At 42.2% G+C, this 141,148-nt stretch overlaps 2 protein-coding genes and 1 long non-coding RNA gene across 6 annotated transcripts in view; 1 reads left to right on the plus strand and 2 right to left on the minus strand.

Moving 5' to 3' along the window:
• Positions 1-37,170: 37,170 nt before the first annotated feature.
• On the minus strand, positions 37,171-45,762 carry rdh8a (retinol dehydrogenase 8a). Its single transcript, XM_050069132.1, has 6 exons — positions 45,382-45,762; positions 42,968-43,129; positions 39,882-40,061; positions 38,509-38,602; positions 38,224-38,407; positions 37,171-38,120 (listed from the first exon to the last, which is right to left on the minus strand). The coding sequence occupies exons 1-6, from the start codon at positions 45,485-45,487 to the stop codon at positions 37,893-37,895; spliced, it is 954 nt and encodes a 317-aa protein (XP_049925089.1). The 5' UTR covers positions 45,488-45,762; the 3' UTR covers positions 37,171-37,892.
• Positions 45,763-59,659: 13,897 nt separating this feature from the next.
• Positions 59,660-121,577, plus strand: col5a3a (collagen, type V, alpha 3a). 4 transcript variants are annotated; one of them, XM_050068690.1, is made up of 67 exons: positions 59,660-59,957; positions 71,719-71,886; positions 72,217-72,430; positions 72,898-73,060; positions 80,904-81,026; positions 82,535-82,960; positions 83,771-83,890; positions 84,004-84,132; positions 84,222-84,275; positions 84,384-84,425; positions 84,876-84,938; positions 87,529-87,603; positions 87,790-87,873; positions 88,005-88,061; positions 88,379-88,432; positions 88,564-88,617; positions 88,729-88,782; positions 89,387-89,440; positions 89,679-89,732; positions 90,291-90,335; positions 92,892-92,945; positions 93,136-93,180; positions 94,910-94,963; positions 95,664-95,708; positions 96,096-96,149; positions 98,430-98,474; positions 98,838-98,891; positions 99,504-99,548; positions 99,691-99,744; positions 99,848-99,955; positions 100,434-100,487; positions 100,830-100,883; positions 100,985-101,029; positions 101,239-101,292; positions 101,655-101,699; positions 101,891-101,944; positions 102,067-102,120; positions 102,880-102,933; positions 103,051-103,158; positions 103,474-103,563; positions 103,734-103,787; positions 103,985-104,092; positions 104,417-104,524; positions 104,627-104,680; positions 104,870-104,923; positions 105,033-105,140; positions 105,277-105,330; positions 109,478-109,531; positions 111,470-111,523; positions 111,692-111,745; positions 111,837-111,944; positions 112,062-112,115; positions 112,204-112,257; positions 112,451-112,504; positions 112,618-112,671; positions 112,792-112,899; positions 113,063-113,116; positions 113,272-113,325; positions 113,414-113,521; positions 113,612-113,665; positions 116,485-116,520; positions 116,978-117,031; positions 117,132-117,432; positions 117,657-117,769; positions 117,919-117,987; positions 118,869-119,102; positions 119,306-121,577. In XM_050068690.1, the coding sequence occupies exons 1-67, from the start codon at positions 59,873-59,875 to the stop codon at positions 119,450-119,452; spliced, it is 5,646 nt and encodes a 1,881-aa protein (XP_049924647.1). In that variant the 5' UTR covers positions 59,660-59,872; the 3' UTR covers positions 119,453-121,577. The 4 variants fall into 4 exon arrangements, with proteins under 4 accessions (XP_049924647.1, XP_049924648.1, XP_049924649.1 ...); XM_050068691.1 differs by having other exon boundaries at positions 84,004-84,120; XM_050068692.1 differs by lacking the exon at positions 82,535-82,960.
• Positions 121,578-128,846: 7,269 nt separating this feature from the next.
• LOC126405726 (uncharacterized) overlaps positions 128,847-141,148 on the minus strand; it is a 13,157-nt gene continuing 855 nt past the window's right edge. The window contains exons 2-4 of the long non-coding RNA XR_007571605.1: positions 134,054-134,163; positions 131,815-131,915; positions 128,847-129,009 (exon numbers count right to left, since the gene is read on the minus strand). This is a non-coding gene — a long non-coding RNA (uncharacterized LOC126405726). The remainder of the gene's footprint in view (positions 129,010-131,814; positions 131,916-134,053; positions 134,164-141,148) is intronic.

Here is a 141,148-nt window from a genome sequence, read left to right on the forward strand (position 1 = left end):
AATTCCTCCCGTTGAGCATTTGATACCTTGGGATAACAAGCACTATTGTGACGCACGTTACTAACAGAAAGGCTTTTATCCAGAACTGCATGTGAATGATACTGTACGTTTGCAGTGTCAAGAGTGAAAGCCGACCAAAGCCTGTTAAGTGAAGACCACCCATGGGTGAGGGGTAAAATGGTATACTCCTGCTATCACTGGCCTTTTCAACTCAGCATTGCTCTGCACTCGCACAGCAGGGGAGTGTGTTCGTACACTGCAGGGGTCAGTTAGACCAACATAACTTAAAAGTCCCCTCCAGATATGTATCAAAGTACTAGTATGCACTCTGATATTATTCATATTTTGTTTAACATGGCTCTTCCAAATAAAAACTCAAAAAATGTTCTATAAGCACATCTACTGTTAGTTTCTCTTCTTGAGAAATTCTGGATCTGGCCTCCACATCACGCACCACCTCTGCTTCAGCGAGGTTTTGCTTTCACTTTCCCCTTTCTCCAGCGCTGACACAGCACCAAAGGACCTGACACACCGAGCCGAAGGTTAGCCGTTGGCTAATGTCAGGCTGTCAGTAAGTGTCTGTTGCCCAACTTTTTGTGGCCCTTGTTGGGTATTTTTTAGCAGATTCAGCATGTTGAATCGGCGTCAGAGCCGGCGGAGCCAGTTGGGGAGAGAAATCTGTCTGATTAGCAGTTTAGCTCAATGCATGAGAGAAGAAACTGAAGTGAGGAAAGGAAGCAAACAAGTTAAGTGTAGAGGGCATGAGATCGAAACAAACTTGTAATTGTTTGTATTATTGTTTTCCAGCACGTGGTAAATATAATTTGTTCTGTCATTATTGGGCTGTGTTGTTAATGACCTGACTGACTAACTAGCGTCTTAAATCCATCCTGTCGGTCTTCCGGTTTCCCTTTTTGAATGGCGAATTAAGACTACTGCTGCCTGCTGGTGTGGAGTTATTTTCATTCACATGAGCGCAGAAAGAACATGCTAGTTGACTGTAGTCTTTGCAGTGTGTTCAGTACAGCATATTCAAGTGCAGTTTTTTGGCAGAGACACAGGTGACATGAGGAGATGCAACAGTCAGCCTTCGTCGCCACTGGTTCTTTGATGTCAGTTGAAAGAGCAGTGCGCATCAAGATGGTTAGTGTTAGCGTAGAGGAAAAGCCTCAGTCAGACTCAGATGAAGTGTCTGTTGTGCACCAATCAGACATATCATAATAATAGGGGTAGTTAGCATGTCTCATTTTAGCTTGTAACTGGCAGTGGCTGACAAAGTGTTAGTTGTTGTGACACATATAATATTAAGTCCACTCTGTTCTTTTGGTTTCAGGTTTATTTGATCTACCAAATCTAGCTTGCCCCAGGTACATTTGAATCTCAGATTTTAGGGTAGTGCACAGACATCGTCCCCTTCAGCAGAATAATGTAGAAATACCTCTTGAGTGACAAACTTTGCAGAGATACAAGTCAGTATGGTGAAGGTCAGACATTTTAGGGGACATACGCATGAGGAAAAACAAAATTCTAAGTGTAGGGCATCTTTAAGATTTCACTAAAAAATATCCATGTTTGCAAGCTTATGAGAGATAAAGCTCATGGTTGCTGTGAAGGTAGAATTTTTTTGTCACATTTTTCCAAAAGTGGCAGCTATCAGTCACCAAATTAAGTGTTAAGTTACCAGTAAGATTCTCCATATATAGTGTGGTCAGCCAGCACCCTCCTTTCATGGTCGGTGGCCTTTCAGAGCTAGCACGCTCCATGTGATAGGGGTGCTAACAGGCAGTGTTTGTGGACACAGTAGACGTGATGACTTTACCACCCAGACCAGACTGATTTATGTGGGAAAAGCCCTAAGAGCACCCACAGAGAGTGTGGAGAGGATTAGAAGGCCCTCGACAAAACCGGTCATGGCCAATCAGCAGCTGAGACCCCCTACGGACAGACGTCGGGGCCAATTGCAGCGCAGCGTTCAGGTTGATGAAATGGATTGTCTCCTTTATGGCTGCTTCATAATTGTATGATCTCTTTATTATTCAGGGTTTGTGGGTAAGCGCTTCAGCTTCAAGTGTAGTGGGCTTCTGAGGTTTGAAGAGATCGTAGGCACACTTCTGATGTTGTCTGTGTGTGTGACAAAGGCAAAAGCAGCCCCTATGAACACACCGCACACACACACAACTGTATCCCACAGTGATAAGATAACCTCTTTGTTTCTGCTCTGTTATGGGATGTTGGGTTCTTCAATTAGGAGGGAAACACCTCTGCTTTTCCCAGGATCTTACTCTTTTCTTGTCCAGCCCCCTCCTTTCCACACTCATGTCAGTGTTTCAAGAAAAAAACACATCAGTGAAACAGCAAAGACATTCCTGTGGTGTCTGTCCTAATGTTAGGTTTTTATCTTCTACATCTTAAAAATGAATGTGGTGGGGAACTATTTGGATTTATGTCTTTTGATGTTTTTGTGAAAAGTGTGTTTTCATGTAACACTCATACCTCTTAGTTTTGTTTTTTTCCTCATTGTAATTGTGTTGTCAAGTCAAAAAGTTTTGAACAAACCATTTAAAAACTTTCCTATTCCCTGATCAATTAATTTGTCATCATGCTGACAAAAAACAGAGGACTTGTGTGTGTGTGTGTGTGTTCATACTTTTTGTATCCTTGTTCACCGTAATTCTTTTCGTCTTTTCCTTCCACCCACTCTCTCTGTGATACACACACACTCAAACACACACACACTTATACACACAGTGACTTAGAGACTGTGGCTTTTTGCCTAAAGTAAACACACGTGAATGATGGATCTTTCTCTGGATTGTGGGAAAAAGTGTTTGACTTTCACACAAGCTCTCTAAACGGCCATTAAATCCTGTATGTGTACACACGACTTGTCTCTGCAGAGGGCAGAGACAGAGGAAAGGAAGGAAATAGAATTTTTTACCTATGGGAGAGATCTTAAGGAATTTAATAGCCTTCTTTTCCATAATCACAATCCTCTGAAGATGGGAGAATTTTGTCTCTGAATTTTATCTGAGATATATAAATCTACAGAGAGGTGGACAGTGGAGTCAGTCTCAGTGGAAGGCCTGGAGGTATTTGCATGCACAGAGCAGTGAGAGTGGAGGGCAGAGAGTGCAAAAGACATCTCTGTGCGGGAATATATTTCAGACCAAGCTGGAGACTGGCCAGCTGGAGGAATTCAGATCACTATGACTCTGTTTCCGTGTGAAATAGCTACTTAAGACCACTGTGAACAGCTGCCGGACAGTGCCCCCTCTCCCCCCCTCTTCCACCTCCTCTCTCCCTCTACGGGGCTGTAAATCTTGAAGGAGAACGGAGGTGCTGGCAACTTGCTGAAAGGGATCCAGGGAGGATCCTGGGGTTTAGTGCGAAAGGTCAGGTTTGTGTTAGCAGGCTCTGGTGCTGAGACTTTGGGTTGATACCCAGTGATGACCTGACAGACACGCTTGCGGCCGAGGAGCAGTCCATCCTGGACGCACCGTGGATCTCCACTCTGTTGTCAGGATTAATTGAACTGGTGTAAGGAAGAGGGCACCGAAGGCCTGCTGCAACAAGAGGGCTTATCTTAACGAAAGGCAGAGGGTCATTTAAGCCATTTGACAGAACCGTGTTCAAATCCATGTAATCTGACAAATAAAGCAGAAAATAACTTGAGTTTGTGTGCAGAATTATGGCAGTGACAGCCTTGAAAAGTGTTTCAAGTGGCATATGCTCCACTAAAAATGTCAAATAAAAGACATATTGAGAAAAATGACTGAATTATAACTGCGACTGATCCCACATTTGCCTCTGAAAACCAGAGGAGAAAGACGTGGAGGGGTCCCGAGCTCTGTGTTCATCCTCTGTCCCTCCTGAGTCAATTGTTGGGGAAGCATGGTGTCAACCCTGCGCCATCAATCACCTCCTTTCAGAGGAGGGCAGACAAGGCGGGGACCCGCCCCCCAGGACAGGGGGGTGGAAGTTCTCATGCCCTCCCCGCCTCCTGAAGCCCCGCGCCCCTACAGACAGAACTCCGACAGCTGGTCTGGCCATTAGGGGTAGGCCGAGACCTGAGGGCCCCCGCACACCAGCAACAGCTGCCAGCCCACTGCCCCCAACGCCCCAGCGACACAGCTCTATAAAATCTGTATTAGAACAGCAATTTATTGTCATTCCTTCACATTCCTTCACAGAGATGGCCACTTTACACATCATAATCAATTCCTTTCCCTTGAGCACAGTATACTCTGGTGAATGTGTGTAAAAAATCTGTGTATGTAGTTTTCTGTGGAACATGGTTTTACAAATCTTATTCATTTAGGGAAGCATCATTCATTTTTGCCTGTGCACTTGACTAGCAATTATGTAATTTTGCTCTCAGTGGGTGGCTGAGGTTTAGTTGTTTTGATGCTATATTTCAGGGTTCTTCCCAGAGCTGAAGATGGTAGTGTAATCTGATTTATATAAATTACAATATTCTTTAAAGGGGAACACCACCTACATTAAGAATGGGTTATTTTCATGGCTTAGAAAGGCTCAATCATTTGTTAACATGAGCTACTTTCTCTCACAGCCAGAAACCAAAAAATGACATCTCAAACCCGTGATGTCATAGGGTATAAAGTGAATAGGAGCCTGATTTTGTGGAACCACATAATGTTTGTTTTCTTTTTTATACCCAAAGGAGCTTCATTTTATTGTAGGGCTCTCAGCTCTGAAACAGAAATTGTACCCACATACTTTTACTCTAGTTTTTGGATTTGGGAGAGATTTATTCATGTTTAATGTCTTAGACCATATGAATATCATGTATGAATTTTGATACTGGGTGCAATTCCTCTTTAAAAGTACACTTTCTCCCTTCTCAAAATATAAAAATCCTTGTTATATCCATGGGGACAAATTGAGGTAATCATGTTTGTAGTTTGAAATGCTCTTGAAAATATGTTAAACTTGGTAAAATGCTTCGTAACTCTGCGTGGTATGGACATGTTCAGTCCAGTCATTGGAAATAATGACTCCCTTATTCAAACCAAATCAAACTCCACACTTGTGTCACACACTTGTCCGACTGGTTAACTTTTAAGATGTGATTTGTCATGCAAGCTCCTTCAGCAAAGTTCACTCATTGTGGTCCAACAATGGAACCAGTGCAGGGTATTATTTACCTGGCTATGAGTGTATTTATAATACAAATATGGCTCTGTGTCTATGTGATTTCAGAACGAGCTTTGATTTGAAGATTGCTGTTTACAAATGCATGCTGATTGAGATAAATGCACGAGTGTACTCAGTCTTTTGAGTGAATGTGTGTGTTCCGCTGTGTGAGAGAAAGAGGAGAGACGAGAGTATTAGAGGAGATTACGACACACTCCCTCAGGGTCCTTGTTACTCATGCACTAGTGGCGGCTGAGTGGTTCCCACACTTCCACACTGAGGTGAGAGAGGCTGCACCCACAGCCTCACCTGTGGCTCTGCGTGTCCCAGCAGAGCCCACCTGAGCCAGGATCTTCCTTAAGAAAAGAACAGGGAGAAAACACTAAACCTGACTGGTGCGCAATCAAAACAACAGCCAGTGAGTAACAACGATGGTGCACCGCTAAGGTATAATTACTACTGAAGAAACCGAGAATGGGATAATTAGCCTACCCCCCAAACCCATCTACACATTCACATGCACGTAATCTGAAAAAAAAGGGCTTTGTGCCAGGAACACATAAATCTCAACACCTTCCATGAGAGATGTTATAGACAGCAGTTCACTTCTTCCAAGGTCTTACTGTAAGAGGCCAAACAATGGATGTGTAAATGGACAGCGGCTATTAGTGAGTGTCTGGCGTGAATCGTGCCAGCGCTGTCCAAAGTGAGACCGACTCCTTGCCAAAATCAACAGGCCTGCTTGCTTTGTCGGCCAAGCAGTCTCTGATCGCAAAATCCGTCATGGAAGCCCCCGGCCTCTTTTGTCCCAGCTCACTGAAGCGGTGTGAGATTACATGTGTGGTTATTACCCCCACCCGTCCTCCTCTTCATCACACTGGATGGGTTGTGGAAGACAGCAGCAGAGCTAGATCCGGTCAAAAGATGTTATCATACACAGCCACACCGCGGCAGCTGCTGTACTTCATTAAAAAGTGGCTGATGGTGCTCTTGGATCATGTCAAGGAAAATGGGCGAATACGGATTGAAAGGTGTATGACAAATTCCTTCTTCAGGCCACGGCTAGCCTAAAGGCACACTTGAGTGATAAGGAAGGCAGTAATGGAATAAGACAGGGTGGGACTAGAGTGAAGTGTTTGGGGTCGATATGGCTTAAGTGCTCGTAGCTTGCAGGCTGACTATCCTGCTTTAAAAAAGGAAACTCTTCAAGGATTGTTGACTACTCTGATTGTAGTTTATTCCAAACACTATCCTTGAACACTCAGGCAGAAAGTACCCTAATGGATTATCTGTTATGACAAGGCCTTCCAAGCTGCATTGAGAAACACTATTGAATTAATTATTTATATGTGAATAAATCTAATTTTATTGCGTTGTTTGCACATATCCACATAAAACATGGGCCACTGGAATTTTAAGTCCAGCTTACTGTTATCGTGTTACTGTTATTATTTGCTCCTCAGATATGGGTCGCATGGGTCAAGCATATGTTTGAAGCAAGTAGCAGCCCTTTTCAAAGAGGCTTGGTTGTGGTGCAGAGTGGGTGGAAGGGGCAGCTGACAGCAGCAGACATTCCACATCGCACCACCCAGGGGCAGGGGAGAGAGGAGGGTTTGCCGTAATTCCACTTTTATTAAAACATATTGAAGAAAAACAACACGCTGGTCTGTGGCAGGAGGAGGAGAAAATCAGCATGACGGCTGGATCCAACCTCCTTCTTACTATCTGGAAGCTTGTGCCTCTAAGCTTCACTTCATCATGACTCAGCCCACTCCTTTAATCTCTCTTCCTTCGTCTGCCCTATCCTGCCCATCCTCTCGCCCCACTCTATCAGTCTCTTGCTCCTCCATTTCCTCTCTCATGGCCTCGCTATCTGTGTTCTTCCACCTCATGTGAGCCCCTCACAACTGCAAGATGTTACTGTCTGGAAACTCTGTGACGAGCCTCCCTTTGCTGCTCTTCCTGTCCTGGAGCTTTAGATAAAGGTTGAGCTCCTGGGTGGATCCCAGGCTGTGTGTAGTGCTAATCTCTCCTGAATGGCCACTACACCATTATTGAGGGTACCTTTATTGTCTAGGCAATTTTACAACCAACCCTCTGGCCACACTGACCCCGGTGACCTGGTCACTGTCTCCCCAGCAACTAATGAAGGAGGTGTGATAATGCAGGGAGGAGGTTTCACCTCAGGATGGCTGTTGGGCCCTGGGCAGACACCATCAGCCTGTCACAAATAACTGACATGTTTAATTACTCTGTCCCTGCTGCTCAGATACATCCTCCAATATCCACTGCCTGCATATGTGCCTCCCTGATGCTTCTAATCCAGCTGGCATTTCCAAAGGAATGTTCAGAATATAAGAAATGCATAATGCGTAGATACAACGTCCTGGATTAGCCAGCATCCTGACAAAACTTTGACTTAGCGACAGCCATCTTCCCAGGACTCTGCGGAAGAGAGAGGCAATCCAGACAATCCAGACATTCCTGGGTCCTGTCGTGTCCTCTCCTACTCTCTAATTTAAGAGCAGCTGTCAGGCCCTGCAAACACTCAACCATCAAAGCTTAGTAAGGAGGTGGGGGTGGGACGTATGAGGAGCACTGTTGCCCCCATCACACTTTCCAAGGTTGTGGTACTGACTCTTGACTGAACACCTGTGACAGGTAGGATGGAGGCTAGATTACAGGATAGGGGATAGCAGGTCAAAGAAGTAAAAACAGAAGTCAGTTAAGAGATGGCCCTCATAGGAGAAATCCACCCATGCCTTTGGGCACCATCAACCACTAGCCCACATCCACACTAATATGTTTTTGTTTTAAAATGTCTAACTGTTAATATGATTACACCTGGCGTCCACACTATTCAGCCATTTTTAAACCGCAAAACAGGATTTTTGAAAATGCTGCTCACCCTGTGTTAGTTTGAAAACTGAGGGTTTGCATTTTAGTCTGGAAAGGCTGAAAAACTGACTTTTTAAAATGACAGCGCAGGCAACCATGTTTGCTTCCTGATTGGGTGTTATCAGTCGACAACATTTAGCTCCAAATCCACAAAACCAGCCTCAAAAAAAAGAAAATCTGAAATGCTTGCATTAGACAATGGAGCACAGCTGTGGTGTTGTCAGACCCTGGTCTGAGCCGGCCTGATGCTATGTTATGATTGGCCAGCCTGCATCAGGGGGGTGGGGCTTGGCAAAGGGTCGATTCTCATTGTACGTGAATGGTCATGTGAGATGTGTTGACAGGTTAGTGCTAGTATGGATGGAGATTGTTTCTGAAATGGTGCTAAAATGCTTGTGTGGATGGAGATCTCGTGTGATCAACCTAAATTTCTTCAGGATAAATCTTGACAAACAAAATCTCTTAAAAATCTGACCTGTTATCAAGTATTTCCTAATAGTTCAGGACCTCCTGTTGGCACAGTCAACAAAGTACCATGGAATTGGCGGAAAGATAATTGGTAGAAATAAAACAAGAACAGTTTTTGTTTATTCTGGCATTTGTACGTGGAAAATTGGATTTGCAAAGTGTTTTCAGATCTATCAGCATTATTACATGCAGGGCCAAACTTGATCAGACTAGGTACAGAGCGTGTTGGAAATGTCAGAAGGCGAGGCAGCTCTCATGTACACTTGGACCTTCTTTGTGGTTCTCACACTGGAAAGTAAAGGCTCCTGCTGGGTTGTTTGGACTGAGGCAGGCACCTGCTGCTTTGAGGAGAAAAACAGTCTTGGAATCACCTGTTGCTTGATTTACTTATATCCCTTTAGTCAAAGGCGAGAGTGATGATTGTGCTGGGTGTCATGAGATCCCAAGTCTCAGAGGCTTCTCACAGTGCCATGGCCTCCACCCAAACTTGAAAGAAAAAAAAGTGTGTATCTGGAGTGCCAATGAAATGCTATATGTGAGAAAATTGGATTAAAGATTCAAGCTTTTTTTAATATAATGAAACACTATCATTTGATATAAAACTTGTCATATAATATGGTGTGGTGCTGTATTTGGAGCAACTCTGTGTTTAGGTGTGCTTATGGGCTGAGGTTCTCACACTCTGGTTAACATGTTGAGACACGAAGTCCCCGGGGATCCTAGATGTGGTCCACACACTCTGCTCTGTAGTAACCCCTAATTACACTATCGGCTCCGTTATGGGGCGTAATTACTAAGAATCGGTCTGTGAATCAAGCTAGTGGATGCCAATTGATTTATTTTCCATCTCCTGTCTGCAGTGCACATGCATGCACTCAGACATGCTACTGCAACAACATGTTGAGTATAAAATAAACAGCACAGACTGTATCAACATAAAATGTACCACTGTTTTGTCAGAGGCAATTTCAGAAGCCATGGGCTATCTGTCTGCGAGGGCCAGTATTTTGGGTTGATCTGGTGTAGCCAGCGGATATACAAGCCAAGACTTCCTCTTCTGTGCGCCAGTCATTTTGGTTTATCTCTCTTTAATATCTGCATTAGAATGTAGATGCATTTTTATAAAAGCTAATATAAAGCTAACTCATTGTCAGAAATAGCCAGTGGGTTTTGATATTCATTTCGGCCAATGCATTCCACCTCTCCACACTTACTGTTTACCTGCCATTCAAACGTGACTGGTCAATACTACGCGGACTACAAACAGACTACAAATAAAAACCAGAACCAATGTAATGTCACAGCAAGACCGGGTTAGTTGCATTTGCTATTGTCAGATCAGTAATACTGAATTTCTCAGTCTTCTCTGGACTGTTGTAGCTTTTTTTTTAAACAGTCTTTATGAATATATGGGACACAGGCATCTTCCTGTTTAGCAGTGGGCTTTGGAGGTGGATTTCCCACATATATGAGAAAGGCCATCTTGGGGGTCTCCTTGACCTGCGCTCCCATGGAAATGCTGTTTCGACAGCTTGTTCTAATTCCCTTGTCTCTCCGAGCTCCTGTAGGACAAACAGGGAGGAGGAAGCACTGGAGTCCCACATTGCTACAATAAGAGCAGCCTTAGGGGCACAAGGAGGAAGAGGGTCAATGCAATCACAGTGGGGCTTGAGGCACAGGAGTGAGGGGGTCGCAAATAGGGGAAGTGGGTTGTCCACGCCCTCGTATACAAGGGAATTTCTCTTCTTCACATGGGGTCTGCTCATTTAGTGGGTTTACGCAAACTGGCCTCCAGTCCCAGACTGTTTGAAGTTCCTCTGAAACCCGAGTCCTTGCCTCAACTTTAATGTTTCCATGTGTAGTATTAATCCCACTGACAGCGTGTAGGAGTGATCTGGATTAGGCAGTGAGAGCTAATTTTTAAACAGCAAGCAATAAAGAAGATTGTATAGAAACACTGGGCTGAATTTCTGGATCTGTTATAACTCCCTTATGAAACAAACCACAATTCACACACCGCAATTAGACACCACCACCCCTGTGGTTGCTGAAATCAAGGCTGAATAAATGAATGTGGGGCAGTGTTTGAGTAGTGATGAGATGTGACACTCAAGAAAGAGACATCAAAGAAGAGCAAAATGTGGCAAGTCCATAGGAATCCTTTTGTTTACTTAAAGTCAGAAAGTCCCTCCTGTGACAGCGCTGAAGGAGCCCGAATGACTAATGCCTGGATTTCCTTTTCAGTGCAGCCCTCGCAAAATTCATTTTCCATCATGTCATGTCTTGGACAAAGAAATGTAGAGTGGATAGCTGAATTTAGGGAGTGATAGCGAATGACTGCGCAGGATGAAATATATCAAGTCTGGCATTTGCACTTCTACAAGAATAACTATTCATAAATAATGCTTCTCATTTTGGAAAGGGTGCTGAAATAAATAGCTTGAAGTTAAAACTGGTTGTAACAGTGCCAAGTGCATTTTTCAGATAGAAATTCCTGTGATATTTGGAAGGCAATGTTTTGACCTTGAGTGAGCTGAATGAAACCTTTGAACAGGTGACGGTGTCATTGTTACATACTCTGGATTTTGAGTTATTTGGATGTTTGGTCTTCTCTGCACACACGTGTGGCTCACAAGATCTACTCCCCAGCTTTAACAAGGCTAAAACTTGTTTCATCTTTCTCTCCTGATGGAGGCTGTGGCCTGAACTCCGGCATGTTCAAAGCAACAAAAACTCCTAAAGTGACAGACACTCAGGGCATACAATCCTCCTGATGACAGAAACACATGCTCTGTGTGGGCCAATGGTTGGCTTTATGAACCTAAATGACTCAGCCTGGCACTCTGCTCACTTTAATGTTTTCCATCGTTCAGTCACGTCCAACTCTCTACATGCTCCCTTCACCGCGTAAAACCTTTTTATAAACTCTCCTTTCCTTACCACTGTGATGTTTGGGTGAATGAGCTCACAGTGTGACCCATCTTAGCTCTGCAGCTCCACATGCAGATGGCGGGCTGTGTGTATTTGTTTATGCTGCTGGTTGAGGGGACTCTGTGTGGGAAAAGCTGCTCTCCACGGTTGGGATCGATGACGGAGAGATAAGAGTGCTCGGTGGCCTCGGCTAAGCATGCATGAAAATCCTTTTCTTGTGTGAAAACTTCCTCCTCATTTTACTAATTTCTCCATTATATGAGCGACAGCGAGGTCACCCTGAGACATGCTCTCTGTGCTGCAAAAAATCAGGGGCTGAGTATAAGCTAAAAAATTCACTTTCTGTGAAATGTAGGTACCCTCATATCAGTTAAAGCACTGGTGAAGTTGTGTGTCAGTGTGACATACAGTGATTTAGCTGTATTAGAACTTCTCCAAAACAGCAGATGTGGCGAGCAGAGGTCCAAAAATGCCATAAAACTACTACAAACAGCTTGTGCAGTGTAATCAGAGCCTTCAGGAACCAAACAATTGTGCTCTGGTTCCAAACGTGAAATGCAAGTCCAGTATCCATCATTTAGATGTCTTCAAACATTGTAACGATGTTACAGCACTCTGGTGGAGGAGTCTCAATACATTTATATGTTTGTAAGCCCTTTCATCCAAGGAGAGAAGTTGTACAGAAGAACTTGCCTCCAATACAGTAAAAAGTTAACAAATAAATGAAATACAAATACCAGTTTAATGATAGTTGACTATTTAAGAAAGTGATTTAAAGGTAGTTGTGCTATAATACAAAATAAATTAAATAATTATGAAACAGCAAGAAAATGTCTACTATAAAGTGGGCCTAAATATTGAGTACTTTGCAAAATACAGTCCCTTGTCTTCATAACAGCAGAATGTTTGCCCTCTTTGAAATTCTTGAAAACACAATTACTAGGCTGAAGCAAAATACTGCTGTACATTAATTTTCATCATCCGTTCGAGTATGTAATTTCTGCTGCTAGGGATCTCTCAGTCTTAACAATAACAAAAGACAGACTTAAATGACGTTGTGAAGTAGTGTGGGATCATGGGAGTTGTTGTCTTCATTGTTAAACAACTACCATTGCCAATGAAAATCTATCTGATGTGAATTATTCAGAAAACAATGTTTAGGACGAGGAAATGTATTAAAGTTTCATTCACATTACATTTAATCACTTTTATTCATGTTTAGTCATGTCACTTAGTTTTAATGGCACAGCCGCAACTAACGTTAACATACAAATTAACCATCAGCATTAGCTGAGTCAACTACCCATATAGTTACTGAAGCTAACGTTATGTGACAAATTCAGTTGTGGGGCAGCCCTGCGCTGTTAGCTGTGGTCAAAACAATCATACTAAAAATGACCATGTTGAATACATAGACTGTACAATTTAATGGATGTCATGACTGTGACCTCTCCCACTAGTTTGTGAAATGTTGTTTTGACGCCTCTAGTTTGGAATTTTGTGGTGGAGCTGTGGATGAGAGAGAACCAGTATTTGACTCGGGAACTGAACGTCCTTTTTCTCATTCCGAAGCTGCTCTGACACCTCGCAGACAGGCTGTCACTCAAGCGGCCATGCCCCTAAATATGCATAACTGCTGCCTTAATACAAAATTTCATCCTCTGCAAAACTGTCATGAACGTTGAAATTAGCTGTAAACATGTAAATGTCTGCTGTATAGTTGGACATTTTAACATGGGGGTCCATGGGGATTTAGTCTGTTTTGGAGCGAGCCTCAAGTGGCCATTGGAAGAACTGCAGTTTTGGCACTTCTGTGTTGGCTTCGTGTTTCAGCCACAGAGGTTGCCACTTGGTTGAACGTTGCTGTACGCATTATCTTATCATATGCAGTAGCCTGGTGTCTGACATGAGCCACTTATCATAGTAGCACATTGTAGTTAGCTAGATCAATAATGAACTATCATTTAAAAAAGTTAGTTCTTTACTGGATATGTTGCAAAATGGTATGCTATTATAATAAAACACATTGTGTGGTGGAAAAACTGCTGCATAACTGTTAATGAGTAAAATTCAGTGACACTGTATCATTCCTTCCTCACTCTCTGATGTGGGCTATCATCTGGTGTTACCCATATAAAATTAGAGCAACCAGAGTAGGTAAAGGGGGTATAACGCCATTGATAAGCGACCACATGAAACGTACCATTACCTTAAATAAAATTACTGATTTCTCTGGGTTTGAATATCGTTAAACATGATATGTTACATATCGTACCTTCTGTACATTCACTAATTTACAATTCCATCAACACAGACTCATACTCAACCACTGCACTGTGAATCTGCCATATCCTCTAATTCTCTGCACATAAATTAGAACAAAAGTCTACTGCAAATATTGACATTTTTTTCAGTGTACCAATTTGTCCTTTTTTCCCTTAAAAAAATTGTGTGATTTGTACACACTGCAAAAATCCTGGAATTTCAGAGTGTCCCTATGTTTTTTAGTCTTTCCCATCAGCGCTGGTGCTTAGCGTGGGAATCAAGGGCAGTGATAGGAGGATGTGGGAGACTAAGAACTGTCTGTCAGTCAAACACATAACATTAAGAGGAAAGGGGCTTAGATGGGGAAGGCACCCTGACCTCTTCTCTTCTTCCCTGAAGACACAAGCTCATATCCTCCGCACTGTACATGTGTCAGCCTTGAGTGCCAATAAGTCTCTGGGAACCTAACGGTAGATGTAAGGATAAGACGGCAACCTGTCCGTACTTATCAAGCTGATCATTATCTCTCACTTATCACACTCGCTCTCTTAAAAACAACAACTCACTTTCACGCATACTACTTAGTGCCTTCTGCTGTCGTGCTGTTACAAGATTTGCCACTGGGAGTCTTGACTGTACGAGTCTCAGATACCATCCCTGCACCCACAGTGAAGGCTGATGAATAATGCCTCTGGGAAGTGGTGTACAACCTCGGCTTTTCCCTTCTATCTATATCACGCAGTAATGAAGGCCTTCTCTCTCTGCTCGATAGCAAATATATATCACCTTTAACAGGCACACATTCCTGTGCTAGCACCATGGGAAAACACAGAGCAGGAGCAGGACATTGTTCTCACAGTGAGTACAGGGACAGAAGGAAAGAAAAGCAGGGGGTTGGTGAGGGGAGCTGAGTAAAAGCAAGAGGAAAAAATTAGACCGACACACCATGGGCTAAAACTACAGAAAAGGTCAAGAGTGAGAGAAAGAAATTCTTGTTAAGGACTGTGCTAACTCAATGCAGTTACAAACTGGGTGACTTGAAGAAATCATAAAGGGAGCATATGCACAGTGAGTGTGTCAGCCATGTCTCTGGTCCTCCTTTGTGGCAGTTGAAGCGACCCTGTGTGTGGTCTGAGTGGTTCCCGTCTTCGAGGGGTGTGCAGATCTCTCAGACACTTCAGACTGCAGTCTCACACACAGCCTCTGATGAGCGCAGAGCAAAGAGGGAGAGGTCCAATAAACAGGGCCTGTTTGATCCAGCCGCAACCCAGCAGCCTGCCAAGTTCCCTTTGTCTTAGAGAGGACACCACAGCCGTCACACAGACAGCCGTCTACCCACTGCTCTTAGCTGCGGTGAGGGGCATCATTCACATGCTGCCGTGCCAGCAGAGCCAGAGAGGGAGAGAGAGAGCGAGAGAGAGACAAAGATGTAGTTCGGAGAGAAATTAAGACACACACAAAACAATCAGCGTATGCAATGCTTTACTGCACAACCAAATGTTAATATCCCCGTCTCTGTTTGTTTCCACCGCCCAGTTTCTCTAAACAGCTGCATGAAGCTGTTGTGCAACACGCAGGTGATTAGGTGGCAATGTGGGTTTTTTTTTTTTCAGAGCACATGGTCCTCATCATTCTGTGATTGAGTCAGCCCACTGCTGCTGGGGAGACACTGGAGGACTGAGTTTGCAAATCCTTGCGAAACACACAAAATGAAAAAGCCAAATCCAGTAAATCTGATATTGCAGAAAAGTGGAACCAGAATATTTGCGCCATTGTTCTTTTAGACAGTGACCTCCTCTGAATAATGAAATAAAACAAAACAAAACAATAAGGTCCCATTGTTTTATTTGCAGTGGGATGTAAACTTTAAAGAAAGCAGACACATTTAACAATACTGGTTAGTATGATGATATTTTCCCATATGTTCTAAATACATTGTGACAAAAGAGGACTGTGTATCATGTTCATCGCAGTTTTCTTTATTATAAACAGACCAGGGGAAATTTGTATCTAATTTTTGTTTGTGGGGTTTCAGGTTTTTGTCCATCAAAGCCAAGCCAAGGAATTTACCTCACCTGACCCTACTGCAAGCACACAATAACTGTCGGCATGCCTCTTCAGTTTCACAGAGAAGGCTTGCCAAACTGTCATATTGTATAATGGAAGTTGGGATTTTGGGCAAAAAAATGCCCGGGTAAACTTGTGCTCTATGCCCCTTGGCCCAGTGGTGGCTGAAGAGGCTCCAGCTGAGTGGCAGAGCTGTGCTTTTCTTAATGAAATACCATTTTGTAGAGTCAATCTTCTAAGTCTTGCTTTGTGTGTGCTAGATCCCTGTGTTCCTCTTCAGATAGAGGGAAATTCTAAACTGAGCCCTGGATCAGGTGCAACCAGCACGACTATTTCCCACAGTTGAGGCCCAGGCGGCAACAGCCAGATATCTGACACTAATCACCCATTAAAAGCATAAGGCTGTTTTGCGCCAGGCCAGAGAGAGAGCGACAGTGACAGCTGCTGCTGCTACTACGTCCAACTGAGGGATTCTAGGAACACAGACAAAACTTCTCTAGAAGACTGGGGAATTGTATGTCCTTTTTCTCATTCCAGAGCTGCTGTGCTGCTGTATTGTTTCAAGTCAGAGTTTGAGTAAATGAGACCTGGAACAAGTGCAAGTGAGGAGAGAGAAAAGAGGGCGGGCATGAGATAATAGGGATCTCTGAAAGAAATAAATCGTACTGAGGAAGAGTGCACTGTTAGTCATCCAAAAGATGAGACAGGAAAGAGGAGAAAGGAAAAATCCTCAGATCAAAGCTTATCCCTGTGTCTGAGCTCAAGCATCAGTTTTCCTCTCAATGTTTCATTCTTTCTTTTACTTCTGTGCCTCAGTAGAATCTTCCTCTTTCCTTTAGTGACCTTCTGGAGGCCTGATGTTATGCCGGCCTGCGCTTTGGTCACAAATCGGCGTTTGGTTTAACAGCATGCCAAAGAAAGTGCTGTTCCACAGGCGTCTGCAAGAGGGGATCAACGTTAAGCCAAAGAGAGCGGTTTCAGGGCAGTTTTAATGCAGCACCTGTCAGGGCTCAGCTCAGACCCAGGATTCTGCAGGACCCTGCCTGTGCAGCTGTGGGTCCAATCTGACCCTCAGCCAGGAACAGAGGCCAGAATCCACTCTATCCAATCCCGTTGGCCTCTGATCTGACACCACACATAACAATGAAGCTCCTCTGTGGGTGCTCTGACCTCAGCAGGCCTGTAATCTAATGATATGGAATATGTCTGTGGTGATCTAGCGGGTCCAGGAATGCAACTTGCACAAGAGCGCTTGGTTTCTACATAGTCTTATGGAGTTGTTAAGACTGTGCATGTGTGCAACTGGCAGAACATGTACTCATAAATTCTTAGCTGCACCTGATGTGTTCATTTCATTATCTTTCTATCAGAGCATATCACATCATATTATTTCCTTTATCTCGCCATATGGTGGACATAAATTAGCAGAATACGGACAATAAAGAACAACCAAATCACCAGAATAAGCGTTGTCATTGTACATTTCTGCAAACCATGGGCACATTACATTTGTATGTTATTATGTAGCAGATATATGAAACATTTTGCTGTGGGAAACATGTGGTAAGGTTTAAGCATAAAAAACACTTGGTTAATATAGTAAGGAAAAGATGAAGTTTTGACTTAAAATATCCATTTTTGGTGGCACAACCCAGCTGAAAATGCAGCAATGTCTTGAGAAAAAACAACTAGTTTTTAAGGCACTACCCTAAAGGAACTGCAGCAATGTCTCAGCAGAAAAACAACTGCTTTTCGTGGCACTGTCCCAGCAGGAAACGCAGCAGTGTCTCTGTAAGAAACAGTCACTTTTTTTGGCACTACTTTAACAGGAAATGCAGCAATGTCTCGGCAGGAAACGTAGGGATGTCTCAGTAAAAAAACACCTTTGATGGCTAAAAAGCTGCTGAAAACAGCGATGACTTGCTAAAAAACAGCTGGTTTTGTTGGTCTTGAACAGTGGTCAGCTTGGCAGCTGCCTCGCCTAGGTGTTATGCCATCCACCATCCCCTCCATCTCATGATGACAAAGTCAGCTCATGTATTACGTCATTGGAAAAGTTGATATGATACATATGAAATGTAAAGTTTTTCCATATACAGAAACATACGATGCCAACATTTTCATGTGGTAACTGGGCTGTCAAAAAAGGAGAGGAAAAAGAAAAGCGAATCAGAAATCGTACAAGGCCTCTGGGGACTAAATGTTTCAGACAATCAGTCTAAATTACTACTGTAAACATATCGGGTTAAACATCCACTCAAAACATACCAGTAGATTTTTTTCCCGCTCTCTTTAATGGAAAAATGCATGACCCCCGTCACCTCTCTCTCAGAACTCCGGTCTCTTGAGATAGGGAATATTAAAGAGGCTAATGTGACTAGAGGGCTCTGGGCTGTCCTTGCAGGGCTGCCTGCTTGTGAATGTCCATTTATAACCAGATTGGTCCAAATAAGCAGAGGAAGCAAGAGCTGCACTTTCCCACAGTGCTGCAGGAGGCCAACACGACTTCCCCTTTATAGTTCATGACTGCATGGAAACTGCACTCCCACTAAGAGCTCACAGAATGGGCAGACTGGTGGACCGTGGCAGCCCAGATAACACAACTTGACCAACACTGAATCTGATTAGCGGACTTGAAACCAACCATGCACGCTGATAGTGGCAACGCTGGACAGAGTCATGGAAAGACTCAGTGCATCAGCCTGAAAATTAGATTCCCACCACACAAGTGATAAATGCATCAGTGTTTACTCTGTCGCCACACGATAATGGTTAAAAGCTGCTAGGGTCCTTTATTTGATTTTCAGATAGAGAAATTCATCATCTGCTGTCTCTGTTGTGTGTATTGTTTAATGTGTATGTATTGGTCCTATAGATTGTTTTTAAGCCTCAAGTTTTGTGTTTTGGTTATTGCCATGTTGGATCACATTTGGTCAAGAGGGTGAAGATAACCCTAATTCTACTGCTAGCTTGTTTAGCATAGTGCATTTACAGCTATGGTTAACTTTGATGATACTAATGCTAATGCTAAGTTTTGCTAGTGAAAACAAACTTACAACCATTACAACAAAAGGCACAAACCAGAAAAACTGTCTTTTAGTGCAACTTAACGGCAAAGCAGACCTTTTTTAGCCGACCAAAACATGACAAGTAACGTTCATGAAGTGTAAACACAATGAAATACCAACAGCTATGGATACGCCATTACCTTGTGACTCTGGGGTTACACCATGGTTACGTTTTTTCACCAAAGTTGTTGCCGTGACAGCAACTTGACAACGATTGGCATCCACCTGTCACCAAAAGCGGCAGAACTTTAAGTCTTTGTAACGTTTAAAAAGGGTGATTTAATCCAACCCCAGGTGTCGTTAACAGGAAAATTAGCTATAGAGACCAAAACCGTGTTTTTGTACCAGGCTGTAAATACGTTTATTTCTGCTGTAAAGTTGGTCATTTTACCGTGGGTGTCTCTGAGGATTGACCCTTTTATCAGGTCAGCCTCAAGTGGTCACTTAAGAAACTGCAGTTTTTGGCACTTCTGCGTTTTCTTCATTGTTTAGTCCCAGAGGCAGCAGCTTGGTTTGTTTCTACACAGAAAATATTTTTTTTAATATGGGGTTAATAGTCTAACACAACAGTTTTCAAATGATATGCGGCAGCACATTGGTGTGCCGTGATGCCAATCCAGGTGTGCCGCAGGATTTTGTTATAACCACACATTATTATTGCAATATTTAACTGGGCCTATAAAAAAGGTTATCAATTAATTTTTAATTGACTGTATGTACTGACTCTATTTACGTGATTCACGTATGTCGTGATAAGAGTGATAACACACGTCATAGGAGCTATTGTGCCCAGATATAAATACAGGTGTGCTTTGAGATTCTTGGACACAAAAAGTTTGAAAACCACTGATCTAACAATCAGTTAAATTAATTTTGAATATCATTATCATTATCCTTGTGTGCTTGTATCATAAGTTTACAGTCCAGTCCCTTTTACCTACTTACTCCAGGTAATCAAATCTGTCTGCCACCTGCTACCACCCAGTTGCGCCAGCAAGCTTGTGTGACCTCCACATCAGTCCAACTCACGTTCCCTACTCAACATCACTCCTCTCAGTCTTCTCATCTGCATGCCTTTGTCTTTGAACCTCCCTTTGTGCTTTTTTTTTTTTTTTCCAGCAGCAGGTCCGTTTTGTGGGTATCTTATTTCTTATGCTGCAGCTTGAAGCCTGTGGTCGGTCTGTGACGTTTTTGTTCTGGTTTTTAAAACTTCTGTAGCCATACACTCTGGAGGTTGTGACCCCTGTATATGTGTGAGTGACAGGAAGGAACGGAGTCCTTTAAGAGGATTTACTGTGAATTAGCACGCCGATTTGATGCTCTTTTTCATCGTGCTGTGTTCTGGCGAGAGCAGACTGCTCTGGGCCCCGTACAGATGGGCAGATTGCATTTCAGCCGCTCTTTAAAAAGCCATACGCGCGACGGATATATCTCGGCAGTGTCATTGGTCAACTGTCACATCTGTCAGCTGTATTCTTTTGAAGCTGAATTTTCAGAATATGTATGCTCAAACACTTAATCTCCCTGCATCATTTTTCACATTAATCCCCTCTGTTTACAAACTCATGGTATTTTAACTTCACAGGCAGCAATCACTCACTCAGTATGTCAAGGGTGGTTGGTTTGGCCACATTTGATATCCTCAGAGTAAAGTAGGCAGTGAAAAACAGCACCAGAGTAATCTTTCTTGTGTTTTCACATTTTCCTCAAGTTCAGATCGGATAGAAGGGCACAATAGTTGCTGGCAAAGTGAGCCAGCTCTCTCTCTCTAATCAGTTTGGAGGGCAGCTGTGTAGCAAAGACTCAACAGTTACCATCCAGCTGGCTCAGACTCTGGGAACCAGCGAGAAAGGCTAAGATGCACTTTACACCATTACGAGCCTATGCACGGTCTCTATCTCTCCCTCCTATTTTTCTTTCTGGCTCACTCTCCTCTGCCTCTCTTTCTCTTTCACACACACAAAAACACAGCGAGATCACACCAAATTGCACTAAGTTTTTGACTTTTACCCCCTGGTTAAACTATAATCTGTGGTTCTGTTCCAGGCCTTCTTCCAGCATTTACAGCGTCATGTGGTTCAGGATTCCCACATTACAGAGAGCTGCATGTGGTGTGGGCTGCATGTTCCGTTTCCTGCAGATTAACTCTGTATGCCTCCCCCTTTACTGTGACAGACTGAATCAATCTAATGTAAATAAGCATTCCCAACTTTCAACAAGCTTATGGCCCACGTAAACCAAAAGCCCCCCTCGGCTGAAAGTGAGAGAATTCCACCAGGAGATCTAAACTTCCCTCTCTCCCAGATCTCAAGCTTGCCTTCCCACAGACGCCCCAGGCTCAATGACTTTGACTTCCCACATTTAAGAGTAACTAAAAAAAGCATCTTCAAATTGCAACCATAAGTCGTCTTTCTTTTTCTCCTCCCACACATACGCACACAAATACACGTATACACACATGCACACTCTAACAATCCTAATGGGGGTCCCAAACACTGGGAAAAGTCAATTCTCCAGTGAAAAAATTAGTCGTATTTCACCTGTCATTCTCTCCATCGACAGCACTCTGAGAAAGGCCAGCAATGTTGTTCTGTGGGATGCATACTGAGCTGGAGCTTACAGTGAGAAAACAAGTGGACTGGGGAGGGATGAAGAAAGAGAAAGAAAAAGAGACTATAGAGAAGGAGCGTCCTGGCTGACTGCACAAAGGGGTCAGAGGTCTGTTCCCGGAGGATATGTGAGTTTGACTCCTTCACAGAATGAAATAGAGCCACTTAGTGAAATCACTTCCTGTCAATGTTTACAGGGTGGTAAGATCTTGGGCAAGTGTGGCACAGCAGGAGAGAAGAAGCTGGACTTGTGCTTGAATAAACACTCGGCAAAGTTGGGCTATCATTGTACAAGCAATTCATTTCACTGTGTAAATGTACCTTATACAGATATAGTGGAGTAACTTACCCATTGTAAATGTATCCACAGTGCAAGCTTTATCTTGCTGAGGGAGTTTTTTAAGGCTTGATGGTGCAGTATGGAACTTGATCTCTGTGAGATAGTCTGACAGTTTATCTTTCACACTCATCCCAGCAGAGAGAGAAGGAATGGAGTGCGATAGGTGTGTTATTGTTGCATTTTCAGCGAAACCATGCTGGCCCATTCATGAGGCCTCCCTGATAAAGCTGACATCAGAGAGACTGCACTACAACCGCAGTCTTATCTCATGTACCATGTAGTAGGCCCATATCAGGGTTCATGGAAGCGTGTACAAGCTTTAATGTGAGAAGTGTCAGGGTCAGGCCTGGAAGCTGAGTATATATCACGAGGAGACATTACAGAGTGTAGGAGGAGGAGGAGGAGGAGGAGGAAGACTTCATGGTCAACAGCAAGGGCAACGTGCAGCTGGATACTCTCAGAGATTCAGACAAACAAAATATGCAGTGGTGAAGTGTATCTACATTCATTTACTCAAGCACTGTACTTCAATACAAATTTATTCATATTTTATTTTTATATATATATTTATTCATTTTAACTCTGTTTTTATTGAGCTGTAGAATAAAGAGTAACAGGCACAGACATAAAACAAAATGGGTCAGAGGGGTGCCGTTTAACATCACCTAATAGTTATATGATTGTAGGGCGTTAAAGGTTGCTCTATTTAACAGCTGCACAGAGCAAGTGTACACAAAGTTGTGTCTTCACAGGAAACATCTCCCTGTTTCAGTACATGACTGTGTGACAATAGGGATATTACATAAAAAAGGTGATAGTATCCAGGAAGAGGTGAGTCCACACTGATGTCCAGATGTCCAGGGGAAGGGTACAACGGATAGGCACCAAAGAGTAATGCACAAGAGGTCAAGCTCATGCCTGTCCATCCGCTTCCACATAGTTCACATTGGCCTCAGTTCAAATTCAGAGGGAGTTCATTGTCCTGAAAGCAGCAGACCCGTACACATACATCCTGAAACATACCTCTCATAATCCAACACTTTTACATTTACACAGATGCAAAAAAAAAAGCAAGAAAGGAAACTAATGTAAATAAAAACTCTTGTTAATCCCCCACTGCATTAAGATGTGGCAACTACTTCATCCAACACTTGAAAGCGTATCCATACAAAGTCTCAAGGAAATAGTCAGCCTTTTCATACTGTAAATTTCCTTTACAATCCCTATTCACTCTGATTTTGTAGGGGCTTCTTGAATCATCATTTCCTGGTTATGGGTTGTTTTTACTGGCTGTGAGCCGAACTTGGAGAAACTCCAACACAAATGAGTCAGAAATGCTGTTTTTTTTAATTTTATACTCTATCACATTTATCTGACAGCTTTAGTTAGATCCAGCATGATCAGCTACAACAGTAAAATGCTTCTTCACATTAATGCATCAGTAACATTCCAGCAATATAATATAACAGTAGCCTATAAAACACACAGGGGCCAATTTTGAGATTTTTCTAACTTGTGTTCTAAGTATATTTTGTTAATACTTACTATGATAAATTGTGAGTATATGAGGATATGGGTCTCATTGGAAGGAGCTGAGCTGGTGATAATTCCATAAACCGCTTATCAACAGCAGCAGTGCTGACAGAACTGACAATATTAACCAGGGGAGAAATGGAGGGTGGGCACCACAATGTCATTTGATATCAGCAGTTACCATTTATTTTGAAGTACAGTGAATTTTCGACACAGAGGTTTTATTTTCAAGTGCTGTTTCCTGCTTTAGAGCGAGTGACAGAGACAACAAACAAGCTTGACGACATGGCCAAACCCTGAACATATTAAAGTGTGCAGACCTTGAACCAGTGCCTAAGGAGAAATCTGGACCCCATGGCTGGAGCAGTTGGGAACCACTGGTATACAGAACTTTTAACCCCTCCATTTACAACGCAGGACTTTAACTTTTATGCAGAAGCATTTTTATATTTTAGATTTATATGAACATTTGCCACTTTTACGAAAGGTATACTATGCAGGATTGTCGATTACTGTGTGTAAGCATGCTCGCCAGCAAAAGTAAAAGTCAAATTCAATCGCAGATGCAATGTCGTTGGGTGTTTTGCCTCACTATATTTGTGTTTTTCCAATGCTGTGTCTGTTGGATTGACACGCCCATAAACATCCTGAGCACAGACAATAGGGAGAAATTAAGAAAATACAGGCAGAGGGCAGAGTCTCTGCAGAAAAATACACTGATGCGAACCTCTAGTGGTTAATAAGTGGTTAGTACATACGTTGTTTTTCAGGAAAATCCAGCATCGTATACCTTTAAATACAGGGTGGACCATGAGTGGGCAGCTGACAGCCACAACAGTGATGTAAAAGTAATGAAACATGTGAATGGAAAACCTGTTAAAACTGAAATTGGCATAAAAATAACCTGAACTGAACAGGCTACAACACATTTACCAACCACATGAAAGCCTCTGAGAGTCATAAGCGACATCTCATCATCAACTCCAGGGTGAGAAAGTGGGCCCTTTGCTGGACATTTGTGTTTATGAGTCCCATTGGAAATATTCTGTCAGAGCTTGTAGCTACAGAGGAACTGTCACCAGCCCCAATAGCAGTCAGTCACACACCACTGCTGCTGAAAGCCCCTCGTCTCATCGGGCTGACAGTTTAAAACACACAACTCTATGAGGGTCTTAGTCAAACAGAAATATTTAATAAAGTCTGTCATGGTCCATAACTCGCAGTTCAAATGGACCTTAGTGACCCTTTCATTTTTCTACCTTCAGACATAAATGCTAAGCTGCGTTGTGATGACATAAGAGACCATAAGAGGAAAAGAAATGATGAGGTATAAAGAATTCTCCCTCGTTTTATTTTTATGTTTTATATCTTTTATGGCTGTGCAGCTCAGTAGAAAAGAGCAAATGCAGAAGTGTCTTGTTAAAACTGCCAGTAATCACCCAACATTTTGAGGACAGCAAATAAATATGCCAAGAAGAGTTATATGACCCTGTTTAAAAGAATAATAAAGCAGTCTTCGAAGCTGTCACTACAATAGTGGTAGGAAAACAAAGTCATCGTTTAAAAAAATGTGGGGCCCACAAAGCATTTCCATGTCCTTGAAGCGTGTTAATGTTAGCAGACGAGTCAAAAGCTATTAATTACAAAAACAAAAAACGTTTTTGCTTTGAGTGTGTACTTGCGCTTTGTCCCCTCATGCTGTACTTCATGTGTATGCTTTTGCGTCATTCAGAGAGAGAAAAAAAAATCTCAACAGAAACTCAGGTTATAACCTCACTCTTGGCCCTCTGCAGTGGGGTTGTGAGAGAGAGGTTTCTTTCCCCAGGGTCTCTCCCACGCCATCTCCCCCATTCCCCTCCTCTGTATATGAGAATAACCATAAATCACAGCCAGCTTCGAGCAGTACAGAGTGAGAAACTCTTTCTCTGTTTCGCTAACAGGGCTCAGTGGTGTTGCAGAACAGACACACCTTTTGCAATAGGCTACAGATATGAAAGTTGAGTCATAGCAGCAGCGGTGCTCTGGGGTAAGGCTTGAAAGTACCGAATGCAAGACATGATTGTTCAGGCAACAGTCACACACACTCAGGCACGCAGACACACTCACACCCCTCCTCCTTTTCTCCCTGACTTAAAGGCCAAAAACAACTATACACGTCTCTCTCTTGGGCTTCATTAGATGGAAAACATAAAAGATAAATAAATGAACAAACCCCAAAATTGTTGTGCTTGCGTGGGAGAGTTCAAAATGTACCAAAATAGTCTTTCGTAAGGCCAGAGGAATGAGGGTCTGCATCGTTTCACCATACAAGGGCCTGTTCACCGTACCCTGCCGAAATCCCTCCACCAACCACATTCACCACAGTGACCAGTCTGCTGTGGGTTCCGCACATTTCTTTGTCCTTTGTTCTGTGACATTCTCTCATGTATGTACGAACGCTTAAAGGGATACTTTGCCGATTTTCAACCTGCTTTGTATCATAACAATGTGGGTAGTAGCGGTAGTATCTCCCTGCTCATATCGCTGCGATGGATTTTCGCTGGCTTTAGAGTTGTTGCTTGAACTACAGATTGCAATTCTGCATTTTTGTATGCCCGCCAACACAGACACAAAGACTATAGAAACAGATCAACCATCTTGGATTTTTGGGAGCCAGAAGTGACCATTTTCGGGTGAGAGGCTGGAGCTGTGGGGGAGTGAGGGGTGGATCTGACGGGGAAACCGAGGACTTCACTTGAAGTTAGTGGCAGACAGACTCAAAGCAGCCCGCCCTTAAGTCTTAATAAAATGTAAATGTGTAAGTTTATAAAAACTCACCTCTGTAGAGTTGTCATAAAGGGGAAAATTAGCTATAGTGACCAAAACCGTTTTTGATGCCAGACTGTAAAAAAGTAAAAAACAGTGAAATACGTCTTTGAATGCACACACAGCCACAATTGTGGGGGGCGACTTTTCTTCTGCCCTTTCAAAGTGTGTATCTGCATTCAGTGCATATGTTCCTGGGTTCCACTGGGCGATGTGGCTCCTGGTAGTCTGGTTGGGATGAAGCATGTTCCTGTTTCCACATGCACATGCTGTGTAACAAACATGCAGACACGCACACACATGCACACACGCTCAGAGGGAAACATAGAGAAAGAGACATACACTTGGGCAGATAGACAAATAGCAGCAGGTTGCGCATGGTATCAGTTTCTTGATAGCAGGAATAAGTCTTTAAGGAGGTAATGTGAGAAGTCATTTGACTCCACGGAAGCAGGAGGGAAAGAGAACTTTACATTTGTGACCAGAGACTCACACAAGCTAGACATTTAGACAATAGAATGACTCATAGACACACAAACAAGTTCACACTGATCAAGTCCAGACACACTTGCTTTCGTCACTTCAATCTTGCTGTGGTGTCGCTGCAACCACCTACTTTATGTGGACACACTTCTGAGGCTCCACCGCTTTGTTGATTTCTGTTCGCATATGTGTATATACTGTATGTGTGTTTCTGTGTGTGCACATGCATGTCTGTAAAACCTTGAGTATGTGTGTCAGTAATTCAATATGTCTATGATGTCAACACTGTCGCAAACATCATCAGCTCACTATGATTGCAGTGTTTATTCTGTCATTGGCCAACAGATGGATCCAAGTGATACAAAAGCATATACAGTTGGAGCCAACTGAAATACTTGTCTGGCTCAAGAGAGTCAGTAGGGATAATCCCGTGTTCCTAGACCCTCTGACCTGCAGACGTTTAGTAGTGTTGGCACGTAGCTGGAGCTGTCAGCCCAGCATCTATGGGAGATCTGTGTTTAATTTGCAAAAGCGGACTTTGCCAGAATACAGAGAGAATAAGAGGAGAGAGGGAGCAGGGGGGAAATGAAGCCAGTACTTTTGTCTGTGTGTCTGTGTGTCTGAGTGTTGAGCGGAACTGCGTCTCTGAACTCTGTCGCGGGTGATAAGGCTGAGGCTGGGCTTTTCCAAACTGTGTGCATGTGACAGACAGAGCCATTTTGAACCTTCCAGTGGTTCTGTGTGTCAGCTGTGGAAAGAGTTGTGCAAGTGCTTATATGTTTTAGTATGTGGGTGTACATGAGGGTGTGTGAAGGAGGGGGGGATTACTGTGAAACTGAGTAGTTAATAGTCCGTGTTTGTCTGCAGATTACTCTGGCACGGGCCTGGGCCCACAGGCCTGGGAGAATCCACCGCTCTCCAAGATTACCCAAATGTGAGCACAGCCAATCTCAAACAGCTATGGTACCCAGTCATGGAGAGTTGCTCGTCACAAAACCGCACATGGTACAAGACAGAACAACTTATCCTCACTGACGCTTTCTTTGTAGAAATTGTTGTTTTACTCTCAGTTCCTCCGTTTGTGTGTCCAGACTTGTGCAAGGGGGTGTGTAGAGCCGGTAAATTGGGGGATGACGGTGACAGGTAACGGTGATTTCTGTCAGGTTTTTCTGGTTTTACTCAGTGACTGGGACAGTCAAGCTGAGGCCTGCCCTCTTCCCTCCAGCCTGGGAACCAAAGCAGTGATGCCTGCTTACCTAAGTGCCTGGCTTCTCTCGCTGGGAGCTGTTCCCATCCCACTCATCTGTTTATTATTTTCCTGTGAGGGCTTGTGTTGTAAAAAGAGAAAGGGAGGGGGGGTGGAGGTCAAGATGGAGGGAATATTCTCACATGTTTCATTGACAATACCTCTAGAGACTTGGATAGTGGGTTTTTGAATATGAGCAACACATAAATACATCTGAGGGGAACTGGAAAACATTTTGGTCAAGTCCCTGCAATGTTCGTGTAATAGTAAGCCCTTGATTTTACTAGGCTAGTCATTTTGTGAGGTGCCGCTTTCTGCTCCACTGGTTGGTTTGCTTTATGTCAGGAACAAAACATAGGACACTAACCTCAGGCAACAAGACACAGAAAACAGAGCTATAAAAGAGAAGTGTTAAAAACAAAAAAAAGGACATACACACTGTACATAATAGACATGCAAGAATATCCGAGCTTACATCATGTCCTCTTTGAACATTTCGGCTGCAGGTTTGAACACCTAGTTTCACCTGACTGAGCAAACATTACTCATCTGATGAGGCACTTACTTACACTCCTCAAGATGCAGGTGTAAAACCCATACACTGCTGATAACTTCCCCTGTCTCAAACACACATGCAGTTGTGTTCTATCAGAATGAGCACAAAAAGAATTGTGCAGCTAGCTGTGTAGCCAGTTGTTTCCACTGCTGCCCCGAGGGTTTCTGGATAAAGCTGTAACATCAGCTGTGGGTTTTGTGTGCTGCAGAGAGTGGGCACTGGGTACATCTGACCTCCGACCTTCCCACAGCCTCAGGAGGAGAAGCCTTTTTAGTGAGAAAGGGAAGACCCTCTTGCTGGTCCCACATGGTTCTCCCAAAGTCACATTCCAAGGGATGCTTTTCCCACCATGGACCAAACACATCATTCTGTTCTTTCCTGGAAAAAATCCAATGAAGTGGGCGATCACATGAGTGGGGTCCTGCCCAGTACTCATGGCAGACCTGACCTTCAGCAAATGTCACAGTTAGGCCATTCTCTACAGGTCAGGGGAAATATGGAGAGGGCCTGGATCTGGGATAAAGGTCTGCTCTCTCTGATTCCATTAAAAATGTTTTCATTTTCAGCTGTATTCATTACTAAATTCCAAGACATGGTATGCATACTGTGACACGGGTAAAAGTATACTATGTGTTGATATTTATACAGCAAATTCAAGTGTGCATATATGTTGATTTTCTAGAGGGATGACAGTTAAAAAGCGTAGGAATGTACAACCCAGTCTCACTCCAAAGTTGTCAAAATCAGGCGCTTGGGCAGTGACTGGAGGTGTCAGACACTGACAAAAAAAGTTGTCCTTTAACGTCGGCATGATACGCGGCTGGTCCCTGTTATACTACTATACGCTTGTCAGGGGGAAACGTGGCAGGACAAGAACGAAAGTTAAGGCGGCAAAGGTCAAAGTGGGGCAGGTGGGATGGGTGGTGGATGGGTCCAACAAACACTGACTTTCAACTGGGAGGGCAGTGTTCACGTCCTGTAAGATTCTAAAGCCAAACCCTGTTCTTTTTTCCTAAACCCAACCACTTGCGTCAGTTGATGGAGGGGGCAAAAGTCATTTAGCGTTGTTGTACTGACGTAGTGCGTTTATTTTGAAAGAGACTGTATGTAAACAGTAAATTGCCTGTGAAAACTGAAGTTTATTTTGAAAGAAGACAATGCATGTAACAGAAATGACTTAACACAGCATCCCAGAACATCAACAACCTACACATCCAGAGTACCTTTCATGCCATATCTGGTCATGGAAGGTCCATGACCAAACATCGATATGTGACTAGGTCAGAGTGAGAATGCATTGGAATGTAATGATGAAGTTACTCTGAAAAAAGAGAGATATATAACTGCTGTTTACACAAACTTTGACCATGTTTCACAATTTGCTTAATTTACCATGACAAGACGAAATGTTCTCTCAAGAATATTTATCAACATGTGGCCTTACAGAATTTATCATTTTGTCTTTGAAGGAGCTTTGCTTATTTGTCCGAACCATCTTTCCACTACGCAACAATAGTGGCATCGCTGGCATGCTTCTTTAGTGCCATTTTTGGATCGAGTCATTTCAAAAAATACAAAATGATACAGCAGTAATTTGAGGACTCTAATGAAAAAATGAAAAATAAAAATAAAAATGTCCTCAGGGTTGGACTTTACCTATTTTAGGAGCAGTGGGCAGTGGCAGTTAAGCACTTGGGTACCAATTCAAGTTCTGTGGCCAGTTGCAGTTCAGGGCAATGACAAGAGCTCTCATATTACCTAATATGCATGTTTTTTTTAGGGTGGTTGGAAACTGGAGGAACCAGAGAAAACAGAGGAAAACACGGGAGGAACATGGATACTCCACACAGAAAGGCCTCAGTCGGTCCCAGTGTGTTGTTGTGTATTTATATATATAAATTTTAAGGTTTGAATATATTTCAGTAAGGTATTTGTAATATATAGATGTCTTAAGCATTGTTTGGACTGAAAGTAAATCTAAGTTCTGAACAGAATAGCCTGTGTAAACATGCAGAGTGTGCTGTAGTTACTGTTTTGCTGGCGGCTGAGCTTGTTTGAGTAAAGCAATCACAGATTTTCAGAGAAGTGGTCAGTGAATGAAAAGTGATCCACAGTTTTGACAATGGGAATTAGTATTGAGAAATAACCAACTGTGAGACAGATTCATACATTGCACGAAAAGGAAGATGATAGGAGCTTTCTTTTTACTGTCTTCTTCTTCTTTTTTATTTCTTAAGAATCGTTCAAATGCATTTCCAAAATAAGGCTCCAAACACAACCAAAAGATGCACAACACAGTCAATGCATCCCTCTCAATATGAAACAGTAGCCTGCATTCTAATGTGTATTATAATAACACACACTGAGTTTTTGAGATGTACTGTTCATTTTACATGCGCTTTTTTATCTTTACCCTTTTAAATCTTGCTTAACATTTCCTTGTTATACAACACTGTACTGTATGCAGAATAATTAGATATTAGATAAAAACATCATGTCCCTCCTCCTCCTCCTCCTCTTATTGCCTCTGCAGCAACAACATCCAGTTAGAGCAGAGGAGTCTCTAACGCAGCTGTCAGTCATGTCAGTCACTTCATGAAATGCGGTCAAACTGTCAAACTAGTCAGCGCTGATCAAATATGAATCAGGATTTTGTTACTGCATCGCCTATTTCTCACCTCAGATGTTTTCAAAAACAAATTTCAGTGTGAAAACATTTGAGTTGGGAAACAGGCAGTACAGTAACAGTATCTTGATTCATATTTCATCAGTGCTGCCTAGTTTGACAGTTTGACTGCACTTCATGATCAAGGATTGACATGATGGACAGCTGTGTTAGAGACTCCTCTGCTGTGAGCGGTTGTTTTCATTCACATGCTGTGGTGCCATTAGAAGCAATACGAGGAGGCAGATGAGTATGATTTTTATTACAGATTATCTGTCTCATGTACTACTATGTGGATGTTGTGACAGTTTCAGCAAATATGACAAAAGGTAATTTTTTTAAAAATAAAAGTTACCAGCTACAGCTTTAAAACAAAAGGACAAATGTTCAGTACAGTCAACAGAGAACATGCTGTGGGTTGATTTCTTGTGAGATCCAGTGACAGCACAGAGAACCTGGAGTGACGTATCCAGCTCTGGAGAGAGCCCACATCAATATGACCACATCCCTCCATTGCCTGAAGAGCAGGCATGTGTGCAAAGGGTTGGCAGTCGTACACTTTCCAACGCTGAAAAGAGCTCCTCTATAGGATTCAGAAGTGCAGGCTCAGTGGCACATATAGTACTGTGTTGTGGTGAACTTTGGAGTGCCTTCCAACTGAACAGAATATTTGATTTCTGAATGTTTAATGTAAAAAAGTGACGTATAGAATTACAAACTGAGTGCAAGCAAATAAAGGTGTTTGTAGTTTTTCATTGAATTCAGGTTTCAGGGATTTTGTCTCAGGTTTCAAATTCTGGACTTTTTCTCTGAAATGTATCATGAGCTTATATCCATGTTTTTGTCGCACATAATGGTTGTTTGGATCTGGAAGTGGGCGGTGTAGTGTGTGTATGTGTCTCTTTTACATAAGGAAACTGTAATCTTGAACATATTCAGGATGTGACCACCCCCGTATTCATCAGGAATCCAGCACAAGTCTTCCCCCTTAGGGATTCTCTTTACATCGCAACACTTCCCCTCAGGCAACCGAAACCAGGCTGTGCACAGACAAGCAGAGTTAATGTATGCCAGGCCTCGGTGTCAGTGCCTCAGGGAGAGAGAGACACACCATCTAGATGAGTAGATTAGATAGAAGGAAGATGAAAGGGAGAAAACAAATCAGAGGCCAAGGTGGGAGGAAGAGGGCCGGAGAGATTTACAGTGTGGTGTGATTTTTCTTTCTACTGCACATGCACACACACACTAATAAATAAGCATTTGGGGAGAGGGGATCTAAAACACAGAAGTGAAAATGAATCGAGGAGGGAGAAAATAGAATCTAATTTGCAGTGTTAGTTAATAAGAGACGGCCTGAGAGAGAGGGAGGGATGGAGGGTGAGAGGGAGAGCAGCCAAATGACAGAGGCGTGTTTGTGTTCTGATTAGGCAGAGCCAAATGGAGGCGGCTCACCAATGGAGATAACCAACAAAGACATCTCTTCACTGGGGACAAATCTACGAACATCTTTTCACGGTCAATAGACAGAGGCATTCTTTTGTTTTGATGAAGGAAAAAAAAATCAGCCTCGGTGGATCCATGAATGCAGCACAAAGTTTACCGTTCATCCGCTCTTGAATCGGACTTGAACAAAATGTGTGCTGGTTTTCGAGTTTGGGGGCATGAAAGTGTTTACAAGAGCCATTTGCATTACTCCTTACGCTTAAGCAAGCCCCTACTTGAAGCTATGTTATCATGACGTTCTGATGGAGTAAAAATTTGTAACGTCTATTCACTCTCACCCTGGCTGCCAAGATATGATGCACTCAAGCTGAATAAACAATGATGTGGGCTCTTCTGGGCTAAGACAGGCTTCCTGGCATGGGTGTGCCCGCACCCTGTTTGGTTTCTCATCTTTATGGTTGGAGACAGTGAATAGATCAGATCCATGGCAGTGTTGATGGGGTCCAGAGCAAGGTTTTCTCTCTGGCAGGGAAGTAAGGTTGGGACGCAGCCAGGGTTGCCAGGCAAGGACAAACTTCAATACTGATAGACTCTTTGATGAGGTCACTGTCTATCACACAAAGACTAACTGTCTCTGTGACTTTACTAGTATCTATCTATCTATCTATCTATCTATCTATCTATCTATCTATCTCTCTCTGTCTGTCTGTCATCGCTCCTCTCAGTGTTTGTCTGTCTGACTCATACACACATCCGCATAAACACTCACTAAACTCACTCAGGCGCTGCCAGAGGCATAAGAGAAAAACACAGCCATCCTTGGGAAACAAATTAAAAGGATAATCATCCCTTGAATGAAAATATTCCCTCCTTGGTGTCGGTCGAACCAGAAAAGCATATGCTAGATTCCCAGACGTCTAATTACACCATTGAATGAGAGAAACAACTGATCCATGGTGGAAGAGGTTAGAAACCCAAAGAAAGATGATATGTTACAGGAAGAAATGTCAGTGCACAGGATGGTGAGAAAAGTGTAATTTGTTTGTTCGAGTTTCTCATTTGTTTATCTGCTTTTTTTTCCATTTTAGACAGCAGCAAACAGGAGTTACAGGCTTCAAGCAAAATCTATGCATCTACATCAGCGGTTTACCCGTCAGACTCCTCTTGTGACATATTACACCAATCTTAACTCATTGTCCACAACAAACACAAGTGCATGGTGTTACCCCAGCTCAGGTTACATCATCTCTAAGCCCAGCACAATCAACCACCATCCCCTTGCTTGACAATTATAATGCTTGTACACAGAATGAACCCTCTAATCACGGAGTTTCACAGTCATTGGAACTGGTAGTTTTGAGAGAGTGAACGGAGCGGAACAAAACGATACGGTAGTGGGCAAACTGCAGTCTGGAAATTCCTGCTGGATTGTTTATGCTTGGGAAGAGCAGTAGGGAAAGGGGACAACGCTAATGCTGTAATGATAGCGACAATAGTGGTTCTGTGTCTGTAAAACAATGTGTATGACTGGCCAGCTAGAGTCAAGATTCTTTTTGATTTATGTTCTGACCTCTGAACGATCCTGAGTCCAAACAAGCAGCTCTACTCAGAAAGAGAGAGATGATGACCCCCCCCTCTCCGTGTGTGAATAAACAAGTGACCCACGTTGGGTCCGTGAGAGGTCACTGCACAGCGGAGTTATGGAGATGGACAGAGGAGAGGGCAGACAGACAGTGGGCCTCAGAGAGTGAGTGAGAAGGGAGGAGAAAGGGAATGGACAGAGAAGGAGAGATAGACGTTGTGTGTTTGTTTCTCCCTGTGGCCTCTGCTGCCCTAATGGACCCGGCCGCCACAGGCCAGCCACAGGGCAACTTGGGCTTCTCCTGTTTTGACTATATAAAGATTGATAGCTCCCCTCAGACCACAGATCAGCTTTATGGATATTGATACGTCCCAAGTGGCTACATCACATAAAGCCATGTTAAATGTTGGCTGGCCTCCACCTTTTCTTCAGCTTTCATCTGTCTTGTTATGCCTTGAATATATTCCTGATCCACAGATCAAGTCGTATGGCAGCTCTGTCATGCTATTCAGCATTACTCAGGATGGATCCTTCATAGTGAGGATGACAGAAACAGACAAGTGGAGCCTAATCTTGATCCATCCTGACCTGGGATCAGGCTGAAGCACCCTGTCTAGACATAAGCGCCACTTAATGCCAGCATCTCACAGCACCCAGACCTCTTTCTTTCTTTTGCGTCCTCTGCATCACACTTTGCTTTTCTTTCCCATTTTCACAATTCAGTTCTCATAATTTTCTGACCTCCGCAGCTCCCTTCTATGTTTGATCCCTGACTCCTTAGTCTGTCTCATCATCAGTCTCTGAGTCAAGCTTAGGTGTGGTTTTCTGGTGATGATGACAGTGAAAGGAGGATGCGGTAAAAGTGCTGAACTAGCAATGAACCAGCGGCACCAGGGGAGGCAGACAGATTTCAAAGAATGTATCCTACAAACATGCCAAAGATAACTTTTGAGGTTCCCCCTTTTTTCCTTCTCTCTACTCATGTTCACTGCCTAAAAATGCAAGTGGCTTGTTTGTCAGCACACAGCAAGGGTACATAAAGGCAGAGCCTGTGCATGTTTAGTGGCTCAGTAATTGTGACAGGGTTACAATTAAGGGAAGACCTAACCATGTCATGCTGCCCTCATTATACTGCAATTACATTCTTGATTGTGAAACAAAGGTACACAACAATGGTTTGATAAGACCTCTTGTTTAATGAGACTTTTCTGTAACTCCTGTGTTCATTCAATTAGTAAACAGGTCTTCCATTCAGGCCTGGGCACCCCAATTCTCATCTCCCCAAATGCAACACACCCCCACCCCTTGCTGCCCCCCCCTCGAAACACCCCCACCCACCCCCTGCCCTTAGCCTTCAGCGTCCTACATTGGGTCTTGGCATCCCCCTGAACATTCAAGACACACAGACTCCTCCCCCAACCTCCTACCCCCCTTCCCCTCCACCTTCCCCCTGCACACACACCCATTTGATTGTGATTGACAGCGTCTTTGTTCCATTGTGCGGAGCTGTCGCCTCTGATGAAGACACATACACAGAGCTGAGGCGCTGCATTCATTGTACACTGCGCAGAAACTACAGGTCTGCAACCAGTTGCACTGTCCTTTGATAATGAGCTCCATGCAATCAGTGAGTGTAACCAGCCTGGGCTCAGCCAAGTCTGGCAGGATGGGATGGGACGGTGTGTGTGTGCAGACGGGACAAACCAGGCCAGAGTGCAGGCATCTCCCAGTGTGGACCAGGGGGTCCCGGCCCTACAGGCTGAGGGGGCCAGCTGGAGATGGAGGCTCCGGGCTGCGCAATGTGTCTGAGGAGGCCGTCATTAGGGTTCACCCCTCCTCAGGGATGGGAACCAGGTCACATTCTCTCACACGGCACAAAGCAGGGTGTGTGTGTGTGTGTGTGTGTGTGTGAGAGGTGGGGGTTCAAGGGAGGGGTTTTGATGGGGAACAGGCCATGACCTCTTTATATCCATCAACAGATCACTAACTTGGCCCACAGACATGCTCATACAACACTTTCACACACGCACACACACACACACACACACACACACACACACACACACACACACGCATGCATGCAAACACATGCTAATGTGTTTGCGTATGTGCACAGACAGAAACACACAGATGCATATGCAAAAACAAGTCTGTGCTCTGCAAGAGGCACCATGTGTCCTCACCTGAATGAGACAGCTTAAAATCTCTGTTGGCCGAGATGCATTTTTTTTACATGAAACATTTGTTCAGTGCCGACCACTAAGAAATATCTGTCTTTTCAAATTAACCATCCCAAATTATCAGTATGGATTTATGCTGACTATCAGGACCATGTAAGGAAATTTCACTTCAAGCATCAATGTGCACAGACTACTTTCAAGCAGATGTGTACGTGGTGTCAAACTGTGGAATTCTCCACAGAATAATTTAAAAGGTTGTATGAATTTTTTTTCAGTTCAAGAAAATGTATAAAGAAAGAATATATGAAGTTGTCAGGTAATCTATCACACTAGTTCATGGTCAGTTATTGTGTATGGCTTCTTTTTCTTGGTTGTTATAGTAAGTAACTGTAATTGACAGATACAGGGGCAGGCAAAATAAGATTTTTTTTCTTCTTTCTGCTCCTTTTTGGTCATGGAATGTGTGATTACAGTTATGTTTTGATTGTGGATCTGATTAAATGATACTGATCTACTGCATTATGAAGCATGTGATATTACAAATCCATTGTATGAAACAAATATGTTAATAAGGAACACGATGGCCAGTGTAGGCTATGCGAGATTTTAACTACTCAATTATATTGCGCCTCTCAGGCCAACAAGGCCAAATTCCTTTATACTCCAGCTCGAGCTCTGCTCACCGATGAGCCTGTGTAATCTACAGGTTGGTGGACAGGGGAAAAAAACAGTAAAATACTGCCCCCTCTTGATGCCAAAAGAGTCTTGCAGACAGAGAGAAAACCCCTTGCAGAACTTTTACAGTAGTATCAAGAACACATATTATGCAAAGTGGTCACATTTTCTTATTGATGTCATTAAAAAAAACTCATAAGAGTAAATCAGAATTCTGTTTATTTTTAAATCAAGATGCTAGATTAAAAATATCTGACCCACCCCTTCACAAACCTTGAAAAACATTCAGTTTATCAAAAGATTAAAAATATGATTTAACAGCAGTTATGACCATGAGAACACTATGCTCAGGCAAACATGAAATTAAGGGCACATCACAATAAAGCAGATATATTCTTTCTGTCTCTGTCATACATGTTATAACTCTGGTGAGCCTGAGTGTATAATCATCTAGGCTACAAGTTATAGCATTATAATTTCTCTATATTTTAATTGTCTCTCTGTGTAACTGAGTTTGTGCTTTGATTTCTGTCCATGGGGCTCGTATCTCATGTCCTGTCTGTAAGTTCTCATTAAAACGATATAGACATCTAACCTCTATATAACCGAGCTATATCTGGCTAAGGTGAGGCCTTAGCTTTATAGTATGTATGTACAATAATCCAATGTGTGTGTTGTCTGTGTTTACATGTGAGTACATGAGGTCATCCTGCATTCAACATCTCTGAGACAAACTTGTGCAACTGTGCATGTTGTCTGGCAAAGCTTATCATGGTAGTGTCTTTGAACTAAAAGGCACCTCCTCTCTTCGGGGTTACTGGCTCTAGACTACCTGCTTAGGCCCAAAACCTCAGGAAAAAGGCAGTAGGAACTGGGTGGGGTTCAACAAACTGGGAGAGTTAAGGGCAGGATTGGACGCCCTCTTCAGTTAGGTGAGATGGTGCGTCTGCGCAGGCAGCTGCACGTCAGGCACTTGAGGATGCTCATGGTGATGTGCATGAGAGGACCGAAATTGAATAGTAGGTTGTAGAAGGTGTTGACAGACAGGCCACCAGTCTCATCTGCGTATTTTAAGGCCACGATGGGAGTGTAGAGGCTGTTGGTCAGATTCCTGAAGCGAGGGCTGCTTGACTCAATAACCTTTTTAGTGCACTGGAGAGATAAGAAACAACAGGAAGTCATTGCTTTGTAGGGTGACTCACTGTTTGTACCAGTTAGGGATCAGACACACACAAAATTGATTCTATTCCCTTACTTTGGCTATGTCCTCTGGCGTCTGGCCCATGGCTTCAAATATATCCATGGATGATGGCAGGTAAACGTCTTTAAAATAACGAACTGTGTCGGCGTCTACTCCTGGATACTCCATCTTGGCCACATCCTCCATCATCTTTGTCTCAAACTCAGTGTGCACTGGGCCAGGCTCAATCATGGACAACCTGTGCGGGGAGTCAGGTGTGGAAAAGGTCAGTGAGGGAGTATGTGTGGTACAAAGCAAAGACAAACGTGGAGGAAGAACAAAGGAAAGAGGGTAATCTACCGGATATTGAACTTCATCAGTTGCACGGCCATACTCTCACAGAAACCTTCCATGGCAAACTTAGAGGCAGTGTAAACATCATTGAACACCACTCCTGAACCAACAAAAGAGAGAGATAAAGCACAGCGTCACTTCATTGTGTTATCAAATATCACAGTACTCAGTTAAAAGCAGATGTGAATTAAACATCATTTACACATAAAGGCCTAAGATATTGAAATCAACCAAGTAACAGATATTGATCACATTGAACAATACAAGCGTTATCAACTTCTCAGACAGTCTTTAACTTGTTCTGGTAAACTCCACCCATTTGGCACTCTATGAAAGCAAGTAAGAGACATAAGCATTTGAATTTTAAAGCCACTGAATACTTAATATTGATTAAAACACCACTGGATTCAAAGCACTGGAATATTTTACTTTGAAAACCATGTATCTAAATGCATTTTATTCTCACCTCTTTGAAATGAAATCTGATATTTCATCATTTGCAATTTCAAAAGCTGAATATGAACATATATTTTTATGTTCACAAATCAAGTTTCAGAATTTTAATATATACATAAAAGAAAAACATCAAATATTGACATCCAGGCTGCCGAGGACACAGACTGGCAATTGTGCCTGAATGTTTTGACCAATCAAATTTGAATGATGTTCTATTACATCAAGTAGTAAATTAAAATTAGATGTGTGTAAGCATATTTTCATTTTTATTTCTTCTTAATTTATGTGTTTTTTGGATACGTTTATGATTTACAAGTGTGAGTTTTGTGTCCAGATGGCATATGTGTAACACCTTTATTTATCTGTGTTCTTTAAAAGAAAACCTAATAAAAACTACAACAATGAGTACAACAAATAAAACCAGCTACAGTGTTTTCATTCAGCATTCAAAAAGTGCTTCTGTGATATAATGTTTCAAGTTTGGTAAGTTACTGAAATTGGTTTGCATGGTATTATAAACTGATTTCTGATTTAATAGATCCTAAAGCACAGAACACATTGCATGATTTACAGCTCAATATTATTACACAGATTCTCAAGATGTCAGATTTCTACTGGTCTGTCCAAAAAAAATGAAATCTTGCAGCTTGCAGACATTTACAGTTGAATTATCCTGCTTTTCAGCCGAGCTTTAGACAAGCTAAATATGTCAGCATTATATCAATAGCACTTTTATGACAGTGTGATGCTGCAGTTTCATTAGCTAGTTTACAATTTCTGAATTATTCTGTCTACAAAAGTCTTAAAAACAAGTATTTTTCTTACAGTTGTTTAGAGTTGTAAGTATCTTCGCCTGTGTTCATGGATCAGATTTAATTGGATTACAGATTTTTTTTGCATTGTTAAATCCTCACAGATCATACCCTGAAGCCCCATAACACTGCTCATGACCAAGATGTGTCCGGAGCGCCTCTTTTTCATGTCTGGCATCACTTCCTTGATCATGCGAACGACGCCAAAGAAGTTGGTCTCAAATACTCTTTTCATCTCCTCGATGCTGATGCTCTCCAGGGGTCCCAGCAGGCCCACACCTGCATTGTTGACTGACAGGAAACACACAGACACAGAGATGACACATGGCTTATATTTCCAAGACTGCCACTAGAGAAACAGTTTAGATATTGTTGATTTAATATGACGTATAGCTGTATTGTTAGAACCCGTGTTTGCAGATGATACTACTGGATATTGCCACCAGATGTCAGTGTGTGACAATAACACAGAGGTGTGATGTAACAGCAGTCCATGTTGAAGGGCCTCTGGGTCTTGAGTTATTAGGTGAAGAGGGATGTAACTTGGATTTAGAGTGAGATGGAGGCAGGTTTATAAATAGAGCCTTTATCCAGACTAAAGATTTAAACACAAAGAACTGATAAGAGTCACCTATTCACAAGTAACTAAACTAGCAACATTCAATTAACCAAATTTCCATAATATCACTTTTTATAAGGTTTTAGTGATTGATGGAGTGATTGATCCACACCAAGGTCCCAACTACTAATATACTGCTGGGATTTCTGGGTTTCAAAATACATTGTCTGCTTTGGTTTAGCTTTAAGGAACAAGCAATAGAAAGTGGCATGGGCAGACAGAGCTGCAGACTCAGCTCAAGCTATATTTTACACACTCAGGATATCAGTGTGGCGGTCCTTTCTGTTTTGGTACAGAATCTATCTGCCCACTGGAATTTCAAGACTCTTCCAATCTCCTCCCCCCACCTACTCTTTATGTCAACTGCTAAACCACGGAGGAAAGTGCTACATGAGACTGACCACCAAAAACATTTCAGTTGCTTCAAAAACTTTGTCCTAAAGTCGTGATATTATCTCAGAAATGACACTGTACTGTGACTGTTTGCTTTTACTCCTACTGACAGAGCTGATAGATGTGTACTTTTAGTCTCTCTCATAAAAGTATGACATTACTGTTGATGTTAAAAACGTGCGACTGTCACTGGAAGGGTCAGGGTTAGTGTTCTGTCTATTTGGGAATCACTATAAGAAACTGAGTAAGGTCCATGGGTGGATTATAAGGCAATGGGCCCCTGGGCAAGGACCTGACGTAGGCTCCACAATCACACAGACTGTATTGTTGTTTAGCCTCTTTGTAGACATAACGCATCTCTCCGTGGTTTTGTGTGTCTTTAAGGTCATTCTGTGTCTCTTAGTGTTGTGTCTCTGGTTGATTTGCCCTATACTGTAGTTACACTGTCTCTCTTTGTAGTCTCCGTGTGGTCATTTTGCATCTGTTTGTAGTTGCTTTGCAAGTATGTGGTAATTTTGTGTCTCTTTGTGGTCATTTTGTCAGTCTTTGTGGTTGTTTGCCCCCTTTTCATAGTCATTTTGAGTCTGTGTTTTTTGCAGCTGTTTTGCATCTCTGTGTAGTCGTTTTGTATGTTTTTGTGTCAGTTTGTAGTCATTTTGTATTTTGTGTCAGTTTGTAGTCATTTTGTGTCTTTTAGTGTTACTTTGTAGTTGTTTTGTGTCTCTTTGTGTCACTTTGAAATCATTTTGTGTCTCTTTGCGTCACTTTGTAGTCATTTTGTAGTCATTTTGTGTCACTTTGTAGTCATTTTGTGTCTCTTTGCATCACTTTGTAGTTGTCTTGTGTCACTTTGCAGTCATTTTGTGTCTCTTTGTGTCACTATGTAGTCTCTTTGTGTCACTTTGTAGTCGTTTTGTGTCTCTTTGCATCACTTTGAAATCATTTTGTGTCTCTTTGTGTCACTTTGTAGTCATTTTGTGTCTCTTTGCATCACTTTGTAGTTGTCTTGTGTCACTTTGCAGTCATTTTGTGTCTCTTTGTGTCACTATGTAGTCTCTTTGTGTCACTTTGTAGTCGTTTTGTGTCTCTTTGCATCACTTTGTAGTCTCTTTGTGTCACTTTGTAGTCGTTATGTGTCACTTTGTAGTCGCTTTGTGTCTCTTTGTGTCACTTTGAAATCATTTTGTGTCTCTTTGCGTCACTTTGTAGTCGTTTTGTGTCACTTTGTAGTCATTTTGTGTCTCTTTGCATCACTTTGTAGTTGTCTTGTGTCACTTTGCAGTCATTTTGTGTCTCTTTGTGTCACTATGTAGTCTCTTTGTGTCACTTTGTAGTCGTTTTGTGTCTCTTTGCATCACTTTGTAGTCTCTTTGTGTCACTTTGTAGTCGTTATGTGTCACTTTGTAGTCGCTTTGTGTCTCTTTGTGTCACTCTGTAGTCTCTTTGTGTCACTTTGTAGTCATTTTGTGTCTCTTCGTGTCACTCTGTAGTCTCTTTGTGTCACTTTGTAGTCATTTTGTGTCTCTTTGTGTCATTTTGTAGTCTCTTTGTCACTTTGTAGTCGTTTTGTGTCTCTTTGCATCACTTTGCAGTCAATTTGTGTCACTGTGTAGTCATTTTGTGTCTCTGTGTCACTTTGTAGTCTCTTTGTGTCTCTCTGCATCACTTTGTAGTCGTTCTGTGTCACTTTGTAGTTGTTTTGTGTCACTTCGTAGTTGTTTTGTTTCTCTTTGTGTCACTTTGTAGTCGTTTTGTGTCACTTTGTGGTTGTTTTGTGTCTCTTTGTAGTCGATTTGTGTCACTTTGTAGTCATTTTGTGTCACTTTGTAGTTGTTTTGTGTCTCTTTGTGTCACTTTGTAGTCGTTTTGTGTCTCTTTGTAGTTGTTTTGTGTCTCTTTGGGGTTATTTTGAGTCTCTACCTGGTCAGTATGTGTCTCTTCAACTTAGATTTTGCAGGTGAAGGCCAATAGGGTCACTAGGCCTGTGCCAGGTAGGCCTGATCAGGGTCATGTAATACATTATGCATTATACTAAAACTAGTTATCAACTGTTCAGAAATAAATAATAAAAGAAACAAAATACATGCACACACATATGTTCTTCCACATACAGTGGAAAGATCATGTGCATTCAAAGCTGGGGAAGGTGTCAAAGAAGGCCTAGTTCCAGGTGTGTTCCACTCACTCAGGATATCAATATGGCGGTCCTTGACATTGTTGATGCACTGCTTGACTGACTCGTCGCTGCACACGTCTAGTGGAAGCAGCATCAAGGTCTTGCCATATGCATCTCCTGCTGCCTCCACCAGTTTGTCCTTCTTCTTCAGGTCCCGCATGGTGGCAATGACTGATAGAGAGAGATGGAGAAGTGGAAAATATTATTTTACTTGTATAATGTGGCTTCAGACTTTACAAAATATTGGAAAATGGTTCGTTAGAGTTGCACAGTAGCCAAACTTGGAACCAGAGCGCTCCAAATGATCAGTATCGAGATAAATTTTTGTTGGAGTCAATTTTTGTCCATTTGTTTTTAAAATCACGAATCATTACTTTCTGTTGTCAAAAAACCCAACAACTCTTAACCCATTGTCCCAATGATGAGGTGACGCACAGGAAACCTCTGATCTATGAGGCACCACTTAACGACTTCCTTAACACGAACACAGCCAAACACGGAGTTGTGACAGAGTCAGACGTGCGGGTCAGAGTTCCCAGTAATGACCACGCCAGTCAGTTTACACAACATAGAATTGATTTCCTCTGAACTTTACACACTGGGCTGCATTAACCCACATACAGCACAGGAATCTATCATGGACAGTGACAGCAGCTATCAGCTCAGTGTTAACTTGGCTTCCTCCATGTTGTGTGCTGTGCTAACACTTTGCTGACTGACATTATCTAGCAGAGAAAAGAGAGACAGTGCTGTTGCACAATAGCAATCTGTGGGAGTAAACAACCTCTTCCTCGCACATTCATCTGAATCTACCTGTTGCCCTTGGCAGATAAAGGCAAACCCTCACCTGATTCTTGTCAGAACAGAGACAAGGTTGGATAAGTAAGATTAAAAGAGGGTTTGCTGTGCTGTGGGAGGTTTGCATTGCCTTGCAGTGTTACTGATGTAACATTTCACGATGTCTAATAATGAAACTAAGTGCATTTTTTGAGAATGTTGCTTTGTTCGTGTAATGCAACTTGTCTTTGTAAGTACATACTTAATGGGGTCTCATAATTAAGTCTAATCTTATGATTCGAGAACTGTGTGTCCATGAAGCAACAAAGATATTTATGTGTTGGTTGAGAAGTGAACAAGAGTTCCATTGTTCTTCTGGCTCCTGCAGGAATTACTCTTGGGCTGCTTAAACATTCTTAAATGAACCACATTGCATTGCGCACACAGAGGAGTCTTTCGGGGGGAGTTTCTCTCGAGTTTGGTGCATGCTACTGCGACTAATTATTACTTTATGCACAATGCAATATTTAATCTCTGTTGGATTTCCTAAAGACCCTGAGAAAAGAGCAGGACAGCTTCATTGCTCACAGGTGGCATTAGTGAAATCAGGTCACATTGTGAAAAAAAAATCTGCTTAAACCAGTGTTATGGGAGCTGTTAATCACTTTTTCTTTGCTCATCTATTTCACAGTTATAAATCCCATCAGATCCCGATGCCCCCTTGATGGCTACAGTGGCAAAACAGAGCAGCTTGGCTAACTTGAGTTTACTATTTTACACTAAAATCATAGGTTTCACTGTGAGCTCACTGACTGTAGGCCCACAGCCAATTAAACTCCATAGAGTCACATCTAACAACAAGGGGAGGGGGTCTTGAGGGCCAACTCTTACCAACAGGGGCTGTGGGGGTGGGAAGGTGGGTGAATGTAATTCCGTCTGAAGCTCCATGACACAGAAAGGTTTTGGATCTTCCATTCCTGGAGTGACATTAATGATGGCTGGGAAGCAGGAGAGGAGACGCACAGACCAACAATGTCAAAGTGGGACACCCTAACTCCACTGTGCACCAATGAAGACTTCAAACAAGGCCCTTGCTTTAGAGTGAACCCTCGCTTGTACAGGTCTCAAACTTTGTCCCCCTTTCAACACTCGCTCCAGTGAGGGAACTATAGGCACATTAGACACGGCACTAAACCGGAGCAGGCGGTCTACAATTCACTGCGATAAAAGGGGGCTTTGTGCTGGAGAAGTCACTTGAAAGAGAACTGACAAGACTCCTTTTATGATTCCGCCTGGAAAGCGGCATCCTTGCAGAGCCCTACCCTGGAAACTGCGCTTTCAGATGATAATTGTTAAACCAAATGGGGCGACTGAGTCCCACTCTTTACAAAAGGATATGGATCCGATATCACTAGGTTTAGCTATTCCAGTGGCCACCACACCAAATCACTTCTTTGCGTTAAGACGGAGAGTTGCGCATGAAACTCAACCGAACTTTGTGCGTAAAGGAGGGTTGGTGCAACAGCAGAGCGTTGCAGGGAAAAGTAAACACGGAATAGGTTTTCAAGCGAACCACACTAGGCTATTATAGGCTTGCTACTAATAGGTCCGATCAAAGAAAACAATGTAGAAGAAAGCGCATTTACCATGGTAACGCTTCTTTTCATCTTTGGCCAGCGTGACGGCGATTCGTAACCCGATGCCGGAGGAGCAGCCGGTGATCAGCACAACTTTCTGCCCGCTGTTCGCCATGATTTGTCCGGGTAGGCGCTGTGTTTTTCAGCGGTCCTCTGCTCTGGATGGTCGCTGCCGAGGGGAGCTACCGATCACCGGACTTTAAAAAACTAAAGCGGATCATACAGCCACCGCAGCCATGTGAGCTTCTAATTCAGTCACATGTTCAATAAAATCAGTAACCGAAAAAAGGACGTGGCATTGCAAACACCCCTCGCAGACAAGACTTTTAACTTGATAGGTGCCGCCTGCCCTGAAAATGAAGTTAATTCCTTTAAAATGTGTGTGGCCGTGCATGCGCGCACGTGCGTGTTGGAGAGGGGGCAGTGCTTATTTGATTTCTGAGCTGGTGACCCCAACAACAAACAACTGTGAGATTCATACAGTGGTCACATGATGTTTTGCTCATACCTGATAGCATCTCTCTTTCATAACAGTTATTATCTTTAAAAGGACTCATTAGACGTTTTACCACGGTATATGTTACAGTAGCTTTTCCAACTGTTTTTCTTTTTTTTTTTAATAATTAAATTAAACGAAATTAGATTAGTTAATTACGTTTTTTTTTTTAAAAGATAAATATTTGGGTTGCGCATATAATTTCATAACAAATCATATCCGTTATTATTATTATTATTATTATTATTATTATTATGATGATTATTATGTTCTTTGCTGTTACCCAAGCTATAGTTAAAGCTAAATTAGGCGCTTGTTGTTTGGCTCTAGTTGACTTCTTAATAAAACTAGTCCTCCCTTGATTACCTTACGTTTGGAAGGTAGTGCTTATAGTAACTGAATGCGCTGCATTGTACTGCCATCTGGTGGTGAGGATCGGTGCAGCACACCTAAGAAGCATTCAAGCTTACTGAATGCATATAATGCCTGATTAAAAATAATCCTAATTGCATTACTGTTATCTAAATATTAACTAACTATAACGAATGCTCTGAGTTTGTTTATCAGCTATGTCTCAGTTTGGTTTGACACTGATGGTATAAGCAAGGGTCAGTTATAGGGACTGGTGTACCCTACTCGTGATGGATGTTGTAAGGGGTCAAAGTGCCTTTGATAAGATCACAAACCAGACTCTTTTGCTTTGATGAAGGGCCATAGTGCAAGAGTCAGAGTCTGCCTGTTTGGGCCCTGTTGCTACATGTGATGCAACCACATGCAAACTGTAAGTTGTCCATTTACTCTAACAGTGAGCCTCATTACCCTCATGCGGGGATGAGTGGACAGTCCAAAGAGCAATCTGGAGTGATATAATAACTACCTTAAACTGTTTTTGCTTGGCAGATTCACAAAGTGCTTGTTCCCTTAATTAAAAACAGATATAAATTCTTAATGCTTTAAAATATTTTAAATGTATTTAATGCATTCATGAAATAATAATATATTAAGCTCAGTTTCTTCTGTTTTTTAAGAAGTGGATTGAACTGGGATTTACTCAGGTGCCTTTTGTTCCTTATGTGGACGGAGTAAATAAGTATTAAACATTTTGTAATAACTAGTAAATATAATAATAGGTCTGATACATGTGGCAAAAAAGTAGCTCCACACAGGGAAAAAGGAGTTAAGGTGTGTTTTTGTTGCTCATTATTTTTTCCACGCATACAGCCCAGTTTGATCTCAAGTGGGCCTGACTGGTAAAACCATTGCATAATAACCGATAAATAACAACACCTCCAAATCTGTCCTTTTCTTGTTGTGTAAACAACAACAAGTAGGCTACATTCTTAAAACAAAACAGATGATAAACAGCCTGAGACGTCTCAATAAGAAAAAAAACTGTCATTTCTACAGTATGTCTCAGTTTGTACACATTCGGTCAGTCTACTATTCACTGTCATTACATGTGCATATTTCATTTCCACTCCAGCGTACTAAAGTGGAAGTTGCTGAGGAAGCAGATTAATTTATCCCCTGCCTTACAAACCATTCACAAATCCAATTTTTTGGCACTGGTATAGCGCTGTGGTTTCACCACTATTGTTTTAAGATGGAAGTTTTATACAGATGCTTTTGTACTGAAGCTGCTGAGTCACAATATTTTGCACAATGTTCAGTATCCAAATGTGACCACAAGACATAGTCTTTTTTTTTTCTTCAGAGAACTGTACTCTGGTCAGGGTGCAAGCCTCTGAAGCAGCATTATGAAAAAAGCTACTCACTGTTTAGCTTGCTCTTGAAACCTGGTACCTCTAAGCCTTCACAGGTGAATCAATATTAGGTGTGCAAAGTCATCTATTGGGATGGATTGGACCCTTTGGCGGGTCTGCTCTGGTCTGCAAGCTGTATGTTTTACACCCCTGCTTTAAAGGTCTGGCTTAAAGGATTTAGTGGCATCTAGTGGCGAGATCACATATTGCAATCAACTGAAACTTCTCCCATGTGCCAGGCATGGAGAACTACAGTGACCAATAGTAAAACATGAATGGGTCCACCTAGAGCCAGTGTTTGGTTTCTTCATTCTTGGCTACTGTAGGACAACATTGTGAACTCCATGTAAGAAGACCCGCTCTGCATGTAGATATAAATGGCTTATAGGGTAACAAAAACACAACCATTCAAATTTTCAGGTGATCATACACTTATAAAAACATAGTTATAAATGTTGTGTTACATTTCTGCTTATTTGTATCCCCCTAAATCCTCCACACTGGACCTTTAAAACCTATTGCAAGCACATGCACAGTGATGACTATAGGTCCCCCCAGTGCTCCCCCCTGGTTAACCTTTTTAACCCCATCCCCATTTTAGCACGTGTACCGCATTGTAAAGCATTTAGGTCAGTATAAGGACAAGACAAAAGCAAAAGTGAAAGCAGAGGACACTCACATACAGAGATACCAGCAGAAGGAACAGTGTGTGAGGAGAGGAACGGGTTCCTGAGATTTGTGGCCTGTTTGTCTCCTCCCAGGGTAAACTGAGGTTACTACAGGCATCATCAAGGGCAGCTATTCATTTCTGTCATAACTTTGAAGGGATTCTCCCAAAGGGAAGACATATTTTAACAATGAGTGGAGTCCTGGCCTGATCCATTTAGGGTCAGCCAGTACGCTTATGGTGCAAGGACAGGTTTAGTCAAGCTCAAGCATGTGACGCGTATTTCTTAACATATGAGAATACATTGTGAAAAATCTTCAGTCATCACCGTTTATGATAAACTGCCTGTAATGCTGACATCAGAGAGCAGACTGTCAGCTTATATAGAGTTCGGGCCCAATTTCCTCTTGCTGTCTCACAAAGCTGATGTCTGCTTATTGAGAACATCCCAAAGCTATGACCCATTTCTCTCACCAGAAAGCAGAAGTTTACAATGAGATAATAAAAAGTATAATTTGCATTGTCAGATAAAGCAGCTTTAAATCCAAGCTGACAGTGTGCAAAACAACATGCGCTGCAGTGACATTTCAGTTTATATATTTATATATTCAGCTGCATTTCAGATTTTAGGCATTTGGCTGACAATCTTGGAGTAACCTACAACGGAGTGTAAAAGCAGAATAGGTAGAATAGCAATAGAATAGACACAGCAAACATAAATGATATACGAAAGAGCCTGTTATTGTGAGTGCACAAATCCATTAGTGCATGTCACCTTTTGGATTTTTATGGCAGAGCAACAGGTGGTGATCTGAGCAAATGTAATGAGCAGGGACGGACAGAGAGTGAAAAATGACCATGAACCTTTGACCCAGACGAGCCCACTAACACTGACCCAACAATTAGAAAATAACCCTAAGACTATTTTGCTGCCAAATTATTCACCTGAAGTCAGTTTTAAAATTATTTGACCCCTAATGTCATGTCACAGTACAAGAAAGTGCTAAAAGTCAGAAAACTCAGTAGAGACAAATCTTAAAGCTGTCCACAGGTGGATGTGGTGTTTAAAGGGCCGGAGTGAGCTGCAGGAGTAAGGTCATGGCCGTTCCGGCATGCTCTCCCTTGTGCCTCCGGAGAAAGTGGACAGGTGTGGATAGAGATGAGGAGGGGTGCCGGGCAGCCACTGATGTCTACCAGCCTCCAAGCTATAGCTGTGGAATTTCAGAAGATTAAGGCACTAAGACAGAAGGAGTGAGGAAAGAGACAAAGAGGAGGGGATAACACAAGCCCATACATGCTTTCCTATGCCACGTGCCTTCTCTGCTTTAAATGTCTCGTTGTAAATCCTCCTCCCTCTTTCACCTCAAACTTTCCCCTCTTCACTTTCTTTGCTTCACATCTGAACCTCTTTACCTACATTATTTAACCCTCTTGTAGCAATCAGTTTTTTAACATCCTTCGTCAGAATTCTCACCTGATTCCTCTGACACCTCCGTGCTTACTCCAGCTGTGCTCTGAGCCCCAATCGCCCGTCCGTAACCTCTTTATCAAAGTCCTAGTCATAACAAATGACACCCCCATTTTCTCTTAACATACTTTTATAGTTTAAAAGTCAATTTCCTGTGTACTGACTGTAAGGATACACGAGCAGATGCTCTGGAACCTTCGCTATTTTCCCAGCTGACTTTACAAAGCTGATGTCTGTTTTCATTCATCATAATTAAAGATGGATTGTGTGATTAGGCAGAGATCCTGTTCTAAATGTACAATGCACATCAAACTATTTGTTGAAATAAGTGAATGTATACACTGCATTTTATATTTGAAATATATCATTTAATGCATGATTTTCTTTTTTTTTCCACAGTAATATTCCTCATCATACTGACTTTCCATTGGACAAGAGGCAGATTCTGGTTGATGCTACTGGAAGGATAAGGGACGCTGGCTGTGTGAAAGGGCCCAGAGGACTGGAATGTTTGCCACAGGTCAGGAGTGGCGCTTTCTGCTCCTTTGTGTGCAGTCTGCAGAGGAGGTGTGGAATGCAAACTTCATGAGAATAAAAGGGACGAAAGGGAAAGAGTAGCTGGGGGTCGGTGGGCGGGAGGGAGACTTAAAAACACAGAAAGAATGGGTGCAAAGACTTAGAGCGGAGTGAGCTGGGAAAGTGTTTTAGGGGCTCTGAGGCAGACAGAGAACACAGTTAATTGATAGAGAGGGAGAGCGAGAGAGAGAGCGAAAAGAGGAGCCCACGAGCTGAACCAAAAGAAAAGAGTTAAAACAGTTGCTGCAGCTGCAGACCACATACAATGGGTACTCCACAGAGAGCTGCTTTGAGAGCGATGACACTGTGGAAATCATAATGTGGCATTTCTGAGCACCAGTTAATGACATTCTTAGAAACATTTATGGAGTTACAGCTCATCAATATACGTCATCCGTACAGTCTCAGACACATGCCTGTTGAAAAGCATTGCTCAAAAAGTGAAAATAGGATTGGACTGAAAAATGTAAATCAATGTATTCAAATACAAAGGGAATGATTTTTGTGGCACAAAATGTCTTCACGAAAACAAGCTGAAATATAAATATCATTGCCACTTGGATAGGATATTCAGAGGTTTGTCCAATAGGGCAGTAAAATGAAAAAGGTTGGTGTCAGTTACATCTGATTTTACCAGCCAAGTCGCCACAAAGAAATGTTGGCATTGTACGTTTCTGCAAAGCAAGAATATGTTAAATTTAGACAATTCATACGTATCATATCAACATTTTTAAAATGATGTCATCAGGAAGGGGGGGGGTGGGGGGGGGGGGGGGGCGTTTTACCTATGTGAGACACCTGCCAAGCTGCAGGCCACTGTTCGAAACCAGCAAACAACAACAGTGGTTTCCTTTCCCGGCGTTTTAACCAGTGTTTGTTTCACCGAACTTGGGTGTTTTTTCACCAACACATTACAGTGTTTCCTAATGGCACTGAGCTACCGAACCAGGGTGTTTTTCACAAACACTTTGCAGCATTTCCTAGCAGCATTCGAGCCACCGAACTTAAGTGTTTCTCACTTCACATCACAGCATTTCAGCAGTGTTTGAGCCACCAAACCTGGGTGTTTTTCACTGACACATCATAGTGTTTCCCAAGTACCGTTAAAGCTGCCAAACCCGAGTGTACTTCACTATCCCTGCTTGTCTAACAGCTTTTGTGCCACCAAATTAAGCCAAATCAAGCTCTTTTCTCAACCATAACCAAGTGGTTTTAGTGCCTGAACCTAACCACAACTTCACAGCAGCATTGTTGAGAAACATAAAGTATTACAGTATGTGTTACAAAATATAAAAATGTAATGTATCTGTGGTGTGCAGAAATGTTTTTCCTGGCAAAGAGGTTGGATCTGAGGCAGGCAGAGTACACAGATGGATTCCCAGGTGGGCTGTCCACTTATACACCATGGCACCATATTGCAGTCACCACTGACCAACGTATATAGGCTTACTCATTCCTTGAGTGTTCCCAATATCAATATATATCAATACATGTTATATGATAATCTTGAATTCATTAGGCTCCTGCGTTTTCTACCATATTTGAAATGAAATCTGAATGTCCTCCACTCTGAAGAGACATTCAAAGAAATGAAGGTTTGAATCATATTTGGCGTCAGTGTTTGGATTTACCTTTAGTGCCCCTGCAAATACCAGTTTTCAATCTAACTGCCTGCTATTTAGAGATCAAAACACAATCACTGTGTTTTGTGCTGTAAACTAACAGTAAAGTGAAGGGTGCACAGCAGGGTGAGCTTGAGTGTGGTCGCCGGTTGAGTTTATTTAGTCTGTTTGTTTGAGCAGTTCATTTAACAGACATGGTCCTTAGATGTTAATTAGTTTAGTCTCCCGTCATCGCTCAATATTACAATTATCACCAGACTGGCAGTTCCCCCAGTGCAGAGGGGAAAATTTCCACACACTTTTCTCATGGTCACGTCCCTGGTTTGGCAACTTAACAAAAGGGTTAAGCAACTGGCTGTGTGGAGTAATATGTCTGAAAACACAGCTCTGCATCCAATCCCTACTTTGGTTCTGATGATGATCTTGCTTCTTTGAACAAGTATAGGCCTACGGGTCTTTTTCAAATTCCAAAAACCATAATTGGTTAAAGGGATACTTTGCTGATTTTCAAACAGCTTTGTATTAATTCTATGTGGGTATTATGTGTAAATGAACTGTGGTAAACTTGCCTCCATCTTACCAGCACCCAGATCTCCCTGCTCATCTCCAAGCTAGAATCCACCAAATGATGCATCATCTGGCAGATTTTTCGCTGGCTATATAGGGCTGTTGCTCAGACTACAGATTGTACTTCCACATTTTTGTATGCCTGCCATCATGGACACAAAGAGTATGGAAGTGGATCGAGAAAGTCGGTGTGTGAGTGTGTTAAAAACTGAATAGCAGGTGGCACCTTGTATGGTAGCCTTGGCTACCAGTGTATGAATGTGTGTGTGAATGAGTGAATGTAATCCTTAGTGTAAAAAGCACTTTAAGTGGTTGATAAACTAGAAAAGCGCTATACAAGTGCAGGTCCATGTAACATGATACTTTGTAAACAGGAAGTGGGTACCATACTGTTTCCTGTATTGTAAAAATGGAGGCTGAAAATGTGATCAAACAGTAAAACTAAGCAGCTGTTACTACATTACATATTTCTCACCTAAAATGTTTTCAGAAACATATTTTAGCTCACTGTTTAACTGTAATTCAGAATTGTTTGTTACCTGTCAACTGCCATACTGTTTCCTGTGCCAAAACGGCCAAGCTCGAATTACGTCACCCACCAGTTTGAGCATTTATTGGTCTGATGTGGTGGAGTACATTATTTTAGTTGTAGATTTTATACCTCTTGAGCAAAAGTGAATACCACAGCCCCTTTCTGGCTGTTTTCTCTGGTCAATGTAGCACCAATTTCAAAAGTATTTGCGTCTTTCTACTGCATAGAAGCCCCATTTTATCAAAAAGCCATCTTTCCAGTAGTAAAATACTTCTGAAGGGGGAAGTGCAGTGGTGATTTAATACCAAGCTGACAGTCTCATCCTGTTTGATGTGCCCACTCTGCCCCCCTTTTAACCGCAGGCAGGTGAACCCAGAATACCTGTTAGATGATGGATTTGTATGTCAGGGTGTGGTTTGGTGTAGCTCTTATGTAAGAACAAATGCTTTCTGATATATGGAGATACTATCATTAGCAGTCTGTGGGTGGCACAGTCACATTTCTCTTGAGGTGCTCTCATAGATCAGGGGTTTTACCAGCCTCTGACAGATTAACCTACATTTACCCCCACAAGCAAAACATGCATTTGTTCAGTACCTGTGTTTTCTTGTCTTTGTACTTGTACTCTTGATCAGCAGTGGATGTCAGACTTTTTTCACCCACAAAAGCCACATTTGAGACACATAAAAGACCAGATTTAAGACCACATAGCTTTTCCTCCATGTGATATATTGCATGCAGATGTTGGCTGTTACAGAAAAAGAAAAGCTGCAGTTGTAATCGAGGGCTCATTCATAATGCTGCTATAAATAGTGAAATGAAGTGACAATGGATAAGCTGTCAGGCTCCACCACACACTCACAGACCACAAACTTAGATACACAATCATCATTCACACTCATCTCTAAATCCCCATTATATGACAGAAATTAATAACAATGTTTATCACACAATATACAACTAAATGACACCACAAGCCCATTAGGAAGCAGTGGTGCAGGATCTGAAATGATTTGTATGGTGGTTTATTTCATAATGACTGCATACATTAAAAGGTGTTTTTTTTTCTTTAAACATACATAAATCATTTTTTGGCAAGCTGGAAGAGTCAGCTGTGTGTTCCTTTGCAACTTCACATGCATATTTTTCCTGAATGTTGGCCTGTTGTCCTGTTCTGGCATGTTCTTCAACACAAGGAGCAGACCGGAGGCAGACTCAATTGGAAGCCCAGTTTAGGGACCTTAATCCTAAACGCTCATCAGCTGCTCTTGAGGATTTATAAAGTTAAACTAAGTCTCACAGAGTCTAAAATGTGGTGATGACAGATTACTTCACTTCACCTTCCAGCCACTCAGTGATTCGATGATAAGAAAAGTCCACCATCATTTATCAGCACAGAGTGACCCGCAGAGGGAGAGAGAGATACTTCCAGTTCCAGTTTTTAACACTAAACCACATGACTGGGATAAACTGGAAGCATAATTTATGTCTTTCTCAGGAATTAGGGAATAAATACATAAAAATGACAAGTGACTGAAACTAAAATAGGAAAAGTACAAAGACACATCCTCAATCTTTTTTTTCCTTCCACACCATCTGTGATAGATTCATCTCCTGCCAAACTGCATCTGTGATTTTTCTTTCAAACCGCTTATCCATAAAATACATGTCAAAACACATACAGAGTATGATTTAGTGTGGCGTTTCCATGTGATTTTTAAGTGTGTACAAAACAAAGTTTCTATTGGTTACTGACAGTTGATTATCAGGATAAAGAGACCCCCAGCATGAACTGATTTTATTCTCCGAGCTGAGCACTTTTTTTTTATAAGCATTTATGTGTTTAAATCAACTTGAAAAAGTCCAATCTATTTACCTTACATTAATCATTATCAGTCTGATTTATGAGATCCTCTTGGTTAATGAAAGATGACAAACTACTGGCGTGGGACAAGAGGAATGACTTTGATTTTAATTGAAATCTTCCTGCGCATCATGGTCACGTCATGTGTCATAATTTAAATGTATGTGTTTGGTCCCAGGCCCAATCAATGACTGTTTGGTGCCAGTCATGTGGAAAAGTCTGGGTGAAGTTAATGCTGAGTGTAGAGCTCATCAAACATTAGTTTTTCTTTGTTTAATTGTTTGTTGTGTGTTTTAAAAAATGATTATCTGTAACAGGTTCTGTAGTTGGACAAAGGTACATAGCACATGCTCTGGAAATATTTCTCACCCCGACCTCAGACTACCCACTGCACTCTTAGTAACTATCTGCTAAAAGCTGTTAGGAATGTGGCTCTAACTCAGGCTGGCTAAGCTGGTACTGAGAGGGGAGACAGTGGGAGGTCAGGGGGTCCGTTGTTTACCCATCAGATCAGCATCAATCTGTCCAGCTCTCTGGGTGCTTCTGTCAAACCTCCTTCTATCTCCCACTTTCACGTTCTATCTAATCGCTCTCTGTCTTCAAGGCACAGGAAATGTATCTTTTATTGTCCTTATTTTGAAAAATTTGACTTAGTATGTTTACATGTCGCTGATGCTAACTGTTCTCCACAATTATTTATTTACCATGAGAAAGCAACATGTTTTGTATTGACTTCATAACTGATGTCACTGATGTTTAATGTTCAGTAAATTGCGGCTAAGAGCTGGGTTTGGCAAGAAATAATATGGAACAGCATCTTTGGATAAAGGAGAGAATTATTACGAATTATAAATGGGTGTGTTTCTCTCTCTGTCTGTGGTTTAAGACTCTTCTCCCTCAAGAAATTATGGTTTGGCTTCTTCTCTCCGCATGCTCTCTGGGATTTCAGTTCCATGTTACTTTACAAAAGCCTGTTGTAGCTTGGACTCTAGGAACGTTATCTTTGGTAATTTTCCAATTAGACAAGGTCTTCACAAGTCTTATCATCGAGCATGTCTCAACTGAATACCACAGTCTTCCTAGAATTAATTAGGCTTCTGGCAGGACTATATTCAGCCTGCACAGGTAATCGACACTCTATAGGCAAAAGTTCTGCCAGAGGATTGGGATAGATGTCCCCAGAAGTATAAAGAGGTGGCTGACTTGTCACAACCAATTATTTATGCTCATTCCTGTCAGCAGTGTCCCTATCAAGGGATTACTAATTTGGTCTTGTTTATGCAAACTCAATTCACATTAATTTATACCTGAGAAAACACGTTCATTACAAAATGGAGAAGCATTTTTTTTTAAATTTTTTTAAAGATATGTTTTTGGCCATTTTTGCCTTCAATGGATAGGACAGCCAAGTGTGAAAGGGGGAGAGAGAGGGGGATGACATGCAGCAAAGGGCCACAGGCTGGACCCAAACCCTGGCCGCTGCGGCAACAGCCCTGTATGTGGGGCGCCTGCTCCACCACTAAGCCACCGACGCCCCAATGGAGAAGCATTTAATTATATCCTTTCATTATTGATGATGAGGTTAAAAATGTGCAAAATGGATCTTTACTTTTTGTGGAAAGATGACTTTCTATTGTCTGGTGGATTTTGTCTACGTTAAAGGAATACTTCACCCACAAAATGTCAGTTTGTATATCATTTAGTCATGCTGTGGTACCTGAAATTAGTGTTGTTGTACATATCCTACATAATCATAAGCCAGTATATGTGTATAACCCATGCATTTGGGAAGGCTGTGATCATGTGACTAATGCACGGAAGAGAGTAAAAAGGGAAGAGGTCCCCATAAGGGACTGAATTGGTGTGGTGTATGGGCCACAATACACAGGACATTACCACAGGACTTTTCCCAGGAGACAGGTGTTCTGCACTGTGTGAACTTTTTGTCACTTTAAGCTACGTCATCACCATGTTTCTTTTCTTAAACCTAAGCTCTGTGACTGTGCATTAAGTATGTATCTTTACTTTGAGCATGTAACATAATTACAAACCTTACTATTGGAGCCTGGCTTTGAAGAGAGTATAGATAAATCCACTGCCAGTTCAGTTTTAAATTGTTATGCTTTAGAAAAAATGCATGTATTTGGGAAGTGCTGAGCATAGGACTGGGTAAATGAGACTTGAATTACACTGTACGAGTCCTGCAAGAATTTGTAAAAGGATGTTGTGATATACTTTACTGTTGTTAAACGTGTTTCTCCAATCAATTCATAAATCAACATGTGCGCCGTTTCCGCTACAGGAATGTGAGAAAAAGTTTCTCATGACTTATTCTTGACTAATTGATTTACAAATGGTCATTTCGTGGTGCTATCCACGTTGTGATGTTCTCTCAAATTAGGCGCTGTGCTATAACACACCTTAGTGTTTTAAATTATGTTTTTTCCAGGTGTTTCTTCCCTCTGAACTAGCAGTGCAGGACTTCTAACCTGAGGTGATTCAGCCGCCAGCCTCACTGAGGTCAAGCTCCAGCCTGAACAAGCATCAGTAGGCCGCTGATGTGATGCTGGACAGAGATTAGACTTACGGTGAAGATAACCTGTCGTGGTCTCTATGAACTGACCAGAGGTGTTATAATGATGAGATGTGTTTAACAGGGGCTGTGTGTGAACTTCAAAGCTTGGATACATCCTCCAGCTTCAAAAGATTTACACAGACCTCTGATCTTCACCGTCAGGGGAAGGTAATAGGAAAACTGCAGGGGCCTAATAACAGGAGTTAAAAAAAGGGAGCATTATTGCATCACCATCATCCCCATCGTCATCATCATCATCATTATGATGCAGTGGTGTGGACTTGAATCAAATGGCTTGGATTCGACTCAGATTCGAGTCACAAACTTGATGACTTTGGACTCGACAAAATGAAAAAAAAAAAGACTTGCAACTAGACTTAGACTTTAACACCAGTGGCTTGTGACTTCACTTCACTTTTAGCGTCCCCGAGTCCAAAGATTAAAAATTACATATGGTATTTAAAAAGTGTGCCATGAGCCACTTCATTTTCATTTCATTCATTTCCTGAATTGACAACATTAATGCTATTCATTCTAGCGATGCACCGATCTGATATCTGGATCGAATATCGCCCCGATATCATCAAAATAGATGGATCGGGTATCGGAAAATGAAACCTATACCTGAGGCAATCCTTTCCCTTTAAATCTATTGTTACGCGAGCTACGTCATGGAGCGAAGGAGAGAATCTGCTGTGTGGAGGTATTTCACACTATTTCAACTGCTGTTGCACAGTTGTTAATTTTGTTAAAAATAAATAGTTCATCATTGCATTAAACTGTTTCATCTTGTTTCATTTTATCTTAGGAAAGAACTGTGTTGTCATCAATGCCTGATGCCTCTAGTCTTTTCTGTTCTACATGTAAAGGTATATAGCTTTTTAGGTCAACCATGGTATCGGAACGGTATCGGCTGATACTCAAAGCCACAGCTTCGGGATCTGTATCGAAACTGAAAAAGCTGGATCGGTGCATCTCTAATTCATTCCCAACAAGTCGACGCTTAATTCCTAAGATCCAGTTTGTTTGAACCAATCTGGCAGCATCCAGTCAAGTATCAGGAAAGAACCATGAACAAGTTATGTTACGTTACTGAGCACTAGTTCGAAAAAATGATACCAAAGATAATTTTTGCGCATGTAAAAAGATGAAATGGTGGTCAACGAAAAACTTACAGGTTGTTATAGAGATGCGACAACTTCCAACTTTGTTGCATAAGTCAAGGCTAACAGCGAGTTAATGACTAGCTAACGTTCTCTTAACAGCCAACATTCTCTTAACAGCTACGTAGGGCCTAACATTTCAACAGTCTTATTTTAAGATGCAGAACAACCACCGCTTCACCTGCACTGGTGTTGGCAAGGTGCTGGAAAAATCAATAAGTCCAAAATGGTGGAAGATTTCCGCACACTTACATCTATGCAGTGTTTCACTTTTTTTGGAATAAAGTATAACCAATAAGCAACTAAGTGAAAAACTGCAAAGATGTAAGTGTGTGGAAATCTTTTTTTTTTTTTTTTTCCCCCAACAATCTTATTTTAACAAATGGATAGCTTATAATTTCTAAAAAGCATTTGTGATTTTAAATATATCATTATTTGTTTTTAAAATTGCATCATATTTGGTAAAGAGCACATTCTGATTAGTTAAGGACTCAAAACTTAAAGTTTAGGACTTGGGACTTGATTTGGGACTTGTCAGTCTTGACTTGGGACTTGTATTAGGATTTGACTACAAAGACTTGAGACTTTGGTTACTTGTGACTTGCAAAACAATGACTTATTCCCACCTCTGTTATGGTGACAGTGACATATTCAATCACTGAGACATCCTGTTCAAATCCAGTGTAATCCCATTTCCTACATTGAGGTGCCCTGAGTCAGAGTTAGGGTCTCTGTGGATTATATAACAGCCTACATCTGCAAAACTCAGGAAACTGACAGGTCACATGGTTAAAGTGCTGTGCTCTACATCACTTCTGTGGCTAATGACCACCTTTACATAGTGAAAACTCATAAATTATCGCCAGTTACAAACATGATTTAAGATGGGAGTGTTTTTTTTTCTTTCCTTTTCTGCAGAGGCACTGCTCATCCATGCGTCCCCAGGACCGTCCTATGGGAGGGAAGAGGCGGAGGAGGTGGAGAGCAGAGGGAGGGAGTGATGGTGAGAGGGAGAACTTGAATGAGAGGGACTGAGCGACACTGAGAGGAGCCACCACAACAAAACTTCCAACTCCAACTCTCAAGCAAGTGGGACTACAGACTGGTTTCCACCCTTTAATCCCCGCATGGCTGCTGAGTTCCTGCTAATATAACTTAAGTGTAAAGTTCTGGTGGCGGAGGCAGAGGGGGGTCTCCGCTTGGAAAGATGGAGCATTTAATAAGGACCAGGTCGCGCAGGAGAATACCGCTATTTCTTTTGATCCTGCTCTACATAACGACGACAAGAGCCGGTAAAGTATCCAGTTGAACATGAATGACGCACTGTCCCCTTTATCTAAGTTTCCGTGCCTTTTTTTCAGGCACCTTCATTCATCACTTGGTCCCCAGCTAACACGGAGTTACTGGCGCAAAAGCATAATCTTTACTCTGTCTTTTAATGTTCACTTCTGATCCTGGCGCATTAAGGCTTTTATCTGTGCTTTGAATCTGGATGTTTTGGTGATGCTGCTACTTGCTCCACAGAGTCGCTGCAGGCTGGGATTAAAAACTAAGAGCTGGCTCAAATGACTTTCAGAAGTTGTCGTTCCCGTGCAAATGCAATTATGAATAAGTTTTTTTTTCCTGTACGCATACATATTAATTATCCGCGTCGTTGCACAAGGGAGTTTTGATTGATTCAGCGTTTCCTGCTCCAGCTTGCATTTCAATTGGACACATTTCCAAAGTTTTTTTTCTGAATTTCAATGTTACTTCCTGCGTCAGGTGAGCTGCAGCGACCTCAGGAGATGTATGATGTCATGTTCGAGTTTGCTTGTGACCAGCGTCGGTTTACTGTGAAAAGGTTTAACGTTGGCTTGAGAAAGAGGTGAATGGCTGAACACTGACCAAACAGAGTGGATTAAAATTCCTGTCATGGATCTGTTTAATGTGCCCTCTGCACACATAGGTCTTAAGTGAAGGCGCTTAGCACTAACACTCTTACTGCCTCAGTTATGATTATTCTGGCACGCTTAAATATTTTACATGTTTTATTGCAGGCTACTACCCCAGGTCATATTTTACACACTTTATGTCTTGTAGGAGGGAAGTAGCTGGACTGATTTGTTCAGTATCCACCTGCAGGAAGAGGGCCTGGTCTCTGTCAAACAGCTGTCCCTGTCTGTGTCTCTGGTGTCTACATATGTTGCACTTTCAGGCTTGTTGAGAGGACAGACTTTGTTTGTTGTGTGTGCCAGGTGAAATTGAGATTTCTTTTTTTCATTTTACTGTCCTGTTGGACATGACGGATGTGGTTTTTAGTAAGATGCCAGGAAGGGAAATGTTTCTGAGAGGGCAGAATGTTTTGTTTAAAACCAAGCTATGAAATGAACTGTAAGTTTGAAATGAAATGTTTGATGTCTTGGTGTCTTGGAAACCCATGAAGGTTGTGTGCATGACACAAAATAAGGGACATTAATCAACCATAAGCAAGTGTTGCACCCACTTTAAGAGTCCCTTGTTCCCAAGATAGCCAGTAATAGCCAGCTTGTGCATACATACTGTATGTGATTTGGCCCACTGCTGTCTGTCACCCACACAGGCCACCATGCCCTGTGGCCGAGTCCTGAGTATCTCCAACTGGCAGCAGACTATTTCCTTGCAGGTGCTGCGGTTTAGAGACTCCCTGATGGAGTGACATGCCTGAACAGCAGGATTTAACCCTGTGGTCACCAGAAGTGCTTAAAGATTTTCACTCGTGGCTGTCCACATGCACCCACTTTATGGCTGGCGGGATTTGTGGGAATTCACTGGCTGACATAAAGCGATGATGGGAGGAAGTGGGCCAGTCGACATGATCACACTCAAGTCACACTGTGTGCTGTGGTGTCCACTGCTCTCTAATGAGGGGCCTGTGAAGTGAGAGGCTGAGATGATTTCAAAGTGCATGGGACATATGGTAGTGCTGATATGGCAGTCTTAGATATGTGCATGTGGTTGATAATGTGTTTGTGTGCACGTGTGTGTGTGCAGTGTCAGACTGTTTTCCCATATGCTTTCTGTGTGTGTTCAGTAGAGATGAGAGAGGACTTTGTAGTTATGTTTGCTGACAGGAAGTGAGACATTCTTGCACACGTCCACAGCTAGTTTCAGTTAGAATCCTCTGTTCTTTTGCCTCAACACATTTGTGTTTAGTTTTTCTTTCCCTCATTCCTTTTGTTCTGTTCCTGGGAATAGGCGGTGTTTGTTTTTATTTTATATGCCTTATCTCTTCTTTTACATCATCGTTCTCCTCATGCTCATGCCCTGCCTCATCCTTGGCTGGTTCTGTGACAGAGGGGAAATCGTGCATACAGCCCCCTCACTGCGTCCCGTTTGATCCAGCCTTCTTGCCAATCCTGCACCAGACTCCCAAAGGAAGACGGCAAGCCTTGTTCGCCTTTGATCCAGCTACAAATTAGTGGCAAATGAAAACAAATGAAAAAGGCAGCTGAATTTAGCAGGATAGAGAATAGAAAAAGAGGAATTTTTACGCCTGTTACAGCGCTTGTGTTTTTCTTCTGTCATGTGAGTTTGTGTTTCTGTAATGGGAAAGATTAAACATCAGAAGTGTCAGAGATGCTGATGTCTGTCCCGAGTTGCTGATGCTGCAAGTGTCATATCAAGCTGCTTCTCAGACTTCTTGATGAGGCAAACTGTTTGGAGTGGCACCAAGTCTTTAATATGTAGAAATTATGCTTAAACACTTCATGGCGCCGGACTGCAATCTATAGTGTTCAACACACATCTGGCTTCCAGAAACTCAGCAACTCCCTTCCCCTCAGGCTTCTATGGCTCTGTGTTTCTGATCACTGGATGCTTCAAGAAGCTTTCAGTGGGACTAGTTGGAGATGCCTTCTGTGGAATTGCAATGAGCAGACATCAGAGGGGCTGACTTCTTTGCAGTGTCCCCTTACATGTCTTCTGCCTCTTTATCCCACTTTATGGGCCTTAGAGAAGTTTATATCAGTCATCCATCAAATGCACATGCACATTTTAGTAGAGGCTTTAAGAGTCTGAGAGACTTTCCTCCAAAGCCATCTGTGTAGACTCTTGAAAACAATATGCTACCCTCAGTGACATTGTGACCTGGCTCATATTTCAACTTCCCTGAACCTGCCAAGTGTCCTTTAGCATAGACGCTAAGCTGCAAGCACAGCGGCCCACACAACTTTTTGAGAATTTCTTTAAAGTGTTCCTCAGAAGTACAAAGGAATGGCACTTCTTAAAGAAGTATATCCCTGCTGGAAAGAAGGTCCAGAGAAAACTGAGGAAAAGGGCGGTGGCATTTGCTTTTGCTCAAGAGGTAGAAAACCTGCAACTTTCAGAATGCACTGCGCTGCACTGTGATGAAATTCAAGATCGTTTTTTTTTCTTTTATAGAGGAAGCAATATGGCTGCTGGCTGGTGACAAATGGTATCAAATGACAGTTAAATGGTAAGCTAAAATATGTTTGTGAAAACATTTAAGACAACGCAGTAGCAAAAGATCAGCACTACTTACTTTTACTATCGGATCTCATTATTTACAGCCTTACATTTTTACAACACAGGAAACCGTTTGGCACCCGCTTCCTATTCACAAATCCTCATATTACAGCCGAACAGTGCACTAAAATATGTTTCTGAAAACATTTAAGACAATGCAGTAACAGAATCTTGGTTCATATTAGATCAGCACTACTTAGTTTTGCCATTTCATCTAATTATTTTCAGCCTTCATTCTTACGGGAACAGGAAACAGTATGGCGCTTCTTCCTGTTCACAGATTCTCATATTACAGCCAAACAGTGCACTAAAATATGTTTCCAAAGACAATTTTAGAAATATAACTGGGCAATGCAATAATAGAACCTAGGTTTATATATTTTATGGGTTTGGTCTGCTTTTGAGAGGAAGAGGGGCAGGTCTCTGTCTTTGTGTCCGTGGTGGTCAATGGTGGTAGTGGGCATAGGAAAATGTGGAAATACAATCTGTAGTTCGAGCAACAGCCTTCGAGTGGGTGAAAGTTGGACTTGAGCCGAGAGATGAGCAGGGAGATCTGGGCTTTGGTAATATGGAGGGAAATTTATCACAGTTCATTTACAGATACAACCCACATTGTACAAAGCTGGTTGAAAATCGGCAAAGCATCCCTTTAGGGAGCATGTATACTGTATATACCAGAAGTGGTGTGTGTTTGTGTATGTTGTATATAGTGTTATACTTTGATTTGGCCAGCTCTGGTGTTACATTTCATAACAGCTGCCTCATTGTTATGATGTCTAAGAGACTAAATGATGGCTTGGGGTTGAAACTTGAATGGGCTTGGTCATGTGTACGCTTGCATGTTTGTATCTGGGTAATCCTCTGCCTGAGGAATGTATGCACATGTGCATAAGAAATGGTGTGTGTGTGAACTTGTGCTTGTACTTGATGTTATGTTACATATTTATGAAGACCTGATATCCTCAGAGGGATAAAGAGATGAGAAAAGATCTTCCAACATCAGGACATTTTAAACCCTCAGCCCCACCTCTTACAGGGAATTTAGTGATTAGAAATGGTGTCAGTATTAGCTATGCGGTGGAGATTATGGAAAGGGAGAGGATTTACTGTCGTCGAAGAAGTACAAGTGTGTGTTTGTTCGGAGTGCCTGTCCAGTTATGGGCCTTGAGGGGCAGGTGTTTTCTCTGAGGGCCAAGCAGCTTTTGGCCTGTGTTGGCCCATCATGCTGTGAACAAACATGAGCAGAACAAACTGTGGAGATTGAAGAATGTGGTGCTGATGTGAATTGGAAAGAAATGTGTAACCAGATGCTACCAGAATCTTCAGCAGCTTCAACACCAAAAGTAACATCAGGACACTGACCCATATTCAGCACAACACTTTGAGTGGGAGAAATTGTTTAAATGATTGTTTAATATTTGGGCCTTTTGGTCATTCACCTATAATCTGTGCATCTGCCCTGTGTAGTACAAAATGTTCGAGGAGCAATGTAGCCTGCATGCAGTACTGTATTTCAATAGAGGCACAAACTGAAGCTATGTAAGTCCACTTATTATGATGAGCAAATAGGATTGTAAGGTAAGATAAACACAGTGCCTACATTTGTGCAACTGGCAGGCATGTTGGATATGATACAACACAGTGTGCCCTGAGGTATGATCATTTCAGACATTGTTCTTCATGTATGGTTTATCATTGTGGTTAAGAGACAGTCAGTCAGTGGATTTCCCACTAGTATGAGAATGCAGATGCACAATAAATAGTTACAACTAGAGCTGCACAATTAGGGCAGATGATTGGATAATGAAAACAATCATTTGTTGCAGCCACAGTCACAACAATTGTTAGTATAACACATTTTTAAAAAAGAAGACAGATTCTGACACACGCACGCACGCACGCACGCACGCACGCACGCACGCACGCACACACACAGTATTGTTTATCCTGCACTTTTTTCCTCATACTTGACCATGTCTCACCTAATGTAAAAGGCTTGCTCATATCTTTAGGGAGCAAAAGGCAATGCCCTAGTAAACAGCTTTTCTTACTGAATGGCCTCAGCAGTGTCGTTTGCATGTAAATCCAGAACATTTCCTGTTGCTGGTCAACTCGGGTCCAGTCCTGCCTCTCACTCTCCTTCAGTGCATGTGTAGTTCAGCAGAAAGCTCTCCAACCACAGAAGTACTTACATCAGCCATAATCTCTTTGTTTGGATGTCATTGGTTGTCTTGTATCTCATCAGGCCTACGAAGACAAGAGAATATAATTATATAGATATTAATCTGCCCCTGATAATGTGGTATTACAAATACTTTATTGCAGACTGTGTGCTTAAATTGGATCAAAGACTTAATTTTAGGCACTGTTGGTTGTTTTCATTGTCTCTTAATAACATCCATAACTTTTTAACCCCTCACAATATCTTAAAAGCCATTGCCCAGCAGTCGTCTACACAACCGCTGACTTGACTTGCTGCTAAACTCTCAGCGATAACTCAAAGCAGACTCAACCACAAAGCACATTCGGGGTGATAACTATCACTGCCTCTCAGTTTGCATGCTTCCAGCGCAACAAATGTCTCCGTTACAGTAAATTTACCTTTATCATAGATATTTCTAACACGCTTTTCTTTGTTTTAATAACCTCTGTTTACATGGAAAAGAGCAAAGTGTTTGACAGATAAAATAGTACAGTGATTCAGAGAGAAATTTTGACTAGGGCAGAGGTCCAGAGTACTGTTTTTTCCCCCCTCTGTGGGCGTTATAATTGAGCTACATATAAACAGTGTGCTCAGGCTGTTTGGTCATACTCTGTGACTGTGTGTGTGCAGTCAATGTATCATCTTATTTGGCTGTTCACGTGTTTACATTTTCATCTGTTCAGTGCGTGTATTCACTCTCCTCACCTCATGGTGTTCTTGTCCTCACACAGCAGTGACCCAGACAAAAGGTCACACCCACTGCTAATTAGATTAAGGCTGGTCTTCTCGGAGCACGGGAGAAACAGTGTCTGGATTTATTCAACCACTTCCACTGGAGCTGTCATGAATTTTTCATTATTAATCACCTTATGTTTTGAAGCTTGTGTATTAAAAATGTTTTCTGAAGAAATTCCCCTTCAACGGTAGTTTTCGTGGAATTTCAGAAGAAGGGTTGCTTTTCCACTCATCTCAGGGTGTGGTCCGAGATGCTATGGGAAATTGTCATTGCCCAGATTCATTTTGGCTTCATTTCTTGTTAAAATTCCCCAGTTCCCATGTGCAATCGTTTTTGACAGAGTAGTATTGTGTGTGTGTGAGTGGTATTTTCAGGCTGAGCTGGGAGTGTAGGTGGTGTGAGTCATAAAGAATGTCTTCAGAGACATTAGCTTTAGAAACACAGAGAACACATTATGTCCATGTATGACTGAAGTGGTGCTGAGTTGTATGACCGCAGGGCATGGAGAGAGTGTGTCAAGTGTCACACAGTCAAAGACACACAGATGGGGACTGTTTGGTGGCATTTCCAGGGGGATGGAGCAGGATCTGTGAGGTGGAGTGCTCAGCTGTCTTCTGTCAGGAGGACTGTGGACAGCTCTGTTGCTGGGCAGACATGGTTGTCTCATAGAAAAAACACACACACACACACACACACACACACAAAAAAAAAGAAATGCAGAAATGCAGAAATGCCAGATGTCTGTGAAATTGCTGGATGCTTCAGCTCCTTCCCATGTACTCTGACCTTTTGGTGTGATTGGAAAACACTCTGAGTCATCAGTCCTTAGAGATTCTACAATGCTATTTCAAACATGTTGAGCCATATCTTTAGATGGTGGGGACAGCATGCTGCACACGCAGAGATCAGTGGCCATAACAGTGTGTTCTTTTAGACGTTGATCTCTTTTATGCTCATCCGCTTTTCCTGCGTGTCTTTAGAAGTCACATATTTTGACAGGTGAGGTAAGGACATGATTTGCTCAAAGCTTAATGAGATGCGAGAAAAGCCTGCTCAGACAGTCAGTGCTGCAGGATAGGTAAAGAGGCTGCAAGAATTGGCACGATTTAAGGTGACATAGATAGATCCAAAGCTGGGAACATATAACTTTCTTTTATTGATTGTTGCACGGATCCAAACTTCATATGGCTGCCTGCCACAAGCCTGAGGTTCTTTACTTGACGCCAGAGTCGGGGTTGGTGGTATTGAAATGGTGAACAGAGGAAACTGCACAGAAAATTGCTTGTATTTTATGTGGGTCGTTCTCATTCAGCTTGCTTTTGATGTTGTTACAGCAGCTATCAGGGTTCCATCCTCTGAAGTCCAGGTTTTTCCCATGTTCTCCGAATCAGTTTGCCAAACTTATAAGAGTTTATTTTGCACACTTCGGTTTGGGATGCCTGTTATTCCCTGCACGTTTAACTGACAGACAATTGAGAAGGCAGTTTCTTTTTTTGAAGGAATTTCTGCTCCTTGTCTCAGATTTCTCCCTTTGGCATTGTTGCACATCTTGACTGTTCTCTGTTGTTCTCTGGTGTCAGAGGTCAGCAGTCTCCCCACAGCCCATAGCTGGAACATGCTTAGAATTGGGCAATAGATATTTTTGAAACTCATAGTGGTTGAGGCAGAAATGTACTTTATGTGGTTCACAGGGTGCACTCATCTCTGGATTACTTGAAATGAAACAGTTCTGCTGAAAAGTTAATTGTGTTATTTTGTTTTGAGGCCATTTTGTCAGGTGCTGTTCTGGATGGGCTGACAGTAACCCAAGAATTCTGTATAATTAGATCCATGTTGCTTCAGTTTAGAACATTATTCAGACTGTTCCAAACATCACGGCCTAATGACCTCTCTTCCTCCCTGTGCGTAAGTATGTATGAGAGAGAAATAACAAGATAGATAGACAGCAAGATAGATAAATGTAGAGAGAGAGAGAGGGAGAGAGAGAGAGATTACTGGACTCTGACCTTTGACTAAAACACCAACTTTAAACTTTGCTATCCAAAAGGAAATTGATTTGCAGTCAAGGCCACAGCAGAGCTACAAAGAGCTCATTTGGGATAAGACAAAGACAAAGATGCTCCTACCAATTCAATTAAATACAAACATTAAGGATTAGGACCCAGACATGATGTAAAGTGCAAAGTAAACTGTTGTGAATGATAAAGTGTTTGACAGAAATGCAGATGCTCACTTATATATTTAATAATTATATTTTAAGAAGATTGAGCCTTTAGCCATAATAATAATAGGGACTCTGGCATGCAGCTCGCATTTGTGCTGACTTCCTTAATGGAAATGTCATGAAGTTTTAGGCAACCAACTTTCCTGGCCATCTTACAGCTTGTGTGGGCAGTTTTATTTTGGCGTCATTGGGAAAAAAAATCCCTCAAAAAACTTTGAACATATTGTAATTCAAGTGGATTGGGAGAAAACTAGACTTCTGCAACTCTTCTTGGCTCTGTTTTCAGAATTTAGAAAATGTAGCCAGTGATGGGTGACTCAGGCCAGTCACAGGTCATTTCAGAGAGAAGGTGTTCCCTACAGTAAATGCAGAAGGAGAGATGGAGAGAAAATGTTGCTAAAACTTCAGCCTTCTGCTAACTGCAGGTAATGGCTCATGTCTGCAGCTAATTCAAGTTCATGTTTCTGTGGCTAACATAAGCTAAATCCTCAAATCACTGTCCTCCACCCATAGACTGTATAAAGATGGACGACATGACCATGCCCCAAAAGTGAAGCCAAAACATCTTGATTTCCCCCCTTGTGGCTGGCTGCAGTACAAGTCATAAAGCCCACGACCTCCATGTTAGTGGATGGGGCATGGACCAAACTAAAAACTCAAAATACACATCAAATAATTTTTTCCCCAAAGACGGTTTCTGTCATTTTAGGTAGTTCTGTTTATGCTGCTGTATGTTCAAGTGTTCAGATTGATTTGGTTTTAATTAGTTTTCTGATACCATAAAAAGAGGGTTTGACGTCATGATTGACAGCCAATTGGTCTACTCGTGATCGGTGGTATTGCTTGCGATTGGTCGGTATTTGGGCGGGAACTCAACACGATGGAATCACTAGTGTACGGACTCTTGCTCCAAATGACGTCAACATATTTTGGCTTCATTTTTGTAGAGTGGGGGTAAGTGGAGACATGTCATCCATCTTTATATACAGTCTTTGCCTTGGCCCAGTTCCTTGCAGCTATAGACCACTGAGCTAGGCAGCAGCTATGGTGACAGACCCCTTGCGGCTACAGCAACCGACATTGCAGCCAGTGCAAACCCCAGTTCTGGGGAACCAAAGAACCCAGACTCCCTGCCAGATAAGCAAACTTTCTGTTGCTGCTGTTACACAGGTTAGACCCAGTGCTGTTGGGGGGCTGGCACTGGCTAAATTTGAGCCGCTATAGCCGCTGACTTAAGGTCTGTCTCTTGAGCTATATTGCCAGCTCTCCTCCAGGGGTAGCAGTCCACAGTGCTGGGGGGCAAGGCTGTGGGGTGGCTAGCCTGCTAATTCTTGTCTCATTTGGTTGAGTGGTTGAGTGAATGCTCTGCATGCAACTCAACAACAAAAAAAAGAATAAATGAATCAAGGTATGGGAAACACTGGGTTACTGTATGAAGTGCATTACCTGTGGTCATCTGGTGGGAGGGGCTTAGGGCAGAGAGGGGAGAGCGGCAGGAGGAGGGTGTATTTTCAAATGCTACCTTTTCCAGTTTTCTGCCTACCCGAGCTTGAACCAGCATTGTCAGTTAATTTTACTTTATCAGGCAACCGTATCACGCCAACATGAATAAAGACTCAATTTGAATGTGAGAATGCAAAATCAAAAACATGGTCAGTGTCCTTATTCTTGATATACAGTAAGTGTGGGCGACTGGACTGTTACCTTTTTCAAGTCAATAGACACCTTATTCCTTGACATTTAGTTCTTGGTTGATTGTCATGATGGCTAGAGCAGATCTGAAAATGATCCTAGACTGTGTGTGGGTTGTGGGTTTATTACCACTTGTTTAAATAACAGCCTGAGGTTTTTACTGTTAGAAGCCAGAAACTCCTGTGATTATTTAATATACAGTGCTTGTTTATGACTCTATATAAATTCAAAATTTAAGCCCTAAGGTCTTAAATACCTTTAGATCTGTGCCTAATGTTTTTCCATTGTTGGAGCCTGGCTGTAATTTACAGCTTAACCTATTTACAGCCCCGTTGCCATGCTAAGGGACTGAGAGGGCGAGCTCCCAAAGCTGATTGGAATAAACTGCCTGTACTATGCAAATAAATAATGCCATAAAATGTAACGTAGTGTTTTTCTGCAAGCAATGTCTGGGCAACGGTAAACTCTCTCCACATGTTTAATTAACAAGGAGAATAAAAGGCGAATTCTGTATGAGCGGCAAGAGCTACAGGAGGCAATTTGGGGTTTAGGATCCTCATTTCAGATGCCTGGAATGCTAAGTGCTGAGTTGCCCTGAATGAGCTCTCTCTAGCAGCTGGTGGGAGACTGGCTGCACACAAAACTCTGATCCTGGCTAATGCTCACGGCAGCACTTTATCAACATAACATCTGATAACACGACCAGTGGACTGCAAATAAAGCTCAGGCTCATTGTAATGAGAGAGCCAACCCTAGGAGAAACCTCATAACTACAGAGGCTTTCGCTCAACAGAAAAGGGATCCCTGTTTGCAATTAAAATCAACTTGTTTCAAGATTTTTTAATGAGAATACTGTCAGTTCTCTTGATAGTCTTGCAGCAATTGGCCTTATTCTGTCTTGTTCCTAGATATTTACATGCGCTTTTGGAAAACACCTGAAACAAGGGAATTACATGTGGAACAAATAAAATGATCTTACCCCATTGGCAGAAATCTTTCTTTTCTCAGGAAAATAAGCTTCGAAGGTTTAACACAAAACTAGCTGACTTGTTAAGACAGAATAGCAGCCAGAATATATGAATCACTGATGCGCTTTGTGCCAGTGAAGTGTTCAAATTGTGATAAATGGGATGTGGACATATTTTTTGCTCACTGGTGGACGGTGAGCGGTGTGCAGGTGCCAGCTGTCAGGTGTGCTGCAGTAGGATTATGGGTTAGGCTGTGTACCACCCCCATCCTATAATAACACCCACAGAAGCCTGGCCACCTGCCGCCACATCTCAGAGGAGCTCGTCTCTTCCGACTCCTAGGAAGCAGGAAGCCTCCACACTTTAAAACCAGCTTCCAGCCACACTAAGCCCTGCTCTTCAGCTCAGTAACAACCAGCACTTAACTGAGCCAGACAACAAAGTGCTGTCACACTAGCAGAGTTTAAGTGTTACACTGACATGACTAAAAGCATGCTGCTGCAATCTGACACCCTATCATAAGTAGTTTTTACAGTTTTTCGCACAATGCTAGAAACAGGCATAAACAGAAAGCGGCATTTATTTAAAAGCATGTAAACTTGTTCAAAGAGATGGAATTAGCCACAGTCTGAGAGCATGAAATAAAATATACCAAAGTATTTCTTCTATCTGCTCTATAACAATGTGCAGATGGTTCATTTTTTTTCTCTCTTTCCATGTCCAGCTGATCCCATTGATGTTCTGCGAGTACTGGAGCTGTCAGAGAACATGGAGGGGGTGTCCTTGGAGGCTGGTCTCTGCACCAGCAGGAGGGGCCTGGAGGAGACGGACCTGGCCTACAAGATAGACAAAAAGATCCAGCTCAGTGCTCCCACCAAACAGCTCTTCCCTGGTAGTTGACTGTATTTTTTCACAAAGTGGATTTCTGAAAATGTCCCCTAAAGGTCCTCAGATGTGTCACTTTTGTGAGGGATTCTTCCCTCAGTAAAAACCTTAAGAGATCTGACTTTGAACTCCCTTTACTCCTCCCCACGGGTGCCCACTGCTTTCATGGGCAATATTTTTCATCATTATTATCTTTACTCAGGTCTCACTGGCAGTGGGTGATGCCTGCATGTTATAAAAATATCTGCACCCTGCTGTGCTCTCGCTCGTACGACTTAACATCTCCTCTCCTCTCCTCTCCTCTCCTCTCCTCTCCTCTCCTCTCCTCTCCACCCAGATTCCCCATTTCCTGAGAATTTCTCTGTGATGGCCACAGTACGAGCTAAAAAGGGATCCCAGTTCTTCCTGCTTTCAGTGTATGACGACCAGGGGGTGCAGCAGCTGGGGCTCGAAGTGGGCCGTTCACCTGTCTTCCTGTATGAGGACCAGCACGGGCAGCCCACACCGGAACTGTACCCCACCTTCAAGAAGATCAACCTCGCTGATGGAAAGTGGGTAGTTCAAGTGCCTATTATGTCTCCATCAAAGCAGATATTACAACTATCTGTTGATTTGACAGCACACTATATGTGATGTATGAGTTAATAGGTCTGAGATTCACCAGCACTATGTAATGTATATTTACTGTGCTAGTCTAACTTACCCAAGCTTTGAAATATATTTCTGTAGCCTGATTCATACAGCTTACTCCATGTGCTTGTGCTTGAGCAACCTAAAAGGGAATAAGATGCTTGTGGATTGCTAGCTGCAATGATTTCACTTGATCAAAGGATCAGTCCTCTACATTCTCAGGCTCAAAGGCACTTTTGGTTTGCTTGACTTGAAAGAGGTGTGAAACAGCTCTTTGCATTGCTGATTCCGGACAACCAAATGCTCAGACACAAAATCCACTTCTTCCACTATATTTCCACACTAACTCCCTCAACTGTCTCCCTCAACTTGCTCTTTGTTCTTTCAGATGGCACAGGATAGCTTACAGTGTGCAGGACAAGTCTGTGACCCTCTACTTGGACTGTGAAAGGATAGAGACCCTGGATCTGCTGCGAGGGGACAATGCCGTCATCAGCACAGAGGGTGTCACCGTGTTTGGGACACGGCTACTGGATGAAGATGTGTTTGAGGTGAGACATTATCAAAGTACGGGAAACTTTGAAAGCAAGTTTTTTACTTGGTTGTCATATGCTTAAATGAACCTCTTTAAAAAAATCTAATTTCTTTTTTTTTTCATTGTATTTATCCAAGATTTCAACATATTTGGTTTGGCAGAACAAGACATTTAAGTACATCATGTACTGTGTTTTTTGTACCTTTCTGCATTGAGGCCAGACACAGGCAGTAAATAAGAGTTAATACCATGTCAGCTTTGCGTCATTAAGTACACAGGTTTAATCATAGGAGACTGCTTCACTGGGGTACCATATAATGCATATGCAAAGCATATTACCTGAATCATCTGACATGGCGCAGTACGAGGACATCCAGACGACCTTGTTTCGTCTTTTTCTCACAGTACATCTTGTTCAACCAAATTCAGTGTGTTCTATCCACACTGCTGCTGTTTTGAACATTTCTATAGCCTGTTGAGCAAACTGATGAGGATTTAGAGAGTTTATCAGATTAGATGACCTCTTCATTCTGCACCAGTGGCCAAGCATTGCTCATGTCCTTTTTATTTTGAATTATTGTCAAGATCTAAAACATGTCACGTATATCAAGGTTGCGTTGTGGAGAAATGTGCATAAAAATGCATGAGAAATGAGGCTGGGTTTGAATTGTTTCCTTCATAACTTGAATGCATTACCAAATACATAATGTTGTGTATATGCTTTACATTATGATTCAATGCACAGTTGCATATGGGAAATGTTGGAACAAAAGGAAAATAACTTGTATGTGGCACTGTGGATTTCCCCCTTCCTATCTTTAATGCTACCTTAGAAAAGACTTAAAAGTGAAAATCTCAGTTCAAGGGGCTATCCTGTCAATCAAGTGCTGCAAGAACAAAGCAATGCAGAGAAAAAGAGGGGTTTGGGAGGGAGTGGGGAGGAGGGGATGTGCTGTTCAGACATGCCCAGCCTCATCCTTTCCATTGCAAAGCCAAGAAATGACACATTCTCTTTGCTTTTTGGTCAGTATAGATCTGTCAGCTAGATTAGGGTTAATGTCTGAATGGCCAGCTGTGCATTTGGACATTAACAACATGCCTGACTGTGAATGTGTGTAGTTTGGCAGGGGCGGACTGGCAACAAAAAGCAGCCTGGGAATTTGCTGTCAAGCTGCCCCAACTTGATACATCGTATTCAAACTGACTGAATTATTGTAAAAAGAACACACAATCCGTAAATAATATTTCCAATGATGAAACTTATTTGCCAAGTTTTTAATTAATGCAATAATCTCCTGACGTCTAATTTGAGTTAATGGCCTCCGAATTATTTAAAATACTGCAGAACAGTAAACAGTGTTTAAATACAAATCTAAATTAAAACCAGCAGACTCTATCCACCGGAGCACACAGTAGTCACACTATATACTAACACAAAGCACACTGTATTTACACTGAGTTAGTGTTTAACAAATACTATATGCGTTATATGCAGTGGAAGCCAACATGGTGCCCTGAGAGCACCTGGTGACCTGCAGGGAGCCAATGAGTCGCCCGCAGGGCATGTTCTAAAAATAACTGCAGTCAAGCCAGCCGTCACTTGCATCTTTGTGGTCAAATCAGCCAAAGCTACAAGTGTAGTGCTCTCATATTCCGACAGTCATGGTAAATGCATTCAAACAGCCCCAATCAAGCTGACGAGGACAGCTAGTGAGCGACTTGGCAAAGTTAGCAGAAGAATACGTGTGACTACATCTGTTTTTCAAAATAAGGCGTTACCATAGTGTGTATAATGGCGGAGTTGGGAAAAAAGACCCTCATGGGTCCGGGAAACTTCCTGATGGCCAGTCTGCACCTGTTGTTTGGTCATGTCTTGTGATGGTCAGGACTCATCCTCTTGCAGTAAAAATACCTGCTTCTTGTACATGTTGGGCTTTTGTACATCACTGAGAAGCAGGAGATGTGTATCACAGATAAAGCTGTGACTTAAAGGTATTGGTATAGGATCTAGTGGCATCTAGTAGTGAGGTTACAGAACTGAAACTCCTTCAGTGTGCTAAACATGTAGGTGACAAGGGTGGCTGACGCTATAGTGCAATTGGCCCTATTTAGAGCTAGTGTTTGGTTTGTCCACTCTGGGCTACTGTAAAGCAACATAGCAGACTCTGTGGAAGATGACCTGCTCCATATGTCGATATAAACGGCTCATTCTAAGGTGACGAAAACACAACAATTCTTATTTTTAGGTGATTACTAATGAAGAAATGAAAATCATATACAGTTTCTGTCAATAGATGGCCCTAAATCCTACACACCGGACTTGTAAGTCTTTCCAAATAGCGTCTATCTGAAAAATATTATAATTTCATCCTTTTGGAAGCTGACATACAGTTATTGGAGTATTGGAATACTGTTTGTTGACACACGTGTATCAATATGCTGGGACAAATAGAGCAAGTGGATTCAAACTAAGCTCTAGGACTGGTTCCAATTCCTCCTTCCCTCATCTGTAACCTTTATTGTCATAAGTCATTCTCTGTGCTACCCATGACAATATGCAACCCTGGCTCCATTGTCATTCCCAATGAGGCTCCACTCTAGATCTCTCGCCCACAGCATGAAATAGAGATCATCTCAAGCCCCCTCCCCTGTCATGCCCTCAGGGCTCTGTCTCTGCTCAGCAAAGGAGCAAGAAAGAAAAGGAAAGATAGACAGAAGTGTAAGGTACAGTCGAGTTTAGAGAAATGACCATCTTCCCAACCCTCTCTCCCCTCAGTGTCCTAAGAATACCCCACAGTTTGCAAAAGGGAACATACTGTTAAACTTAGAGGGAGGGTTGTTGTTACTCCCTGTTGGCCTAATAGACAGAAACCTCAGCCTTTTTCACTTTCTCCAGGAGAAAACCAGATGTCCTCCTGACAAGTAATCACCTACTGCCTTTGGGTTTTGCGAGTGTAGTCAGTAACTACCTTCTTAACCTCGTCCACACATTAACCTTACCTTCCCTATGACCTATAAACTCAGCTACCCCTCCCATGCTATAAGTTACTCTCCGCTCCCTCCTACCCTTCCCTCTCAGACACTGACAGGCATTCCAGTTTTTAAATTACTTTATATCCCACATCAGTTAAGAAATGTTTCTCCTTGTGGGCTCTATAAATTTCCCTTTTCAGAAGCAATGGGGAGCGTTTCATCTTTGGCCTCACTCCCAAAACACTCCCATGCCTTTATTCGTCGTCCTATGTGAAGAGATATGATGATGATGATACATTATTTATAGTGATGACTAAAACCCCTTGAGATTAGATCCATCCTCAAGTCCAATCCATGCACTTCAGGTAGTTGTTGTGGTCATGTGTGTCAAAGTGCACTTAATTTAATCTAAAATTAAGTCTTAATGTCTTGTTTTCTGTGGGGCAAGAGGAAAATCCTCAAATGACCATCTGGTTTAGATTTTTTTATTGATACATGTGATGTCAAAATATGAGTTTCAGTGTGTGTATTTACAGTATGCATTCACAGCTATGTTTGTCTGACTGTGCATATCGAAGCATCAATGCTGTGCACCTCGAGTGAGGCTGGTACCAGGGGAGGAGAGATTAATCAGGCTGACCTCTGGGCCTCTGTTCCCAGGCCCTGGTTCTGGGGGAGGAGGCCGGTGTTCCGGCCTAGTTCTCCCAGCGTGGGAGCTCAGCGTGGGAGCATGGGGACTGTGGTCAGCCACTAATGTCTCTATTGCTTCCAGATTGCCCTACAAATGATTGCAAAAGTTTGGGTGTTTAAACTCAACACTCTGCTTGCATTTGCACTAAAGCAAACATCAAACTGTCTACAAGTCTGGTTGTGCTCCTTCTTGGCGGCTGTGTGCCCCATGTGTGTGCCTCCAACACGCTGACTGCTTCGATAAGATCCAGCCCAGCATTTATTTGTGAGGAAATACAGATCCTTTCCATCTCGATTAGTGCCTGAAATAAGAAATGTTTTTGGCTCACAGTTACAGGCGTGTTGAAACTAAGACCTGTCAAGCATATCATTAAAGGGCAGCTTTATTTGAATTCTTAGCAACCCCATCGATTTACCACACAAATCGAGGAAGCACATTAAGTCGGTCAAGGTCTGTTTGAGTCATATTTTTGCCTTGGCAATGACTAATGTTTGATGGTAGTCAGATGTTTTTGGTTAGTCATGAGCATCTGTTGCATTTTAAGCAAATGAGGAGCATCAAAATGCTGATTCATTACGGTGAGCTTGTTGCTCCTTCACCCACACGAGGTTGTGACTCACACAAGAGCCAAATTATCTCTCAGAGATTGAGATCTGATTAAAGCACTGCCAATGAGTGGACAGCAGCTCATAGGTCTAGTTAGTTAGTGATTTGGCAAAGCAGTATGACTGTTGGTTAGCTGGCACCAGACACCTTTTTGCAGACAGCAGGGGAAAGCAAAGGGGTCATTCTGTGAAACACTAATGAACCTTTGCCAGCGGTGCCATGTGTGACCTCGTGCGGGATGTTTGTGAGCCATCGAAAGTTTGTGGATTCAGCTGAGGTGCTTTCCTTTTCAGCTCGTCCTCACATGTCCTCTTCAGATGCCCTTGCCCCGTCCTAAATGGAGAATGGCAGCGCACACATGATTTTGGGCAGCACTTTGCTCGCTGTGTGTTTCTAGAGGAGAGAGCCCCCGCTAGGCAAGAAAAACAGGAAAACTTCTCTGTGAAAGTGTTGCCTTTGATCTCAAATTGAGATTGGATTAGATTGGATTAACTCCCCGTTGCCTTTCTCTCGCACTCTTTCTCTCTGTCTCTCACCTTAGAGTGCAATAATTTCCTTGGCTTGACACTGGCTTTTGGCTGAAACAGGAAGAAAAAGTATAACTGGATCACAGCTCCTTTCATGTTTGGTGTCACACATGAAAGCCCACTACCCACAGTTATTCCTAGATTCACAGTTTTCCGTATGGTGATCCAGACTTTGCGCTGAATTGCAGATATATGAGCTGGTGGTGGGTAACGGAGAAACGATATGTTATGATTTGTTTCACCTCTGGCCTCTAAAGCCCAATTAAAGAGATTACAATGGGACTATAATTACCAAAACATCAAGCTGTTAATCTGACTTGATTTATCACAACTGGCTGCCCAGCTGTCCCTGGATAACATTTCACCCGGCAATATGTTTGCAATGGCCTGTCAGTGACATAGATTCTTATCATTGATGCAATCTAAATGTTGTCAAACACTGTGCCATGGGGCTGCCTGCTGCCTGCTTGTTTATATTGAATTACTCTCTGACCCGTGTCTCAGAGAATTAGCCCTGCAGCTCACAGTTATTTTCACTATCAGTGGGGCTTTTGGATATATTGTTTTTTATTATTCAACATGTAAAATGCAAAAAATAATGAAAAATGCCCATCACAGCTCACTTAAACCAAGCATTTTGTGTTAACACTGTTGTCTTAATTGGTTATTGTTGTAATATTTAACAGTTGGCATTTGATATTTTGCTTGACAACTGACAAATTTGTACTTTAAAGATGCAATGTTTAATACCCGGCCACGTGCCCCAAAGAAATAGGTGGCAGCATTTCACCAGTCTACTAATGGGTCCATACAATCTTAATTTAAAGTCATTAGCTATTAAACACTGACACAAACACTTAAAGGAATCATGGTGTTCATGTGTTTCTTTTAATGGCAGCAGTCAATAGTATAACAATTGTTTGAATTGTACATTGAACTAAACATCGGAACATTTCTTCTTCACCGTATTCACCACCCTAATATAATGGTAGGAAAACACTGACCTGAAAAGCCACACCATTGTTTATTCACTCTTGTTGTACTTCTTTTTAGCGTAAATCACTTCAATTGGGGGGAATATAGCTCTACTTCATCCTCCCATGTTGGACTGAGGGCAGACTGAACATTGCAGTGACTCAGTATCACTTTCCCAGTTATAAGTGGTATTCTGAGACAGGATGGGTCGACAACCATTCACACATTAACATTCACATTCACACCTATGGCCAATTTAGAGTCACCAATCCCCAACCTGCATGTCTTTGGACACAGAAGGGCTCCCTCCAGGGACTGAACCATGAACCCTCTTGCTGTGAGGCGACAGTGCTAACCACTAAACCACCGTGCCGCCTTATAATACACAGATGTTTTTGACATAACGTCAAAACTGTTGCTTCTTTACACACATTGTTAGTTCATTTTTTAAATGTTTTCAACTAGAAATAGTAATACAGTCTCTCTCAGTGGCTTTGGCTCATTTCTTAAAAAAGTGTTAACATTCTTAAAGCCCCAGGTACATTTATTAAAACAGCGTATAAGGTACAGCACAATACCATAGCTCCCCTAAAACATTTTTTCATGCTTCAAAAGTTATTGTCTCAAATAAAAAGTCAGTGCCCTCAAAAAAAGCTCCTTTGGCACTGTGTGCACAGTGGTGGTCAAAATGTTCAGATGTGTTGACAGTGTGGCAATGGACCCTGGAGATGGTCCTCATATTGGTCTTACATCACAATAAAATTGAAGGGAGCATGCTCATGCAGCAGCCTGCAGCAAGTCACGTCTGGCTTTGTGTTAGGGAGGTCAATTTGAGACCACTGGTGTTTTCCCCAAATCCATAACATTAAGAGCATTCCCTCTGTGACACACCCTGTGCAGACATTTTTTATGGCTCTGTATCTGTCTTGCTGCACGGACCTATTGTCCTTAGGGGACAAGTGAAAGTTTAAAGTTTAAGTTAAAGGTGAAACAGAAAACTTACACAGCACAGTGTAATACAAAAACACATCAATACAAAAAGCAAAATATTTTACAGCCTAACACCATAAAACAGTAAATCTCAAGTGCTACATACACTAAAGACTCCACCTCTGTGGATGTCCTGTTGCTCCTTTCTGTCTGGCTACAGATTCTCATCGACATCACACCTGAAAATACCATCTCCTGCAAGGTTCTGCTGTGATTTGATCAAAAGCAGCATCCATTGCAGCAGGCAGAGACATTTGGATTTGAAACCAATGACAGATTTTGACGAATGGAATATTTTGCATGTGATGACTTACGCAATGAAAGATTTGATACATGTTTTGGTGAGTGCAACTTTTTAACTGAGAGGCAACTTAATCAGTTTTGACCAGCAAGATATATTCAATGAGTAATTGTGCAAACTAACTTGTTTGCATGGATGTGCTAAAACATTTGCAATTTGTTTAAAAGAGTGACAAATTCAAATCTGTCGTGAACAACTGCTCTGTGATTTGGAGGTCTGCACATGTTGTTTTGAAAATATTCATCATCACTTGAGAATTGTGCCAAAGCAATTGAGAAAAACTCTAACATAACGTGGACCGAAGACAAAAGTGATGCTGTATAGAAGGCCATTAAAGCTAACAGAGGCTCTGGGCTTAGTGCTGCAGGGCCCAGCAGTGCTGTCTCTGTGCATGTTTGTGTATACACACTGGCTACGCCTCCAGGGCAGGATGGGAAGTGAAAGGTCCTGACAGGGGGGTGAGAAAGAACTATTTGACTGTTTCGTGTACACAATCAGGCCCCCGCTGGAGTTATGGGAACACAGAAGCAATAGTCCGTAGTGACTGTACGAGTTGTGACAGCCTGATGATGCTACTGTATTATACTTTGCTTTATATCTGTGGCCAGTTTTGTCGCTCTCATAATGTCTATGGTGTGTTGTTACAGGTTCAGCATTCTGGCTGTTGAAATATCTCTCCACTATACAGTATAGCAGCTGCTATATGTGTCTGTCAGCACTCCTGTGCATTTCTTCTTCTGTATGCCTGGCGTTATAACAAGACACACATTTCCGTTTGCTTTCTGGTTTATTTCAGGGAGATATTCAGCAACTACTGATTCTGGAGGACCCTCAGGCCGCTGCCAACTACTGTGTAAACTACATACCAGACTGTGAATCTGTTTTACCCTACAACAGCCATGCACTGGTCCTGCAGGAGGTCAGTACTGCCACCAACAGGAGGTGGCAATGCCTACTGGAAAAACACATGTAAATCTTCATGCAGTTCTTATACATGAAGCAAGCTTTAACTGCAAACACACTGCAGACATGATCATATACTGTATGTGTATCTCAAGTCATTCTATTGTTTTATTGTGTTTTCCACATTTCCTCAGAGGTCCTATGTTTTAAAAAAAAAGTTTTAAGAAACATGATGAGCTTTTACTTCTGCCACACGTTAAGACATATCATGTACTTCTGGCTGCTAAAGTGGGCCTGCAGAAGCCCTTGCTTCACAGCCAACCAGTAAAAGGAGCTCAAGCATGCCTATCAATAGTGCTATGTGTCCCTAAGACTCGTATGATTTACAAGCAGCCAGCAGCCTGGGCCAAGAAGAGGTCTGAGTTCAGTACAAATGTACTGAGTGTTTGCAAAAAGAGACTTGAGAGATTAAGACAGGAAAGGCCATCAGTCAAACGAGTGAGTGTCTTCTTTCAAATGCAGCCAGCAGTGGAGCATTCTTAAGGTCAGGTGCTCACACACACATACACGGAGCCAGGAGCCTATAACTCATACATGATATAATAGCTCTTCCCCTCCTCTAGGCGTGCATAAAAAATTGAATCAATCATGGATATGAATTACTGTATATTTCTTTGGTGGTGTGTGAAAGATAGAGATAAGGAGGAATGAGGCAGCCAGAGGAAAAAAAGGCAGATGTGAGTGTGTGTGTGTGTGTGTGTGTGTGGCTGGGCTTCAAGGAGTACAGTTTTCACCGAACACTTAAATGTTTTATGTATGTCTCCACGTGTGTAGAGTCATATCCGTGCACTCCTGTGTGAGGACATGTCTGCACGCAAATGTATGCGCCTGATCAATGATTATGCTCTAGAGATGGACCATTAATGATAGTGTGAGGCCATTCCGATAGCCATCCAGCTGGCTTTTAAAGAACTACAGCTGAGCAATGAGCTCCGAATCCAGAGCATGTCAACATCTGTCACCCCACTGACCTACTTCCCATCATTCTCTCTTACACACTGACCTTGTTTACAAGTGGATCTAAATCACGTCATTGATGTCTTTTACAGACTGGGCCTTCAGTGTCATTTTCAGGCAGAGGCCATTCATATCACTGACATGCAGTGGACATCACTCTGACGAATGACTCAACCCATATTTGCCCACTTGCCAGAGCACACTGAGAATTAGCACCTCTGTAGGATCACAGACAGCGTGACCCCCTGACCACTCAAGCAAATATGTCCTCTGTATGCATGAAGAGGAAACAGCTCTACATTTGTTTGTCCCTTCTCATTTCATGTTTGCTGTAGGTTTTTGCCAGCTCAGTGGAAATCACAGTAGGTGTCTCACCCTATAAGGGTGTCACAGGACTTTACTGTTGCGGGCTATTTCCCTTATTGTATTATCATTCACAAGAGTGTTTGTTTTTGTTTCTCCATCCTCCACATGTGCCCTCATCTTGCATTCCCTTTTTCATAAAAGAACTCTCAACTTGGGTCTGATGCCTTGAAGCAAAGTGACCAGCCCGACGAGCCAAAGGAAAACTCCAAAAAGGACAGAAAAGGCAAAAAGAACAAAAAGAAGAGGGACAAGGGCTCTAAAGGCAAAGGCAAACGCAAAGGCAAGGGCAAGGGCAAGGGAAGGAAGGGATCCAGAAAGAAAAAACACCAAGAGGAGGGTCTTGAGGATGGCTACCTCAGAGTATCCACAACACTGCCTGAGTATCTATCCCAAGAACCTTTTCGGCCCACAGAGTTGCCAGAAATTAAGAGCACCGTAGAATCTGTCAGCCCCACTGAAGTCTTCGACAAGACCTTCATGGAGATGCCCACACATGAGCCTGATTCTACGGCTGAGGTCCCCACTGCGATGCCCAGTGCATTGCCTGAATCAAAGGTTACCGAGGAGGTAGACAAGTTTACTTGTAGATGCCCTTTACCCCAAACCCCCTCCTGCAGTTTGCAGTTCTAACCAATCACATCCCTAATACTTCCTAACCATAGAGAGCACCTCTTCCCTCTCCAGTTGCTTACCACCGCCACTAACCAGCACCATCCTAATCATCACCTCTACTACATCCCAACCAGAAAACATGAAGAATGCATCTTAAATGAGACATTTTTGATGACCGTGTGTTTTTGTAGAACATGCTGTAGTACATGCATACCATATATCCAAAAAGTATGGTATGCATGGTACATACAGTATATATCTTCCTGTATTTGAACCTACAGAAAGAGTGTTGTGTCTCCAGTTCATTCAATGTGAATATATACTCAGATCTCAGTCTTTAAAATTATGATTTTGCCATTTCATCTTTTTTTTTTAAATCCAAGCAAATTTAACTTCCCTCTGCATCAAACAGGGAGTGTTTGTGTACGTTTCCTTCATTTTTATTATTTGCTAATTTGCCAAGTAAACTAATTCTTCATGCTCTTGCTGTTTCTGTAGCTGCTGCAGTCTCTGCCATGCTGCGACATGAATCTGATGTAGTCCATCAGCTAATTACACTCCAGTGTTGTAATTAACTGCACACCTGTCAACCTGTATCCCGGATAATCAAAACAATCCTGTGAAATCCACCTGTTTCGCTAACATTCATATCGTGCATCACAAAATGTGCCTTTACTTGAAAGCGCTGGGCGCTAATGAGCTGAGCTCAGTGTCCCTGGGTTCATTTTTGCTGTGACTCATTTAAGCCCGTGTGTTGGCCTGCAGGAGGACAAGCCAGTGAAGAAGCCCGTGATGGAGGAGCATGAAGATGACCTTTATCAAGACCTCTATGATGATCTCTCAGTTTCCACGGTAACAGTGGGCCCGAATGTTACTGACTATGAGGTAGGTTAAATGCAAATGCAAGAAATGTCTCCACCCTAGCACAAAACACTGAGAGGTTATTTTGGCACGCACTGCACCTGAATGGATTTTCTTTTTTTTCCATTTCTTAACAGATTCTCGAATATGAAGATTACAAGAATGACACGGAGTCAGAGTATGAAGAGTACGAGTTATACGAGGACAGCTTTGAGTTTGCAGAGCGGGAAAGAGCAGAGACGTGGGATGGAGAGGTAAATCTCAAGGTGAACTCACACATCAAGTGAGTGGTCACGTCTTCAATTGCCTGAGTCAAGTGATTTCTAACATCTATTCATCTGTTTCTCCTCCTCAGGCTAGACTCAGAGCAGAGAAAGGCCAGAAGGGAGAACAAGCTATTATTGAGCCGGTGAGCTACTAGAAACACTTAATGAATAGCCCAGTAGCTTTTGTTATGACTGTGGCAATGAGTTGATACTCTGAATGTGCATCTCATTTCACCTGTGCTTATTTTCAGGGTACATTAGTTGAAGGACCCCCAGGTCTCCCAGGACCACAGGTATGCTATGCACTGCTTGAACACACAGGAAAATGGAAATTTTGACAGTGATTTTTCCCTGGTTATTATACAGGATGTGGCATACTGTTATACAAGCAGGCACTGTCAAGATGTGGTGCAAAATGTTGAGAATTTTGGATTCTAGCCATCAGGATGCAATGTGGTGTTTTTAGAAAAGGAAGCAGGGTTTTCAGAGGTGACCACCCTAAAAATACACCCCTGCACTATAATGCAATGCAAAATGGAACTTTATGAAAGACTGGTGAAACAAGGAAGTGAAAATATTTTCATTCAAAACTACATTAAGAAATAAAAAAAACAAGGATTATTGTCAAGCATTTGGGGCGTTAGAATATGATAGAAGACGATGATCATTTTGTTGAAAACTAAGCCACAATATGGCAGTATTCTGTGATGTTTGTTTATGTGCTGCGACTGTTTCTTTCACAGGGGCTCGCTGGCCCAGCGGGACCAACAGGCCCTCCAGGACCCAGGGGAGATCCTGGTGAATTGGTGAGTGTGACTTTGGCGCAGACCCGGTCTGACCCCTTCACAGAGCTGTGGTTTCCACTATGACCTCACATTGAAACATGTCCAGTCCTGAAGTGAACCTGTTGGACTTCAGGGACAGATGTTGACTCACACATGTTTGACCTGATTCTTTTGTGTGTGTATGTGTGTGTGTGTGTGTGTGTGTGTGTGTGTGTGCGTGTGTGTGTGTGGGATTGCTCAGATACGTGTATTTGTCTGTGAATCATCACAGTTGAACACACATACACACACAGGAACACACACACTGACAGATGCTCTGACATTCCCCTGTTGTTGATGTTTTTTATCATTTCACTTTGCAAAGATGTTGATGGCAGTTTATTACCATGCAGAGTTATGGCTTACAAGCACATCACCCTCAGTCATTGCACACGCTTTAGGAGCTATTTAAAGTTCAGGTTCAGCCCACATAACAGATAAGTCTTTATTTTGTTTCCTAAGATGAAATCTGCTTCAATTATGGTGGATATCACTGAATCAAATAGGACTGAATGCTTCAAAGCTTAGAGGCTTCTACCATTGCCGTGGTAACCAACGTCCAAATCAGTATTTGAATGCTTTGGGGTATATATGCATATATATGGTTATTTATTTGGGGTAACATATGCAGTACCCAAACTGCAACCTCTGTGGCTAAAAAAATTCCAACGTGGAAGTGCCAAAAACTGCAGTTCCTTGAACGGCCACTTGAGGCTGGCTGTAGAAGCCAGTCTATCCCCATAGACCTCCATGTTGAAGCCAAAATGAACATGCTTAAAGCCTGGTACAAAAACAGTTTTGGTCTCTATAGCCATTCCCTCTCCATGGCAACTGAACAGGGGCGGGGGGGTTATTCCTCACCATTTTACATATCATTAAGGCTTAAATTTATGCATAATTAAGGGCGGGCTGCTTTGAGTGACAGGCTGTCTACCAATAGTGTCCAAGGCTTCTCAGTCAGATCAGCCCCTCGCTCTTTCACAGCACCAGCCTCTCGCCTCTCGTCATGGTGGCTACGTCCATTATTTTTACAGTCTATGGCATTACAACAAAGAAATAGTAATCCAGCATTATCCAACACTGGCACAGGCTACAGTCTATCTTTTAGATTAATTTGTTTATATGCTTACATGAGAGTAAATTCGGTTTTATGGGGCTAATTGGTATAAAGGAAAATCCTTAAAATCCTTGAAGTCTCTAAAGTTCTCGTCTATCATTAGACTCATAATTACAATATTAGCAAAGTATATAAATAATGGCTGCAAGTTTGAGGAAAGTGTGATAGCTTGTGTTGCCCCCCGGCAAAGATTTGAATATTCATAGATAATTCTCACTGAATCTTCGAAGCCCCAAAAATAGTATTCAGGAGAGGCCTAGAATCTGACAGTGATATCAATAAGTGAGGAAAGGATGAGCAAATGCAATATCCACAAATAATCTCTCATGGCATTGAAAAAAGCATGAATATAAATCACCATCAAGTTTTGCTCTGAAAAAGTACACAAAACAAAGGACTACACTGCTTCTTTATGTATTATATGTACTGAGTCTTGCCCTCACTATCATAGATTTATTCCCAAACATTCATTTATAGGATTGTTTTAAAAGCCTACAAAACGAATCCCTTATGCACAATTTATTCAACAAATACATGATGCCCATTTGCACAGGCTAGTATAACTATAACAGCAGCAATAGCCTCCAGGTCCTCCTGACACACAGGTACTGTGAGCTTTACATGTGAAGTAGCCAAAGGCGCACAGAAGGAGCTCTTCCTTTGTTCTTGCAGCGGCATGTGACTCATAACACACTTAAGCCTGTTGAGCAGTGATTGACACATATGCATTAGCTCATGTCTTTAAGCATTCATGTAACACTTATGAGGACATCCTGTAGACATTCAGTGCTTCAGGTGAAAAATCATAAACCTGCTGTGTGGTTTACTATAACTAATTTTAATGCATATTTAAGATTATTATATATATGTTTTTTTAAAGAATCAAATAAAATGTTCACCAGTAAGGTTAGATAATTAAGCATCTTTCCACTTCTGCTTCACTTGTGCCATAAACTTCTTGTGTCAATTATTTGACAAAAGGCAGAACCAAGAAAATTACCCTTCATCCATAAAATATTGTCCCAGTAGAAGAATGTATCTTACCAATTTGAATACTTATCAGATAACTTTACAGTAATCTGACGAACACAATCTTAATTACTCAATGCTGCGTTAAATGACTTGTTAAAATGGAAATTTACAGAGTGTAAACAGGAGATAAGGTAGTGTGTGTGTGTGTGTGTGTGTGTGTGTGTGTGTGTGTGTGTGTGTGTGTGTGTGTGTGCGCGCGTGTGTGACATGCCCTGTGGAAATGGAGCAAAGGTTGTTTTTACAGTGATTAGGTTGCAGGGCTGTTTTCTCTCCGTTTAGACCCCCCCCCTCTCTTTTTCTCTCTCTCTCTCTCTCTCTCTCTCTCTCTCTCTGTCTCTCTCTCTCACACACACACACACACACACATACACATCACCCACACAGTAGCTGATGTTTATCTCTTTCCCCGACCTCTGTTTTCAGGGTCCCCCAGGACGTCCTGGTCTTGCTGGGGTTGATGGGATTCCAGGTCCTCCAGGATCGCTATTGATGCTACCAGTAAGACCTTAAAGGAGAAACATGCACACGCACACGCACACACACACACACACACACACACAAAGCACTTTTTTCCCAGTGTGGTGTAGTGGCACGACCACAAGGGGGGGCTGTGTGATTGAACTTCATTTACATCTGGGGAATCCTGCAGTGGGAACTGATTCCTGGTTTTTTTGTTACCTCCAGTTCCAGTTTGGCGGTGACTCCCAGAAGGGACCAGTGGTGTCTCCCCAAGAGGCGCAGGCACAGGCCATCCTGCAACAGGCCCAGGTACACTTTACAGAAACCCATACTTTAGTGTCATCAGTTGTTGCTGTATGAAGATCAAATAGTTGCATATTAGAAGTCAGAAGGTATCTGGTGAAGTGTACATTAACCACCCAGTTGTGTTTTTCTCCCAGCTGTCAATGAAGGGACCTCCAGGTCCGCTGGGTCTTGCAGGGCGACCAGGCCCACTGGTAAGACACTCCCCTGACCTTGACCAGATTTGCATCATACCTCAAGGGCTCCCACAACCTTTAACCTGAACTTCACATTCTGCCTGACTGGGCACAAGCTCTACTCTCTCCCTCCCATCTTAACTACATCAATATGCATGCTCAGTATGTGCAAATTGTTTGTGAAATCACTGCAGGGTTGCAAAAATGAACAGATTTTTAAGATGGTCTGTTCTCAGCTCATTTGTTTTGTGTTTGATCAGTGCTGAATTTGAGTTGAATCACTCCTGTCCATCATGTCATGCTTTAATGATTTTTTTTTTAAATTTATTTTGCAGGGACTTCCAGGTCCTACTGGGCTCAAAGGAGACACCGGAGAAAATGGCCCTCCTGTAATGCCAACCATTATATTTACCCCATTAGTAGCTTCCATCATCCCATTTTTTTGTTACTGTTAATTTTCTTTTGCCCTTCCCTTTTATTCCTCTCTCCATTTGGCTTGCTCTCGTCCTTTCTCATATAGGGACCACAAGGGTTGCGAGGCCCTCAAGGACTTAATGGAAAGGCAGGAAAGAGGGTGAGATATCTCGAGTATTGCAGGTTTCACACGGAAAATGCACATTGTGTTAAAAACATACTGTGCCTGATGTACCATGAAGCTATTTTAACTGAATGGTGAATCTTGTAGGGGCGTGCGGGAGCAGACGGAGGCCGTGGAGCTCCAGGTGAAACTGGCTCCAAGGTAAGCTCTCACTAAACTGCATTGCAGTACTGATAATCTCAACTAATTGAGCTGCATGAAGAGCCCACAGATTGTTATGTGTTAACGTCCTCATGGCTTATTTGGATATTAGTTAATAGTTGTGTCTTGTGTGAAAGTACATTGCCAGTTGTTAGACCATATTGCTTATGTGTGGTGTTGAGTTTCCTTGAATTCAGTTTCCTGTTTCCATGAACAATACCACAAGTGTTTAGGCAGCAAGGTCTTGTACGATAACAAACTCCACTTGCAAGTGTAAGCCTCTAGGTATCCGGCAGCCCACAGCTTATTATATGTATTGACAACAAGGCAACTCAATACCTAACAGCTGCAGGAAGAGCTTAGCAAATAAATCAGGCTCCCTTGATGCCGGGTCTGACAGAACAGCAGAGTCTTTATCAGTCAAAGCAGCATTTTAGCAGACCTACAGCTAATCTGAAAGCTCCCTCTCCCCAACACATACTCAGAGCAGATGGCCGAGGCTCTGCCAGGGGAGACTTTCAGTACAATTCTGCTAATGTTTACACATTACCGTATGTGTGTGTGTTTCAGGGTTTAATGCACTTGCTTCTCTATTACTTTTCAGGGTGACAGGGGTTTTGACGGCCTGCCAGGTCTCCCAGGAAACAAGGGACACAGAGTGAGTAAGATTTGGGAACTTAGCATTGTGACTGTATTTATGCAGTAATACAGGCAGTAACACGCTAACACGACACGCATGACTACCTAACGCCTCATATGGCAGGTGTTTATTTGCACATTGTGATCATGGTGATTGTGATTTCTGTGATGACAGTGTACACCGAAAAGCATCTGCTGGATTCTGCTCTGCTATAAACAGAATATCTTGGCTTGCGGCTAATGCTTTTATCTTGTAGGGGGACAGAGGAAAGCCGGGTCCTCATGGGCCTGCCGGAGAGCCAGGAGAAAAGGTGAGTGCACAGTACTTTGCAAAATATACTTGCAGCAAACAAAGCCTAGAAAACACATCCTGCAGCAGTGCTTTGTTTTATCCTAATTTTTCCATCACACAAGGTTAAAAGGGAAAACCTTTCCAGATCAGTGAATCAATTCTACAAACCATTTGCATGGTAAAGCACCACGGATCAAAGCAGGCTTTGCTGAATGAAGTCATACACTCTCGAATATTTTTTAATTCGGTTACGCTGGCCTGAGTTCATTCAGTATCAAAGTTTGCAAAAGACATGAAAGCTATGCAGCGCATCCCTGACACAGAATTGAAAATATGAAAGATAGAAGCTCTGTCAAGATAGTATCAATCCATGCAGGCGGGCGGGGGAAATTTGAGAGAGCGGTCTATTAGTCTTTGCTCGAAGATAGTTGAGCCTTATCTGTCAGGCAGTGAATTTCTTTAATGAGCTATTTTCACAGATTATGTCTGTGGGGATATAAATGTATCCACGCCTCAGGTTGACTTAGAGAGGTGCATGAGATGTATGTGTTGAATCTGTTTCCGTCTTATATTTTAGGGATCTGAGGGACCTGTCGGGCCAAGAGGGCAACCTGGCGAACCTGTGAGTAACCACATCTTGAATGATATAATGCTCCAGTGTAATGCACATAATGCAACATCTAATGTTTATTGTTTTGCAACATTAAAGATATTGACTGTAGAGGAAATACAGTGCTCTCATGGTCATGGAAATCCTGGAAAAGTTGTGGAATTTTGTTGTGTTTAATGCAGTTAATTGTTACAATTATCTTCTGTCAATAACCTTCCACGTAGCTATGTAACGTAGCTCTAATATGCATCGATACGTGAATTTTTGTTTACCCCCTTCTGTTTTTTCTTTATTTTTTCCCTGTATTACATCTCTATCTCTGTGTATTCCAGCTAGCTGGAGTTGTGGTTAGATAGAGTTTTAATCTTCATTCATTTTTCTCCGTAACCGCTCATCCTGTTAGGGGTCGCGGGGTTGCTGGAGCCTATCCCAGGTGGCATTGAGCGATAGGCGTAGTACACCCTAGACAGGTCGCCAGACTATCGCAGGGCTGAGACATAGAGACAGACAACTATTCATGCTCACATTCACACCTACAGCCAATTTATAGTCACAGACTACCCTGAAGTGCATGTCTGACACGAGAAGAACATGCAAATTCCTCACAGAAGGGCTCCCCCACCCCGTGTTCAATCCCCCCACTTCGGGTTTAGACCAGAAACCCTCTTGCTGTGAGGCGACAGTGCTAACTACTGCACCACCGTGCTGCACAGAGTTTTAGTCTGAATTGTTTGAATAATGTTTAGGCAAGTGAGGCAAAAAAAGTAATGTTGTGACAGCATGATTTAACATTTAGATCAGGAATACTCAACTTGCTTTGCCTGAGGGGCCCCTTTTGCAAAATGACAGGAGGCCAGGGGCCAGATGCAGGAGCCCCAGACAGGTTAGGTGTACGTAGGGTTGTTTCTGGGAACTGAGGACATTTGGGGCATAGACTGGACCTCTTTCTGGGAGGTTAGGGGGATCCTCTCCTGGCAATTTTTTGAATAAAGAAGTTCTATTTTATGCTTTTTTTTTAATGCACCCTGACGGTCTTATTTATATTAAAAGTACAAAAGAATTTGAGTGTGAATCAATTTATTTTCATTGGGAAATAAGAAATGGTTGAGGGGGCCACCCAGCACCCTATCAAGGGCCGTCAGTATCATTGATGTAGGCTCATAAATCCCAAAGTCTCTATACTTATGCCCCACTACTACTTTTAAATGGTATCACAAAATTTGAGCTCTACTGCTCCAAGTCAGCGGTCTGCCTATAATAAAATAAATAACATTTAATGTAAAGTGTACTATACCGTTCTGTTCTTTATATACATTGTAAATGGTCATGAAAAAATTCTTATGGGTCCTTGAAAAGTCATGGAAAAGTACTGAAATTGTGTCCATGAAAATGTGTGGAAGCCCTGGATATATCTATCCTGTCTTTGCTTTGGGTTCTCAGACAAAAAATATTCTTAGTACAGAATCACAGAATCAAATGATTTCCACGACAAACCATGAGGGGATTATAGGAGATCACTAGATTTAAGCTCAAGCAGAAGATTCAGCCAAAATCTCACAAAATATCTTACACAAGTACAAAATCTACTGCTCATACTGTACATGAGTGTTGTACAATATACAGTTATATATATATAAAAAAAACCTTATTAATGAAATACTGCCACATTGTTCATCCTAGCAGTAAGCGAAAAAAGGTCACTGGGAAAAGATGCACAGCTTGAACACAAGAATATACCATTGCATAACGTGCATAATATGTATATTCAAAATCTGTCATACAGACTCTACCTGCAAACTAAATCTGGATCATAGAGAAACCACAGAGATTCTTGAAGCACTGAAGAAGCTGTCATCTTTTCTGTGTAGCTCTGCGGTGAACACTGGTTGATTGGTTATGACTCACACTCTATCTTTCTCCCAGTAGGTGAGGCTGGGGCTCAGCAGGGTTCTGTCCCTCCAAATGGATCATCTAGTGCAGGAAGAAATAGAGTGCCATAAGACATGTTAGGAAAGCTGTGTTAAACTACAAATATACCGGAAAAAGAGAGGAGTTGGCTGTTTTGATGTGAGAGGGGGAGAGAGAGGGAGCGATGGGAAAAGTGAGGCAGCGAGAGAGGCAAACGCGAGGCAGAAATTTGGTTGGTGGTGAAAGAGATAAGAGAGATGGAGAGAGGAAAGAGGAAAGAGGAAAGAGAGAGAGTCGGAGAGGGAAGAGATAAAATCCTGGCCTGAATGATTATATTTCCATATCAATCACTTCCCAGGAGATCACAGATGTGGCTTTGGAACAGGTGGCTTGGCCAGCCTACAAAGAGGGAGGCTGACAAAAACAGAGCACACAAACACACTCGCGCAAACACAGGCTAGTGCAGTCTCTGTAGCTAGCACATACAAAACCAGATGCGCCCACACACACACACATGCGCACACTAAAATATATTATTTGTCTCTCCCTGTTTTCCACTCTCTCTCCTTAGTTCTGATTTATGATTTAGTATTCCACCCTCACCCAACCTCATCATGAATGCAGGTTAGCTGCTGACTATTTGCTATGTTTTGTCTCCAGGGTTCCCGGGGTCTTGCTGGGCCAAGGGGGCCACCTGGCCCACCTGGCCAGCCGGTAAGTCAACATCGCCTTGATTGCACGATCAGAGCTATTCAGTCTCTTCAACTCTATAAAGGGTCCTCTTGTGCATGGAATTATCAATATGCCACTGAAGACAAACAAGGAAGCTTTTAAACTGTGTCTCATTTTTGCATCAAACTTTGACATTTTATCATTTGTTTTCTGAAATCTTGTATTTTGTCAGGGTATTCTTGGAACTGATGGAGTACAAGGGGCAAAGGGCAACCAGGTCAGTCCTGCTACTTTCATGAACACGTAATTTCACCCCTGTAACTGTCATAATGATGACCACTGATGATTGCAATATATGTAAAAGTAATTAAATGACATTGAGCATGTGGGTATATAGGGATGAAATGGTGTCAGAATTTAATATCATGATAATAGTGACTAAAATTATCAGGGTTATCAGTATTAAAGAGTACTGATACACACACTAAAATCATTTCATTAGATTTTTTTTATATTGAAAACCACAAATAAAACTAGCAGCACTTTCTGTCTGCATAAACATTAAAATAACAACAACATAGGCAATACCCAGAGGCGCACCTAGAGAAGAGGCAAACCAGGCAAATATTTGGGCCCCCCAAAAAGTGAGGTAAAAGGTGCCCCCAGTAGCCACTCATATTGGCACATTTTCCAATGACACTATAAACCCCCTTTTACCTCTAATAAAGATATTACTCAGTGCGCTACCGCTGCCCCAAGAAAACCCTAATGGGGCCCCTAGAGAGAAAGAGGCAGAGAGAAAATGTTACGGTGATGGTGATGGTGAGGTTGTGGCGACCAGAGCAGAGAATATGAATTAATATGTAGCAGTGTATGTTTGTACAGTTTAGGCAATTTGCCAGTGAATAAATGCTACAACTCCTCAAGTCCTAAGCCAAGTTCCCATGTCTTGCTTGCCACATGCTGATCACAGTGAAGGGGGTTAGCCCCAAAGTTAGCATGCAAAGATAGCCTCCCTCAAGGTGGACCGTTAAGGTGGACCAGCTGTTCTCATTGTAGTGACAATCTCAGCCTCTCCAACACAGATAATGGATAAAAGTCTAGCTGCTGAGTCCCTCGAGTGTAACAGAGACAAATATTGTTCCACACTCAAGACTTATTTTACTGTCGTTAAGGCCGTAACTGTTATTTAGTGTGAAATTATTATTAAAGGTTTTATTCATTATGTGAAGTTGTTACATTAATATGTTATTAGTGTTTACAGTATAAATATATGCGTATTCTTTACATAAAGTACACTTTAACTGGTAAGAGTTAATATCTTCAATTTCAAGTTCAAATTTGGCCTCGATTGGCTTCTTTGTCAGGGCCCCCCAGAGCCTAGGTTCACCACTGCCAATAACTTATGTAAACATTAAACCATATCAAATGTGCATATGCATTAAAGATAGCCGGCATCTGGGAGACTGTTGCTAACACACGTTGATGCTGGACAGTATTTACCATTAGTTTTTGTGTTAATCAAATAAAGTTTTAGTGATAATTACATTTTGATAAGATAAGATACGATACGATGAGATACGATACGATACGATATGATTCGATACAAGATGATGCAATATACATTAATGTTCCTGTTAGGAAATTCTTCTTGGACTTAGGAGCTGCACAAGTTGTTTTACAATAATAGTCCAGAGTAAATGGACTACACATAACAGTATTGCACTTCAGCCTTTCATGTATTGCACATAACACCAGCACACAACAGAACAGTGTGGATGGTGATACAATACTAATTGTCAGGAATTTTACCACATTTTATCATAAAACCAGTGATTGTTTCATCCCTAGTTGGTAACAGTTTTTGATCTCAGCTACAAAAACATCACCTGGAGTGGCTTAGTGTGGCCCTCTAATGAACCTGTTCACCAGTCATGTGATAATGAACTTATGACAAAGATCATGTGGAGACAGAGTGTGTGACTACCAGTGTTTTGTGTTTTCAGGGTCCAGCTGGAGAGATCGGGCCCCCAGGTCAACAGGGAAATCCAGGAGTACAGGTACTACACTGTCGCTATGGGAGTTAATCTACTCATTACACGTCCTATAAATGTACTCAAGTCATAGACATGCTTCAAATATGCACAATCACTTGCAAACAGGCAGTTGCATAAGAACACATTGTCTCTCTCTCTCTCTCTCTCTCTCTCACACACACACACACACACACACACACACACACACACACACACACACACACACACACACACACTTTATCTCTGTGTTTTTGTGGCATAAAAAACATCCTGTTTGTTATGTTTTTTTACTTCAACCAAAGATTTGCTTGTTCTTCTGCAGGTTTAGAATTTTTTCCAGCCTTTTTGCATATAAAAGTCTTTCACGATCTAATTGCATGACACTAAAATGTATTCAGGATACAAGGCTGTTCTTATTATCTTATCAAAAGAATGTTTTTGGAGATACGAGGTTTCCACCCACACGGCAACAAAATGTGATTTAAAAATGCCGTCAGAGATGTTACAACCATTTTAAGAAGATTTAATCATGTTTTCAGCTCTGAAGCTTGTCAACAATCCATCCAGCCACCCAGCCCACACAAAGGGCATCCACGCGCTGTTCGTGACTCCTGTACACACATACCAGATGCACGCTTACACACAGACTAGAGCAAAACCTCAACTCCCAGCCTTCTCCTAGTCTTGTGACACTTAACCTGATTGATGCTTTGTTCTGGTCCAGGGCTTGCCCGGTCCTCAGGGTGCCATTGGATTGCCAGGAGAGAAGGTATGTAGCATGTCTCTCACTTAATTTTAGAATTAAAGCTTGTGACCTTGTGACCCCTGTCATCAGATACCCAGGGGAGGCTGGTTGAGCTGCTGAGTGCGACTCAACCACTTCTGGCTCCCGTTCAGACGAGACACGGCTAGACAGGAAATCAATATAGAAGAAACACACACAGGCAAAGCAGACACTAGGGACAGCCTTGGCCACTGCACATCATGAGGCTACACTGACCGAAAAAAGAAATAAAAAGTGGACTTAGTCATAAATACTATATGTTTGGTAGAGGAGCAGCAAAGTGGGAAAATGGCGTCTCTTAGGTATAAGTTAAAGTACTATGTCATATCTGAAGATCACCTCAGTATTCATAGCTTTCTCTGTCCTATACAGGGTCCCCAGGGGAAACAAGGCATGCAGGGGCTACCAGGCATTGATGGCCCACCCGTGAGTACACACACGCACACAATTACATATGTGCATGTATTATATTAGCACAAACATATAAACATGCACATATCCATGCAAACCTCTGCACATCCAATATCTGTGTACATATAAATAGAGAGCCTACTGCTGCCACCACTGCTGCATCAGTCAGCTCGGTGCTCAAGTGACAAGACAACTGAATGACAGCTCCACAACATCAGCTGATTCACTAGTAGAGTCTGTGACACATTTTGGCACAGGTTGTTTCTCTGTTTTTTTACAGAATGGGTAAAAACATACGTAACTTATAATGAGCAAAAATCTACATACACCACATAATGAACGAAAGAGGACTAGACCCAGAGGACTGGTCTCTATAGCAACGATGGAACTGGTGGCCTGTGGGCCACATTTTGCCCAACTTGAACTTATCATCTGGCCCTGATATCTGATATCTAGCATTTCTTTTCGTCTAATATTGAAGCAGCCCCAAAAACAATTGGGATGGAAATAATCTCATAAGGAATGATTACCAACCCCAAATCTGTGTGTTTGACCCATGAGTTCTTAAGACATTATAATGGTTTGGGTAAGATAACTAGAAAATGTCATGGGTTATGAATTATTAGTTACTTACAGAAACATTGCGTGCAATAGTCCACCTTCCACCTTCTCTCCCCCTCTCTCTTTTGCTCTTTCCCTCTCTCTCGCTCACACACACACATGCTGCAGAGCTCAGTCTCCGTCCTTGTCTCTGTTCTTAGTCCTGACAGTTGTGCTACTATAATGCATAAAACTGGCAGAATGCAAGTCGGATACGGCTGGTACCATATTTTTGCTGGTTGCTCCGTGGCAGATTTGATAAATTAAGCTGAAACCAATTTCTGTTTTTGTGTCTTGTCAATTTCTGTCCCATGGAAGAATGGGGACACACTCATTGCTCTCATCTAACAGTTTGTTTTATTTTTCTTCCCACATGCTCTTATTTAACATTTTGTTTGAATTACTTTTAAGTTCTTATTTGAGCAATTGTATTATATTATATAGTTAAGTAGTAGCCTATAAACAATTATTAATTAGTTAAACTAATTAAGTACTAACTAACTAAGTACTTTTTTGTTTTTGTTTTTTTAATTCTTGCCCTTGGACAAATGCACTTGATGATCCCTGCTCTACAGCAGCGACTCCCAAGTAGCCTTGGGGTCTAGATTTTTCCTGAGTTATTAGTTCAAGGTCCATACAGTTGAATATATTCAGCATCATACCTGCATTTGGCCACGTTGCCAAGCTAGTTTGCTGTCTCTGTCACGTAGCTGTATGTTAGTCACTCTACAGCAGGAAATCGGAAAAAAAAGCACAACGCTAATTTTTTTTTAAATGCACTTTGTACAAACTCGTTCGCAAGTCACTGGCGGTCCATTCAGAATGGACCCACGACCCACTTTTGGACTGCAACCCACCAGTTGGGAACCACTGCTCTATAGAAAATTGCACCTCTATTACATACATTTCAAAATAAAAGCTCACATCATGCTATACTAACAAAATACAGCCAAATAAGTTGTGTATATATCCACGTTTATGTCTACTCATATTAATCTAAAATAGCCAAGAGGATAAAATTTGCCAACCTACACTTTTCTGTGGCCTGCCAGTAGGGGGACACAGGAGGCATTTCTGGAACTGATCCACAGCAGCATGACATATAGCAAAGAATTAAAATCCTCTAAGGCCTATACACACTGGGGGTGGCGAGAATAATAAATGACACAAAAATGAGAATCACCCACATCAAAACAATTCATACTGGCAACAATGCGAATTTGCAACAGTTGCAATGGGTTCATTATTGTTGTTACGTTGTGACATGACATCTGTTGCACACAAAAAATGTGTGAAGAAAAATGACACCACTTTTTTGCCATGTAATTTTCGAGTTCTGTGTGAAAGTTAAAAATCTGTTGATGTGTTAATTAAATGCATGAAAAAAAAAAACACAGACACACACACACAGAGTGTAAAGGCCTTAACAGTGAGGCTTTTCTCATCTCCAAGAATTAATTTGAGATTGCAGTCAGACACATTTGAATGAGTTTCACTTAATGCTCCTTGTATTGTTCTGCAAAGCTTTGTGACACACAATGATATTTTTATGGGGCTTCACTCTCACTGCTGCTGGCGTTTCCTCTTTTTTCTGGTTGGTTGCATTCGGAAATTTCCATCAAGGAGTAATACAATAATGATGTATTTGCAGCGGCGCTAAGTCAATCTAATTCCTGTATTTTTTTTCTGTTCCAGGGTCACCCAGGAAGAGAGGGCCCCGCGGGAGAGAAAGGCATCCAAGTGGGTAACCGCATATCTGAGGCTTGTCTACTGCAGTGTCATAGCAAGATATTAAAAGTGCATGTCGTTTCTTGCAATCTGTAACTGTGCACTCACTCACATTAGGTTATAATAATGCTCACTCCTATCATTGTAATCATTGTGTTGCTACAGTGTCATCATCTTTATTGTGCAAGAGCAGCAGCTCATTAGAGTCAGCAGCACGCTCTCATCAGCATTATCTTTTTTGTTTGAAAACACTTATTGGCGATTAAGGATGCGGGGAATGAGTGCAATGCTTATTTATATCCGGTCAGGGAAATACAGATTTCCTGCCTGCTGCCTGCGAAGACTAAAGACTGTTTCTTTTTTTTTTTTATGTAGGGTTTACCAGGCGCTCAGGGGCCTGTTGGGTACCCAGGGACCCGTGGAGTCAAGGTGAGACAGAAATGCATCATGATCTCAGGTGTAATGTCCATTGAGATGTTTATTCCCTCGCACATTTCATTCAGCGAGTATGTCTACCTGTGACGGACAAGCTGTTTGAGTCTATGACTGACAGCTGACAGGTGGAGGGAAAGCACCTCAGTTCTCAAGGGGACTGCTAACAACAGAGTGAGGAGCGTTTGACGGATGGGAGAGTCAGATAGAGCAGCGCTGTGTGCGTAGGCTGTGGAGCAGTCCATTTTGACTGCTTTTGAAATTGAAGAATAAAAGTGAAATCATGACAAAGGATTCTGCTTTGTTTTTGTCACCGTCAAATGTGTAGTATTTTATCTGCTAGTCTGGCTCAACATCCTGTAGGGGAAGCCTGACCTTGTTGGCAATCATCTGTATAAAATGAATGTAAGGTCAATAATGAGTCAATAACAGAGCGATGTTAGGTCAAGAGAAAATCAATACACACTTATAAATCATTTCAGTGTTTTGAGATGGGGCATTTCTGGAAGTGTAGGCAACTAGTGATTTTTCTGTGTGACGTCCAGAGACATTTTCTTGAGAGTAGACTTTTGAGTGATGTTACATTGTTGAATCCCCTCTTTTTCACAGGGAGCGGATGGAGTTAGAGGTCTAAAGGGGAGCAAAGGAGAGAAGGTGAGTGAAACAAACAGTGAGTCTTCATTTGTTGTCCAACTGTGGAATGTGACTGGGAGGACACTTGACGAATTACAACGTAATGACGCCATTTATCATCAAGGGCTTTCACTTGACAACAGCTCTTCTCAATGCATCACAGGGAGAAGACGGCTTCCCCGGATTCAAAGGTGAAATGGGCATCAAGGGAGACAGGGTGAGAGCTTCCACAAACCACAAGCCTCGGTAACAGTTTCTCCAGTTATTCTCTATTAGAGAGCAAATTGTCACTTCCTTTCTACTGTCATTCGTGACTTTAGGGTGATAATGGAGCTCCCGGTACCCGTGGAGAGGATGGACCAGAGGGGCCAAAGGGCCAAGTGGGACTCATGGGAGATACAGGACCTCTTGGAATAGCTGGAGAGAAGGTACATTTTTTTTTTTTTTTTTTTAAAGTTTTCATTTACATTACAAGACAAGGGTAGGACACGAATGAGGAGGATAGGCTGCTAAATGATGAGAAAACTCTTATCTTATCCTGCATTGTGCTGCCATTATAATGTTAAGTGGTACAGTTTCATTTCTTTGGCTCTGCTGCGACAAAACTTTCTTATAAAATGAGTGTCTGAAAATTACTGAAATACTTAACATATGGATTTTAATGCCCTCGCATTTATTACATCTGGTTACAGCCCGTTCCTAAGGCAAAGCTGCCACTGAAGCAGTGTGCGTGTTTTAAGCATTTAATCTTTCTGTCAACACTATGTGCATTAATTTAAAAGATACCCTGCTGTATAGGTGCATGCATAGTCAGCAGTGTGTCATAAAAATCTTAATTTAAGTGGTTCTCATGCACTTTTCCTCTGTTTTTTTCTTCCTCCCCTCTTATTTCGCCGGTTTCTGCAGGGTAAACTTGGTGTGCCTGGATTGCCCGGATACCCAGGAAGACAAGGTCCTAAGGTGATTTAGCATTGATGAGCTATTATGATCAGCTAATGTGTCCTCTGGTTCCTTTATCAGAGCTTTAAGCAGCAAGATGTTCGTCTTTGGCTGGACTGTTTCCTGTCTGATTAAAAATAAAGAATGATAAATGGCTTATTAAAAAAGGCTATTTTATTAATAGTTCATTAGTGACATCAATTCATTACATGTTGATGAATGGTGTATTTAAGACTGTGTTGGGCTCATGGATTAGATTTGCTTTAATTTGATACAGTAGTTAATTATACGTTAATGAGGCATCGGGGGTGATGTGTGATGAATGGAAGGCTGAGGCTGATTAACCTCTACGTGTGTCTCCAGGGATCACTCGGCTTCCCTGGTGTGGCTGGGGTCCCAGGGGAGAAAGGACGAAGGGTGAGGGCTGTGGTGACATTTTATTACATTCTGACTGCTGCAGAATATGTAAACTTCTCTGCATGGGAGCTGATAAATAATTGTTGACCTCTACATTGCAGGGTCCAGCTGGTCAGCCAGGGTCTGGAGGCCAAAGAGGTGCCAATGTGAGTACAGCTTAAGTTACCATGCCTATACCACCATGCTTTTCTCAATGTATAAAGTTTTGCTGTAATTAGATGCCATCAGTTTACCACTGACTTGTGGGAGGCACACTGTTATATTACTGCAGTGTTTTGGCATCACCAGACATTTATCTTCCACCTCCATATGAGTTATGCATGTGCTAATCAGAGTGTTGTTTGTTTTCCAAAAGGGACCCCGAGGGGGAAGAGGAGCAAACGGGCCCACTGGAAAGCCCGGAGAAAAGGTGAGCTTATACTGACAAACACACACACACACACACACACACACACACACACACACATAAACAAAGACATATGCACATACAGTTACAGTCACATAAACACACACCTGGCTGTCTCATAAAGTATGGATGAATGCGCCGACCGAGTTGGAACTGGTTGTTACTTTGCACTTCTAGATGACAGGCCATCTGGTGCAGTGAGAAGCGACTGTCTGGCAGGGGATGCTTGAGTTTACACTCTCACCCTCGAAGACCATCTTGGGAAAGCTAAAGATTTGTTGGTGGACAGAAAACTAAAAAATGTTTGAGTGGCTCATATTTTGGTACTATGTTTTCATTTGTTTTCTGACTTGTCCACCTTGTAGGGTTCTGCTGGGCAAGACGGTCCTCCAGGATCCCCCGGGGAACAGGTAATCTTTTTACTCTCGAATAATACTGCACATACAATGCCTAAATAAAACCATGGATGTATAGCGACAGAGATGAAAAACATATCTGTCGCGTCACAGATACACAGCCTCATAAATCAGTGTAGGACAAAGAGAAAATGCAATCTGGGGTTTGAGATAGAGTTCAGACAATCTGTGTTATTATTTTCTAGGGCCCCCAAGGACCAGTGGGAAGAAACGGTGAACCAGGACCTAGAGGGCCTAATGTAAGTGAGCTTGTGAGATGTTGTCTGTGTGTTTGCCCTGTGATTAAATGTAACTCATTTGACCTCAGCCAACATTTTATGCACACGTTCATAACAATGATGTAAGAAAATGCTTGTTTCAGGGTCCACCTGGAAAAGATGGATTACCAGGTCACCCAGGCCAGAGAGGGGAACCAGTGAGTCACCTTCAATCTCAATACAGCTACATATTTAGTATTTAGCATTATTCTTCCTAGTCCTAACATGAGTTAGCATTTTTGCATTTCTGTTTCCGTCATTTCCAAGTCTTTTCGAAGACTTTTACGTTTAGTTGTACGACATAAAATACATCAGTAAATACCCCACTTCTGAAATTTGGCGCTTTTACGTGTCTTTAAAAAGGCATTTGCTAACAAGTGGCTAATTGAGACTTCAGAACGTCCCAATACCAAACATGGCTTTACAGCCTTCTTGTGGTGGTGATGTTGAAGTCATGTGACCGTGGTGTAGCTCGTTCATAGCCTAACATTAGCTTATCACTTCTGGTGATAGCATTTAGGAGTCAAAACTCATAAAAGTAAGGTTCATTTGTGAAGATGATGTTGCTGAACAAAACATCATCAAAATATCATGAACTTTTACCACAATAATTCAAAATCCAATTGAACAATCTCATTGGCTTTTTGTCAAGGGAACCATGTTAGCTTCCAGGTTGGCCTGCAAAAAACATTCCTGCACCACTCTATTAACTTAACAGAATTGAGAGTCAACATAATCTACTACACGTGTCAATGCAGCAAGTAAGTCAAAAGCTATAACTTAAGCAATGAATTACTGGTGTCACAATGCAAGTTGAGAGGTCAAAAATAAATCTAGGAACCCCCCTGCCATCTGTGCATCCTACTGACTCTGTTTCAACTCTGAGGGTCAGCAGACTCACTTGTCTTTTTCACCAGGGCTTCCAAGGCAAGAACGGACCCCCTGGCCCAGCAGGTGTTGTTGGACCACAGGTAAGAGGATCAGCCCCTGGTATATGAGATTCTTCTCCTAACAGCTGTCTCTATTCACATAGCATATTTTGAGATAACTGTTATGTAACGTGTAATGTGTAATTTGGTTATTTTCAGGGCAAATCTGGTGAAACTGGGCCAACTGGAGACAGAGGCCATCCAGGTCCACCGGGACCACCCGGTGAGCATGGTTTACCCGGATCTGCCGGAAAAGAGGGCGCCAAGGTGAGTAGTTTTCATCATAATGTCAGGATCATAATCACTTACCAGCATCACCTTATTACTGTTATATTAGATAAAGCCCAAGGACTCTCTCAGCACTGCCTGAATATCTTATCTCCTGGGTCTCATCCTATCCACTAATTTGCTAATAAATAACAGCGGAAAACCTTGCGGTGTTGAGTGTATTATGGCTCATAAAAGATAAATGTTCCTTCTTGGTGTGACTTGCTGGTTGGTGTGATTTATGACTGCATAAGGGCCTGCTGTCTGCTGGCTACTTGCCGTATATCTAATCACGTGTGTATATGTGGTTTCCAGGGAGACCCAGGTCCACCAGGAGCCGCGGGGAAAAGTGGCCCTGCTGGGCTCCAAGGCTTCAGAGGGAGCAGAGGGACCCCTGGTGCAACGGTAACACAGATTATCTTACATTTCACTTCCTCGCCTTCACTAGCTGACATCAACAGATCCTCTTGAAATGTTCATTTTGCGATTAGATCACATTGTAATTCACTGATGATAAATCTTGTAATGGATGCGGCTGAGGATTGGTTGTGAAGGCTATTTATGTGTTTCCCCAGGGTCCTGCTGGTTTGAAAGGAGGAGAGGGCCTACCTGGTGTTGCAGGACCTATTGTAAGTCTCATTTGGTTAAAGTATTTTCTATCCCATCTTCTGCTCTCTGCCCATCTTCTGTTATATAGAATTCGAGGACATATGAAGGAGGAGGCTGTTTCCATGGTGATTGCTGATGGTGACCACCACATTAAATCAAAGAGTGAATCATGTGACATGCTCACCTCACCTCCACTCTCACCTCTACTTTTTTCCAGGGTGCAACTGGAGAGAGGGGCCCCGCTGGGCCGGCTGGTGCTATTGGCCAGCCAGGACGGCCTGGCGGCGTGGGACCTGCTGGGCCGATGGGAGAGAAAGGCGAGCCAGTAAGATTTGGAACACTGCTAATTTTGTTTCTTAGGCAACAATATCCACTAACACATACTGTACCATCTCCTCCCACCATTGGGTAGTAAACAACATGCTGTGTCGCTTTGGAACATGTCATTATGAAACGGAAAGCAGGAGAGAGGTAAAGGAGACAGAGAGAGAAAGGCCAGGAGAAAATATGAATGTGATCAAGCCTGCTTTCTTGGATGCTAGTTTTCTTCCTGGTTTGATTCATTAATCAATGTGTCATGCTGCTATATGAGGATAATAAGTATTGTAGCATTTGCTAGATGTGCGCTGTTTTCCCATCTGTTCCCCAGGGAGAGAAGGGGCCTGTGGGGCCCGCTGGGCAAGATGGGGAACAGGGACCTGTCGGGCTGCCAGGGGCTGCGGGAACTCCTGGGCTTCCAGGAGACGACGGTGATAAGGTATTTACATTGGACAGACAGCATGGACTGCAGCGCTGCAGCAAAGTGCTTGCTTTTTGGATGTAATGTTTGTGTGATCACGTGTCTGCATTTGTCCTATAGGGAGAGACAGGAGGACCAGGCCAGAAGGGCAGCAAAGGAGACAAAGGCGAAGCTGTAAGTTTGACGTTTACATGAATATTCCGAACATCTCATGATTAACTTGTATCACCAGGATTTAGAGGTCAAACTGCCTTATAATGACTGTTTGCCTGGACTGTGTATCATCTGGTGGAATGAGCAGATGGTTTTAATCATGTCTTTCCTATTGTGAATGTACATTGAACTGTCCTTCTGCTTTTCTAGGGACCCCCAGGACCTGTTGGAACTCAAGGGCCTGTGGGCCAACCAGGCCTGCCAGTACGTTACATAAAACTCAGAATGCATTATATAAAAACACATCATTGTATAATAATTTTGATTAAGTTGTGCTGTGTTAACAGTGCTGACCTGTCTGTGTGTCTTTCAGGGTGCAGATGGTGAGCCAGGTCCACGTGGGCAGCAAGGCATGAACGGAGCAAAAGGAGATGAAGGACATAGAGGTTTTAAGGGGGCAACTGGTCCCTCTGGACTGCAGGTAAAGAATTACTATCAGCTCCACAAGCTAACTGTATCTCCATTGGCTCATCTCTTATTTCACATTTCTATTTAACTTCATATTTCTTTCCATTTCATAACTGAGACTGCACTTCTCACTGTATCTGCATTTGCAGGGAATGCCAGGGCCATCAGGGGAGAAAGGAGAGAGCGGGCATGTTGGCTCAATGGTGAGTTACTGTTCAGCAATCTCAGCACATATAACACTCATCTCAAGTCCACCGCTCTGGTCCAGTGTCTGTCTCAAGTCTGTTCTCAACACCACTTTACTGACATCTCACACTTTGCTTCATTATTACCATGACTTTGACTTGTCTTGGGCTTGTCTGATATTGGATATCGACTTCACTTTCCTTCACTTTCCAAAAAACCTTCAACCTTCGTCCACTTTTCTTCATTTTCTCCACAGTATCAAAGCAGTTTAATGGATCTTTTTGAAGATCAAACACGTGTGCATTCATTAGCAGAAAAACAGTGAATTATTTACCAGGAATATTTAGGGTGTAATGCTGCAAATAGAGTAAATTTACATTTCTGTTTATGATTTGAAAGCTCTTTTATATTTGACATGAGCACTAGATTGACAGAGATAATTACCTAGCTCGGTGTTTTCTCTGACTTTCAGGCAGGTGGTACTGAAATGTCTTGTTAGTGTCAGAAATCTTGTTTGTGTTTCTCACATGGGTGTTTTATCGATACTTTCACAAGTTGCACGTCTGATTAAAGCATTATTGCATGTAATAACGACATCCAAGAAGAAAGGCATCCTCCTTTGCTTCGAAAAATAAGATGGTGCGCACAAAATTATAAGGAGGGTGCACTACTGTACAAACAAAACAGCACCTACACCAGTGATAAAATGTTACCCTATTAGAGGTGTACCATAACACACTGTGTACACGTTTAATATTGTAGTTGTAATCACATTACTTGATACCTATAGTTCAGGGGAGCTCAAGGTTTTGAAGACTGAGTGCCAATTTAGGGAGCCAGCATATAATGAAGGGCTGCACATGAAAAGTACAGTTGCAAATTTGTCCACTGAAATCGCTAACTATAGCTAACAGCACTAGCACTGATGACAGAATGTAACAATCGTGAGGTGCCACCAGTCACCATGTCATCCCCAACCTGACAGGTGCTTGTTCGGGGGCACAGTTTGACGCAGTAGCCTAGTGGTGTCTGAAAAGTGAGCTATTAAAAGTGAAAGTATTGAAATGGATTTAAAACATGAGTGCATTCCACGTCATGGTCGGGGGCCGCCATTAGCCAGCAGGCTACACTTTAAGCAACAATGCTGTAAATTTTGCAGCAAAAATAAGAGGGAGTGAGCTGTAAGTGCAACAGATTACTGTCAGAAAAAATACATTTCTAAGATTGTGTTATAGAATACATCTCAAACTTTTGATAGCCTATTATAGAAGTGGAAGGCTGTTAATGAGGAGAGGGGAGAAATTGCCTTGGTTTAAAGATTCTCTCTGACCTACTGTTGCCAGATCATTGTAAAGTACAGCACTATAAAGGTTCAGCAGTCTATGAACTACAGCTGTTACACACACAACCCACCATAGCTCTTCAATCGTTAATCATTAGTGCCGTCTATTTTGTTTGTTAGTGCTAGTTGTGTTGATCCAGCTGCTGTGTTTCAAACTACTGAATCAACCTTTTTCGTCCGCCGATATTTGTTAACGTTACCTGCCCTCAGACCTGGTTTGTTCTGGTTCTTGATTGGTTTCAGTATCATTTAGACCCCAGGTGTACAAAGAGGTGTTAACAGATCTTTGGAGTAAAACCAGTATTGGTTTTAGCACTTAGAGCAGTCTAGTGTTGAGAGTCTTGCACAAAATTTAAGATCGATTTAGCTACTCTGCTCCCGGATAACCAAGAGCTGTGTTTCCATTGTAAACGCCTCGACAACACTTGACACCTTACAATCAAAACAGCCTCATCAGTTTAGGAACTGACGAAAACAACTATATCTGTGGTTTCATGAGAACGAGCATTTTTGAAAGCAGACAGACTTGTCATAACAGATAAAGCACAGGTGTAAGTAAGAGCATTAATGAGGATTCTGCTGTAGGTATGTAAAGGATCGGACAGTGATTATAGTTTGTACGGTACAGACATATCATATAACACTTACACTTTGTGTTGGGTTTTGAAGTGTTAGTCAAAGCAGGGAACAAAGCAATTACTTTACTAATTTCTGCTTATAAAAGTAAATATTTACACGGTAAAGTAACTACTTCCATTTGTTTATTAAGGCACACAGTATGGTTTGATAAGCCTATTTATTGTAGCCACAACAGGCCTTTAAATCAAGCATCACAGGTTAGTTTTTAGTATTCAGCAGAATTCAATAAGTGTTTGACAGGTATTCCTTATCGCAACAGGCCTAATGAAATAAAAGTGATAAAAGTCGTTTACGTTTATTCTTTGTAACGTTAACATTAATTTAAATCTTGCACATGGAATACAGCTTCCCACTATAGGCCTATTTTTTTCACTGATCTCCAGGAGGGAAATGTAATATTCCATATTTCCAGGAAAGCAAGCTCAAACTGCCTGAGCCGTCGGCCATTGTGCGCAGTGACAGTCTAGCGCTGATTGATTGACTGCTTTATGACATTTATTGTGCTGCTGTAAGGTCTGGTGACTAGTGGCCCTGTAGTGTTCCAAGTAACGTTAAGTTATTAATAACTTACAGAAACATTGCGTGCTGTAGTCCACCTTCTCTTCCACTCCCTCTGTCACTCTCTGTCACAAGACAGAGGGACTGAGCACTGCTCACCCGGTCCAGGCGTCATGAGGGGTGACAGTAGATCATAACTCTATATGTCTGCTATGATCAAGTCACGAGTAACAAACACATTTAAAGTTTTGTAATTGTAATTGCCTTATTCGATTTGAAAAAATATTTAGTTACATTTCTAGTTACCACCAAAAGTATTGAAATTACAGCAATGTGTTACATTTGTGTTACTACTTTTGTGTTACTCCCAAAGTAGCTGCAAACTAGTTAACCATACAACCATGGCATGTATCACATATTGTGTTGAAAGAATACAGCCTTAGGTTAAAAAAACACATGCACTCCATTCAGCTGCTCTTTTACTACTGTTTCTTATATGTCTGTTGGCTTTGGTTATAGCTTTCTTTTATCTGATAAAAACGATATCCACGGTAATGTTGTTGAAAAGAAACCATAAAGCTTTTAACAATCTCAGCTCGCCTTTTCAAAGTGCGATTGATCTTCAAGGCTGAGTGTGAATGACAGTAGACCATGGCTTCATGTGCAAGAAAGACAAGCCCGCAGAATGAAGTGGTGGTCCTGTATGCAAAAGGAAGAAAGGAATAAAAGAGGAAAGAGAGAGAGCGACACAGAGGATGCAGTGGAGCAATGGAGTGGAAGGAAGAGGCGTGGCACTGATTGTGAGCAGGAAGACGGTGTGACAGCTGCTAATCAGATTAGCCTCAGCCTTGGCTGTCTAATGAGCATCCTCCTTTGTGACAGTCATCTCACAACGCTGTCAACCATGAACACACGCTCAACAAGATTCTCTATAGCCCCTCTTCTCCACAGCCAGATTAGGGAGCGAATGCATCAGAATGGAACCAAAACAAAAGAGAGAGAGAGAGAAAGAGAGATAGGAGAGGAGAGATGCTGAAGACTCAGTGGGGAAGTTTCATTCATGTGTGAGCGTTGCGGATCACAGAATTCTCCCCTCTAATGCTCAAGTATCTCTCCGCCAGAAGGATATGTGTTTCCTCTAGTCCCACACAGTTTCTCTCTGGGCAGATTGTCTGTCTTTCTGTCTCAGTGTCTTTACAACACATGGCTCCCTCCAAGACTTCAGAGTGATTCAGAGCACAGCTCAGCATCTACTCAACTGAAACTGAAGCTGAGCACAGTTAGGATTAATTGCTTGCCGCTCTCTCTTGAGCTGCACAGAGGAGTCAAATCACATGCCGTCACTGTGGCTGAGAGAATATGGTCTTGCACATCACAGGCTAGAGGTTTCTTATTAATAAGAGAGAATAAGAGAGAGGAGGGGAGAGAGGAATCAGAGCTTGTGTCATATTGAGGGTAATGACCTGTCTGGATGTCTTCATCATGTCACTACGATAATGATCATAGATACTGGGGCCATTGCATAAGCAATCCACCATGGCCTGACTTCTAACGCTCATTTAATTTCGAAGGCACCGGCCAACCCCTAGCTCACATTCAGTTTGTATTTCTGTTTTATTGATGCAGTATATCCTCATTGTTGGCACTGAGATCCTACTGACAACATTTCATTTCTCTCTCCACAGGGGCCTCCAGGACAGCATGGCCCACGAGGCCCTCAGGGACCCATTGGCGGAGAGGTAGGGTGCAGCATGACTTTATAATCCATTTCATCTTCTTCTTTTTAATCACACATTTGGATTCAGATATGGGCATGACTACAGTGGTATTCAACGCATCTTGTTATGACGGTTTGTATGGTATCTATCAAATTAGCGCCCAACAAATAAGTGCCTTGGTTATGCACCCTAGGTTATGTATAGGTAAAGAATCATGGTTGGGTATTGTCATGTTACGTACTTAATGTTAAATTATGTACTGAATATAACATGAGTTCACTGGTTTAACGAGACACAAACACCTGTCTCCTGGGGGAAAGTCCTGTGTTTGTTTGACCCATCCACCACCCCTACCTGCCTCCTTGCATGGACTTTCGCTGTTTAAACTTCCTTCTTTACTCCTATCAGCACACTGGTCAGCACATCAGTTTATGACGTCATGCAAAGAAGCTATTTGGATGACATTTCAGCCCTCAGGCCTTCTTCAAGATCACTGATCATAGTCGATACAGGCACTGATATCTTATATAGGCTATACAGTCACACACCTGATGTTGATTAGATAACCATGTTCCACCATCCACCATGGCTGAAACATCATATGAATAAAAGAGAAGTGCATATGGAGCCAGAGTGTGAGACGCTTGTTTACTACTTTAATATCCATCTTTATAACACAACTGTAAACATTCCTTTAAAAACATTACATTCAAACCAACCTGTAATGATTGTTTAATTAGTTGAAATAGTAAATGCATCATTTCATTTGGCAATGCTAATTAGCACAATCAGTATTGCCAAATATAATAATTTCTTATTCATATTTTTTTTCATGATTTCTGTCAGACTTGATATTCTTGCATTTTTTAAATATTTATAATTAATTCATTGAGGTTTGTAAATATTCATGCTTTGTTTTTGATTTGTTCATTTTGAAAATGTATCACTGAGGCTAAATCATTAGTTTTGTTAATTAAACGTTCTCTATTTTCATGCCTTTGTGACTCATAAAGAAAACATGATGGTGGATCAGCTTAATTATCAAAAAGACCTCCATTCAATATCTAAATTTCAAAGTGAACAAAAGCTTAGTCTTCACACACCACAGACGTTTTGTATTTTCCAGCTCCTCATCTCTTCATATACAGTCTCTTCATTTTGAACACTTCCTGCCACAGACCCTCCACTGCTTTTGAAACTTGAATTATTAAACAGTATTAGGATATAATCCCTGGGAGAGAGTTATATTTACTGCTCTATGAATCATTAAGAAGTATTAGACTATCATCCCTGAGAGGCAGTTATATTTACCTCTAGTAATGGCCGTCTCTCCGCAGCCTCTCACACCGGTCAATTATTCAACAGCAAGCTGCAGAAATCAGTGTGAGCCATGCTAGTGCTTCATAGCAGGATACATGGAAAAACAAGGGTGCAGAGATGGAGGGATCCATAAATGGATTGATACAGGAATAATGGAAGAGAGTGAAATGGTGGTGGGATGGCATGTGAGGAAAGCAGTTGACAGCAGGAGCTCAGCAGTAGTGCCGGGCTGTACTCAGCTCTCATGTTTGTGCACTCTACCGAAGACATGCTTTTACTGAGTTCGTCTCAAGGCACAAAGCACAATACACTGACACACAAGCATGCTAGCTTACATGCATGCACATACACATGCCCAAACGAACAAACAAACTGATTGAGAAGGGGGGAATAGCATCCACCCCACTGTGTGACTCAGACACTATCCACATAGCAAACCTGACACTCAGTATTTTTCCTTGTGTTGTGATAATTCTGTTCCAGTTTCAGCGTTCTGTGAGCAGAACTGCTGACAAACAACAAAAACAACAAAAAAATATACTGCACCAAGAACTTGATTTTGAAAAATCAAATGAATATTTCAAACTTGCCCTTGTTTTATGATATTTTGGCTCAGGCTTTTCTCTCCTCCTGCCACAGGGCCTACCTGGATTGCCTGGTGGAGTTGGTCAGCCTGGACTTGTTGGAGAGAAGGTCAGAATTTCTCATTAGCAACTACACAGCATGTGCCTCTGCACACAGAGTATAATAGTGGTTGTTTGTGTGTGTGAGCTAGTGTGCCATTCTGTGTGTGTGTGTGTGTGTGTGTGTGTATGTTTGTGTGGTGTGATTTTATCTCACTGACTGTTCCCTCTCTCCCAGGGTGAGGACGGAGAGGCTGGAAACCCTGGACCAGTTGGAGAAACTGGCATTCCTGTAAGTCACGTGATCTCCATCTTTCCTTCCTTGCAACCTCATCCTATCTTCGCCCTTTCCTTGATTGTCATTTCCCATGCTGTCGTCCCAGGGTGCTAAAGGCGATGTAGGGGAGAAGGGTGACTCTGGCCCTCCCGGTGCAGCTGGTCCTCCAGGACCCAGAGGAACACCAGGGGAGGATGGAGCCAAAGGCAACCTTGTAAGTCTTCATCTTTCCGGATCAGTGACTTTTTCTTTCTCTGGTTGTCAGGTCAGTCAGTCTGTTATTGCCATGCCATGCATGTGATGGTTTCTAATGCACTGTATTTGCGCATAGGGCCCTATTGGATTTCCTGGAGATTCAGGACCCTCTGGAGAAGCTGGTGTCAATGTGAGTATTATTGATATTCATTTGATCACTAATTTGTCTATAAATTATATTATAATAATTTTTTTCTACATAACGTTTTCTCATCCAGGGTATAGATGGTGGACCAGGGCCTAAGGGAGACAGCGGAGAGCCTGGCAAAGCAGTAAGCAATGATTGTTTTTCTACTTCTTGCATTCGTTGCCAACACAAGTGGCTCTTACATGCTTAACTCAAGTCTTTATTCTCTTTGACATATTGAGGTTTTGCATCATGATAATTATGGCTGGACATTCTTCTCAGTGATTTGTGACTGAGTGGGAACATGTTTATATTTAAATTTTTTCTGTTTTCTGCAGGGACCTCCGGGAGCCTCTGGAGAGCCAGGTCCTTCAGGACCTCCTGGACGGAGGGTAAGCTACACATTTTTTGTGTGTGAGTGTATGAGTATGTGGTTACATGTGTGTTTGTTTGTAGTCAGTAGCTCTTGTCTTCGTGTCAGCAACACTGTCTCTCTCAACCCCAGGGTCATATCGGTGCTGCAGGAAAAGAAGGGAAGCAAGGCATGAAGGGAGCCAAGGTAAGGATAATGACTGACCCTGAGCTCAGTGGTTGTGCATGGTGACTTCCAACATATAGCCTTTCTCAACTATTTTGCTCCTAATGCTTTGCTGTTTATGGCTGTTTTTCTGCTCTGTAGGGGACAACAGGAACCCAGGGTCCAGTGGGGAAGACCGGCCCAGTGGGACCCCAAGGACAGCCAGGGAGGCCTGGTCCAGAAGGTCTTCGAGGCATCCCAGGTCCCGCGGTCAGTATACAATGTAAAATGCTGCTTTAACATTATTCTGAAGCTGGTACCGTCTCTGAGTCTGAGGCAACATCACTGAAACTGATCCAAACATGAGGTCTCATTTGTGTTTAATCATTGTATCAAAATACTTTACACTGCAAATTGTGTGTTTCTTTTCTAGGGTGAACAAGGATTAAATGGGCCGCCAGGACAGACTGGACCACCAGGACCATTAGTAAGATCTTTATATTTGGCTGTTACTGGAAAAGGGCAATTTGGGACATTTAAGATAATAAATCATGTTTCAAACCCAACACAACCAAACCAAACCACGTTTTATGTACAGTATCTACAGCACTGGCCAACTAATACATCTACCATTGTTAACAGGGGCCGCCAGGACTTCCAGGATTAAAAGGAGACCCTGGATTTAAGGGAGATAAAGTGAGTGTTTAGTCCATGCCAGAGAGAACACTCTGTACTAGTGTAAACCTTGGCAACCAGTGCTGATGTACCATGTCTCTGTCTGCAGGGTCATGGTGGGTTGATCGGTCTAATTGGCCCCCCAGGAGAGCCCGGTGAGAAGGGAGACAGAGGCCTGCCAGGGATCCAGGGTATACCAGGGCCTAAAGGAGATGGGGTACATGTAGTTTCAACACAATGCATCTGATTCTCTGCGACACAAAAGAAGTTCAGTTCACTAACAAGATATGCTTGTCCTCATATCTAGGGTACAGCTGGCACACCTGGTCCCACTGGCCCACTGGGACCTCCTGGACTGGCAGTAAGTGTCTTAGCCGTTGCAACATTATATATGCTTTTCTATGGTGGGGTTATAAACAAGTATGTCTTTGTCTACTGTACGTGACAGTAATTTCACATTGCAATTGTTTAACTGCCCATATGGAGTTTATACCTGTGGTCTACTGCATCTTGTTAATGCACATGTAAATTTGAATCAGGAGCGCATCTTTTAATCTCAAGCCATCCGTCTGCAATAACTCTGCAGGCGTAAAACAAACAATGAACAAAATACACATACCCTATGCTGAGATTTCTTCAAAAATAAAAGGCATCACAAAGTACAGTCATTGTTATATCTCTATATGCTCTCTATTCTTTGCTCCATAACTTTGGTGCAAATTGGCATAATTTCTTCACTGAAACTCAATAAATAGTAGGGATGTCCCGACTGAGTTTTTTTCCCCCTGATCCTGATGTGAGTCATTAAATATTTGGCGGATACTGAGTCCCAATCCGATACTCCTATTTTCCTAGATAATACAGCTGCACAATGCACACTTAAAGTACTTTAAAGTTATTAAAATCAATCCATTGAGTAGCTCTGCAATGGAGATCCCTGCATCCAAGCTATTTCATGATTTTTGTTTTTCACAAAATAACAAAGTATAAAACAACAAACCCTCTCTGTAATATTTTTGGCCTTGTCGCTGTATCTAGGGAATTTCTCTGTCCCGTTAAGAGAGAGCATCTTTTAGTGTTTGTTGCTTCGTGCAGCCTTTGCCTGAGTGACCTGAATGATGATTGCACGGATTAAGCTACATGAATAAATTACTCTTATTGGCTTTTTGCTCGCAGGGCTTTTTTTGTTGCACTTGCAGTGGCGTGGTGAGACTAGTTGATCTGTACCGCTGTCTTCCTCTTCTCAGAATAGGGTGGTGAAACACCATGCGCCATAGATGACAGCAAAACACAAGAGACTCTCTCACTGAGCTGAACTGAAACCAGTGCTTATAACTTTAGTTCAATCAGGAGAGACTTGTTTTTATAGTAAAAATTTTATTTATTAAAGCTATAGTTGGTAATCCTGTTCAGAAACACTTCTTGTTATACTGGGTGAAATGGTCCTTCTATCCTGAAAGTAGTCAGTACATAATGTGTTCAGAAAAAGGGATGAAAAAATCCGACCTCTGTGGCAGCTGCAGGCCTGTAAAAACTCTGACCAATCCCTGCCATTCGGTGCGAATGGAAAGAACCAATCAGATGCCTTCATGTCTCGTCCTGCCCGAGCCCCCCTCTGTCCCTCCCTCCCTCCTCCCTGTGTGCACTCATCATGTGTCACCGTTGCCGGAAATATTCAGCACACTCCTCAGCAGAAATACCGAGTTAGCAGGAGTTTGCTGAGCAATGGCAGAGAAAATGCAGCCAAAATTACCACTTCTAGCGTTACTTGTAATGGCTCGCCCCACTAAACAGGCTGAGAAAAGAAAGTCGGAGGCAGAAAAGGCTGCGACGAAAAAGGCTTTGGATAAAGCGAGAGGACAAACCAGACGTCAACATCGGTGCAGCTTTTGAACGGTGTAGACAACTGAGGGAGCTCAAGGGCCTGAAAAGTGATGCAGAGGTTGCTGTCTTTCTGTTGGACAGGTAATTATTTGTTTGCTTCGGGGGGATTAGTTATTTTACTCGGCTCTCCTCTGCCCTGCTGACTCCTACCTACTGCAGGATGCGCGTTCAAGTTTGTGGAGCCGTGGCTTTGGATGGAGCACTGACGGGAGGGGGAGGAGGGGGTGGAGCTTAGAGGAGGTGCTGCTTTCGAATCTTGCTAGCTCTCCAACATTACCAACTATAGCTTTAACGAGCACATAAGAATGAAAAATGTGAAAAGTCTTTGGCGATTAGACCCCATGGAGATGGTGTGATTTAAAGAAGGGTGATGAATCCAGAGTCGAATAGGGAACCCCCCCGGGGTCTAGACGCTGGTGGTGGTAGAGGTGGTGAAGATGAGATGAGAAGAAGATGGAGAAGTGCTGGTGATGTGGATGAGTAGGAGGATATGATGGCTTGAGGTGAATGGGGTGGAGGAGGGCGCGACAATTCTGCCTAAAATGACAGCTGACAGCAGCAGAGGAGAGAGCAGATTTAAAATTTTGTAGTGGCATCCGGATTGGCTGATAAAGATTGAGGCAAAGTTATATTGGATAACTAGAAGAGTGAGCCAGCTGATTAGAGGAAGCAGCGGGAGTGGGAGGGAGGGAATTGTAAATGGATGAGCACAAAGAAAGTCTTCCCGATTGAACATGCGCTGAGCTTCATTACATAACACAAATAAAAAGTCTCATACTGCCTTTTGCTGTTGTTTATGGCGTGTGGTGTTTCGCCATGGGCGGGGCTGAGCAGAGTGGAAGAGAAACAGACAGAAGAGAGTTGAAGAGTTGCTGAAAGCTTTACTTGTGCATGAAAGCTTCAAAAGTAAAAAAACCTGCTGACATCAAAAAAAGAATCAGATCAGGCTCTATATAGCTCAATATAGCCGATCCCACTCCGTTAAAAAGTGTGTTTATCAGATCAGGACATCCCTAATGATTACTTATACACAGGTCATAAAAGATTTAGCTCTCTGGGATTTAAATGATGATACCAGCTAAGCACCGTTTTATCCAGAGAGCATACAGTCCCGTTATTACTCATTGTTACACATAGTGAAAGTAATAATTCTGACCTGCCCTGTTGCAAAGCAGGTGCATGATTTTCCATTGAATAGCTGATTTTGCAGTGCTTACTTGAGTAATTATATAGTTTAGTAAGCATTTATCCTTTAAATTTATGTTTTCACTACTTACTCCTCCTCTCCACTCTTAGGGTGCAGCTGGCGCGAAAGGATCGAAGGGAGACACGGTGAGTTCAGTAATCTGTCTTATTTATACATTGCCATTGCTGTACTCACACCTTAGCTTGGTTAGCAGCTGCTTAGAACATATGTTATGGGGAGAGAGAAAACGTGTGTTTGTTGGCTTAAATGTACCATGCTTCATAATCATAATGCTCCACTGTGTTTACTGCATGTCTTTGGAACTAAAAGCCTGCTGTACAGCCACGCTTGCCTTGTGTGTGATTTTTCCATCGGGCCCTTTTAATAGGATTTGGTTCTGGTGTGTGTGATGTTATGAAAACCACTATAGTGTGTCTTGAGAGCCAAAGCTTTGACCACAGAGTGCTGATGCACACAGCTGGATAATCCTATAAAGCAGCAGCCATATCTGCCTGGATAAAGCTGGGATTCGGCCAAGTGGTGTGAGAGAAGCTCCAGGTGAGACATGATTTAGACAAACTTTTGTCCTCTTCTATTCTTCAGGGTATCGTCGGTCCCAGAGGAGATCCAGGCCCTGCTGGACCCCCAGGACCCCCAGTGAGTATCGCCAATGATCCACACCATGGCCTTCTCAGTGCCAGCTTTACCCTCTTTCTGTCCCTTTTACCTCTTGCTCACCTCTCTGTGCTGCCTCCAGGGACTCCCGGCGACAATCATTGAGCCCCTGCCTATCAGGGAGGGCAGGCGGAAGAGACGAAGGCACTCCGATCGGGCAGGAGGAGCAGTCCAATCCAGGGAGGAGGATGTGGATGTGGATATGGACGAGTTCCTCCAGGGAGATCAGCCTCTGGAGGATGCTGAGGGAATGGAAGAAGTTTTTGCCATCCTATCTTCCATGAAAACAGAAGTGGAGTTGATGAGGAGGCCCCTGGGAACCTTTGAGAGCCCTGCCCGGACCTGTAAAGAGCTCATGATGGTCCAGCCTGACTATAAAGATGGTTAGCACAGACATTGCTTCATAGGTTTTTATCCAAGAAAACAAGTCCAGGAAAAACTGGAATGCATTTCAAATATGCCCACATCCCCTAACATATAAACTTTATAAAGGCCAAATGCTCTTTATCACTTCACCAGCTGCATGTTACCATCCTGTTACGCTCGATGTATTCATTATATCAACATCTGGTGCTTGATTGTTGTCCTTTCTTTGTGCACATTGTAGGAGACTACTGGATTGATCCTAACCAGGGCTGTAACAAAGACTCCATCAGGGTCTACTGTAACTTCACAGCTGACGGAGAGACATGTCTCTACCCTGACAAGAGGATTGAGAATGTAAGTCTCCAATCTCTCGCTGTCAGCCTTTACAAAGCCGACCTCGTCATATTACATCAGCGCACAAATCGCTCCCTATATCTCTTGAGCCTAAAATTTTTACTCAGCATCCTCTCTCTCTCTCTCTCTCTCTCTCTCTGGGTGTCTAGGTGAAATTAGCAGCGTGGAACAAAGAGAGGCCAGGAAGCTGGTACGGCCAATACAGGAAAGGCAAGCAGGTACAAAAAAACAAAAACCCTCCTCTCCTACCATTAATCTCAGCTGGCTCCAAATGCCAGGCAGTCTCTTTTTTTCAGCTAAATTACTCATCCTAATTGAAAGCTTTTGAATGATATTCATGCATATGATTGAGGCCCGAGCATTTGTACAAATGTGTTCACGTGTATGTGTATGCACGCGTGTGTGTCCATCCATGTGCAAATGATTGCATGTGAATGTTTATTTGTATATTTGCACATTGTATAATTTGGTATCAATTTATTAGACCATGTGCAGCGAGAGAGCCGACTTAATATTGCCAGCAGTTGATTTCAGCAGTCTGGATGACTCACACAGAGCCATTGCCAGCTCTTTTATTGACTAGCATTCAGGGCAGCACGCTCAGAGCACTGGCCTTTCATGTGCACCTGATCAGAGGTCTCATACCCCTCTCAGATAATCACAGAGCTGCCAGCACAATTGCAATTTACCGACTTTCACACAGAGTCCTTGGATCTGCTTAGAGTTTTTTTTTTTTCTCTTTCCTTAATTCCCCTACTTCCTACTTTACTTTCCCTGTCTGTTTTGATTTTGGAGAGAAGTTGCTGTAACTTTTTCACCCTGGCTTACGTAAACTCCTTCATCAGCACAAGCTGGGAGATTTGTAATTTTGGTGATGTAATTAAAATTAGAACTCATATTTGTCTGAGACAGATTACAGGCTCAGACGTGTTTTTCTGTGGCTTTGTCTCTTTGAGAGAAAACCTGTTTTTGTGTATTTGTTCTCATCCTGTGAGATTTGGTGTAATTTAAGGGTAATGGTGTTTTATACATTTGTCTACACACAATATATTTCTCTGCCTGGTTAGTACACCAATGCCTGTGTATCTGTGTCATCCAGTTCTCCTACATAGACAGGGATGAGAACCCTGTGCATGTAGTTCAGCTGACCTTCCTGAAACTACTGAGTGCCACGGCCAAGCAGAGCTTCACCTACACTTGCCAGAACTCGGCAGGCTGGTTTGACAGCACCTCCCGCTCCTACCAGCATGCCCTCCGCTTCCGGGGCAGCAATGATGAGGAGCTGACACAAACCAAAAGCCCCTTCATCAGTGCAGTGCATGATGGATGCCAGGTCAGTGCAGGGACTTGTAAGGGAAAGGGAGTAACTGGACAAATATGTTAGACTTAATGAAACTAATGTGTTTATCAATTGTGCTGCAGTAGCCATCAGATCACTGACTTGAATAGGGATTCAGGCCAGAGAGTGGGAGGAGAGCTAGTTAGTCGTATTAAGCCAAGCAAATTCTAATAATGGCTTTAATTTTTGTCTTTCAGTCCCGCAAAGGTCAGGAAAGGACTGTTCTAGAGATTGACTCCCCCTCGGCAGAGCTGCTCCCTATTATAGATGTGGCTCCAGTAGACTTTGGCAACAGCAACCAGAAATTTGGATTCCAAGTTGGACGAGTATGCTTCAATGGTTAACGAGATGCCAGGAAAAAAAACAAAAAACAAAACAGACCTGCACAGCAAGTTTTCAGAAAAAGAAACTGGACTTTTACCGCTGCCCCAAGCAATATTTATTATATTATGTTCCTGTATGTGGTGGGTTTGTGGTATACTATTTAAGACTCTTCAACAGCCGATGAAATAGGTTCTATGGCTTTACAACGAGAAAAGACGAGAAAGAGGACATGTACCAGTGGGAACAAAGCACATTTACCAAAGGGAAACATTCCAATTAGATATATTTAATTTTAAGTGTCTTTAAGTGTTTTCTTTTATTCTCACTGTTTGAGTGTGCTGTAGTTGATCCTCTAGAATAAAGAGGACCGCACCACGTGTCGATGACCACTTATAAACAAGACAGATCTGTCAGAAAGGAGCCTGTCATTCTGTGGTGTGGGTCAGTTGAGTGGGACATCTCAGACCTTGGATGAGCTAGTTGCTACCTAATGTTTTACAAAGACTGGGACTGAATAAATCAGAGGCGTTGCCGTGCTCATTTGCATGCTCAAATTTCACTATAATGGCAATTGCATAGCAGTTGTGAACTAGCCTAGCATATTAATTCCACACAAGCGCCATAATTAATTTCCTGTGTGCAGGAATGATAAATTGTCCTTTTTACCCTTCAACTGCAGTTTGCTCAGTGAATAACCTTGATTAGTATTCAGTAGGCGTAGCTAGTTATTGAACCCGACACTTACTTGAACGGATAAGGTTGTTTCCTCTATTGGACTGCTTCCCTCCATGGGCTTGATAATAGCCTTTTTGAGCCCTCCATGTTTTCAAGGACTACAGTACTGTATATGTCAGACTAACATCCTGTCTACTGCAGTATATACCTGCTAATGACATACCTCAGCAACCAGGCTGGGGATATTTCAGGGGATGAATTATGAGCATGCTTATTAAAATGTTCTCTCATCTTAACTGCAGTTCTTAATACCAAGAGACATTTCACACGTCTTGAAAGCATTTTATAATTGCTGACATAACCTGTTTTCACTTTTCTGCCCCACTCAGTTTTTTTTTTTTTTTTTTTTTTGTTTCTTGGTTTTGTTCATGTGTTGAAATTTCGACGGAATATGTTCCTGTTCATTTGACAGGATTTGCTCTTCAGTGGTGCTAAAGATGATTCTGTTATTATTGTGTCACTGTGTTTGTGTGTCTCTGTGGGCAGGATTATCGGACTAGAGAGGAAGAGGGGTTATTGCTCTTTCAGCAGCACAAAACACCCTCAGAGGCTTGGGGACTGGTCTACTGTGTTTTTTGCACATCTTCTGGCTGACTGTGCCAATTTCACAGGGCCAGTGAAAGGAGGTTAGGGACAGTTCAGAGCAATGTGGTTGATAGCTTTAAAAGGAAAATCCGTCTTAAACCGAATTCACATTGCGACATTCTACTGATATAGTAAAGCCAGTATCTACAAATGCAGATGACTAAACTAGAAATTCCAGCATCAAGACTTCATCAGGTAACATTTTGAAAATCCATTGTATTTTCTTTTTAATATTTATTTCAAATTTCCTTTGAAAATTGTAGAGCTGTGAATTAGAAATTGTCCTCACATCCCACTGAGCTTACCAGGGTGCCATTACAGTGCCATGTTATTTCATTATTCACCGTCTGTGGAGCAGCTCCAGGATTTGTTTTTAGATGACATTATTACTGCCGTCTGTCGCTGTATGTCAGCTTAAACAGACTTGTTCAAATTAACAAATGAAACTGTGAAATATTACAGAAGATGACATATGCATGTGAATTCTATTTTACGGATGATTTTCCCTTTAGCAAATGAAATCTTAATGCTCTGCCTACCTTCTCCGACTCAAACAGTAGACCGTGTTCCCAGCGTGTGTAACTTTGCAATTCACACTATTTGTTTCATAGCATATAAACATTCCACTTATAAACTCCTCTCCTCCGGTCCCATCCTGTGCTGCCTCTCCTGTGTATAGTGTTTTTGTTGTACTAATTTTATATACTGTACAGTTATTCTGAGGAGTTTATGAGCAGTAACCTGCTGCCTGAATGAAAAACAAATGTATTTGTCACAAATTGATGTGCGAATAAAAACAAACAAGAAATCATTCTGTTATCTTTTACCATTCCAGACCTGCCATGCGGGCAGGAACAATATCCATGACAGAATGTGGCTGTCTGCAGTGTCCAGTCAGAGTGTAATACACAAACAAGACTCTTCATTACCAACTAGTTCTGCAACATTCCCTCAACAAGCTTGCAATCAGCATCCCCACGCAGCCGATGTAATCAACTCTGATTTGCTCCCCAGTTCATTTATTTCAATTAGCTCTGTTTCAGTCCTCCAGGGAGAAGGTGGGGAGAAGACAGAGGCAAGGGAAGGATGGAAGGATGGATGGTGAGAACAAGAGAAGAGATCTGTAATGAAATGGCCGAGGCTGAGAAACGCAGCCTTGGAGATTTGGTTGGTTTTGGGGGAAGTGAAGCTGTTCTGATGGATTCATGTGAGACAGACAAAAAGCAGACAAAAAAGAATTGTAAAAGTCCCACTACTTTATTTCTAAGCAGTGTCTGAATTTCTCTGAGCCCCTTTCACATGCTCTCTCTCTGTATCTCCGTCTGCCTACTTATCTCTGTTGCTACCACAAACACACACATGCAATAATTGCTTTTTGCTACATCTCGCAAACTCATGCACGGACACAACATGCACAAAATACACACATGTACACGCACAAAAGCCTATTCTCTCACACACATTAAAGTACAAGGCGCTCATCCCCTTTGGGGCCTACTGTTCAAGGTTAGCGTCAATGGCAGAATAAAGGTTTTTCCTCCTCCTTTCTGCTCTCTCCACTCAATTGAATTTTAACCACACTAAGCTCTTGACCAGGAAAGGTCATCTGTTGCCACTAACTCAGAATAATGATCAAGCAGAAGAGCATTGTGACTGTCAATATGGTATTTCCGCGGCACCATGCCCTTTTCTCTCACTCACATTCCACCCTCTAGTGCCCGCCATTCCTGTGACATTGTGTCTCCAAAGTCTTGTATTTCTTTTGCCGAGAGGTGAACCTTTTGTTAGATAGTATCGCTGCGGTGCTTTACAACTATTTCCTCTGTTGAGAGCTGGAAATCTTTATGATGGGCTAATGTACAAGAATAGCCCACTGAATTGAGTCGTCAAACACAACAATCATTTGGAAACCACTGATACTCTCCACATTGCACACAGATAAACCAGCTTGTATAAGGCATCAAGGGGAGCTCTTCATCCAGCTGATCCCAGAGCTCAGCTTTGTGAGAGGCAGTGGAAATCCCATGGAAATGCACTCCCTGGTGAGGAAAATTGATACTGTATGCTCACATATGCAAACATATAACATATATACAAAAATGCTGAACAGTGTGGGTGAATAGAGTTTTCTAGACTGTCAAATCACAGTGCTTGGAAAAAAAAAAGACAATGAAAAATTATGTGTTGCTGCTTTACTAATTCTTCCCTTCAGGATTCTCTAAACTGTTTCATAAGAGATACTTCAAAAATTACAATAGGCCACTGAATAGTAGTTGTGGAGCAGACAGCAGAAAATAGGAAGCTTGTCATGTGTCGTTTTGAATTGTCATTTTTTATATCATTATCACCTCAAAAAAACTCGCTCTTTTCTAACAAGATGTTTTTATCATCTATTATTTTATGATTTCTTGCTTCCATCTTTAAAGGTGCAATGTGTTAGATATGACCATGATTTTAAAAAATGAACAAACACCAACAGAATGTGAAGTAGAAACAGTTTTGATATTATGTTAAAGACATCTACAGTATATACTGTGTTGTAGAGATATCCACTGATAGGAGCATGCTAACCAGCTAGTCCCAGCCTATCTTGTCTAATACCAATCACTCTAGAATTGGATTGTTTTGCCAGTCCGGTCCACTTTACAAGCTCTGACCAGTTTGATTTTATGCACCGGCATTTGTCATATTGACATGTTGACATGTTGCCTATATTAGCAATCTGCTCTGACCATGTAATGTCACTGAATCCAACTCGTGTTGCATTAGTAATAAGCCATATGATAACATGATTAATATCACATTATGTTTGTTTATAAACGGGCTAATGGACCGACAAAGTAAGTGTCTGACAGGCTGTGAGCTGAGCGTGGCAACATGAGGGAGATCAAATTTTAGTATAGTTTGAAGGGGGGGAAGAGTGGCCCATGTTGATTTGTCTACTGGAAAGCTCATGTGTTTTTTGGGGTGACGAAGCAAGACATGGTTGAACAGTTTTGAACAGTATATACTGTAGATGTCTTTGACAAAGTTTAACACTTGTTTGCTGTTAGGACGCGAGCAGCTGCTACATCAAGTGCGACACCTGGTAAAATTCAGTATACCAGTCCAATTTTTACACTGGCCCACCCCCGACCTCAAGGTGAGTCACTGTAGCATCCAGTCTGCCCTCAGTCCAACATATGAGGACGAATAAGTCAAGTCCCATTTTAGTTTTTGTTGTTTTGAAATACCTGCAATCTCTTACTGTAGTATCGTTTTGATGTGGCTGATTTCTTGCTACAATGGTCTTGTTAAAACGGCCACACGTTAGTAGTCAGATGCAGGTGAGAGGTGTGGGGGGATGGCTCATGAGAGTAGTACCAGGTGGGTTGATTGTCACAGCTGTTGCTGGTTTGTGCTGATTTCACCTCTCCCTTTTTCATGCAGTAGTGTGTTCCATGGATGAGCGCGATTCAAACCAAGGAGAAGGACACTGCCTGAAGTTTTGGTTTATGACTGAATGGGCTGGAGGAGCCGGGAAGCCATAGGCACATGTCGTGGACTGATTTTGCTGTTGTGTGCTGGGCCGCAGTAAATAAAAGTATTGCATTTAGACGGAGTGCTGAATCCGTGCATCTGTGCTGGGGAACTCACAGGGGTAGCAAGATGGCTACACTATGATATGGTGACCGTCTCTCAGAGTTTCAGAAGTTTGGTTGAAGTTTGCGAATTCCCACCTTGCTGTTACTTGGTAGTTATTCCAGTAGTTTGGAGCATGTGGCAAAGTATTACACATTGCACCCTTAAAAAGTAACTTTGGTTTCAACAGATGTCTTTGACTTTTTATTTTCATGTCAGCGAAGCTCACAAAAGTTTATTTCTTTAACTAAAAACAAAGGATTGCAGAACTCTGTATTGTTGTTTGGGTGCACGATCTTTGGAAGACACCGCCCCTGCAGCGCTCTGTCTTTTAATGCAATCTGGAAAGGATTGTTATCTTATAATAATATCTTTGTATCTTTGTTGTATCTCTCCTGCTGTATCTCAAGGGTGACACACCAAACCCGATGCACTCTGATTTGCAAATTATTACCTGTGTTAGATACAGAATATCTACCTTGTAAGCCTTACCCTATAGATGAAAATCAGGTGAAAGTATTAGGTTTACTCTTGGGCTAAGCTCCTGGCCAGCTCTGCATTACTGCTTGCTGCTATTCCATCAGGGATTTGAGCAGAGCTGTGGGTCTACAGTTGGCACTGATGAGCTACTTCTAGGCCCAAGAGTACATTAGTGTAACCCACAGGCAGGAGGATCCTTGGTTGCTGCATATTGGAAACAAGATTGTCTCTCTTATTCCATCTCTCTCTTATCTCTGTTCTCTGTCTCTCTGGCTCCCCCCTCTCCTGCTCCTCTCACATCTCTGTCTCATTATTCTGGAGTTGAAAATGTTAGAGACGTTTCTTTGTCATTTGTTGGACTGTCTAGTCTCCCTCCTATATTCACTCTCTCTCTAGTTTCCCATGCCCTCAGCTCCTCTCCTGTGACGTTGATTCTAACTAAGCTGAACGTGTCACAAAGTCACAGAGAGAAACACACAAATTAAACAGACGTTCATTAACGAGAGAGAGAGTCAGCAGGAATATCTACATTTCCGGGTGAACAGGGACACTCCCTTGGTCTCAACACATCCACCCAAATCCGGATGTTGTGTCACAGTAGATAACAGCAGACATTATTTTCCACACCACTGATGTGTGTATAAGTGTGCATGCTGCTTTCAGTTTAGCATCTTGCACTGTACAAGTGGCGGGGAATAACTTGGATCATTTCTAGCTTGTGTCAAACGTGCTCCTTGATGCGTAGGCCTGTAGATGTTTCTGCGTGGGTTTGTGAAATCATAAGGACTTGCGGCTAAGCAAGGGCGCTCTTATTAGTGTGCATGCAAGTGCCTCTCCTGCCAGGTCCCATCCACAGCTCCTTTATCTCAGGGAGGGTTGGGGGAATCATTTCCGCAGATGCCTTTTCCATCAAAAGCGCTTATCGACAAAGCAAACATTAGTAAAGCAGTTTGAAAAAATGACTTGAAAGCGAGGGAGGGCAATAGAAATCCCCGGGTGAGTGGACAAAGAGCGCGGTGATGGTTCAGAAGCCCAAGGCCCTGTGCGTCTGAGAGAATGTCAGATGATTATCTGGCAGACAGAGAGCCCAGATTCAAACGCACAGCTTGAGAACACCCCCGCCGCCTCCACCACACACACACACACACACATCCTACTCCTAATTTGTCGTCTGCTGCAGCTCTCAGCGTCCACAGCCACAACCACTACTACTGCCATGCCATCCTCACTTAACTTAGTCCTTGGTAAAAGGAGGACCGAGTTGTCTGCGAGCTCCCCAAGACAGCCAGAGTAATCAGTGGTGTCTTATTTACCACAGTGGGAGAGGGACACGGAGAGAAATTGATGTATGATGAGAATGAGAGAGCAGGAAGAGAGAGAAAGAGAGAGATAGTCATTCATTTGACAGGCTCGTGTTGTATGAATCACTCAGGCCAATTTAAACATGCACAGCTGTTCATAAATCCAAGGCAGAGCGTGTTAATGAACAAACTTAGCCCTGATCAGGCAAACAGGAGGAATAGTCCCAGGGGATCTGTTTGACTTTGTGTGTGTGTGTGTGTGTGTGTGTGGGTGTGTTTGATTTGTTAGTGAATGAGAGTAAGCTAGAGAAAGTGAGGGAGAGAGTGCTAACTGCATGACCCCATCGCTCAATAGAGATGATTTTTCCCCATAAATCAGATGAGGCAGCAAGGGGAAAGAGCGCGAGAGAGACAGAGACTGAGCGATTCAGCTGTGGGAGTACACTGGCTCAGACCTCAGTTGAAAAGCCAGGGAAACTAATCGTTTCCATTCACCTCAACGAGCCTGTGGTCCTGAATGCAAAGAAAATCCTCTTCCTCTCCCTACCTCTCACTCTGTCACCCCTCCGCCCCTTTCCCTCCACTGTCGCTTCCCTTTCCTTCTCTCTCCCTCTGTGAATGATCAATGCACCCTGTCCTGTATCAGTTCCTGCAGCGGCACTGACATGGTTGTTATTCTATCACAGAGAATCGGATGTGGCAGCGTTTCATGGGCACCTGGACACTTTTCATAAATCTTGCAAAGGCAGAGGTGGACTGCAGAGAAAGCACAGCTTGTTGTGTGACAGACCAGGAAAACCTCATTTAGTCTAAAGAAAGACATAGTAAAAATACCCTGGTTGAGGTCTGAGGAGGCTGAAACACATGTAGTGGTCAGAGACGGCTTCCTGACACTTGTACAAAACTACCACTGTCGTGTAATCTCTGTACTTACACCAGCAAAATGGATAAGGCCAAGTAATCAATACACCTGCTGACGAGACAAAGTGCATTCCTTTCTCTCCGCTCGACAACTGGCAACGTTTGACTTATGCTTTCATATGTTTCACAGTAATGAGTACAATTGGGCCTGACTCTGCTGCTCTTCAATAATTCAGAGCCAACCTGAGACATGAAGCAATATCCTGAACCTGCAATCGGGAATTATTCCTGCAGTCACTCGCTTTTCTGTGTGTGTCTTTCTCACTAACTGTGATTAGCTCTTTCTTTTTACTTTTTCCTCTTTTTCATACTGTCTACTGTAAGGTTAAAAAATCTTTTTATCTCACTCGCAGATACAGTGCGCACTCACAGTATTTTCACACAAGGCAAGGCCATTCTTTTGTATAGCATCTTTAAGGCACAGAAGCAATTCAAAGTGCTTTACATAAGCAAAAACGTACAAAACAAATACAGCAGAAAATAAGGCAATTCATAGGACAAAACAAACAAAAATGACAGATTTAAGGGACGTAGGAGGCATACAAGTATAACAATGTAACATCTTTAAATGACGTCGGGAAAAGTGGTGGCAAACAGAAACGTTTTAAGCCTCAGTTGAAAAGAACAAAGGGTTGGGGCAGACCTCAAGTGCTCAGGAAGTTTTTTTTCCAGATCTGTGCTGCATAATAACTGAAAGCTGCTTCTGCATGTTTGGTTCTGACCTGGGGGACGGTGAGCAAGCCTGTCCCAGATGATCTAAGCGCTCTTGATGGCTCATAACAGAGCAGCATATCAGACGCATTATTTTGGCCCCAAATCATTCAGTGCTTTGTACGTTAATAATTACAGTTTGAAATTAATTCTTTTATTCATAGGAAGCCAGTGTAAAGATCTAAGAATGAGGGTGACGTGTTCCACTTTCTTGGTTTTAGTGAGGACACAGGCAGCAGTGTTGCTTGACTAACACTGATAAAGACTTGATTTTGACTCAGTATTCATGACTTGAGACCTGACTTAGACTTGAGACTCCTGAGACTTTTTTTTAATTAAATATTTGCAGTGCAATGTGCACAAACCTGGCACCCACTAGGATGAGGCAATGCACAAGCCAGCTATCATGGAGGGAGCTAGTCCAAAAACAGTAAATTTGGGATTCAAGGATTATGTTGTGATGAAGGCAGAAAGAGGAGAACAGCAATATGCAAGGTCTGCAGCTCACAAAACAGTGACACGACCACCACAACAGCCAGCTTCATCCAGCACTACAAAACCCACAATGAAAGGTACATGAATGTGTCTTTTTGGCTAACTAATAAACTAATCGGTTGCACAAATGTTAGTTAGAAAACTAAAGTTTGACCAGATCATTAAAATGTCATATGACCTGACTTGTGACTTGCTTGGCTTGAGCAATGACTTGACTCCTCTTGCTTCACTTTTAGCAGGGACTCGGCTTCCTTGACTCTCACCACAGAGATTTGCTTGTGACTTGCTCATGTGTGACATAAGGCCTTTTCACACCAAGTATTTTTTGCCCGAAGTTGTCGCATATATAAAATAAATATGACCTCATGTTGTGTCGATCACGTTTGCACACTGACTCTGAAACTGAAAGACAGGTTCAATACTGCATTTTTTGCATCCCTCAAAAGACTTCAGAGAGCTGTTTGACCAAGAAGCAGAGAAGAAAATGTGGCGTAACCCACGAGACACATACATCCGCGCACAGTATCATTTCATAACTCAGATTGCTTACCTTTAACAGATCAGATGGTAATATTCAGGTGGATGATGAGGATTAGAAGGAGGATGTGGACCGCACACTGTCAGGTTGAGAGACAGTGTGGAGACAGAGAGGGAGGACAGCTCAGCCCCTTCAGCTGCGGTGCCAAATCCAAGACGTGGGGAGAGAGTGGTGACAGCCAAGGAGGAACCTCCAATAGAGAGAAGCAAGAGAGCAAAAGTGTCAGTCCATTTTGTCTCATAATGAGAATTTTTAGACTCAGTGTGCAAGGTTTCTCTGTGTAACAGTCTTGCTGAGACATGAGTCCTTTAAGTCTAGCTATATTTTTTAATTTACAGTGGGCTGATTTTATAATTCTGTTAATGTGGCTTTTGAAATTTAGGCATACGTGCAGACTGCACCAATATTCCTGACATTGTTTAAGATCTGAAACATCTGGAATTGAGGTGAGTACTGATATTTGATGCATCAAAAACAGTTGTTTACATTTATTCTCATTATTCATAATCATCTTGGTTTATTTTAATGTAAATCTGTGTGTCGTCTGCATAATTATGGTAGGATATTTTATTGTTTTCCAAAATATGACTCAGTTGGAGTATATAGATAATAAATAGAGCTGGACCAAGAGTGGACCCTTGAGGAACTCCATGTGTAATCAGTAATCTGAGAACTGTAATCATCACTGCATTTGATGATAATTTCCCAATCAACACAGCACCTTAAGTTGACAAGGCCTTCTCAGGTACATCTCAAATACATACAGAAGGCTCTTGAATACTGTGTTCTACCATGTAATGATAAAAGTACCAGTCTTTGCTATTGATAAGCCCTAACCTGTTTCTTTGGGGTATAGTAGACGGGTATGAATGCAAAGAAAGCAGGCCAATAGTAACACTATCCCACATACTGTGCAGCACAAGCAGAGGTCTTTAGCTAAACCCCAGTACTCTCTCTCTATCTATTTCCTCTAGGACACATCAAACAGTCGTTTCTAGTCAAGTCCCATATGCACGCCTGTTTCAGCATCAGATGAAAGTGCAGCGATGTACTGATTGAATGCTTCGCTGTCTGAATAAACCAGAACTTATTCTGTTTAAACCACAATGCTTCAATTTGAATTCCATTGAAGATGCTAGCTCTGCTGATGCTTCGTACGCTGTATGATTTTTTACAACTTTATACATGTATCCAAGTATCGCGGTCATGGTGTAGAATTCATGTACGCATGTATTAGAAAGACTGCGTGTTGATGCGTGTGCCCATGCTGCTGCAGTGCTAATGAGAGACTAGGGGTTTCAGGTGCTGGTGCTTTGAGAGAGGAGGTGAGTGACAGGGCTCATGAATAGTGATGGCCGACAGCTGCTCATTAACCAAGAGACTGTCTGTCAGCCAGCAGACTGGAACAGCAGCCCTTCCTCTGTGTGTACACAGAGTTGCACATAAACACACACGCATGAAAAGACATACAGATTCACACAAGCTCATGCAGACACACACACACACACACACACACACACACACACACACACACACATAGAGTTCTTATCTCCTTCATCTGGTTCCCCTGTGCCTCCTGTTGAGTGGAGGCCAATCCTGCCTTTCCCCCTGACAGCATGAGCCGAGTGTGCCTATTACCTATGTGCTCACACCACTCCCACTGGGGCAAGCCCCTCGCTGAATATGGAAACACCTGCCAGATGTAAATTCTGAATGAAGCCCAGAGTGCAAAAGGTACAAAAGACTAAGGCTAAGGCACTACCCATCGAAAAAATTATATTCACTTTTTAAATGGTTCTAAACTCCTTGGCGAAGTAATGTCTGCTGCCTTCATTTAATGCCTCACTTTCATTTTAACAACCTTTAAAGAAAGTTTTAAAATTCTGACACAAGGTGACCTAGATACTGTACGCACAAGTGTGTGTTCATTACTTTTGTGTCACGTTGCTCTTCAAAATAAAACTGATTAAAATTGCAGAGACATAGTAACAAAGTCTGCACGCCTTTGGTGGTCACATTTCCTTACAAGAATATTCACTGGAGGCTTATCCAAGGGGACAATGTAAGCTTGGTGCAACACAGTAAAATTTAAATATTTAAATTTAACACACTTATCAGAGGGTTATGTGTCATGTTGTTATTTTTCCTACCAGATGCAGGTAGCTCAGGTGATGGTGAATTGTTTCCCCTTTGGTGTTTATGACTTAAAGGTCCAGTGTGTAAGATTTAGGGACTACTGGCAGAAATGGTACATAATATTCATAACTATGTTGTCATTAGTTTATAATCACCTGAAAATAAGATTTGTGTTTTTGTTACCTTGGATTGAACGGTTTATATCAACATAAGAAGCGGGTCCTCTCCACCAAGTCCACCATATTGTTCCTACAATTGTTTTCGTGCCAGCCACCGTAGTTCTCCTACACGCTAAGCAAACAGGAGAAGTTGCAACCTCACTATTAGATGCCAAAATTCTACCCACAGGACCTTTAAAAACAGATGACAAGAAGTTTTTTTTTTTTTTTTTTAAGCTTTAAAAAATTTAATCTGTGAAACAGACGTTTTTCCAGGATCATGTTTTCTGAGTTCTGAATAGGAGAAAAAGCATTCATGTTTTCTTCCAGATGAGTTTTAAATTCAATGTTCTTTAAACACAAAGCACACACTGTATATTGTGTGTTACCAAGTTACGTAACATTACTGTCATGTCTTTCTTTTGGAACATGGGGAAGTGGTGCACCTCAGCTTCTTCAGGCTGATACGAGTATCACAACAACAAAGAGATACTGAAAACCTTTTTTTTCATTAGTTTTTACATATGGAAAAAGTAACTCTGAAAACTTTTTTCCACCTGTTTCACAGATGAAAAAAATAAGCAATGGGGAACTTAGAAAGATTATCCTGGCAAAACCTTTTGTCAGCTGTTTTTAAGTCATAAGCACAGGTGGGGAAACAATTTAGAAAATGACTCACCAGATTTTTTTTCTTCACTTACCCTTGTTGTTGTGTCTCTGTTGGTTGCACAAGAGCAGAGTGGGAAGACTGTCACTCCCCTTTCAGTTACACTCTTGGATGGATTTGGCAGAATCTTGGTTGCTGAATGACAAATAGCAGAACAACATCTAAATTAGGGTCTGTCTTCAGTCCAAGTCCCTGCATCTTAATTTTTCTTTCTTTAAACACTTGGAATGCATGCCGACAATCAAAGATTGCAAAGCATCCTGAGACCTCTCCATTAAAAGCACTACATAACCAGCTGGCAACCTCCAGGGCTGAAAAATTAAGCCAGCGCTGAAGTGCCAAAAACTGCCAGTCCTTGACTTGCCACTGGAGGCTGTCTCCAAGAGTCAGTCAGTCCCCAATGACCCCCATGTTAAAATGCCAAACTTTACAGCAGCCTGGTCTATATCTAATATCCCCGTATGTGACGACTGTATGGAGGGGTGAATTTTTATATAACTCTCCCGTTTAGATGTTATTAAGGCTCAAAGTCATGCACAATTAAGGTAATGGCCACTTTGAGTGACTCTGAGTCGCTACCATGGCAACAGCATTGGTTAGGTAACATAACATGGTGTAATCCCAGACTGTAGGTGAAGCTGTAGTTGTGTGTGTGTTCAGTGTGTTCAGCTAATTGTAACATTTAGTCATGAACGTTTTGTTCTGTGTTTCGTTGCACTGGAGCACCCTCTCTGGAGTCGAATGTGCCGTTTTTTCAGAAAATGCATTTTAATGGTTTTAAGCCTGTGTTTCGCTAATGAAAGTTAGCATTAGCACTAGTATTATCCCACTTAAGCATAGCTAGAAATACACTTTGAAATACACTTTTTTTTTTACACTAGGGTTATCTCCACCCAATTGTCCAGGGTCATTTCAGGGTCCAAAAACGCAAGAAGGTCACAGCCAAAAACTCAAGGCTTCAAAACGGGAGTCCACAAACCAACAGGTGACATTGCAGCGGCTACATTGATTATTTTATACAGTGTACCTGAACATATTAAAGCTTAAATTGGTAGCTCTACAGTAAAGACATCAGTTGTTGTTGATTGCGTAGAGGTCTGCTGTTTACTTGCACAACTTTGTGTGAGTATGTTTGCAGCTTGTCTGAGGTGACGTGATCCGTGAAAATTCAAATCTGGTGTGAAATGTGTTGATTTCAATGTGCCGGTTCCATTTTGAACTTACTTTAGTGGTATTGTCGAACAAGCTCCAAATTACAGCCACAGTTAATGTGTGTTCTACAAATGTGCACTATATACAGATCTATGGTACTGACAGTTTGTTAATCAATTAACATTACAGGCACCAGTTTAAAAAGATGTCTATTTAGACATGGCAGTAATGTGCTTAATTTTGCATCACGCCACATTTGTTATATTAACACAAGTCAAAAGACACCCAGTAATTCCATAGGAGCTGCTCATGCTGCTGATACCTCTGACAAATGGCTCACTTTAAAACCCAAAACAAATTTTGTCAAAGGTACAAAGTAAACAGGTGACAAATGAATAAAATCGGTTAACAGGTGAGAGAGGCACATATCATTTTTCAGGACTCAAATGCCACTGATTATTGGCATCATATCTCACAGGTGGTTGGAGACAGAACTTCAATAGGATGCCCATGTTGCTCTCTTTTATTTGGATGTCTATGTGTCACAGTGACTGGCACCAGGACACACACTGGACTCAAATGCTGGCAGATGACTTGGCAGGAAGGCTTAACAGGCAGTTTACTTAAAACAAAGATCAAAAACTGGCTTTTTTTAAAGTCAGCAGGTGGTCGGATAAAGCAAACAAACCAGAAGGGCTGAGACAGGAAGACAGGAAATAATAGGTGAGCAGCAGATCATAGACATGTTGTCACTTGCAGACAGGTTTCACAACAGATAACACAAATGATCTGGTGATGAAAACTGGTAAACTACGGCAAATTTAACTTATCCACATAATATTTTTGCTATAATATTATTTTATTTTATTACAACTTTATTAAAAGAAAAGCTGAGACTTCTCCTGGTTAGAATTCCTTCCATGTTCATTGTTAGGGAGGTTTTTAACAGGAGTCAAAATACCCGCAGAGGTCTCCTCCTCTCCAGCACAAGCAGACTAGGTGATTAAACCTGGTAAAAACACTGAATAAAGCAGTTTCACGTCACAAATCAGTGCTTCTCCTCTGCTGTTCCACACGTGACAGACGAGCCACAAACCCAGCACCTGCTAATGTGTGCTCACCTTATTTATGATCCAGACATTCAGGAGGTTTTTACCAGGAGCTGAATCATCCACAGGAGTCTCCACCTCTCCAAATTAAATAGACCCGGCGATTTAAACCTGTAAAAACACTGAATAAAGCAGTTTCATGTTACAAATCAGGGTTTCTCTGATGCTGGACAGGCTGCTTGCCTAGCACCTGCTAATGTGTGCTCACATTTCAGATGACTTAAGATCCAGATGTTCAGGAGGTTTTTATGGAGAGCTGAATTACACTCAGAGGTCTCTTCCTCTCCAAAACAAACCTAGTGATTTATATTGGTAAAAGTACTGAATAAAGCAGTTTCACTTTAAAAATGGCCCTATCTAGATCCAGTGTCTGGTCTATCTGTTCTGGGCTACTGTAGAAACATGGCAGTGCAACATGGCGGTCTCTGTGGACAAGGACTTGCTCCCTATGTAGATATGAACGGCTCATTCTAAGGTAACGATAATATAACAATTCTTATTTTCAGGCAATCATACACTAAAGAAAACATACTTATTACAACTACACTCTTAAAAAAATTGGGATGTGGGTGTGTTATTCTGAATATGATGCCTGCAATATGTTACAAAAAGTTGGGACGAGGGCAACAAAAGACTGGGGGAGTTGCTGAATACTCAAAAAACACTGGTTTGGAACATTCTACAGGCAAACATGTTAAACTGGTGACAGATGATAGCATCATTAATAGGTATAAAAGAGACATCCTCAAATGGCTCAGTTGTTAACGAGCAAGGATCGTCACTTTGTGGAATTACTGTGGGCAAACAGTCCAAGAGTTTGAGAACAATGTTTCACGACCAGCAATCTAGAATATCATCAAAAGATTCAGAGAATCCAGAGAAATCTCTGCACATAACGAGCAAGGCTGAAAACTAACAGTAAATACCCGAGACTTTCGACTTCTCAGAGGGCACTGCATTAAAAACTAACTTGATTGCATAAAGGGTATTACTACATGGCCTCAGGAACACTTTGGAATACCATTGTCACTAAACACAGTTTGTCCCTGCATCCACAGATGCAAGTTAATAATCTACCATGCAAAGTGAAAGCCGTGTATCAACAACATCCAGAAGTGCCGCTGACTTCTGTGGGCCTGAGCTCATCTGAGATGGACTGACATAAAGTGGAAAAGTGTGCTGTGGTCTGACAGGTCATTTCAAACTGCTTTTGGAAATCATCAATGTACTGTCCACTGGGTTGAAGAGAAAAAGATCATCCAGTTTGTTACCAGCTCAATGTTCAAAAGTCACTATCTGTGCTGGTATGCAGGGTGTTAGAGCCCATGGCATCATGGGTAACTTACACATCTATGAAAGTTTAATGCTGTAAGGTGCATTCAGGTTTTGGAGCAACATAAGCCCCGTTTCCACCAAACACTTTTAATATGGTAACAAAAGTAACCCTTCTGACATGGTACCCAGACCCTAGTGTTTCCACCGCAAACAGTACTCTTATGTGGGCGGGGTTGTTGTCACTCACTGCTCCGTCCAGCACTCACTGTATTTCCTGGCTCTTCACCAGTGACACAGAATAAGTCTGCACCTCATTTATTGTCCACAGAACAAGGTTGCATGCAGATGTTTTCAAAACAAAATAGACCAGGCTGCAGTGAGATTCTCTCTCCATGGGATATTTAAAAATAGCGGGTTTGTGTATGTAGTCCTTCTCAGGCAAGCTCCGGTTTAGTGATGTTATAGGCCACTGAAACGCCACCCTGCGACACCTTTTTTCTCTCCTAGTGAGGATTAGAATATACTGTTTGTATCACATAATCCAGTTGAAACTGATATATTTTTAAAAATTATTGAGGATTCATTCATTACTAAAAGTCTCGGTCATCCAAGAGACACAGTAAAAGTAATAGAATGGTCAAAGTTGTCACATTGAAATTTAAGGTGTGCTGATAGATTCACAACATCAACTCATGCATTGAGTAACATTACAAGTTAACGTTCCACTTTAAAAGTTGCCAACAGTTGGCTCAATGAATAAAATAATTTTTTTCTCAGACTAAAGCTGCTGTGAGAGGCATCAAATCATTCTATTTTAACGGTCAAGTCAACGGACTGCAGTGTTCACAGCTCTACCTTTTACTATCGGATCTGCGTGCTAGGTACCCCAACAGAGGGGGAACAAAAATGGGGATGGTATGAAAAGGTTCTATTGGTACCATCCACCGTTTTTCACAGTAGAAACAGACAAAAAGCATACTGAACTGAATGGTACCGCACTGCTTGGTGGAAGCAGGGCTACAACAACAACAGTGTGACTTTGTGGTAAAAGAGTGTGATTCTTTACTGGCCTGCCTGCAGTCCAGACCTGTCTCCCATTTAAAATGTGTGGCGCATTGTGAAGCACAAAACACAGCAACAGAGGCCCTGGACTGTTGAGCAACTGAAGTCGAATGTCAAGCAGGACCAGAAAAAAAAAAGTCTTTCAAAACCTCAACAGTTCGTGTCCTCAGTTCCAAAACACTTAGGTGATGTAACGCAGTGGTAAACATGGCCCTGTCCTAAATTTTTTTGAACATGTTGCAAGAATTAAATTTAGAATGAGTGAATATTTACAGTATAAAATAAAATAAAAAGTTCATGTGTTTTAACATTAAATACCTCGCCATTGGACTGTATTCAATTGAATATGGGTCAAAAAAGATTTACTAATTATTGCATTCTGTCTTTATTTTAATTTTACACAGCGTATTATGTTTCATTTCTGCCAATATATCCTCCTAAAACCTATACACTTCAAAATTATATGTTGTATTTTATATTACTCCAATTTGCCTGCTTACAGAACTATGACAAATTCATATACATGTGAAGATTTATAATGTTTTGCAATTATTTTTTAATTCCGTTTTTCACTGCTCAGTAACAAACATAAATGACTTGTAGAGAGTCACTTTTCCAAACCATGATGAAGTTTTCAAATGGGCATAAGTGAGAAATGTAGTTGTTAATAATCATTATGTTGTCGGTGAGTTTGCTCTCAAACGACTTGGTGACAAATTAGTACATCAAATACTGAGTTACTCAACTCGCTTGTCTAATCTGCAGACATCTCATGATCGTGCCTATTATTCACAGCGTAGTACCGTCTCCACCTCTTAGCAGCGGGGGATGTAGCTAAAATATTCATATGCAAATTAGCATACGATATCATCTTAAGACTTGGACTTTTTTCAGCAGCAAGTAACTGCCTTTCCTTTGAGGAGGAGAAATGGTCTTACATGAAGACTGCTCACTCTAATCTCACTTTAATGCTAAACGTCTATTTGGGAGGAGAGCATCCATTTTAAAATCACTCACTCACCGCTCTTAAAGTCAACTCCCATTTCTTGTGACATTGTGACATTCAAAGCAAAGGAACAATGAGCCCGCCCGCTATGGATGGCGATGCATGCAGTGGCACCTCTAGTTAAAAGCCTCTGATGGAATGCTCCTTTTGTTTGTAATCGATTGAGAGAGAAAGGCATCCACCGTGTAATTGTAGCCTCATTTGATCTCAAATAAACCATGCTGTCCTACACAAGGGATAGAGCAGGGCAAGCATAAGCTGGAAACACCTTCATTACACCAAACACACACACTCCGGCACACTTACTTCCTTGGCCTGGCTCTTGCATGCACACACACACACACACACACACACACACACACACACAATCTCATTTGCACACTCTTTTTAAATTATATCGCCCTCCCTCTGCTGGTCTGTCTTTTTCTCCAATCTCGCTCTGTGTCTTGTCTTCAATCATACTCAACAAACAGCTATACACACAGGGCGTACACACACACACACACACACACACACACACACACACAAACACACATTCACTCTCCCTGCCTATCTTGGAATGAGCCTGGGATTGATTCTAGTCACACTAGAGTGGGGCGAAATGAGCAGTCACTCTGAATAGGCAAAGGCGTCAAATAATACAGATATGAACGTCAGAGGAATAATTGAAGAAAGTGTTTTATATGTAAAAGACAGGGGAGGATGGAGTGGAATTGAATCTCAGAGAAAATGAGGATCGGGTTGTGTCCCAGGGGACTGACTCACAATGCCTGAGCCTTGTTTGAAGAAAATAGAGGATAATTAGAGTGGTCAGTGGCTTCCACAGGGCCCAACACCGCTCAGCCTCACTTCCTTTATCTGTCCTTCCTTCACTCTCTCCCCATTTGTTAACCTCTTTTTTTTAGCATCTCTTACTCAATTGTCAGTCTATGTTCATATACCCCATGTCCTTGTTTTCTCTGTCTCTTGCTCTTTCTTTGTTCTTTCTTTCATCTCATCCATTGCTTTTCTATTTGTACTCCCCACGCCTTTTTTTTTTTATCTCACTCCCTCTATCCCTGCCTCCATCCATCCCTCCATCCCTCCCTCAGCAGGCGCAGAGCTACATCAGTGGAGTTGATCAGATATTCGAGGCACATATGGACAGCACTGACGGGCATAAATCATGAGTATTTTTGAAGTGCCCATGCAGGGTTCTTCAGACTGCTTGTAGTGAGCAGAAAAAGCTCGGTGGAACCAGCACATTAAATCCCTCTCTTCTACCTCCAGTTTCACGCCAAATCTCTTTCTCTTACTTTTCTTTACAAAGTGTCAGTAACCTCTGCTTCTACAGGCTTTCCCACTCTCTCCCATTCTCCCTCCTTCCCTCTCTGCGCCTTTCATCCTGAGCCAACTCAATATATGTTAATACTAATGCATCCTCCAAAACCTCCATGTCTGAGTGCTGTACACCCTCAGCCTGAGAGGTGACTGATTTTCAAAAGGAACCGCCACCCCACTGCTCCACGGCAAAGTTGTGAGCATCTCCGTGGTCTGATCCCCGTGTTTTTTCCACATTTCATACTGGCTATCTTGTCGGCATGACAACAACATGTTTCTATGGCAACAGACTAGCCAGCAGCTAGATTACTGGATGTTTGGACACGTAGTGTTGCCTGAAGCTTTCCCTGGGTCCCTCGGTGGCAGGACACCACATGACAATATCTTCTTCTGAGCCAGGAGGAGTTAAAACCTAAAACGTGCTCTCAACTATCTGCATCAAAGTATCACACAGGCATTATATGGGCCTCAAGTTACTTGGCATACTGTCTAACATCACACTCGGTAATGAAAACAAAATAAAAAATAAATCTTCCCAATAACGGCCAACATTTCATTGCTCTGTTTTCCAATTCCAATCAGCCGTATGTCATCATAAACCAAAATTGCTTTGGACTAATATACAGCTAGGTCAATATAGTACAGAAATGGAAAATCATTACAAAATCAATTGACGTGCTCCATAATCACAGAGGAGATTCCTGGAGCTTCCCATAAGCATTTGTCTCCCTGTGTGTGGCCACAAACCGACAGGCAGCACAAATAAATCTCCACGCTCTGCTCTGTCCTTGCACTCTCTCTCCCTCTGCCTCTCTCCAGATGACTTGTCCTCTGTCTCCCTCTCTCGTTCCAAGTCCCAGGATATTGATTGGGACCCTACTGGTGGGAAAGGAGTAAGATAAATAAGGAGTCAGTGGCCATGAACACTTCTCTCGCTTACCCTAACATGAGGGGAGAAATCATCTGTCAGACCACAGAAAACGATCATGTATTTTCATGCAAATGACCTCACCCATTACCTAAACCAGTGGTTCTCAGCCAGGGGTCCAGAGACCCCCGTGGATCCTTGATGGAGTTCCAGGGGGTCCCCAGAAAAATGGGAAATGGTTTATTTTCATATTTATTTCACTAGTGAACCCAATTTAAGTGCCCAAGCAGGAGTCATAAGCATCGGTGTAGAATTTCCACCAAATGCCCCCCTCAGTGTTTAGAACATGTACATCTGCACTTCCCAATAAAAACATGAAAGTACAAACTGCTAGAACGTGACTCATAAGCCCTTTTTACACAGAGATTGTGCTTTAAGACCACTCCAAAGCCCCCTCATCACACTGCCTTTGCATTTTTACACAAAACTGAACAACGGCATCATGGCGCTCCAGTGTACAGCATGCCGACATCACCAAAGTAAAAGAGAAATGATGGGCCTGACATGTAACACAGCTGTATTAGACTCTAGCGTGCCAAATAACATACACATTGGTAGCACTTAATAAACATTAGCTATGGCAAACCATGGCAATAGCAATCATTTACCGTCCCTCTTAAATAGCAACTAATCTTTTTCTCTGCTCGGAGGGTAAGGGGCTACTGGACCTCATGGTTTTCCCAATATATTCTTCTTTGAGTTAGCTGCTAACTGCCATTAGCTACTTGGGTTGCATGCATTACACATCTTGGCAAAAAAAAGAGGCAGTGTAAAAGGGGCTAATGGTGCATTCATTTTGTACTTGGAGCATAGACGTCGGAACTAGGGGTGCGGGGGGTGCAGCCGCACCCCCTCCCATCTGCACCCCAGCCTCCCTACCCACTGCATTACGCTTTAAAAAAATAAAGAATCTGAATTTAAACTCAATTTGTCTGACTTACATTCATCTCTTTCATATCATTAATGCATAGATCTATGCTTTTGATGTGATATGCAGCCTGCCTGACTACATACAGTAGCCTTGGCATCCAGGATGTAGTGTCCATCCTGCAAACCTTGCAGCCCCAAACCCGCTCCATGCTGTCGGAGGTGGAGAAGCTCATTAAGCTGCAAACCTTGCAGCCCCAAACCCGCTCCATGCTGTCGGAGGTGGAGAAGCTCATTAAGCTGTGTCTGGCCCTGCCCATATCTGTCGTGGCATCCGAGCGCTCTTTCTCAGCCTTGCGCAGGCTCAAAACCTGGCTGCGCAACACCATGACGCAGGAGAGACTAACACATTTGGCCATTATGAACACTCACAGTGACCTTATGGATGAAAGCAGTGTCTCGACCCTGCTTAAAATAAAAAGGTCCACTTTTGGAAATGCATGAAAGCCCTGAGTCAGGAGCGCAGACTTTTCTTTTTTCATTCAAGGTTACAAATAATGTTATGTTCCTTAAATGGCTTGATTTAGTTATCAAAGTTTCATTTTCTTAACAATAAAGATGCCGTGTTCATCCATTCTAGTTCTCTTAT

This window comes from Epinephelus moara, chromosome 18 (genome assembly GCF_006386435.1).
Source record: "Epinephelus moara isolate mb chromosome 18, YSFRI_EMoa_1.0, whole genome shotgun sequence".
In the NCBI taxonomy this organism is placed as follows: Eukaryota; Metazoa; Chordata; class Actinopteri; order Perciformes; family Serranidae; genus Epinephelus; species Epinephelus moara.

Coding starts and splice junctions, on each gene's coding strand:
- rdh8a (XM_050069132.1), bottom strand. CDS start 45,487: ATGGCGAACAGCGGGCAGAAAGTTGTGCTGATCACCGGCTGCTCCTCC. Junction 38,603..39,881: donor CAGTGTTATGGGGCTTCAGG/GTATGATCTGTG, acceptor TTGTTGGTTCAG/GAGTGGTGTTCAATGATGTT. Junction 38,121..38,223: donor CGCCAGAGGACATAGCCAAA/GTAAGGGAATAG, acceptor TTATCTCTCCAG/TGCACTAAAAAGGTTATTGA.
- col5a3a (XM_050068690.1), top strand. CDS start 59,873: ATGGAGCATTTAATAAGGACCAGGTCGCGCAGGAGAATACCGCTATTT. Junction 99,956..100,433: donor TTGGAATAGCTGGAGAGAAG/GTACATTTTTTT, acceptor CGGTTTCTGCAG/GGTAAACTTGGTGTGCCTGG. Junction 113,326..113,413: donor CTGGATTTAAGGGAGATAAA/GTGAGTGTTTAG, acceptor CTCTGTCTGCAG/GGTCATGGTGGGTTGATCGG.